Source organism: Moschus berezovskii, chromosome 10, assembly GCF_049115385.1.
Source record: "Moschus berezovskii isolate FMDL1 chromosome 10, NW_MosBer_1.0, whole genome shotgun sequence".
Classification (NCBI taxonomy): domain Eukaryota; kingdom Metazoa; phylum Chordata; class Mammalia; order Artiodactyla; family Moschidae; genus Moschus; species Moschus berezovskii.
In genome coordinates, this window is record NC_142469.1 from 101,476,265 (window position 1) to 101,601,310 (window position 125,046).

General features: G+C 43.9%; 1 protein-coding gene and 1 pseudogene across 2 annotated transcripts; one reads left to right on the forward strand and one right to left on the reverse strand.

The window, feature by feature from the left end:
• The first annotated feature begins 24,284 nt into the window (after positions 1-24,284).
• SNX9 (sorting nexin 9) lies at positions 24,285-111,560 on the forward strand. 2 transcript variants are annotated; one of them, XM_055432785.2, is made up of 19 exons: positions 24,285-24,443; positions 61,657-61,743; positions 63,426-63,500; positions 64,854-64,979; positions 75,025-75,114; positions 80,503-80,668; positions 82,550-82,697; positions 83,944-84,028; positions 86,319-86,444; positions 86,560-86,677; positions 92,362-92,492; positions 96,792-96,895; positions 98,150-98,253; positions 100,544-100,621; positions 103,233-103,309; positions 104,406-104,495; positions 105,996-106,110; positions 107,898-107,989; positions 109,886-111,560. In XM_055432785.2, exons 1-19 carry the CDS (start codon positions 24,432-24,434, stop codon positions 109,931-109,933), a joined length of 1,872 nt encoding a protein of 623 aa, XP_055288760.2. In that variant the 5' UTR covers positions 24,285-24,431; the 3' UTR covers positions 109,934-111,560. The 2 variants fall into 2 exon arrangements, with proteins under 2 accessions (XP_055288760.2, XP_055288761.2); XM_055432786.2 differs by lacking the exon at positions 75,025-75,114 and having other exon boundaries at positions 24,286-24,443; positions 109,886-111,559.
• Positions 90,766-91,206, reverse strand: LOC148776369 (stathmin pseudogene; annotated as a pseudogene).
• Positions 111,561-125,046: the final 13,486 nt, after the last annotated feature.

Genomic DNA, 125,046 nt, shown 5'->3' on the forward strand with positions numbered 1-125,046 from the left:
AAGGCTCATTATTGCAAGCAACAGAAACTGACTTTTGCTTTCTTCAATTTGGAGAGCAGGTAGGCAGGCTGGAAATCCAGGGACAACTTGACATTGCAGCCAACAGAATTCTCTCTGCTTCAGAGGGACATCGGTATTTTTTTTTTCCTCTTAAGGCTTTCAACTGATGCCCATCAACATTATGGAGAGTAATCTGCTGTACACCAAGTCTGCTGATTTAAATGTTAATATACTCTACTCCAGTGTTCTTGCCTGGAGAATCCCAGGGACGGGGGAGCCTGGTGGGCTTCCGTCTATGGGGTCACACAGAGTCGGACACGACTGAAGTGACTTAGCAGCAGCAGCAGCATACTCTAAAAATACCTTCACAGCAATATCTAGACCAGTGTTTAACCAAATATCTGGGTACTGTGGCCTAGCCAAGCTGTTGTGGTTTAATTGCTAAGTCTTCTCCAACTCTTGGCAACCCCATGAACTATAGCCCACCCAGCTCCTCTACCCATGGAATTCCCCAGACAAGAATATTAGAGTGGGTTGCCATGTCCTTCTCCAGGGGATCTTCCTGACCCAGGGATCAAACTCATGTCTCCTGCTTTGGCAAGTGGATTCTATACTGCTGAGCCACCAGGAAGGCCCCTAGCCAAGTTGACATGTGCAATTAACCATCATGGCATCCAATTGGTTGAACCCAGGCTGTGTACCAGAGTCCTGGCAGCCAGAGTATGGGAAACAGGGAAATCAGGTTCACTCCTACAGTGAGCTGCAGTGCTCTGTGCCCCACCAAAACAATCCATGGTGGGGGTATCCCAGAAGCAGGACAGGGAGCTAGGTGTTGCACAGCACTTTTTTTAAAAAAGACAAACATTTGACGCAGTTATATTTATAAAACAACAAATATTTTTTCCCTTATGAACAAATTGCAAGTTCATCAGCAAATCCTTGGTGATATTTAGAGACCATGAGTCATAGTAATAGGGTTCTGTGACTTCATTCAGTTGCCTGCGAGCTTGGCACCAATTTCCCCACCCACCTCCGTCATGCTTTTCACTGCCTGCCTCTTCTATGTCTGGGAGCCCACCTAATCACCTACACCAGGAAACGGGGTTTCATCCTTGACCCTCCCTCCATCTCATTCCGTAGAACCAATCAGTCACCAACTTCTGTCGTCTCAAATGTCCCTCCCCTCTGTCCTACTGGCTCCCATCCTGATGCAGGTGTTTATTATCTCTCACCGGGACTGTTTCCTGATTCTCCCAGGTGATCTGAATATTCCCTGGAAGGACTGATGCTGAAGCTGAAGCTCCAATACTTCGGCCACCTGACGTGAAGAACCAACTCATTGGAAAAGACCCTGATGCTGGGAAAGATTGAAGGCAGGAGGAGAAGGGGGCGACAGAGGAGGAGATGGTTGGATAGCATCACTGAGTCAATGGACATGGAGCAAACTCCGGGAGATGATGAAGGACAGGGAAGTGCGGTCCATAAGGTCGCAGAGTCAGACACGACTTAGCTACTGAACAACAACAGCCAGCTGGTTTTGTCTCTCTTATTTTCTCTTCTACCCTCTCTAACCATGTTCACTGTGCCTGTTGAGTTGAGTTTCTAAAAACCAATATACACTTGCTGTTCTGAGCCTTGCCCCTCTTCCTGCCTTCATGCGGGTTCCCAGAGTGTGGAGACAGGCACCATCTACTTCAACTCGGGAGACTATATTTTTGTAATAATATTTATTTATTTGTCTGCATTGGGTCCCAGTTGCAGCACATGGGATCTTTATTTGCAGAATGTAGGAGCTTTATTTGCAGCATGTGGGATCTAGTTCCCTGACCAGAGATTGAACTCAGGCCCTCTGCACTGGGAGCATGGAGTCTTAGCCACTGGACCACCAGGGAAGTCCTAGATGTGGGGGACCCTTGTTACAATTTTTCTCATGGTTTATAAGAGACAGAGGTGCTAGAATGCATTGTCTCCGACTGCTCACAACAGAAGTCATGATACCAATTGAAAAATGGAAACTACAGAATTTTCAATAAATCTGGGTTTCCAACCTGATGAGGTAAGTGAAGCTTAGTTCACTCCACGTTACTCAAAGTGTTTTTCTGGATAAAATTTGTATTCAACTTACAGCCCCTGTAATAGACCTTATTATCGAAATATATGTTCATGGTATCCTAGTTCACCTTTTCACGCATTCACTTATATAGGCATTCGGTGGTTCAGCAAAGCCCCACTGAGTGTCTGCCCTCCACCGGGCGCCATGGCAGGCATGGAAGAAAAGTCCTGTTCGTCATAGTTTAGCGCCTACATCCGTTCTTCCTGGCTGTGGGCCTGGTATTGGGGTAATACTATCAAGTGACTGCAGTGAGAGGCACTCATCTCACTGGCCGCCTGTGAGTTGAAATTTGTGATTTGGACATTTTGTTGGAACTCTACACACACAAAATTAATAAAGGCATGTTTATGTCTTTCATCAGATTATGAAGACAGATAAGCAGCCAAAACAGTATTGGCCTAAAATTGAGCTACTCTGTAACTATTCATCATTTTCAAAAGAAAAAAAAAACAACAAATGTCCTCTCTTTCTCTTGGCTTCCTTTTCTGCTCAGTGTGGTAAATCCATCATCTAGAGATTTTTCTGTCTCTTTATTTTCATTTCTCCATTTCTCCATATGCCCTAGGTTACTGAGTCACTTATCTTCAACAGATGTAGCAGTTACTCAAATTCTCCAAAATATTTGATGATTGTGGAGTGAACTGCAGTTGTGAAACATTATTCCACGGGTATAATCTTGGCTATGTGACTTTTAGTAGGAGAAATAAAGAAAAACATCCTAAAGTTTCTGTCTAAACACCCACCAATCTCCCTTTTTGAGTTATAAAGCAAAAGAAACCACCAATCCTACGAAATAATCTTAAAATCAAGTGAAAAATGGTAGCTGGCAGCAACACGTTGTTTTGATGTAGTCGGAAGTGGATGACTTGAATTATTACCAAACATTTATTTTCTTTCTGAAATTTTAACTCAGAATTGTCATGGAAACAGAACATTTGGATGATCTGAATACTGGGACAGCTACATTTTTGGACCCAATTGTCTTCATATGTTGATCTAAACAAAACATCCTCTTTGGCTTCTGCACTGGCGAAGACCAGTACAGTGTCTGCAAAAATGCTGTTAATAATCACCCACACGTGAGAATATCTTTAGGGATTAAACAGCCTTTTCAATCGGGTTCCTTTACAGTTTTTACAACTGTGTCCCACTGTCTCCCACTTACCTCCTTGTATGGTCAAGCCACTAAGGAGAGCTGTTTTCTTGTTTTCTGCTCATCCCCCTGCTCCACCGGTGCCTGCTTCACTTACACCCTACTCACATGACTAAACTTCTTACCAACTTGCTCCAGGCTCCAGCTGATGATTGTTCTAGATTTGGATCAGAATATCTCCACTATGATAGCTTATCGAAGGTGGGAGCAGGGATAAGGGACTGGTTTCCCTGGTAAATAATGAGCCAGTGTGTCAGACGCTCAGTTGTGTCCAACTCTTTGTGACTCCATGGACTGTAGCCGGCCAGGCTCCTCTGTCCATGGAATTCTCCAGGCAAGAAACACTAGAGTGGATTGCCATTTCCTTCTCCTGGGGATCTTCCCAACCCAAGGATCAAACCCGGGTCTCCTGATTATAGGCAGATTCTTTACCATCTGAGCCACCAGGGAAGCCACTAATGAGCCAGCTTGATGTCCATTTCCCCTGTAACTGGTAACTTCCCCTCCTCCCATTCCCACCCCCCTTCAAAGACTGCTTGCAGCCCTGTCCCGCCTGCGGTGAGCCGCACACACTGAGATGTCACTCCAGGACCTTACTTCAAACGCATAAGATCCCCCATCCATTAGATCACTGACGTCTCTGTTTCTGACTCTGTGCTCTTTCTTCGGTCTTGAAGCTGGGCAAACGCAGGTTTGGCAGGCCTGTGGGATCAGCCCAGCACCCCTCCGCCTTCTGATCATGCTGTCCTCCTCTCTCCTCCTTTCCTAGCCCATGCGTGTTCCTACATCTTCCCTTTCTTGGCCTCATCCTGTACCTGTTCACCCTAAAAGAAGGCTCTTTCCTCTTCTCGCCATCTAAATAACTCCTCTCCATGCTTCAAAGATGGGAGCAGTTGTCACCTCCTCCTTGAAGCCTCCCTTGACTATGCAAGTTAACAATGTCACTTGCATTTTCAACTAAGAAGATGGTTGAGTGTTTGGTGGGCATCCCTAATACTTTGTTCTCCCCATCGGTTAGATGGATGACACTCGAGGGAGCTCAAAATGACAAGAAGGCGTCAACTACAAATTGACATTTGCCAAGAGCATTGCCAGCGACCAAACAACACCAACAAGGGCATTTGCCACCTGCCTCTGTGGAGATAGAAACCCGTGCTGCTGTAGCTGTTGACGTTCGACACCCTCAAGGGGAATTTAGGGTGGGGAGTGAGGCATTCTGTGCTCCAGGGAATCTGGTGGAACAGGTCATTAGATCAGTTCAGTTCAGTCAGTTGCTTAGTCATGTCCAACTCTTTGCAACCCCATGAACTGCAACACGCCAGGCCTCCCCAGAGCTTGCTCAAACTCCTGTCCATCGAGTCAGTGATGCCATCCAACCATCTCATCCTGTCTTCCCCTTCTCCTCCTGCCTTCAATCTTTCCCAGCATCAGGGTCTTTTCAAATGAGTCAGTTCTTCACATCAGGTGGCCAAAGTGTTGGAGTTTCAGCTTCAGCATCAGTCCTTCCAATGAACACCCAGGACTGATCTTCTTTAGGATGAACTGGTTGGATCTCCTTGCAGTCCAAAGGACTCTCAAGAGTCTTCTCCAACACCACAGTTCAAAAGCATCAATTCTTCGGCGCTCAGCTTTCTTTACAGTCCAATTCTCACATCCATACGTGACTACTGGAAAAACCATAGCTTTGACTAGATGGACCTTTGTTGGCAAAGTAATGTCTCTGCTTTTTAATATGCTGTCTATGTTGGCCATAGCTTTTCTTTAAAGGAGCAAGTGTCTTTTGATTTCATGGTCGCAGTCACCATCTGCAGTGATTTTGGAGCCCCCCAAAATAAAGTCTCTCACTGTTTCCATTGTTTCCCCATCTATTTCCCATAAAATGATGGGACTGGATGCCATGATCTTCATTTTTTGAATGTTGACTTTTAAGCCAACTTTTTCACTCTCCTCTTTCACTTTCATCAAGAGGCTCTTTAGTTCTTTGCTTTCTGCCATAAAGGTTGTATCACCTGTGTATCTGAAGTTCTTGATATCTCCTGGCAATCTTGATTCCAGCTTGTGCTTCATCCAGTCTGGCATTTTGCATGATGTATTCTGCATATAAGTTAAATAAGCAGGGTGACAATATGCAGCCTTGACGTACTCCTTTCCCAATTTGGAACCAGTCTGTTGTTCCATATACAGTTCTTACTGTTGCTTCTTGACCTGCCTATAGATTTCTCTGGAGACAGGTAAGGTGTTCTGGTATTCCCATCTCTTTAAGAATTTTCCACAAATTTTTGTGATCCACACAATCAAAGGCTTTAGCATAGTCAATAAGCAGAAGTAGACATTTTTCTGGAACTCTCTTGCTTTTTCTATGATTCAGCAGATGTTTCAGTTTGATCTCTGGTTCCTCTGCCTTTTCTAAATCCAGCTTGAACATCTGGAAGTTCACAGTTCATGTACTGTTGAAGCCTGACTTGGAGAATTTTGAGCATTACTTTGCTGGCGTGTGAGATGAGTGCAATTGTGTGGTAGTTTGAACATTCTTGGCATTGCCTTTCTTTGGGACTGGAATGAAGATTGACCTTTTCCAGTCCTGTGGCCTCCGTTGAGTTTTCCAGATTTGCTGGCTATTGAGTGCAGCACTTTAACAGCATCATCTTTTAATATTTGAAATAAGTCAACTGGAATTCCATCACCTCCACTGGCTTTGTTCATAGTGATGCTTCCTAAGGCCCACTTGACTTCGTGTTCCAGGACGTCTGGCTCCAGGTGGGTCTTTAGATAGTTAGATATTTTCAGGAACTGACTTCATGATCCCAATCCTTGCATCTCTTCATACCTAGAAAGACCCTAAATCCCTTCATGGTGACATCAGCTCCTCATGACTAGCAGAAAACCTTTTGTAAAGTCCGTGCTTGATTGCACTGAACTCCTTTTTCACCAAAATCTTATATATTGACCTTCTCCCACTGCCTCTTTGGAGTGGTCTCTCAGAGCTCTCTGAGGTGCTGACTCCTTGGCTGCAGCCTCATTTTACCCCAAATAAAACTCAACTCACGACTCTCATGTTGCGCATCTTTTTAGCTGACAATGTAAAAGCAATCTGGGTCCCTGAGTCACACTTTGAGCAGAAAAGCTTTAAAGAGCTGCTCAATCCGTAGCTTCACACTGGGTTTTATGCGAGCAATATATAAACTTTTATTGTGGTAAATGCCTAAAATATTGGTGTTTATTTGTTATTAGAGCAGACCATAGGGCTACCCTGGCAGATATAAATGTGAGAGGCAAAACTTTAAAACTGAAGTCATACAAATTATGACCTCAGAATAAGAAAGAATCCCTCCAACAAGACACAAAAACCACAAACTGAAAATCAATAAAACAGTAATTGAAACACATCAAAATTAAGAAATTTTATTCATTCATAGGTATGATAGAGAGAGACAAGCCCACCTTGGGAAGATATCTATAACATGTGTGGTTGACAAAGAGATGATTCCCAGAATAAAAAAGATCTCCTTTGAGTCAGTCAGAAAAAAGCAAATATCCGAGCAGAAAAATGGGCAAAAGATATAAACAAGAATTTCACAGAAAAGAAAATATGAATGGCCCCAAAACAAGCAAAAAACATGTTTATCCTGATTGGAACTAGGGAAAAATTAAAAGTACAGCGATATACTGTGTTATATCCTAAAGGAAGTCAGTCCTGAGTATTCACTGGACTCAGGTCTGAAGCTGAGTCTGATGCTGAAGGACTGATGCTGAAGCTGAAACTCCAACACTCTGGCCAACTGATGTGAAGAGCTGACTCACAGGAAAAGACCCTGATGCTGGGGAAGATTGAGGGCAGGAAGAGAAGGGGACAACAGAGGATGAGATGGTTGGATGGCATCACTGACTCAATGGACATGAGTTTGAATAAACTCTGGGAGTCGGTGATGGACAGGGAGGCCTGGTGTGCTGCAGTCCATGGGGTCACAAAGAGTCAGACCTGACTGAGTGACTGAACTGATACTGCATTATATCTATCAGATTGACAAAAATCAAATAACTGGACAATACTAAGTGTCAGAAACAATAAGAACTCTTAAACAATTCTTTTGGGGAAAAAATTGATAGTTTCTGATAAAATTGAAAATATGAATATTCTGTGACCCAATAGTACCAGGCCTAAGCCTATACATATACAAGTTCAAAACAGTACTGCTTATTATCACAAACACTAGAGTCAAACCTCATCCATTCACAGTAAAGTTAACAAATACATTGTGATGTATATTCAATGGAATACCATATAGTAGTGAAAATGAATAAGATATAGCTGTGAACGAATCTCAAAAACATGTTAAAAAAACAGTCACATTAGAAAACATATTTCACTCATTTAAAATATAAAAATCAGGCTAAACTAAACAATATGTTGCTTAGAGATATCTACATAGGGTAAGACAGAAAATGTACACATGTGTTTACAAAATTGAGGAGAGTGATCCCCCAGAAATGGAAAGCAGAGGCTGTACTTGGGATGAAGCATGAAACTTCAGAGGAGCTGTAAACCCTCTGTTCTTAAGCTGCATGGTGCTAGCTTTTAAACATTTTTTTAATTGTGGTAAAATACACAAAACATAGGATTAGCTCTCTTAACCATTTTTAAATATTTATTTATTTGGCTGCACCAGGCCTTAGTTGCAGCACTGGGGATCTGTGTTGTTAAATGTGGGATTTTCATTGCTACATGCGGGATCTTAGTTCCCTGACCAGGGACCTAACCCGGGACCCCTGAATTGGGAGCGTAGAGTTTTAACCACTGAACCACCAGGGAAGTCTCTGTCTTAACCATTTTTAATTGTACAGTTCAGTGCTATTAAATGCATTTACATTGTTGTATAACCACCACCATCATCCTCCATTTCCATAACTCTTAAAGTTTTTAAAATATTTTAATTTAAAATGTGCATACATATTATATGCACTCTTTTGCATGTTGCAACAGTTTATGTTTTTAAAAGCAAAAAAAAAAAAAACCAATCCTTGTAGAACTATATTGTTCTGCAACTGCATCCATTGTGTATGCTAAATATAAAGTGGAATGAGACGGTGGTATATACATACAATAAAATGTTATCCAACCATACAAAAGAATGAAATTCTGATACATACTATAACCTGGGAAGACCTTTAAAATATGCTGAGTGAAATAAGCCAGTCACAAAAGGACGAATATTGTATAATTGCACTTATATGCAGAGAAGGCAATGGCACCCCACTCCAGTACTCTTGCCTGGAAAATCCCACGGAGGGAGGAGCCTGGTAGGCTGCAGTCCATGGGGTCACTAAGAGTCGGACACGACTGAGTGACTTCACTTTCACTTTCATGCATTGGAGAAGGAAATGGCAACCCACTCCAGTGCTCTTGCCTTGAGAATCCCAGGGACCGGGGAGCCTGGTGGGCTGCTGTCTATGGGGTCGCACAGAGTCGGACACGACTGAAGTGACCTAGCAGCAGCAGCAGCAGCGCTTATATGAAATATCTGGAATAGCCAAATTTCTAGAGACAGAAAGTAGATAAGCATTTACAAGGGACTGAGCGGGGAGAGGAAAATGTGGAGAAATTGCTTAATGGGTACAGAATTTCTATTTGGGGTTATGAAAGAGTTTTGTAAACAGAGGTGATTGCGATACAGCATTGTGAATGTAATTGATGACACTGAATCGTACAAGTCAAAATAGTTAAAATGGAAATATTGTAAGTATTGCTGCTGGGTACTGAATTCTGTGTAAACAGGAGCTTTCTTTACCACTTTAAAAATGGCACTCCACTGATACCTGTCTTGTTTATATTGAGAGCTTAGCTATCAGCCATTTTCTTGCTTACTTGCCCTCTGTAGTCTCTAGTCTTTGTTATTTCTGGGTTTTAGACCATAATGTAGCTCATTACTGTTTCCAGTGTATTACTTTGCTTAGGGGATGCTGAATTACTTGAATCTGTGGAGTGGCGTCTTTATCAGTTCGGACCACGCTTGTGATTTTCACTTCTTATATCAATTGCTCTCCACGTTCTATACTCTCTTTTTGATCACATCCCATTTATCTTTTAAATCTGTCCTGAATTTTCTGATATTATTCACCCTGTGCTTTTTTGAGATATCTACTGTTTTTTCAGCTTTATTTTTAAATTAAAAATATTATCCAGCTTTATTGAGGCGTAATTGACAAATAGAAATTATTTACATTTAGGATGTACAACACAATGATTTAATATATGTACACATTGTGTATTAACACTATAAGTTAATTAACACATCACCCCACATAGTTGCCATTTTGTGCGTGTAATCAGAATATTTATGATCTACTCTATTAGCAAATTTCAAGTATACAAAACAGTATCATTAACTATAGTCACCATGCTGTACATTAGATCACCAGAACATATTCATCTTATAACTAAAACATTTCCCAATTCTTCACCCTACTGTCTCCTCAGCCCCTTGCAGCCACCATTCCACTCTATCGTTCTATGAGCTCAACTTTGTTAGATCCCACATATAAGTGAGATCATACAATATTTGTCTTTCTGTATCTGACATGTTTTACATAGCATTGGTTTGGCCAAACAGTTCACTCAGGTTTTTCTGTAACATCTTACAGTATCTTCCAAGTTCCATCTGCATTGTTGCAAATGTTGGGGTTTCCTTCTTTTTACGGTTGAATCATACACTCTCTGGAGAAGGCAATGGCAACCCACTCCAGTATTCTTGCCTGGAGAATCCTGTAGACAGAGGAGCCTGGCGGGCTACAGTCCATGGGGTTGCAAAAGTCAGACATGACTTAGCGACTAAACCACCACCACCAATATGCCATCACATGACATTTCACCTGTCAAAGAACTTTTAGCTTGTTTTCATATCTTGGCTATTTCAAAATGCCACAGTGAACATGGAAGTGCAGGTATCTCTTTGAGGTCATTATTTCATTTTCTTTGACTCTATATTCAGAAGTGGGGCTGAGATCATGGCAGTTCTAATTTTAATTTTTTGAAGAGCTTCCATATTCAAAGAGTTCCATAATGAACTAATTTGTTCTCATCAACAGTGTACAAGAGTTCCCTTTTCTTCACACCTTCACCAAGGATTGTTATCTTTTTTATAATAGCTGCCCTGAACAGTGTGTGGTGACATCTCATTGTGGTTTTGATTTGAATTTCCCTGATGATGAGCAATGTTGAACATCTTTTCACATACCTGTTGACCATTTGAATGTGTTCTTTGGAAAAATGTCTATTTACATCCCCATCCATTTTAAAATCTGGTTATTTGGGGGGTTTTTGCGATTGCGTTATATGAGCTCCTTTATTCTGGGTATTACTCTTTATCAGATATATATAGCTTGCAGATATCCTCTCCCATTCCATAAGCTTCCTTTTTATTTTGTCATTTTGTTGATCATTTCCTTTGCTGTACAGAGCTTTTCAGTTTGATATAATCCCTGTTCTTTATGCTGCTTATGCTTTTGATGTCATATCAAAAAAAAAAATCACTGCTAAGACAAATGTCGAGGAGTTTTTTCCCCTCTGTTTTCTTCTAGAAGATTTATGGTTTCTGGTCTTACATTTAAGTCTTTATACTCCATTTTGAGTTAATTTTTGTGTATGATATAAAATAAAGGTCTAATTTCATTCTTTTGTAAATCTTAATCAGTTTTTTAAAAGATCGATTTATTTTATTCTATTTTTGCCTGCGTAGGGTCTTTGTTGCTGCACGAGGGCTTTCTCTAGTTGCAAAAAGTGGGAGCTAGTTTCTCTTCATCGCAGTGCACAGGCTTCTCATTGCTGTGGCTTCTTTTTCCCAGAGCATACGGTCTAGGCACACAAGCTTAGTAGTTGCAGCGCGTGGCCTCAATAGTTGTGACTCTCAGGCTCTGGAGTGCTGGCTCAGTAGTTGTGGTGCACGGGGCTATGCAGCATGTGGGATCTTCCTGGACCAGGGAAGAGCCTACCCACTCCAGTATTCTTGCCTGGGAATTCCATGGACAGAGGAGCCTAGTGGGCTACAGTCCATGGGATTGCAGAGTCGGACATGACTGATGGACTATCACCTCTACATTGCAAGGCAGATTGTCAACCATTGGACCACCAGAGAAGCCCCTTAATCATTTTTGAACATTTTCCTTTAGATCTTGGGCCTGTAAATTATGTAGCCAAGCCTGATAACAATGACCACTGAGAAAGATCTTGGATCCCTGTTTTAGGGGATGTAGTCCTGCTCAGAGTGCGGGTATCTGATTTCTAATACAGTTAGTATCTGCGTTACAAAATTATTCACTTCCCCTTCATTTAAATGAATTCTATCTACTGAATATGTGTCAGGTTGGTTTTACACAAGTTACCAATAATTCCTTAATTCCCTCTCCTGCTGCTGCTAAGTCGCTTCAGTCGTGTCCAACTCTGTGTGACCCCATAGATGGCAGCCCACCAGGCTCCTCCATCCATGGGATCCTCCAGGCAAGAGTACTGGAGTGGGTTGCCATTGCCTTCCCCAAATCCCCTCTCCAAAAAATTACATTTTCAAAAAATATGCTGAGTTAGTCTCATTGTCCCAGAGGGAGACAACTAAGGCAGGAGGCAATTGCAAAGCACACCAGCCCTGGCGTGAGTGTGTTGGGGTTTGAGGTCGGAGCAGTATGTTTTTGACTGACTCCCCTAAATTGTTCTGCTTTTCACAACTTTTCCCCTCTTTCTATTTCTGAAACCACAGGTTCTGTAAAACACAAGCACTTCTCCCAGCAGTTCTCATGGCAATCGCATGAGAGTTTTCTTTCTAGGAAGGAGTAAAGGACTTTTGTTGAGTAAGACCGAATAGACAGTCGGGACTGTGTTAGGGCCCTAGAGTACGGTAGCATTTTTCTTGTGATGAATCCTTGTGCTATTTCAAATTCTAGGGGAGCACAGAATGCCTTTTTTCATGACTTTGAGCTTATCTACCACAGCTCTTTGGACATAGCTGTCAATGAATGTTTTGTGAATGAAATAAAAAGCAGCTAACAGACCAAACTAGCTCTAAAAAGAGCCACTGCTTCGTGAACACCTACTGTGTGCCACACACTGGGTCAGGTCTCTTATGGGCATTACTCTAGTCAATGACCTGACAATTGTCCCCTGAAAACCACATCGTTACTTTATAGATGTTGACAAGGTCGGGTAACTGGCAGATAGCGAGTTTATGAGAACTACATGTGTTTCTCAACAGTTCTTTATTTAATATTTAAAAAGAATTAAGTTTGGAACACCTCCATTTCTACTAAGTATAACATTAAACTGGTTGTTTATTTTGAAATTAATGCAGAGCTTATGTTTATAAGAATTGTGAGTTTCTGTGCATTTATTTACTTATAGAATATTTTGCACTTTGACATTTTCTGACTTCATCAATGCTTTAATGATCTGAATAAGCAGAAAAATTGCTGAGGCGCCTGTAAAATTTTTGCGAAACTAGGGTAAAGATGCTTGACACGTTAGGGAAGAGACTCACTGTATCACGTGAGTAAGTGAAACACAGTGAGGATGAAGAAAGAGGATGTTGAAGAAAGAGATGAATGACTAGGAAGGGAAAGGAGACAGAAATCACAGAGGATTAAAACAAAGGTGCTGGGTGTGGACTATAAAATAGCCGTAGTCATCGTGGGCCAGCATTTTAGGAAATCTGTCGTAGATCTGAGAACTGCAATAAGAAACTTATACCTAGGAATGAAACTCACCAAATGCATAGTTATTTATAACCATTTCACAGAATCTTCTAAGTAAGTCTCAGGGCAGTATCAGTATAAATGAGACAATTCAGAATCAAGGTTATATAATCTGCTCAAATTCACACATCTAGTGAGCAGCAGAAATAAATTTCAACCCAAGGACTGTCCAAGTCCAGGGTCATCTGCTTACCATTCAGCCCTCAGCAGCAGGCAGTCTTCCTGATCAAAATGTGGGAGAGGACAGAACTCTAAGGGACAGAGACTGTAGTTCACAGTACCCAACTCCACATCAGGGCAGCAGTGGCAAAGGTCTTGCACTCGGATCTCACAACCACTGTCACTAGACTTGCCTTTCACAAAGAAGGAATATAGACGTGTGTGTGCGCTAGCATGTTACGCGGGACTCAGTCTTTAAAAGTGACTGCATAGTCTTTGACTTGAGCAATGACACATGAACCAGCAAAATGTCCTTTGTCACCCAACTCTTTCTTTCTTTAAAAAAAAATTATTTATTTGCTTGACCTCGCCAGGTCTCAGTTGTAGATCTTCAAATCTTCATCGCAGCATGCAGGATCTTCAGTTATGGCATGTGAACTCTCAGTTGTGGCATTTATGGGATCTAGTTCCCTGACCGGGGAACGCCCCCCTGCGTTGGGAGCCTGGAGTCTTAGCCACTGGACCACAAAGTAAGTCCCACCACCCAGCTATTCTTACTCCCACTGCTGTCAACTTTGTGCCCAGTTACTGAGTCTATATACATGTCTGAGCATTCACACCCGAGTCTGTCCATAACAGGTCAGAAAATCAAGTGACATCCTAGGGTAAAGATTTAGGGGACACTGGTGATCCTGGAGGCTGGGAACTCATTTGGGAAGCCAACTGGTTGGCCAGTCTTACCATCACTACCCTGACTTCAATCTCCTGTCCAAACCATCCTTCTGGGAGTCAGTTCAGTTCAGTCGCTCAGTCATGTCCGACTCTTTGCAACCCCATGGTCTGCAGCACTCCAGGCTTCCCTGTCCATCACCAACTCCCAGAGCTTACTCAAACTCATGTCCATTGAGACAGTGATACCATTCAACCATCTCATTCTCTGCCGTCCCCTTCTCCTCCTGCCTTCAATCTTTCCCAGCATCAGGGTCTTTTCCAATCAGTCAGTTCTTCACATTGGGTAGCCGAAGTATTGGAGTTTCAGCTTCAGCATCAGTCCTTCCAAAGAATATTCAGGACTGATTTCCTTTAAGATGAACTTGTTGGATCTCCTTGCAGTCCAAGGGACTCTCAAGAGTCTTCTCCAACACCACAGTTCAAAAGCATCAGTTCTTTGGTGCTCAGCTTTCTTTTTAATCCAACTTTCACATCCATATGTGACTACTGGAAAAACCATAGCTTTGACTGGATGGACCTTTGTTGACAAAGAAATGTCTCTGCTTTTTAATATGCTGTCTAGGTTGGTCATGACTTTTCTTCCAAGGAGCAAGTGTCTTTTAATTTCATGGCTGCAGTCAGCATCCGCAGTGATTTTGGGAATCAGGGCTACCTAAACTGAGCCAACAGTCTTCTACAGGATCCAGAGCAAACAGTCTCTGCTGTGACCCAACCCTGGCTCCCAGTGCCTCCCTTCTATCTGTGTAACTTCACCAACATCCAGTATCTTCCCACTGTTACTTCCCACTCCTTCCTGCCTGCTCAGAGCCTAGGAATCAGATTCCTGTTAAATCTTCAATTCTGGACACTATTCCTTTTATTATACATGGATTGTGTCTTCCAAACAGTGTCAAGAGAGAAATGACATAGTCAAAATGGAGCAAAATTAAAACCAACCAATTAGCCTACCAGCCAAAACAAATAAAAAACCCAAACATTTATATGTATATTGTCAGCTATCCTAACACCAAAGGAAAGCCTTTTTCTATAAAATAACCTCTCCCTCCTCTCCGTATACCCTTGTCTGGCTTGATTTTCCTTGGAGGACTTGCTAAAGCACCTGACTTGCATCCTTATTTGTAGCTTGTCATTTCTTTCCACCCTCTGCAGGTTGTCAGTTCTAAGGGAGCAGGGACTTGTATCCTCAGTGCCTGTAACAGTGCCAGTGCTGGGCACAAGATAAAGGCTTAATACATTTATTGTGACTAGAAAAGCACCTGTTGCACCCCTTTTTGCTGTTTATTTTCAAGGCCACCTTTGAGGTTCACTTTAACCTCATTTAACTCATACAGTGGGAAAAGGTATACCTGTGTGCCAGACCCAGGCTGACTCTGGGATCCATACTGTTCTCCAGTCTTTCCATCCTCCAACATGTATGGTAGGTGACCATCATGTGTTTTCATCTTGTTCACGTTACTTTTGAGAGTTTCATATTCCCACATTAGCTTCACATTAGTTGCCTGCCAACTGAAGAAAAATGCATAACCGAAAAGTTGTGAGTTAAGTTTTACTGGGAGACCTTGCTGAGGACTATAGCCTGGGAGACAGCCCAGATAGATAGATCCACAGAATGGCTCCAAAGAGGTAAGGGAGGGGCCAGTATGGAACCAAACAAACCCCTGTGCTCCTCCTCTACCAAAGTACAAAAGCCCTCCATGTCCCCTACCTCTTATTTATAGAAAACCTGAAGACTCCCATGCTTCCGTGACTCACAAAAACACAGGTTCAAGCAGTTAATGATTAGGATGATAGAGTCACAGACTCCGTGTCTGACACACATTCCTGAGTTGTTTTACAGATCCTATAACTGCCACCATAGAGAAAAAACCAACTGCATGATAACCAGACTGCATCCATGACATAAATTGCTCCCTATTAAGCAGAACTGAGTCTATGGCTAGCACAATTCCAAGAACTGGCCTTAAGAGAATGAGATTGAGATTAACATTGTTGCTCATAATAATCTATATCTTTGTGAGCATCAGAATAACTATAGCTTGTTCTCCCCATATATGTAAGCAAGCAGGCAACTAAAACTGTCAGCAAAGAGATGCTTCAAGTCCATGTCTGTATCATTCACTCTAAGATCTCAATGTCCTTTCTCAGCATGAAGAAATTACAGAAGACTGACCTTCCTCCCTAATCCCATAGAAACAGAATGATATCTGACAGGGGGGATTTGCAAGCAGCTTTTTGCAGGAAACTGCCCTCAACAGGAAGCCCTTTTCTTGTCACTTCAGCAATGCTATAAGAAATGGAATATTTCCTGCCATATCCGTAAACAAAGATGTCACAGTCATTAGCAATTGCAAAATCACTGCAGATGGTGACTTCAGCCAAGAAATTAAAAGGCACTTGCTCCTTGAAAGAAAAGCTATGACCAACCTAGACAGCATATTAAAAAGCAGAGACATTACTTTGCCAACAAAGGTCCAGCTAGTCAAAGCTATGGTTTCTCCAGTAGTCATGTATGGATGTGAGAATTGGACTATAAAGAAAGCTGAGCGCCGTAGAATTGATGCTTTTGAACTGTGGTGTTGGAGAAGACTCTTGAGAGTCTCTTGGACTACAAAGAGATCCAGCCAGTCCAACCTAAAGGAAATTAGTCCTGAAAATTCATTGAAAGGACTGATGCTGAAGCTGAAATTCCAATACTTTGGCCACTTCATGTGAAGAACTGACTGATTGGAAAAGACCCTGATGCTGGGAAAGATTGAAGGCAGGAGGAGAAGGGGACCACAGAGGATGAGATGGTTTGATGGTATCACCGACTCGATGGACATGAGTTTGAGTAAGCTCCGTGAGTTGATGATGGACGGGGAAGCCTGGCGTACTGTAGTACATGGGGTCACAAAGAGTTGGACACAACTGAGCAAATGAACTGAACTGAACTGAATGTGAGCTGGTGAGCCCTCAGTTGTAGCCACTCCCTACAGTGAGCCTCAAGGGAGCTCAGAATGTATAAAACACAGGATACTGGCCCCAATACCTGAGATGTATATGAAATTTCAGTGAGCCCAGACTCTTCCATCTCCCCATACATAGGAAAGAGTTAAATTCCTTTACTTGGGATATCTGATATTTTTAATTAACAATAATCTTTTGATGTTCAGACTACCGGCCTTTGTTGCAAAACTTCTGTATAACTCCCCTCACCTCCTCAGAGCAGTTCTCTCAAAGTCACTTTAGATGCTATCACCAGGGCTTGATGTCCTAAAACTTCCCACTGAATAAAACATAGCTCTCAATGTTTAAGTTTTGAGTATTTTTTAAGTTATACTGTAACTAACCTTAAGCCGGGCACCCCTGGGCTCTGCTCATCTCTAGCCTAAACACATTATTCAAATCTTTTGATCATACAATACTTGCCTTACCTGTTGGTTCCTTCCATAGATCAAAGAAATAGAAATAAAGAATAAGTAACTAACAGATGAGCAGTTCTCTCCCCTAGCTTCCCCTTCAGTAATCTCTCAGAAAGATTGTGCGAACAAGATAGCATCTGAAGATCATAAGTCCACAAGCCTGCATGCAGTGAGAGATGACTAAAATCATTTCACTTGATCCCCTACCTTGGTGATCAAGAAAACTTCCCCTTTAAAAGGGCTTAATTACAGGATGCTTGGGGCTGGTGTGCGGGGATGACCCAGAGGGAGGATAAAGGGAGGAGGGAGGTGGGAGGGGGGTTCAGGAGGGGGAACTCATGTACACCCAGGGCGGATTCATGTCAATGTATGGCAAAACCAACCAATATAATATTGTAAAATAATTAGCCTCCAATTAAAAAAAATAAATCAATTAAAATAATAAAAATAAATAAATAAAAGGGCTTAAAAGGGTTTCTCTGGTGACTCACGCAATTCAGGAGACCCAGGTTCAATCCCTGAGTTGGGAAGATTCCCTGGAGAAGGAAATGGCAAGAGCCACTTGAGTATTCTTGCCTGGAGAATTTCATGGACAGAGGAACCTGGCAGGCTATAGTTCACTGGGTCGTATAGTCTGATATGGCTGAGCGACTCACACCTTCACTTTCACTTCACTTTCCCCTTTAAAAACTTACATGGCTCAGCAGAATCTTCAGAGGTGGTTTTTGGGGGATATGAGTCCACCTTCTCCCCAGGTTGCCGGCTTTCTGATTAAAAACAACTTTCCTTTCTCCCAACATTTGCCCCTCAAGTATTGATTTTCGAGTGGCAAACAAGTGGGCTTGAGTTTGGTAACAAGGATATATATGAGTTTTTACTGGAAAAAAAAGTGTAGTTAAACATCAAAAGATTACTGGGGAGTGGGCGGGGGGTAATCACAAATACCAGACATGTTTAGTTAATTATTTTAGCACGTGTCTATAGATGGGAAAATGCATGAATCTGGTCTTGGACTTCCCTGGTGGTTCAGTGATTGAGAATCTGCCTGCCAACACAGGGTTCACGGTTCGACCCCTGGCCTGGGAAGATTTCAAGTGGCACAGAGCAACTAAGCCTATGCACCACAACTACTGGAGTCCGAGCATCTAGAGCCCACGCTCTGCAAGAAGAGGAGCAACCGCAGTGAGAAGCCTGTACACCACAGCTAGAAAGGAGCCCGCACAGCAGTGAAGACCCAGCCTGGCCATAAGTAAATCAATGATTTTTTAAAAAACAGTCTGGGCTCATTGAAATTGTTCCTTAGCTATGTGTCTTAACTATCTCGGTCAGTGTCCAGAGCACAGAGTGCTTCCTATTGTCCCCTGTCCTGAATTCCCCTCAGGTTACACCACTGAGGGTTAGGGAGCAGCAGCTGCTGGCTTGATGGTGGCAACATTCCTTGTTCAGTAGAAGGGCAGGCAACATTCTCTTGCCACGTGACCTATCTCTGAGCTGTGCTCTGAGCTACTGCAACACGAAAGGAAGTCGCTTCTGTAGTGTCCAACTCTTTACGATCCCACGGACTGTGTAGCCTGCCAGGCTCCTCTGTCCTTGGGATTGTGCAGGCAAGAATACCAGAGTGGGTTGCCATGCCCTTCTCCAAGGAATCTTCCTGACCCAGGGATCAAACCCAGGTCTCCTGCATTGCAGACAGATTCTTTACCAACTGAGCCACCAGGGGAGCCTATTGGAACATAAGGACAACCTCATTTTGACTAAAGAACGAAACAAGAAGAATTAAACTATTATTTCCTGAGTGCTTATTCTGCTAAGTCCTACAAGCTCACTAACCAGTTTAGCCCACAAAACAAACCCATGCAGAGGGTACTATTATTATCCCCATTTTGCAGTTTAGGAAACTGGGGATGAGAGAAGTAAGGTACTTAAAAGTCACACAGTATGTAAGCAACAGAATCCAGATCTGTTGACAGCAAAGTCTGGGCTCATTAGGAAGAAAGAAGGAAAAAAGAGAACAGGGAAGTAGGGTGGGTCTGTGTGTTTTGCTGAATCATTATAGTTCTATCTAAGAAACTTCCAAGTTTTGGAAAGACAAATTTTAAAAACAATCATTTTACTGTGAGAAAATGAGTTTGAGAGTTTCTGAACTGCAACAAGGAAGTTAATATTAATTTCTGCAGTTAAAACAAAAGTGGTTTAATATCCTAAGAGTACAATCAATGTATGACCGTTACTAACCAAACCCAGGGCAAGCATTAATGGCCATTCTTTTCCCATCGCCACCAGCTGTGTCAGGAACACAGACTTCCCAGGACTCCTTATCGCTGCCTCTCCCTGGGTGTGAAAAAGAGAGCGCAGAGCCCAAAGGGAGCAGCTCTGCTGCTCTGGCTACAGCTCTTTTTTCCTTTTGAAAGTGGAAGCTAGTTATAACCAAAAGTATCTGCAGATGCAAATCAAATTTAACTAATCAATTGTGTTCTCATCAATGGGAATAAAGGAAAGAACTGAATTTGGTATGTGTTGGGCTCAATGCCTGGAGAAGGCAATGGCAAGCCACTCCAGTGCTCTATACTAGAAAATCCCATGGATGGAGGAGCCTGGTAGGCTGCAGTCCGTGGGGTCGATAAGGGTCAGACACGACTGAGCGACTTCACTTTCACACGTTGGAGAAGGAAATGGCAACCCACTCCAGTGTTCTTGCCTGGAGAATCCCAGGGACGGGGGAGCCTGGTGGGCTGCCGTCCATGGGGTCACACAGAGTCGGACATGGCTGAAGTGACTTAGCAGCAGCAGCAGGCTCAATGCCAGCGCTCTGGCATCTGAGGGCCAGGATGGGAGGAACCACCTCTAAGGAATCTTGTCTAGGAAGGAGGGGGAAGGAAGGGAGGAAAGCGGGATGAATGGGTGATCAAGGGAAGCAGAAGAGGAAACCAGCTACTTCCCAACTCTGCCCAGAGCTCTTTAGAGTGAAGTCAACTTTCTAGTTTCTAGTCCACTGGGCAGCTGGACTCCATGAGACGAGAGGAAAGGATGCCATGCTTCCTCTGTCCTTCTTGTGTGGGTGGGTGGCTCCTAGCACAGTTCAGCACAGAAGCCCTTGTTCTGTTTTTAGTGGTAACTGTCTTTTTCTTCGGCGGGGGCTGGGAGGTGGGGTTGGGAAGTGAACATCAGGGATCCAACCCGGTGCTCCCTGCCCTGGAAGCATGAAGTCCTAACCACTGGACCACCAGGGAATTTCCATAGCTGTGATTGTCTTGACCATCACCAAATGCCCTCGAAACCTCTTACCTAAAATATTTTTAATCTGAAAATGACACATTTTGGAGACTGTTATAAGAGAATTAGGCTCTAGCTTCTGCTCTGGCTTAATTCATGGCCATGGATAAGTCATTTAACTATGCTGGTCTCAGTTTTAAACCCATAAATGAGAGGATTACCATTTTATCATTTCATGTATGTGGTAATTACATCCAAGACAAATAAAAGCCAACCAATAACTAGAAAGTACATAGGAGATTTGCACTTCAATTTTAGGTCCACTAGGGACTTCCCTGGAGGTCCAGAGGTTAAGACTTCCACTGCAGGGGGTGCAAGGTCCAACCCCGGGCGGAAACTAAGATCCTGCATGCCTCTAGTCATGGCTAACAAAAAAAGATGTCACACTAAAGACCATCTAAAGCATATTATCGTAAACATAATTATTTATTTATTGCATTTTTATTAATAAACTGGGTACTGCATCTCCAATAAATACTGCCAAGTTGAGCATTTTCAATTATACCAGTCAAAATCAACATTACCTCATAAGACAGTCATAGAGGAATAACAGTTCTGAAGGGTATTTTTGCAAAAACTAAGATATTATTGATTAATAAAACATTCAAAAATTTGTATTGTGCAATATGTCACATTAACTTAGATGATGACAGAGATGGTAGTTTTCAAACATAGTCCACAGAATTCTTTCAAGCAAGCAAACTCAGGCAAATGCCATTGAATATTTTGCTTAATTTGTATTTCCAAAACCTCTCATCCATTCATTTATTCATCATTTCACAAAATATTAGCAGGGACTTATTCTGAGCTTGGCGTGATGCTAGAGGCAGGTGCAAGACAGGGGCACGGGGCTTCCTCTCCTGAACTAACAATCTGATGGGAAAGGCAAGCAAACGAATGACAAGCTGTTGTTTCCAAAGGCAAGAAAACCAGTACGTGAAATTTTGTATCAACAGAACTTGACTTAAACTGGGAACAGGGAAGATATCCCCGATAAACTCTGTCTGTTGCAAGGGTTCTGGGCAGCTCTGAAGGATGAGTGTGAGGTTAGCGGGTGTGGGTGTGGAGGAGGAGGGTGGGGTGGGGGGGTGGTTGGTGGGTATTTCAAAGAAACAAAATCAACAATGTAACTTGAGAATCCCAGTGAGAAATGAAAATGTGAAGCCCCTTGTTCAAAACTATTAAGAATTTAAAGATGGTGAGAACAGAACATTAAAGCAAGGATGAGGCCCTGTGAGATGACAGAGGTCACATGCCCCATAGCCAGTCCTGGCCCTCTCCATGGAACAGAATGTAAAGATCAGGATTCAGGAGGATGTGGGAGGCCAGTGTGGTTGAAGCAGAGCCTGGGGAGGGCAGTGTGAGATGGAGCTGGACATCAGGTTCGCGAGAGGATTATGTCAATGACTACTCTTCCACGCTCTATAAATTAATGCCCACCTCAAAAACATAGGTAGTGACTTCACCTTTATTTAAACATTTATACTAATTTGCATTGGTCATTCTGAGTTTGGGGTCAACTGGTTTTTTTCTAAAAATGAAGCCAGACTTACAGAACTTGTCCAAGGAGGGAAAGCTTGGACTCTGATCTGCTTGCTTTCTTGGTGCCAGGTGCCCAGGATGACTGGGTATCCAGAACTTGCCAAATAAGCATACAGAAAGGCACAGTCACAGGAGGGACCCTCACTTTGCACCTTCTTATCAAAATATGCATTGCTGAACTGCTATAGGGTGCTGTAGCCAGTTTTCAAATTGAAAAGAACAAGGAAAATTCAGTACTTAACAGTATTATCAAAGTTCAAATCCTGACTGCTCTACATATTACTGTGTGCTTAGCCAATGGATTTATTTAGTTGTTTGTTAAAATGTAAACTTGCTTTGGGACTTCCCTGGTTGGCTAAGTGGTTAAGACTCCGCGCTCCCAATGCAGGGCACTCAGGTTCAATCCCTGGTCAGGGAACTAGATTCCAAATGCTGCAACTAAGAGTTTGTACGTTGCAACTAAAGATCCCCCATCTCACAATACAAGTAGCCCCGGCACAGACAAATAAATAAAAATAAATATTTTAAATGTAAATTTTTTTTAAGATAAAGCAACACACACACATATTCAAAAATTCTGACAGTAGCCTCTAGTGAATCTTCTCAGCAATTTCCTAGGTATATACAACCTATTTTCATTGTTTTCTTTTACACAAATGGATTGTACTATACATAATGTCCTTTTTACTTTTATCATTACCTCTTTTTTTTTTTTGGCCAAGCTGTGCATGGCATGTGGGATCTTAGTTGTTTGTGTTGGTCTCTCAGCCGTGTCTGACTCTTTGAGACCCCGTGGACTGTGGCCCGCCAGGCTCCTCTGTCCATGAAATTCTCCAGGCAAGAATACTGGAGTGGGTTGTCATTCCCTCCCTCATGGGATCTTCCCACCCAGGGATGGAACCCACCTCTCTTACCTCTCCTGCACTGGTAGGCAGGTTCTTTCTCACTTGGGCCACCTGGGCTTCCCTGGTGGTTCAGTTGGTAAAGAATCTGCCAGCAACGCAGGAGATGTGGGTTCGATCCCTGGGTTGGGACGATCCTGCTGGAGGAGGAAATGCCACCCTGCTCCAGTATGGACAGAGGAGCCTACAGTGGGCTACAGTCCATGGAGTCCCAAAGAGTTGGACATGACTGAGCGACTAACAAACAACATGATTGGTAATAGCTAGCTGTAGTCCCCGAACTCAACAAACACAAAAACTCACAGAAAACGCTTTAGTACCATATCCATTTAAAACCTCTTTTAGAAGGTAATCAGTTAAATTTCTGGAGATCAAATAGAATATTTTCGAGAGGACAAAATTTGACATTAACAGTACCGCTTTCCTCGCTTAAAGATGATTTCTGATAGTTGCCTCTTTTACGAGGTATATATCCCCGTGATAAAATAAAATGTACTGTAATACTATTTCCATAAAGAGATGTCTTTCAGTCACATCTTTTGTACTTGAGCGAAAATCTTGCTATTTCAACTCATTCATTTATTATTGATAACAAAGGCCACACATCCAACTCTGAAGAAAAATCTTTTGACAAGAAAAATGGAAATTTTTAAGACTTCTAAAATTTCCATTTCGGCAAACCTGTTGGGTCTCCCCCAAACCTCCGGGGCCCGGAGGCGTTTTTTAATGTATCGGGAATCCAGAAGGAGGTTAACGGGCCGGGACCACCCCGGCAACCCCAGGCGGGCGGCGGGTCTTCCGTGGAGGCCAGCGGACCTGGGAGCCATTGCTCCGCTCCGTGCCGGCTGCCTTCTCCACACTCGCTTCACTCAGCCCCGAGCACGACCGGCCCCACGGGCCCGTCGGGGGGCCGCGCCCCGGCCTATCTCCACAGCGAAACGCTTCAGTCGCGGTGGCCGGCTGAAGGGCCGCTCGGCACCGGGCCCCGCGGCAGGCGCCCCTCATGAGCGCGTCCCTCACTCCCGTCCACCGGCCCCGCGGCGGGCGGCCAGGCGGGACCGTGGTCCGGCCCGACCGCGGCCGCCGCTCCGGGGACGCGGCCCCGCGCCCCGCGACAAAGGGCGCCGGCGGCGCGGCCCGAGGCGGGGGCGGAGGCCGGGCCGGCCGCGGGCCCCGGGCGCGCTTCCGCCGCGCACGCCGCGGGCGACGGGCGGCTCGGCCGGCGGGGGCGGGGGCCGCGCAGCCGGGGAGTTCCAGGAACTGGAGCAGCGGGGCGGCGGCTGGAGGCGCCCAGAGCCGAGACTCGCGGCCGGGGCGGAGCCGCCGCCGCCCTCGCTTTCGTCCGGCCGCCTGGGGCCGAGAGCCGCGGCGCGGGAGAGGAGCCGAGCGTCCCGGGCTGAGGGCGGGGGGCAGAGCCGCCCGCCATGGCCACCAAGGTGAGGGGAGCGCGGCGCAGGCCCTGCGGCGGCGCGGGGGAGGGTCGCGGGCGGCGGCGCCGCCGGGGAGGCCGAGGGGTCGCGCCGGGGCCCGCCCGGCCCGCACCGGGCTCGGGGCACGCAGGGCGGACGAGGGGCCGGGGCCGGGGCCGGGGCGCGCGGGGCGGGACCCCGGCCGCTCGCGGCGCCGTCTGCAAAGTTTGCGCCTGAGCTTGCGGGCCCGGCCGGGCGGGCGGAGGGAAAGTTCCCGCAGCTCCCCGGCGCCCGCCCGAGGAGCCCCCGACTCGGTCCCGAGTGGAGTCCGCGCCGCCGCTCCGCGCGTCCTGCCGCCGCCCCCGCCGCGGTAGCCGCGTTCTCTCTTCCCTCCGCAGAGGGTGGGACCCCCCGGCGCCGCGGGCCGCTCTCGGGGGTCCGACCCGCGCCCGGCTGGACTGGGAATTGAAAATGCAGGCCGGAGAGGCAAGGCTCCCGAGGACGGAAAAATACGCCAGTGAAACGTCCCGCGCGCTCCCACTTCCCTCAGTTTCCTTGTGTGTGTGTTTTCCCTCTTTTGTTTTGCTACCTTTTCGATTTGAATGTTATTTCCAGCATGAATAAAATACCAAGAGGGAAATGACTGCTTTCAATTACGTTGTTTGCTTAAAAAAAAAAAAAAAGGTCCAGGCCCGCATTACGTTGTGGAACTTTGACTCGCGCTTAGTTAATTGGCCAGGAGCGGAGGTTTGCTTGTTTTACAGTATTGTCGGCGAAATTAGCGCTCACCCTTCGCTACCTGAGTCTGCAGGCGCCACCTTCCTCCCCCAGCTCCCTGGGGCTAAGGCGTTTAGTTCTCGACGGCCACCGACACGGGAAAGCCACGCTCCCCTCCAGGAGCCAGGGGTGGGGCTTGAGTTCACTATTTGTTTGATTTTGGAAATAGTTTTAGTAATGTCCCTTAAAGCATCAAAACCCTCTACCGTGTTTATTTTTGAAACCTCACTTCTCAGGTTGGTGAAAGCCTTAGATTTGTTGCTGTTGGGTTTTTGGTTTTGGTAGAGAGAGAAAACTTAGAAAACGGATAAATTTAAAACCCCTTTCGAAGATCATATTGATATTTCAGTCTGAAATTTTGTGTTCTGTTTCTGTCTAGGTGCAGTGTTTTTTGTTTGTTTTTTTTTTTGATGGACATTCTTCTCCAGGGAACCTGTTGCCTGCTGTTACTGAAATAATTACTTTCTTGTTATTATTGGCTAAACTCTATCTTCCCTAGTGGCTTAGCTGGTAAAGAATCCGCCTGCAATGCGGAAGAACTGGGTTCGATCTCTGGGTTGGGAAGATCCTTGGAGAAGGGAAAGGTTACCCACTCCAGTATTCTGGCCTGGAGAATTCCATGGACTGTATAGTCCATGGAGTTTCAGAGTCGGACATGACTGAGCGACTTTAAATTCACTTGAGACTCCTTGGTTTTCTTAGATGTGATAGAACTTTGCTACCTTTTAAACATATATCATTTCGTGTTGATCTTTTTAGAAAACAAAACTTTAGATCAGATATTTCTAAGGAAATTTGATTTTGAGGTTTGTTGCCAAACATTTAAATTACCAATTACACGTTTTATTTTGCGCTCATCTTACAACCTTAAAAGCCGTCTCTGGTAGATATCTATTCCTTTTATGGTCAGTGTTTCGATATTTTGCACCCTGCTCTACTGGCCCATGTTAGACTGTCCATTCAGTGGGATTCAGCTTATCAACTAGTGCTGGTATATATAATGAAAATTTTATTTGATACTTAAACCCAACTTGCATGCTCCTGTATGCTCAGTTGTGTCCTACTCTTTGCAATCCCAGGACTGTAGTCCATCAGGCTCCTCTGTCCATGGAATTTTCCAGGCAAGAATACTGGAGTGGGTGTTTTTCCATAAAATTAGAAAGAATAGTTTTTGTACTAAACTTGAATCGTGTATGTTCTCACTAAGCCCAAGCCTTAAAGCATGGATAAACACTTCCTACTTTATTGTCTTCTCCACTGAAGGCAGATAATAGTCATTCTGAGTCAGTTTCTTTCACCTTTCTAATCACTATTCCATATGGTACTCCTTTCCATGTTTACATTGTGACAGACCACTTCTGGTTTCAAAAAAAAAAGAAGCACTTAATAGGAGTCTTCCTCGGTTTTCCTACTTGCTGGTGATTCTTCAGTTCAGTTCAGTCACTCATTCGTGTCCGACTCTTTGCGACCCCATGAATCACAGCACACCAGGCCTCTGTCTCTATCACCAACCCCCGGAGTTCACTCAAACTCATGTCCATTGAGTCGGTGATGCCATCCAGCCATCTCATCCTCTGTCGTCCCCGTCTCCTCCCACCCCCAATCCTTACATCAAACCAAAGTTTCATTTTTTTAATTGTTCCCAGAGAGTAAATTTGTCCTTGTTTTGTTTCCTACTCCCTTCCATCCGTATCATTACCAGCATCTGAGTAGTTTGATGGTTTTCCTTTCCTTTCTTTAATTTTAATTGATTAGGTTAACTTTTTAGTAAAAGTGAATAAGAATATACTTTTTAGTAAGTAATACTGTCTGACTTTTAAAAAATTGTATCAAATGGTCCTGCCACGAGCATTAAGTGATGAGAAATAAACACAATATGTGGATATTTTAGGTAGTGTCAGAAAATGCCTTCAGTTGTCTTCAGATATAATTTTCTGATGTAATGCTCTTACATGTTTTCGTGAAGATAACAGTTATCTCTGAACTATCATGCTTTTTAGAAAACTACACTGGTATATTCACAATAGAAAGAAATTATCTTTTAGAAGAAAAACTTGAATTGGCTAGTTCTTCACTGCCAAAGAAAATTAATCAGTAACTGCACACTTGAAAGAAATGATCTGTTCTTGTTTCTAATCATTACTCAGAATGCTGAATTCACTTTGAGTCCCCATCTTGTTGCATTTAATAAATACAACAAAAGGCTAATATGAGTGTGTAGCCTGGACTTCTAGGAACTCCAGGTTATATTTTTACATAGTCATATGGTGGACTTGGGAATAAATTATTTAAGGGAAGGACATTCTTTTTCTCTCTTTTTTCTTCTGCCGGGATATAACAAAAGAGACATGAAATAGTTAATGGAAGTTAGTCCATAGCTGTGTAATTTAGCTGTAATTTCCATGTCACAGTTAACCTTTGGAACTAATCTGAATCCTTTTGTGCTTATGTAGACACCTTTTATGTTGTTACATGTTTAGTCGCTAAGTTGTGTCCGACTCTTTGCGACCCGTAGACTGTAGCCTGCCAGACTCCTCTCTGTCCATGGACTTCTCCAGGCAAGAATACTGGAGTGAGTTGCCATTTCCTTCTCCAGGGGACCTTCCAGACCTAGGGATCAAACTTGCCTCTCCTGCATTGGCAGGTGGATTCTTTACTTTTGAGCTACACTTTTAGGAGTAATCATTAGAACCAAATTTTAAGGATCCCTGTTTTTGGTTTTGTTTTTTTAATTTTTCTTTCCATCTCCAGTATCTGAAATTGTATATTTGTTACAGTGCTTGTTTGGTTGAATGGAGTGAAGGTGTAATATTGAAATTACTGGTATTGCTCAAGACTGTTACATGATATATATTAGTCAGAAGAGTTTAGAAAGCATACTTTGTAGTCTCTCCTGAGCAAAAACCTGTTTACTGTAGAAGTTTATTGAAGAAGAGAGTAGAAATAGCTTTCTAAAGGGTCTTAAAGATATAGTTATTTTTGATAGTTTTTTTTAACAGTATGGAAAATGGTAACCGTTCAGTTTTGCATGACAATACTATATTTTAAAGTGTCTTCATAAATAGAGTATCTAGATAGTATTTGTATAGTCACAGAAAAATTCTATGACAGTAGGAACATCAACCAATTTCTTATTAAAGAAGAAACAGATGAGAAAGCATAAAAATTTTGCAGAATTTCTGCTGTACCCTGCTTTTATATTGACCATCCATCTGAAATTTTAATTACAGTTTTAGTTTGATTGCCCACTGAAACTTTGTACCTTTGCACACGCTGTTCCTCTTTTCTGGAATGCTGTTCTCTGGCCTTTTAACTTATGTGCCTTCTTTTCCACATTATATCTCAGCTCACGGCATTACTACAGGAAGCTTTCTGATCTCCCCGACCCTTTACTGGGGTCACCTCATTTGTCCAGACAGGCATTTTACTTCCGTGTGTTTCTCTGCCCACTGCTCCTTTAGGTTGCTGTCAGCCCCTGGAGGCTGGACTGTGTGTTTGCTCATCTGTGTATCTTCTGTATCAGGCACAGACCAGGTTCTTAGTAAACTGTTATTCCACAAATGAATGTTGAATTTTATTGTCTCCATTCCTCCCTCTCCAATTTGAAAGAGCGAAAAGATTTTCCAGTGAGTTAAGTGGCTATTTAAATGATTTATCTTCACCTGTAAGCTTTTTTCCTTTTAATTGTGCATTTTAGTAAAAAAATTTTAGAAGTATGCATGCACAATGGAAAATACTTATCTCCAGCTTAGGTATTGGCCATGTCTCTTAAATAAATCAGTTTTTACTAATTATTACATGAGAAACTTATTCCTATATTTTAAGGTAATTGAAGCAAACTTCACAACTTTTGAGATTTTAAAAAGAGATATCTTTAACCTGTGAATTGTTAGAAATGTCTAGTTTCCAAAGTATAAGGTTTTTCTACTTATCATTTTGTTAATGATTTCAAACTTAATTTCATCATGATCAGGGAATCTGATTGATACTAATAACCACATCTGAAAATTTGCTAATGCTACCTTTATACCTACGGTATAATCGGGTTTTGTAAATGTTATACCTGTGCATAAAAAGAATATATATATATTCCCTAATCAATGTATATAAATGTATTTTCTATATATGTCCATACAAACTTATTAACTTTGCTGTTCCCATCTGTATCCTCACTAATTCTACTTACTCTGTTGTATCTAATGTCTTTTGTCTACTTGACAGAGATGTTAAAATGGTGGATTTAAAATTTTTCTAAGGTTAGGATTAATATTATCTTCCAGATGAGTTGAACCTTTTATTATTATGAAGTGACCCTTTTTATAATGCATTTTTTCTTAGGGTAATTTTGTCTGAAGTTAATGATTTCACTGGTTTTCTTTTGATAAATATTTTCCTGATATATAAAAGCTCACAGCTGAATCTTACCTTTTCATCTCATTTGGCAATATTTGTGGCTAGAGGGTTTTGTTTGCCTTATTTGTGTTTATTCTGTGTTTGGATTTCTGGCTACCATATACAGATTGACTGAGGACTCCCCGCAGCCCCTCAACTTTTTGGAATGTTTGTTCCTTATGTTCAGAAAGTTTGTTCCCATACCTCGGAGATGTTGTGGGTTCAGTTCAGTTCAGCCCCTCAGTCATGTCCGACTCTTTGCGACCCCATGGACTGCAGCACACCAGGCTTCCTTGTCCATCACCAATTCCCGGAGTTTACTCAAACTCGGTGATGCCATCCAACCATCTCATCCTCTGTCATCCCCTTCTCCTGCTGCCTTCAATCTTTCCCAGCATCAGGGTCTTTTCAAATGAGTCAGCTCTTCGCATCAGGTGGCCAAAATATTGGAGTTTCAGCTTCAACATCAGTCCTTCCAATGAACACCCAGGACTGATCTCCTTTAGGATGAACTTTAGGTTGGATCTCCTTGCAGTCCAAGGGACTCTCTAGAATCTTCTCCAACACCACAGTTCAAAAGCATCAATTCTTCAGTGCTCAGCTTTCTGTATAGTCCAACTCTCACATCCGTACATGACTACTGGAAAAACCATAGCCTTGACTAGATGGATCTTTGTTGGCAAAGTATTATCTCTGTTTTTTAATATACTGTCTAGGTTGGTCATAACTTTCTTCCAAGGAGCAAGCGTGTTTCAATTTCATGGCTGCAGTCACCATCCGCAGTGACTTTGGAGCCCCCAAAAATAAAGTCTGCTACTGTTTCCACTGTTTCTCCATCTATTTGCCATGAAGTGATGGGACCGGATGCCGTGATCTTTGTTTTCTGAATGTTGAGCTTTAAGCCAGCTTTTTCACTCTCCTCTTTCACTTTCATCAAGAGGCTTTTTAGTTCTTTACTTTCTGCCATAAGGGTGGTGTCATCTGCATTTCTGAGGCTATTGATATTTCTCCTGGCAATCTTGATTCCAGCTTGTGCTTTCTCCAGCCCAGCGTTTCTCATGATGAATTCTGCATGTAAGTTAAATAAGTAGGGTGACAATATACAGCCTTGACGTACTCCTTTCCCAATTTGGAACCAGTCTGTTGTTCCATGTACAGTTCTAACTGCTGCTTCTTGACCTCCCTACAGACTTCTCAGAAGGCAGGTCAGGTGGTCTGGTTTTCCCATCTCTTGAAGAATTTTCCACAGTTTGTTGTGATCCACACAGTCAAAGGCTTTGGCATAGTCAATAAAGCAGAAGTAGATGTTTTTCTGGAACTCTCTTGCTTTTTTGATGATCCAACAGATGTTGGCAATTTGATCTCTGGTTCCTCTGCCTTTTCTAAATCCAGCTTGAACATCTAAAAGTTCACATTTCACGTACTGTTGAAGCCTGGCTTGGAGAATTTTGAGCATTACTGTGCTAGCATGCTGCTACTGCTGCTAAGTCACTTCAGTCGTGTCCGACTCTGTGTGACCCCATAGACGGAAGCCCACCAGGCTCCCCCGTCCCTCGGATTCTCCAGGCAAGAACACTGGAGTGGGTTGCCATTTCCTTCTCCAATGTGTGAAAGTGAAAAGTGAAAGTGAAGTCGCTCAGTCGTGTCTGACCCTTAGCGACCCCACGGACTGCAGCCTACCAGGCTCCTCCATCCATGGGATTTTCTAGGCAGTAGTATTGGAGTGGCTTGCCGTTGCCTTCTCCGGTGCTAGCATGCTAGATGAGTGCAATTGTGCGGTAGTCTGAGCATTCTTTACTATTGCTTTTCTTTGGGATTGGAATGAAAACTGACCTTTTCCAGTCCCATGGCCACTGCTAAGTTTTCCCAATTTCCTGGCATATTGAGTGTAGCTTTTCACAGCATCATCTTTTAGGATTTGAAATTGCTCAACTGGAATTCTGTCACTTCCACTAGCTTTGTTCGTAGTGATGCTTCCTAAGGCCCACTTGACTTCACATTCCAGAATGTCTGGCTCTAGGTTGGTGATCACACCATCGTGATTATCTGGGTCATGAAGATATTTTTTGTACAGTTCTTCTTGTGTATTCTTGCCCCCTCTTCTTAATATCTTCTGCTTCTGTTAGGTCCATACCATTTCTGTCCTTTATTGAGCCCATCTTTGCATGAAGTGTTCCCTTGGTATCTCTAGTTTTCTTGAAAAGATCTCTAGTCTTTCCCATTCTATTATTTTCCTCTATTTCTTTGCACTGATCACTGAGGAAAGCTTTCTCATCTCTCCTTGCTATTCTTTGGAACTCTGCCTTCAGATGGGTGTATCTTTCCTTTTCTCCTTTTCCTTTTGCTTGTCTTCTTTTCACAGATATATGTAAGGCCTCCTCAGACAACCATTTTGCCTTTTTGCATTTCTTTTTCTTGGTGATAGTCTTGATCCCTGCCTCCTGTACAATGTCACGAACCTCCATCCATAGTTCTTTAGGCACTCTGTCTATCAGAACTAATCCCTTGAATCTGTTTCTCAGTTCCACTGTATAATCTTGAGGGATTTGATTTAGGTCATACCTATTGTGGGTTGGTTCCAGACTAATGCCACAGACCTTCAATTGATAAAAAACAAAATATCCGAAAAGTGCAATAATGCAAAGCAAATAAAAGGAGGTATATCACTTTTTTCATATGTGTGTGTCATAAACATTTATGTTACTATTTCTGCCTTAAAATAGTACTCCGTTTCATTACCCTCCTCCAGAATTGCAGAGACCTTAAGATTCCTGGCTGCAGTCATCTCTCCCAGAACACTTTGTTGCTGCCTAGTGTTTTAGTTGTCTTTTGTACCACAAATGAGACGTTATTTTTGTTTTTTTAAAATACAGTTAATGTTTACTTAGATTTAATCAACTTTTACCATATCTTTGCTTACTATTCCTTTTTACATTTCAGTTATTTCTGGAATAATTTTCCTTTTTCCTAAAGTGAATTCTTTGCAGTTTGCATTAGGGAGAGTTTGTTGTCGGTAAAACCTCTTATGTGTGAAAATGTGTTTTGCCTTGTGCTTGAAAAATAGTTTTCTAGGTACAGAGTTCTGTTATTTCCAGTTTCTTACTGGATTTCAAAGATACTGCTCAGCAGTCAGCATTTAATATTGCTCCTGAATAGATGGTCTGACTCTTCCCTCTGCCCGTTTTTAAGACCTTCTCTGTATCATCAGTATTTTGTGGTACCACCTTAGTGGGCTCACGTGTGGATTTTATTTCTGTAGCTTGGGATTTATTGGGTAGCTTGAATCTAAGGATGTGTGTTTCGGTGGTTCTGCAACAGTGCAGCTCCATAGAACTTTCTGTGATGATGGAAATGTTCTACATTGGTGCAGTCCCGTGTGGCAGCCTCCTACCACGCAAAGCTAAGGAGAACTTGAAGTGTGGTTAGTGTGACCGAGGAACTGTATTTTAAGTTTTCATTTAAACAGTCACACATGGCTGCTGGCTAGCACTGTGGGGAGTGCAGCTGTGGAAAATGCACAGTGACTATATTTCAGGAATACTGCCTCTTTCTGTTCTCTCTTTCTGGAACCCTCATTAGCATGACAAGGTCCAGAAGGTGTCTGACTTCCTAACTGTCAACCTGTCGAGTTTTCTTAGTGCCTCATAATTTCTTTGACTCCCGCCTGCAGTTTACTATCGTTTCTTTGTTGTTGTTCAGTGCTAACTTGTGTCCGATTCTCTGAGACCCCATGGACTGCAGCCCACCAGGCTCCTCTGTCTGTGGGATTCTCCAGGCAAGAGTCCTGGAGGGGGTTGCCGTGCCCTCCTCCACAGGATCTTCCCAACCCAGGAATTGAACCCTTGTCTCTTTATGTCTCCTGCACTAGCAGGCATTCTTTACCACTAGTGCCAGACCCAAACTCTGGCTCCCCAGGGCTTGGAGGAGCCTTCTGGGGCGGAAACCTGTCTCAACAAGTTTTCCTCCCAGGGTTTCTGCTCTCATTTCCTCTGACCTCTCTAGAGCCTTTACTTTTGTGCTGACTCAGCATTGTATTTTAAAAGGTATTTATTGTGTGTGTGTGTCTTTTGCTTTTAATATTTTATTCAGCACTTCAGCGCTTCACTCTGGTGGCAGTTCAGGGAATCAGCCTGCCCTGTGTGCCAGAACAAAATCCAAGTCAGAACATCTTTCTAACAGGCCGTAAAGTGAAGGAATGGATTATCTGCACACAAATTGTTAATCTGTTCTTTGGAGGGAGAATGGTGGAAAAGCAGAGTTGTTAAGCATTTTACTTGAAACCAAACCTTAAACCATCAAAATAACAGACTGGACATTTCACTTCCCAATTGGTATTTTCTTTTTTTTTTTTCTCCCCTTCTGATTATCAAAAACACATGATAGATTTAGCCCATCTTGTTCATTTCTAGGTGTTGTAAATACAGTGCTTGAGGATGTTATTCAGTATGACTCAGTTTTTCTAAGCTATTTTTAGTATCTGAAAACAGAGTCATATAGTAAGTAGTGTTACCTGCAGAGGCAGGATTCAAAAGTCACCTGTTTGTGTCAGGTGGGACATTTAAATCAAGGGGACGCAGAACTTTAGACATTAGTTAATGAAGCAAAAAATGCACTTTGTTCTGGCAACAGTCGTCATTCACTGACTGCTTCCTCTGAGCGTAGAGTGAGCTCCATGCCGAATCCTTTGCTCCACCTAGGGCGTCAGTCTAGAAGGCTTGGCCTCGCCTGGAAGCGATATTGTCTGCACATGGGGCTCCTACTGCAGCTTCTCAAGCCAGCAAGGCTTGCTTCCCAGGTGGTGCTAATGGTGAAGAACCCACCTGTCAATGCAGGAGACATAAGAGACACGAATTCAATCCTTGGGAAGATCCCCTGGAGTCGGAAATGGCAACCCGCCCCAGTATTGTGGCCTGGAAAATTCCATGGACAGAGGAACCTGGCATGGGATTGCCAAGAGTCCACCACAACTGAGCACACATAAACGCAACTCACCCTTAAGAACTTGTTTTTCATCTTGTTTGTATTCTCACGATTTTGAGTAATGGATGTTTATCACGTTTGTAATAAGGAAGAAAACAAGTTAATTTTTTTACACTTAAGAACTTACTGTCACTAACCAGTACCTCTGAAGCTGACTCCCAAATTTATCCACCTTCTGTTAATTTGTTTTCAATTATGCTAAGTTAAAAAAAAAGTTTTTCAGTTAATGCTTATACATAGTAAGTGGCACTTCAGTAGGAAAATGTTAATACATTCAGTATTACAAATAGAAACTTAAAAGTTATTTTTCTTCCTTAAGCACCATATTTTCTTCTTCCAAAGGAGAAAAAGTATGTTTCTTAGGCTTTTAAAAATGGCGAAAAACTTACTGACTAACCAGCATTGAACCTGAAGTTCCTGGAAAATTGCTCTTCTTGTTTTACCTGCCTCTCTGAACTCTTTCCCTCAGGAGCTCAAAGGACTCCTTTGTGAGTCAGCAGCAGTTTCTTCACTCCCCACCTTCGTGAGATTTGAGAGTGCAGAGTTGAATTTAAAATTTTGGTCTTTTTGTTGATATGTCGTGCATCCTTTGTCTCACGATTGCCATTTGTGCTCAGTCACTTCAGTCGTGTCTGATTCTTTGCAACCCCATGGACTGTAGCCCGCCAGGCTCCTCTGTCCATGGGATTTTCCAGGCAAGAGTACTGGAGTGGGTTGCCATTTCCTCCTCCAACTATTAAGGAAAGTATATGCAGTTTCCTGAAACCAGAAAACCTAAGAAACCAAGAGACTTTAGACTATGAAATCTGTAGTTACATAAGATTGATCCATCTTAATCATATAAAGCCATGATGATAGCAGTAAATTATGGGATTGTTTTTGAAAATTCTGATATTAAAGATGTTTCTAATCTTTACTACAGTATCTATAGTATTTAAAAACCCATTCCACTTTTTGATAAGTAAAAACATCCCATACTCTTCTTATAGTTTATATTACAAAAGTGATAGATGATTGTTCTCTAAAATGTGAGTATTATTTTCCCCAAAACTCCCTTCTTCTCTGACTCAGTAGGAGTCTCTCCTGTAAAGAAGATGATGGCCATGGTAATAAACTGCCATTTAAGAAAGAAACTGGACTCTCACTAAAGTGCATACATATTTTATGAGTGGTGATCACGTGTAGGCATTCATGGCAGAGCTGTGGTACCTGAACTGCATCACAGCCCCCCACCTGTAATGTGAAAGTGAAAGTATTAGTCAGTCGTGTCTGACTCTTTGTGACCCCATAGACTGTAGCCCGCCAGGCTCCTCTGTCCGTGGGATTTCCCAGGCCAGAATACTGGAGTGGGTTGTCCTTTCCTTCTCCAGGGGATCTTCCCGCCCCAGGGATTGAACCTGGGTCTCCTTCATCACAGGTAGCTTCTTTACCATCTGAGCCACATGGTTCAACAAATGTCCCCCACCTGGAGAGCTCCTTAAATCGCAAATTGCTGTTTGATTTCTGAGTTCCTGATTCAGGAGGTGGGACCAGAACATGCATTGCCACCAGTTCCAAGGTGATGCTGCTGGTCTGGGGATCACACTTAGAGAAGCAGTGTTGCAGAAGATGGAAAAAGCAAGTACGAATCGGGGTCTGTCCTGGGTTCATCCCTAGCACCATGGACTGTAAAGTAGGTGGGCTCTAGTGTGCTGTGTGCAGTAAGTATTTGTTTCTTGCTTAAAGTGTTCTAATCTGATGAGTTCAAGCGAGGCTGAAAATTTTTAAATTGGTATTCTCAAAAACTTATGCTTCTTATCAATTTGTGGTTTTCAGTAACTTTTTTCAGCATTGTACTGACTGGTTATTTGTGTTATGTGCAAAATGGCTTCATCTATTAGAGTCTCAGATTATTATGGTGGTGAAGTGACTCTGACTGGTTGTTACTTTTCTTGTTGCTTTTTGGTTAGCCAGAAAACATACCATACAGTTCTGAATATCATTATAGTTTACAGAAATCAGTCCAGATTATTTACTTTGTATCATATGTTCCCAAAGTGGTTGCATAGTGATAATAAGTTTTAATTCACTAGGGGAGATTACTATGTAAAAGCATCCTGTTTTTTAATTATTTTGTAATTGAGATTATATTTGTGTAAATCCAGTATTTTTAATCTTGTGTCTTGTGCACCTATACTTAATTTTGATGAATTTAAATTTCACCACATTAAACTTTCCTGTTTGCCCATGTCAATGCCTCAAAGAAGTAAAATGACAGATGTTTTTAAAGTCAGAGAAAACAAAGAATATCGTCCCTAACTAGAAGAACCTACGTTTGACAGTTAAGTTGCTCTAGGACTCATAAGCATGAACGCAAGAGCCTGCTTCAGAAAGCAGCCTGCATTCATGCAATTTGCCTATGCACTATCAACAGGAATTTGTGTATGTATATGAACAGTGTAGAAAAATGCTGTGAAATCCTTGTATTTCCGGATAATGTGAAATGGCATTTATACCATTCAGTCTTCTTGCTGGTCCATAAACAGCATACACTATTAGTTATGGAAGGAATACATTTGATTTTCATGTTCTGTGGTTAACATTAGAATATTATTGTACATAAATATCAAGGGGTATCTCTGGGATATATTAAGTATGCTACCAGACGTCAAAAGCATGTTATTTCATTCAACGGTCTTTCTCCAGAACTTACAAATTCTGTAAGTGAGCAGTGCATCCATTTTTCTCCTCTCAGAGAGTTTATAATCTAGCGGGGAACGCAGACACCGGAATCTCTTCAGTTCAGGGTTCTCGTTGTTGTGGTCGAAATGCATGCAGTGCCCAGTAATGGTATAAGGATCTAGGGTTAGAAGTGAGACCTTCCCTCTGTTTTGCTGCATTTACTGTCATTGGAAATGTAAAACTTGAGTTTATATCAGTAAAGAAACTACAGTTTGAAAAAGTTTATGAGAAAATAAAAACTAGTGGATTACTCCGATATACGTCAGTCGTAATACAGATCATTTCTCTGCTTGAGATGAGGGCTTAATGTTAAATAAATGAGGACACATTTAGTTTGAGGTCCTGTTCAGTTCAGTTCAGTACAGTCGCTCAGTCGTGTCCGACTCTTTGCGACCCCATGAATCACAGCATGCCAGGCCTCCCTGTCCATCACCAACTCCTGGAGTTCACTCAAACTCATGTCCATCAAGTCGGTGATGCCATCCAGCCATCTCATTCTCCTGTAAACAGTTCCTTATTAGAGTGACTGCTTTTGGAGGACAGAGTACTTGTCAAAGAAGGCCTGCATTTCCAACAGGCCTAGTTGTGACCTCAGTTTTTATCTGGGACTAGACAATAAGCCACTTTTGCGGTCCAGTGAACAACATGTGCCCTGCAGATAATCTGTTTCTGTGACTCGACCCCTTCTAAATCCCTAATGGCCTTGGACACAGCATCTCCCAATGGTTAAAAGGATCTGCTCCTTTTGATTTCCATGCTAGCAGATCAGTTAAAATACTTGGAGTGTTCATGTGCCTGCTTTGCAGCATCTAGAGTTTATTCTAGATTAGAGATTCCCAGCTGGTGAGTTTTCAGGAAAGTGAAGAAGGTGTTAGTCACTCAGACATGTCCGACTCTTTGCGACCCCATGAACTGTAGCCCTCCAGGCTCATCTGTCCATAGGATCCTTCAGGCAGGAATACTGGAGTGGGTTGCCATTCCCTTCTGCCGTTCCCAGCCCAGGGATTGAACCTAGATCTCCTGCATTGCAGGCTGATTCTTTACCATCTCAGCCATCAGGGAAGCCCATATGTATGTATGTATGTATGTATGTATGTATATATGTAATGAATTGATCTTGAGGTTTTTGGCATTTCTCTATGATTGAAGTTAGCTATTACATAAAAAGGTAGTTGCTAACAGCTTATTGCCGTTTGAGTTCCCTTGAATCTTTAGAAGAGACATTGTGTCACGTCTCCTATTAGAAATGCAGTGAATGAAAAATGAGTTCTATGTGATCATGAAATATATGTATTTCACTGTAGTATTGGTGGAACAGCAGAGAGGTTGGGAGGCCGGGTTCAAATCTCAGTCAAATCCTCCTGTATTAATTTGGAAAGTTCCTTAATGTTTCATTTTCCTCATCTGTAACGTACAAGTAATAATAGGAACTCAGGTGTGAGTTCCATTGCACAATCCAGGTAGGGGGAAAAAGCAAAACTTCATTTCTCTGTAATAATTTACAACCATTTATGTCCTCATCCTACTGGGAGATTCAGCTATGTAATCTGTAGCTCACATTCTTCTGCCCAGGGTTAGGTGTAATTTGAAGGCAGAGATCTTCCAGTATTCTTGGGCTTCCCTGGTGGCAGAGTCAGTGAAGAGTCTGCCTGCCAGACAGGAGACCTCTGTTTAATCCCTGGGTTGGGAAGATTGCCTGGAGACTTCCGTGGACAGAGAGGCTGGTGATTCTTTTTGCCTTTGCCTTGGTGTGCCTTGTTATTTCTAGTCAGTTACCTTGCATGCGTGAAAATAAGATAAAAACAAGGCAGAATGTTAGAGGTTTAGAGAACAAGTGTGAATGAGATTATAAAGCACATTGGCCTTGCTGGGAAGTCTGTTATAAAACCACTGCATGTGTTTAGCAGATCCGTTTACTAAGTTCACAGATAGTACATCTCATTGGATCCTCATGTGGTAGATCATTGGGTTATTTTATTACCTTCAGTAAATCGTTGAGCACCAGCCATGGGCCAGAAACAGTTGGAGCATTAGGAATACAACATTAGAATCATTTTAAGCGTCTGCACTCAGACAAAAAAACCCCGCTCTCCTGGGCCTTGCATGCTAATGGAGGAGATGGCAGTAAAAAAAAAAAAAAAAATCAGAAAAATTCAACTAGGAGAAGAGAACTTGCTGAGAGGTGAGAACATGTGCGTGTATATGCACACAGTGTCGGGTGGGGTGGCCAAGGAGGCCTCTGGGAAGGTGACCCTCAAGTCCAGATCCCAGGGAAGGCTTGAAATTTCCATCTCTAAAGGAAAAGGCCTTACCTTTGAGGAGAGTGTACCGGGAGGTCGGAGGGGGTGGGGGGAGGAGTCACGTGGCCAGCTGAGCCGCGGGCGTGGCCGGGACCCTTGGGTCGCCAAGTGAGTGTGAGTGATGAGGAGGGCTTTGGCATTCATTCTGAGAGGTGAAACCACAGGAGGATTTTTGGCATCCCAGGAACAGCTAGCTGACTTTTCTCGTTTCCGCTCTCTCCCTCCTTCCCTCTATTTCTCTCTCTTTTCTTTCCTTATCTCTCTCTGTTGAGCTTGCCTTTGTTAGGGCTTCCCATGCGGCTCAGTGGTAAAGAGCCTGCCTGCCAATGCAGGAGACGCAGGTTTGATCCCTGAGTCGGGAAGATCCCCTGGAGGAGGAGATGGCAGCCCACTCTGTATTCTTGCCTGAGAAGTCCCATGGACAGAGGAGCCTGGTGGGCTGCAGTCCATGGGGTCACTAAGAGTCAGACATGACTGAGCGAGCATGCCACATGCCTTTATTAAGCCCAGAGCACACTGCAGGGAGTTAATGCCTTGTTCACTTTCATATTGGACTTAGGTCTTAACTTGATCCTCTCTCTAAACTGTATAGATTTTATCTAATTAAAAATCCTGTCCTCCACTTAAGCCAATCAGTGCACAGGAGGATCCATGGATTATCCTTTTATATATGTATGTGGACTATCCCAATCCAGTCGCTTGAAAATAATTTTAAAATAAAATTTAAAGCATCTCTAACATACTGAATTTTCTATTCTGTCTTTTCTTCTGGATATGCTGAAAGTAAATGCATACCCTTCTCAGACCATTTGCCCCTTTGGGCTTTAAAACAGTGGGTTTGGCTGTCACCATCCTGTTAACTTGACCGGTGTTCACCCAAAGAGTAAGTAAAATAGCTCCAGACTGGCAGATTATAAGCAGATGTAGAAATATTTATAACCAATTACAGCCAACTTCATTCCTTTTCTAATTGGAATCACTGCTCGCTAAAGCAGTTTCTTATGTAAACTTCCTGAAGCCTCAGCAGTTTTGAGAACAGCCGTGTAAGAAAGCCACTGGTACAGTGAGAATTGGGTCAGAATGTTCTCATGGGCTTGGACGAAGCAGCATCAGCCCGGTGTAGGAGTCTGAGATTCAGTAAATCTTTATTCTTTTTCTGGTTCCATTATGTGGTTTTGTTTTTTGTGATTTTTTTTTTTCTTTCTGATGTGCAATATATTAATGAAATTTCATAGTATTTGGGCTTAAAAACTCCACATCTGGCTGATTCATGTCAATGTATGGCAATAAAATTTGTTAAAAAAAATACTCCACACTTGAGAGTTTTTAAGATATTATCTAAATAGTTTGGTATAATTCTTTATTTTTAAATTTTTATTTATGAAAATTCCAAACAGGCAAAAGAAGAATAGTACAGTAAACCCCCTATGTATGCATTGGCAGACGCAGCAATTACCAGCTCCTGGCCAATTTTGTTTCCTTTAACCTTCCTCTCCTGTTTTCCCTTTCCTTGATTATTTATTTTTTTAATTGGAGAATAATTGCCTCCCTGATTATTTTGAAGCAAATTCCAGACATATTGTCTCATGATAAATATTTCAGTGTATACCTCTAAAATAAGATTTTAAAAACATATAACAATTCCTAGTTTCCTATTTAAAAATTCAGAATAAATCTTTAACATTTGAAATATCCAGTCTGATGGCGTGTGGTGTAAACACGTTCATAAATTGTCTGCTGGTAAGCATTAAGGTGAGGACAGTGCCATCTAGTTTAGCTAGATACTTAGGTGATGATATTTAAAGCTATTACGGATTGGCATTTATGTGAATCTGACAGTGTTAATTTAAAATGGATTTTGCCATAGGTAGTGTGACTACCCCTAACTCAAAGGTTTTAGAATAGGTATGTTGCTTTCCTCTTGTCAGCTCCACACGTCACAAAATCCTCAGCAGACAGGCCCTCAGCAGACAGACACACACACAGGCCTGTGTGTCCAGTGTGGGTGGTGCAGGCTCCAGGAGGCTGCCCGGGACCAGAGCTGAGAACAGCGGGGTTACACATGCATTTTTCAGGGCTGAGAAAGACAGGTCTGGCCTTCAGCCTTCAGATGGTACCTGTAGTTGATTGAAAAGTGGATGAAAATGAAGATTGAAAAGGAAATACTAGCCATCTTTAATTATCCATTTGTTTACCAGTCCTTTGATAGAAAGCCAGAGTCTTGTCTTGGGAGTATGTGCCTCTGATTATAGTTCCAAGTGATCCATCTTGTATAAGTGGTCCATCTTCTTTTAAAGAACTTAAAGAGTTACAAAGCAATTTCATGTATTGTGAATTCAAAAATTTTAGATTTTTTAAAATTGTTACTTCCCATTTAACTGTTGTTTCTGCTGTGCTTGCTTTGACAGAAACCTTTCTAACAACGTTTTTTTTTTTAATCAAGGCTCCTCCTTCAGCTTCATTTTCTTAGGAATACTCTTTTTTTCTTGTTTCACTAGCTTATGTAATAATTCAGTTGCTTATCTACAAGTACAGCTTCAGCTGGCGGGGTCAGAACGGCCCCTGTATATTAGGGAGTAGCCTCTCAGGGCAGGAGTTCATTCAGCATGCCCTGTGTTTTGGGCTTCCCACGTGGCGTTAGTGGTAAAGAACCCACCTATCAATGCAGGGGACGTGAGAGACGTGGGTTTGATCCCTGGGTCAGGAAGATCCCCTGGAGGAGGGCATGACAGCCCACTCCAGTATTCTTGCTTGGAGAATCCCATGGACAGAGGAAGCTGGTGGGGTCTCCATGGGGGTCACAGAGTCAGACACGACTGAAGAGACTTAGCATGCATGTATGTCCTGTGTTTTATACAGAGCACAGAGCACATCAGTAATGGCAGATTGGTCCTGTGAAACACAGGCTGCATGGTACTCTTACTAATGTCAGATTGTTAAGATTTGTGGCTGGTTACCTGGGATTGCTTAGGTTAGACTGTGGATCTCATGGACCCATCAGACTTTGAGGAGAATTGATGGTGGGTGAGGAGAATTGATGGTAGTAATAAGTTCAGTATATTTTAATATTGTTTTAACTTGATCAGCTGCCTTTAGTAAATCAGTATCCTAGTGCCATATCAGGATTTAAACAATTATCAGAAGTGCTTTTCAGTATCGTTCTCCAAGAAAATGGATTTTAGACAATTATCTAATGAATAACAAAAATGTAGTTTACTTAAGTAAATGTACTATTTTCTGTTTTACTAAGAAAATGGTATCGTAACTCTTTAAATTTAGAGGATCTTACAAGTATGGGGAACTCATTAATTACAGTTTGTGTGTTAGTCTTTCCTTTTCTAGAAGTAGGGAAGACTTAATCCTTTGGAAAAAAATATTCTGCTGCTGCTGATGGGACAGGATCTTTCTTGCCATTTCAGTTTAGCCAGTGTTCAGTGCTTATAATGATTTGCAATTGAAGTAATTAGGTTTACCACAGAGGATATAAAAGAAGTAAAGACATACAGCTTCTGTTCTTGAGGCTCTCGTGCCTTCATGGATCACAGCCTCGTCGAGGTGAAGGGGCTTGCGTAACTCAGTGAGGCTATGAGCCATGCCACGCAGGGCCACCCAAGATGGACGGGTCATAGCAAAGAGTTCGAACAAAATGTCCATTGGAGAGGGAAATGGCAAACCACTCCAGTACTCTTGCCGTGAGAACCTCATAAACAGGATACAAGACCATACTCAATGGGGAAATGAAAGATACTGGTCAAATTACCAAGGCTCAGCATCCTCTCTGATTCTGCTGTAACCTTTGGTCTTTCCCACTAGCCTTTGAGGGTGGCGGCTTATTTTCATAGCCTCTCGGAATGATCTGTTGTGGATATTCAGTGGATGACTTCCGTAGAGAGAGCTGGGAGCCTGCTGGGTGTCCTGGAGAGGACCGTCCTGGGTTGCACTTCCAGCTTTGCTACTTTCTAGCTCACTAACCGTAAGCAAATTAATCACTCTGGGCTGTTGGTTCCCCGTCTGTAATTATGCCTTCTTATCCTTTACAGGGACATTAAGCTTTTTATGACTTCCAAGATCATCACAGTGTAAAGAATTGTCCTCCCCTTGCCCAGCGTTAACTGCACCACTATTGAGAAATCCTGGGGCCTTGGCTCATCAGGCCTAGATCAGTGCCTGGAACCAGACATGGGGTTACCTTACCTGACTCACAAGAGGGAGGGGTGAAAACTTGAACAAAATGGGGGCAGATTTTAACCCCCCAGTGAAGAGGGGAGAGGAGGGCGTGAATTTGTGAGCACTCCACAGTGCTGATTTCCAGCGACGTCTTCTGCGTGAGAGAAGAAAGGTGATTGGAGAGGGCTTGGTGTTGTGGAGTGGGGGACAGGGCTAGATTTTGAGGGTGGTGTTAGATGTTGGAGGATGGTAAACACCAGGGAAATGGATCTGAGCTGGATCGCAGGGAACAGGGTGTTGTTAGGACTTTTTGATATGTGACGCCATTCTGGTTTTACCTAGAGGGCCTCTGGCAGCAGTGAGCTGGGTTGACTGGCTGAGAGGGAAGATAGGGGTAGGAAGAGCCCGCCTGCTCCAGGGTAACTGACATCATGGAAGGCGCAGGGCAAAGAGCTGGTCAAAACTCCAGTTCATGGGTCAGGTATTCTACCTCAAAACAGGTTACTTGATGTATGTAATTGACATGAGCTGCTGTTTCTCTTGCAGAACTGAGCAATCCCACCATTGGGGATTATTTTGAAAATTGAGGAAGGACACATGTGAAGTGCGTCCCACCTAGAAGCACTTAGTCCCACTTCACCTTTCCTCATCTGCTTGGTTTCCTCTTTTTGTCGGGCTTTTTAGTTGCAGGAAGGACCAGCTAGAAAGAGAAAAGGATGCTGGCGCAAGCGTGGTTGGAGGTCCGTTTCCTGTGTCGTAGGAGGCATCTGGTTAGGACCCGCCAGGGAGTTCTTCTAGCTTCTCCGTCTTTGCATGTGAGGACTCCCTCATTCTGAATTTTTCCGTCTCTTGGTCCCTGTTTAGTCTAAATCTCTTCATTTGACTAAGTGTGATTCATCCTTCCGTTTTGGGGGGGTTTTTTTTGGTGTAATAAACATTGTCAGCTCTTCAAGTTATATTGTATTTCCCTAACTTAATTCTCTTTGCTAATCTTACTTTACGGTATCTTTAACTTTATACTTCTGATACGATAAACAGCAGCTGTATTTCTGTGATGAGTTATAGTAGCTATATGAATTTAGAAGGGAAAGTGCCCTAAAGAGGAACCACTGATAAAAATAAATCGTAGTTAATAGTACTGGCCTTCATCCAAGTGTCGGTTTAAAACAGCCATCCCTGCTCCTCCTGTAACCCTGTTGTGTGTGTTTTTATGTAGATGGCTTTAAGGAGAAACATCATTTTGAGTAAAGATCTATACATTTCACTTAAGTATAGTGCTTGCGTGCGTGCTCAGTCACTCAGTTGTGTCCGACTCTTTGCGACCCCATGGACTGTAGCCCACTAGGTTCCTCTCTCCATGAGATCTCCCAGGCAAGAATACTGGAATGGGTAGACATTCCCTTCTCCAGGGGATCTTCCTGACCCAGAGATCAAACCCACCTCTCCTATGGATTCTTTACCACCGAGTCACCTTAAGGAAAGTCCATCCTTAAGTATAGTAGTCTCTATTAGCATCATTAATAGATTAATGTAAGATATGACAAACTTGGACAGTGTATTAAAAAGCCGAGATATCACTTTGCTGACAAATCTCCATATAGTCAAAGCTCTGGTTTTTCCAGAAATCACATACCAGTGTGAGAGTTGGACCATAAAGAAGGCTGAGTGCCAAAGAACTGATGCTTTCAAATTGGAGAAGACTGTTGAGTCCCTTAGATAACAAGGAAATCAAACCAGTCAGTCCTAAAGGAAATCAGCCCCGAATACTCATTGGAAGGACTGATGCTGAAGCTCCAATACTTTGGTCACTTGATGCGAAGAACCGACTCATTGGAAAAGACCCTGTTGCTGGGAAAATCTGGGCGCAGGAGAAGGAGACAGCAGAGGATGAGATGGTTGGATGGCATCATCAACTTAACGGACATGAGTTTGAGCAAACTCCAGGGATAGTGAAGGACAGGAAAGCCTAGCATGCTGCAGTCCGTGGGGTCGCAAAGAGTTGGACACGACTGAGTGACTGAACAACAACAGTGTAAGATAGTTGATTTAAATTCTTTAACTAGGTCCAAAGGGACATGCAGGTCATCCTATCATTTTTTCATGTGTGACTGGTGTGGTCTAGAAATCAAGTATCCGATGTCTTTTATCTTATCCAGTAATACATGGTTATGATGGAATTATACTTTTAGGGCAGTCTTTTTGAAACCAGGAAAATGTTTCATACTTATTAAAGCAGGACCATGAGGCATATATTCTTTAGGAGTTTTCTAACAAAAATTTTAAAAAAATTTTTGTCCGTTTTGGGACTTCCCTGGTGGTCCAGTGGTTTTGCATGCCGCCACTATAGGAGACATGGGTTCAATACCTGGTCAGGGAACTAAGATCCTGCAAGTGTAGCCCCCCCCAAAAAAATTTTATCCATTTTGATTATTGCACTTTTAGGACAGAGTTGATAAGCAGAGGCTACTAGGAGGGCACTGCTGAGAGGGACTGCGGCTGTGTACAGACGGTGCTGGTCGATTAGTCATTTCTACCACGGGCCCAGGAAGGAGGCGGGAGGCCTGCATAGTACACTACACAGCTTCTGCTCTGGTTTTAGTAGTGCTTAATTCCTGTGGCTCATTTTCAGTGTGTTTATTCATAGGTTATATAAGTAATACACTCTTTTTTTTTTCTCCTGAATGCTAGTTTATAGACACAGTGGAGAAGCCCTGCTAAAAAGAAGGGTTGATTTTTTAAAAACTGTTTTCGTAGATGTACCTTTGTATTAGTTGACCTCCAGTTTGTACTTTTACACTTAGCTTTGCACAGCGCCTGCTCTGGGCCTTTGCACTTGCTCCTTCTGCCATAGCTGGCCTTGCGTCCTCCCCCAGTCCCTGCTTGTCACACGCTGGCCCCCTCAGTCATAGGTGCCAGCTCAGAGGTGGTTGTTCAGTTGCTCAGTCATGTCCGACTCTTTGCAACCCCATGGATTGCAGCACGCCAGGCCTCCTTGGCCTTTCCTGTCTCCCATGATGCCTCCTCAAAGTGATCTTCCCCAACAACCCCTTTCAAAGTAGCCCCCACCAGTCTGTTACTCTGTCATCTCGACTGACTGAGCTCTTTACCAGCGCCTCCACCACCTGCTTCCCAGGTGGCTCAGTGGTAAAGAACCTTCTGCCTGCCATGCAGGAGAAAAGGGTTCGATCCCTGGTTTGGAAAGATGCCCTGGAGAAGGAAATGGCAACCCACTCCAGTATTGTTGGCTGGAGAATTCCATGGGCAGAGGAGTCTGGCAGGCTACAGTCCACGGGGTCACAAAAGAGTTGGACATGGATTAGTGACTAAACAGCCACAACCACCACCTGCAATTACCTTGTACACCTCCTAAAACAAACACTTCTGAGGGAAGGTAGCCACCTTTCTGCTTTTCACCACTGTGTCCCCCTAGGACGGAGCCCTGCAGTAGTAACTGCCTGCTACATATTTTGTTGACAAATGTGTGCCTGCCCCCTAGCTTTGGTCTAGAATCTGGTCATCCGCTCTCGTAACCACAGAGGATCCCAGGGGAGTGCAAACTTTAAATATGGTCTCTGATGGCTTTAAGCAGAAAAGCCTAGAATGCTGTGGGGAAATTCTCACCCCACAGTCACAGTATAGATTTAGGAAAAGTATAATTAAGAAATGTTTGGGATAAGCATTGGCACTTTGCGAAACAGAGTTTAGTTTATAAACTTAAGAGATGTATGATTGCCTGTTAAATGGGTTTTGATTCTTTAGCTGGAGCAGTAAACCTAGACTAAATGAAGTTTTTCATCTCAAGAAAACTACTTTCTATAACTTCAAAACTGAAATAGGTGAAAGTTACTTGGAAATGGCAATGAATTCATTAACTTGAGCATCAAACACCTGTTATGTCATAGATACCAAACTGTGCAGTACATTGATTAATCATTCATTCCTTTAATAAATATGTATTTGAGTGCTTGCTGTGTCAGGCACTGTGCTGAACATGATAGAGAAGGAAATTACAGTTCAGTAGAAGATACACCACAGGTCAGCAAGCAGGAATAATACCGTATAAGTACAGCGATGGGGAAGTACAGTGCAGGCCCAGAGGCAGCCTGGAGGCGACACCCAGCAGGTTTCGGAGGTCACAGGATGTTTCCCACAAGTGAAATCTCAGTGAATAAGGGGCCCGAAAGACAAGCAGGATTTGATCAAGTCAAGGAAAAGGGGAGGTGTGTTCAGATATGGGATTCATCAATATAAAGATGGCAGGCGGAAGTTGTCAGGGTGACTGTCACCCAGGGAGAGTGTGTCCAGTGTGAAGAGCACTGGATCCCAGGAACATGAACTTTTTACAGCATGGCCTGCCTCCAAAAAGAAGCCTGAGAAAGGAGAGAAGACAGTCAGAAGAGGTCCTACATGGTGAAGCAAAGGGAGGAGTGTTTCAGGAAGGAGGAAGCGGACGGCGGTGTCCCATGCAGCCAGGAGGTGGAGTGAGCTGAGGGCCCCGCAGGTCCACTAGTTTTCCTCCAGGAGGGTTGCTCGTGGCCTTGACGGAGCCATTCCAGTGTCGTTACGTGGGCAAAGCTCGGCTACTGTGGGGTGAAGAGTGAGTAGCAATTGAGGTCGACACAGTAAACATGGACTGCTTGTCTTAAAATTTAAATTTCTTTTGAACGGATAAAGAAGATGTGATACATGCATACAGTGGAATACAACTCAGCCATGAAAAATAATGAAATAATGCCATTTACAGCAACTTAAATGGACATAGAGATTATCGCTCTAAGTGAAGTCCGGAAGAGACCAATACTATACACTAACACTTACATGTGGAGTGTAAAGGAAGGCATGAATGAACTGACCTGCGAAACAAAACCCGACCCACAGACCTAGAGAGCAGACTTGGGGTTGCCAGGGTTGGGGGAGATGGATCGGGAGTTTGGGGTTAGCAGCTGCCAGCTGTTGCGTATAGGATGGATAAACAGCAAGGTCCTACTGTGTAGCATGGGGAACTGTGCCCAGCATCGTGTGATAAATCACACGGAAAGAGCATGGAGGAGATTGTATGTACAACTGGATCACTTTTCCACGCAGCAGACATTAACACTGTAAACCCAGCTATACTCCAGGAAGAAAGTAAATCGATTAAAGTAATAAATTCATATTTCTCAGAGACGTTAAGAGAAGGCATTGGTCAGAGGGTCAGAGGAGTATTTGGGGTTGAGGCTTCCCAGGTGGCACAGTGGTAAAGAATCTGCCTGCCAGTGCAGGAGACCTGGGTTCAGTCCCCGGGTTGGGAAGATCCCCTGGAGGAGGACATGGCAACCCTCTCCTGTATTCTTGCCTAGAGAATTCCACGGACAGAGGAGCCTGATGGAATACAGTCCATGGGGGTCACAAAGAGTCAGACACGACTGAGCGTGCGTGAACAGTAAATTCAAATCTCTTTGAGATGTTAAGAGAAGACGTTGGTCCAAGGAGTATTTGGGGTTGAAGTAGGAATTCTTTAGAGGGTGGTTTAAATGCTAAGGAGGAGAGAGCAGAGAAGTTTAATAAAATCATGGAGTAGTTAGGAAGCGTGACTGGCTGACAGCCTCTGAGCGTATAGTGGAGGGGGCGGCTATCTTTGTAGTCTGTGAGCATTTTCTCCTGGCCTCTCCTCTCCCTTCCCTCCTTCCTTTCATTTTGGTTTTTTCCCCCCACACTGCAGCTTGTAGGATCTCAGTTCTCACAGGGACTGAACTTGCCCCCTCAGCAGTGAGAGAATCCAAACCACTGCATCTCCAGGGAAGTCCCTGTTTTTTGAAATTACAGCTGAGGTCATGTGCTTACATGTAACCCCCCAAAAGTGCCCTAAAGCAAAAAAAAGTTAACCTGGTTTTACAGTGTGAAGCTCATCACACCGGCCTTGTGTGCTTGGCGTCTACACTGAAAGTATTTCGCTGTGTTTAACGCTTCTGGCAGGCCACTTTTGAGATCGCATCTTTGTTTCTTTGACTTTTAAACCCATATTACTGCTAGCTGCTGGTGGCTGTCCATGTGTTAGGGGGTGTACCGTCAGCCACAGAAAGGTAATTCCATAGAAGGAACACAGTGCAATTAGGGTAACATCAGTTGCGTTCCCCTCCCCCCGCAATTGTACTGTTTATTTGCATGGACTTTTAAAAATCGTGGTAAAATACATGTAACATAAATTTACCATTTTCCAGGCAAGCATAAATGTATTGATGTTATAAACCAAAATCGATTTTACAAAATGCTACCGCGTATCCTACATATCTCTTAATTACACCCTTGGAGGTTGTCCTGCGTGCTCCTTGGGTGGTTCTTCCTTGGGTGGTTTTCTTGCTGCGCGCGCTGATCAGTTCTCAGCCGGGGACTCCAAGAAATGGTCCCTCCACAGGTCTCCAGGGCGGCCTGTGTGCAGCCTTTCCTCCCCCACACCCTCCCCTGTGAACCCTTGCCTCCAGCGCCTCCCCACTCTCGCATCTTGACATGAGGTCAACAGCCTCTGCCTGGTTTCCCGTCCCCAGTTCCTGGGCTCGTCCCCACTCCCTCCAGGATCACTCTCCGGAGCTGCCACTGCTGATTCTTAGATTTTGGTCAGCGTTTGACTTGTTTGAAGTTGGAGAGTAAATCCAGTATCTGGTGCACCACTTTTTTTTCTGACGTTGAAGTTTGCCTACTATGTTTTGTGAAATTCTTGTCTACTTTATGAAATACATCTATTCTGTTAAACCGGCCTTTTCCCAGGACCAGTTGTCTTCAGAACAAAAGGGCCCCGGGATCTTCCTTCGCTATCTCTTGTGGCAGGAGGAGTTTTGCAGTGATGTCTGCCTGCCTGCTTCTTGCACACACGTCCAGAGTTGGGTCGCACAGGCGCTCAGGAATCCTGACTCTTGGTCCTCTTCCACCTGGAGACGCAGTCCTGGTGGGAAGTCTGTGCACTTCCTTCTGCACCCTGTCCTGTGTCTCTCTGTGAGCCAGAGCCCCTGCAGTAGCCATCTCTTCTTACAGTTCATACCTTTACTTCCAAGTTTTCTGTCTCTTAAAGCTCATTTCTCATAAATAGCGTGTCCACAGATCTTTTTCTATGTATTTGTCTCATTGCAGTGGCATCTCCTGTTGCAGAACATGGCCTCTTGAGCCACGGGCTCACTAGTTGTGGTGCATGGCCTTCGTTGTCCCACAGCGTGTGTGATCTTCGCGGACCAGGGATTGAGCCCGTTGTCCCCTGCATCAGCAGACGATTCTTATCCATTGTGTGACCAGGGAAGCCCAGGGTCTTACTTTTTATCAAGTTGACAATCTTTTAATTGGAGTATTTTATTTCCTTCTGGCAACCCACTCCAGTACTCTTGCCTGGAAAAATCCCATGGACTGAGGAGCCTGGTAGGCTACAGACCATGGGGTCGCAAAGAGTCGGACGCGACTGAGCGGCTTCACTTTCACTTTCCATCCATCCACCCGTGATTGCCCTCAGGTTCACAGAATGCACTGGTATCTTAACATTTCTAACTTCAAATACAGTGCAGCACTTCGCATGCATGAGGACCTGGTACGTTTCTGCGTCTCCTTCCTGTCCCTTGTGCTGGTTTCTGCTGTACATTTTATTTCTGTTTTATAAACCCCACAATACATGTGGTTATTCTTGTTTCAAAAGTCAGTTATCTGACTTTTAAAGTCAGCTATCTGACTTTTAAAGTCAGCTATCTTTTAGGGAAATTAAACGATGAGAATTTTTTCTTTTTTTGGCCTACATGTCATTTCTGACACTCTTCTTTCTTTGGTGTAAATTCAGGTGTTTGGTATCATTTTCCTTCTGGTTAAACAGCTGCCTTTAATATCTCTGGTAGTGTTGGTTTGCTGGTGACGAGTTTAGCTTTTGGCTGGAATTGTCTTTATGTCATCTTTAGTTTTAAAGGATGTTTTTGATGGGCACAGAATTCTGTTGATAGTTTTTGTTATTTTTCACTGCTTTATGGGTGGATTTTGATTGTATTGTTTCTGATAAGAAACCTGCAGTCATTCTTTGTTTCTTTGTGTGTCATGTGTCTAGCTCCTGCCCCCATCTTTGGCTGCTTTTAAGATGTTTCTCTTTACGGGTGATGATGCATCAGTTCCTTTCTTTCAAGGGTAACTTCTGAGTGTGTTGGGTCCAGGGTAGCCTTTAGCCCTAGCCCAGCCTGCATGGGGTCGCTACCTTGAATGATTTTGGGTGTATTCAGTGGAATTTCGCGCTCTGGCTAGTCAGAGCTCTAGTATCTTCCGGTTCTGCCTGACCTCTGATCTGATAGTTTTTTGACCCTGCAGCTCCCAAGAGTTGACCTTTGCCGGGCCTTAAAACTGTTTGCTCAGTTGTGTGCAGTTCAATTCAGTTCAGTCGCTCAGTCGTGTCCGACTCTTTGTGACCCCATGAATCACAGCACGCCAGGCCTCCCTGTCCATCACCAACTCCCAGAGTTCACTCAGACTCATGTCCATCGAGTCGGTGATGCCATCCAGCCATCTCATCCTCTGTCGTCCTCTTCTCCTCCAGCCCCCAATCCCTCCCAGCATCAGAGTCTTTTCCAGTGAGTCAACTCGTCACATGAGGTGGCCAAAGTACTGGAGTTTCAGCTTTAGCATCAGTCCTTCCAATGAATACCCAGGATTGATCTCCTTTAGAATGGACTGGTTGGATCTCCTTGCAGTCCAAGGGACTCTCAAGTGTCTTCTCTAGCACCACAGTTCAAAAGCATCAATTCTTCAGCGACCAGCTTTCTTCACAGTCCAGCTCTCACATCCATACATGACCACTGGAAAAACCATAGCCTTGACTAGACGGACCTTTGTTGGCAAAGTAATGTCTCTGCTCTTTAATGTGCTATCTAGGTTGGTCATAAGTTTCCTTCCAAGGAGTAAGCGTCTTTTAATTTCATGGCTACAGTCAGCATCCGCAGTGGTTTTGGAGCCCAAAATTAAAGCCTGACACTGTTAACCAGCTCAAGGAGACCTTTGCGCAGGTTTCTGGAGCTTTTTCCCTGAGTAACTCCTTTCTGGTAGTTTGTCCTCAGATTTCAGCCGCCTTAGCCTCCTGGAATTTTGGTCTGGTCTCTTCAACTTTGCAGGACCTGTGCTTCCTGCCTGGGGCTCTCGGCTTCTCCCAGAACTTGGTCAGAAAGTGCCGCTTGGTCAGAAAGCCAGAGCCTTCACAGGGCTCATCTCCCCTTTCCCTTCTCTGAGAGTTCCCTCTCCTGTGTTGTCCTTTTGCTTAGTCTCTGTAAACTGTTACTTTGTATGTTTTGTCCAGTTTTCTAGCTGTTTTTGTCTGTGTGTGGTAATAGAGCAACTCTAATACCAGTTACTGCTTTGTGGCTTTTTGCTATTTGATTGGTTGATTTTCTTTTTTTCTTGGCCCTGCTGTGAGTCTTATGGGATCTTAGTTCCCCTCCCAGGGATCGAACCCCAGGCCATTGGCAGTGAAAGAGCAGCGTCCTAGCCACTGGGCCTCTAGGGAGTTTCCTTGAGTTGTTTTCACTGCTAGATTTGGATGTAGCGATTATTCACTTTATGTTCTAGTTTTTCTCTCTTTTTTAAATTTTACTTGGTCTATACTGTAGTTTTTTTAGTCTCTCCTTTTAGTAGCTTTATCCTAAAAGGCCTTGGGTTGATTCAGGTTCTGCCAGAAAAATGATGACATTCTAGGGGACAAGTTTATTCTTTTGCGATTTCGCGTATGGTCAGTGTTTCACAGTTGATCCACGTGGTCTCCAAACAGCAGAGAAGACTGCACCACAGCTTGGGTCCCCTTTCCTATGCTTTCCCCAGCAGTCAAGTGAGTGCGCTGAAACTCTCTGTATTTGAAAAACGTATGGATTTAGGGGAAATTTCAGGCCCTGTAAGGAATTTGAAGCACTGAGTATAATAGAATATTTTGATAGATTCCTTTGTGAGGACTTATTTCCCTTAACTTTTAAGAGAGAATTTTTTTTTTTTCTAAATGGGATTGTTGGGTATTCAGTACAGAATAATCAGTGTAGTAAAGGGCTTGGTGGTCCTTGCTGGTGATCACTAGCATTAAGACAAAAGAGACTAACAGCTGAAGTTTTAAGGGACAGTCTTTCATTCTAATGAGGAAAATAAATATTTTAAGGTACTTTGTGCCGTTTTGGAAACTAGACGGAGTTTATATTAGAGCTGGATGAAAATGTTAAAAGTCTTGAGCATATGGTCTCTGGCTGTTGATTTTTGTTCGTGGCCTTAAAGTGCTAAAGGTGAAGTTTGGTCATTTTTGGTTTTTCAAGTCATGGTATGTTTCAGGTGCCCTTTTTAAAGTGAGCAGAGTACTTTGGGACAAGTTCATTCACAGTTTCTCAAAAAGAAATATTCTTGGAATTTTAGATGAAACGTTGTTATATTTATAGGTAGGCATCTCTATGGTGTTTTACCTTTGTTCTCAGGAACACGGTGTGCTTTATTGAAAAGGCTTTCTTTACTAAAGTTTTCATGCTTATCGCTTCTACTTGGTATTTTGTTTTTTTTTGTTGTTGCACTTGAGAATAACCCCCAATTATCTTTGTATACCTACATTTTAAAAAATCAAGTGATTGTTTACAGAGAAACTTGATTTCTTTTTATTTTAGAATTGGTCTCCTGATTAATTTTCATTACTCTAATACTGTTTCAGATGATCAGGGTTGAGGAGTTCCCTGTCGACCACCATCAGCCTTGCTGGGTTACGCCTCCACTTCGTACACAAACTGCACGAGGTGGGGGTGGGGGCTTTTTCTGGCTGAGCTCTCAGGTGGTCTGGTTCTCCTTCAATCTGGTGAAGTAACAGACTCTCGAACTACTTTTTGTGTGAATCAGTAACCTGGCACTGGCTGTTTCCCTTGTGTGGCAGCAAGGTTTTTTAGCACACGCAGAATGATGTATAATACTCAGGAAAAATGCCGGAGGTCATGATAGCTGACATTAATTGAGCCCTTCGTGCCAGTCACTGTTCCGAGCACCTTACATCCATTACCTCACTGATCACTTGTGTCACGAGGCACATTCTGTTGGCTTTATCACATTCTTGAGGAATTTGAGCCGGACACTTTGAGGAATTCTGTCAAGTTTACAAGGCTGGGGAAACAGTAGCATGGGGAGTTGGACTCGTGGTCTGGCTCTGAAGCCAGCTCGTAATCACTATGTTGCCAGTAATTACAGTTCATCCCCCTTTTGGGGGAAGAAATGAAAAACATTGTCAAGACATGCTGGGGTGCAGGGGTGGCGTGGACAGACTGCTGTTACTGGGAACATATATGTTTTCTACTTACTGTCTCTGAAGTTTGAGACTTGAGGTACTGTTTGCTGGTAATTTTTTTCTGTAATGCACATGTCATTTTATAATCGGGAAACACAGTAAAGCTATTTGAATTTGGAGAGGGGTGCAGTTTTTTTCTTAACCACAGGTAAGTAGGTTTTCCTGTGCTTTGCCCTGGAGGTTGAGTGGTGGATTAGTAGCCCTGCAACTCAGATAAAGAGCAGGGTAGATGTGCTGATACGAGGAGTCCGGAGACTAGATAAAACATGAAATGCAGAGGCGTACAGGTACGGTGGTTCTGTGTGTGTGTGTGTGTGCGCGCGGGTGCACACGCACACACGCTTCTCAAATGCAGAACATTCTGAAGGGTACTTTCAAATCTATTAGCGCTTGTGCCCTTTGGGGCAAAGAGGAACATTTTCTAACTTTTCCTTTTTTAGCTTCATTATATTGCTTTTGTTGTTGTAAAAGAGCCTTTACACACACACACACACACACACACACACATAGAAATAGCACACAGAATGAGAACTCCAGGAATGTGTAGAATTTAATACAGATTCTGATTGTCTTCCAGTCATTTTTTGAGTTAAACTTTGGAGCATTTTGTGTTTTATCATACCTGGGGAAACATTCTTAAATAGTTTCAGCAAGATTCTGAGCTTCCTGGGTTAGTGGCATAAGACAGTGCTTCTGATTTATAATTTTTTTGACTGAACAGTAAGTTCATATTAAAAACAACAACAACAACACTTAAAATAGTACATAAAAATAACACTGAAAATTACTCTCCTGTCCCTCCTTCAGCCAGCTGTCTTCTCTTAGAGGCAATGTGACTTCTATATATCTTTACAGAGATAAGCAGATGCATTTTCTTTCTTTTTTTTTTTTGACATAATGGTGTACTTTGCTTTGTTTTCTCGTTTAATATGTACACTTTAGAGATGATTCCACATGTGAAAAATAAGCCCTTCTTTTTTTTCCCTTCCATGGCAGGGCCCTACTTGACTAACCAATCCCTACTTTCAGGCTGGCCTGATCCTTTGCTCTTGTAAAGAGAGCTGCAGTGAATAACCTTTTGCAAATGTGTGAATATTTCTGGAGGAAGAATTCCTGGAGGTTGAGTTGGATTTTGATGGGCACTACCAGGCATGGACAGGGAGGCCTGGCGTGCTGTGATTCATGGGGTCGCAAAGAGTCAGACACGACTGAGCGACTCAACTGAACTGAACCAGGCTGCCTCTCACTGACAGCGCGCTGTGTAATTCCTCTTTCTCTGCCCCTACACCCTCACCCACACGATGTTGTGATCAAAAGTTTTTGTTTTGTTTTGCCAGTTGATAGTGAAAAAATAATATTTGTTTAGTTTTATAACTGAGGTTTTATGTTTTTGAGAGCCTTTTATTTCTTACTGATTCGTAGTTACCCTTCATAGAGTAAGAGAGACAACCTTTAGTCTGTGATAAAAGTCACAAATATTTTTCCTGTCTTGTCATTTGTTTTTTTTTTTTATCTTGTTGATAATGGCTTTTGCCAGGCTAGTAGGTATGTGTTATTTTGGAAGAAGAGAAATTTCTCTCTTTTCAGGATTTCTGTTCCATACTTGAAGTCCTCCTCCACTGCAAGATTATTTTAAAAATTCACCTAAGATGTCCTTTGGTGTTTTTCATGGTTTTCTGTAAACTGAATGACTTAAGACAGCATGTTATTCCCTGTACCTCTTCAGGTTGGCTGTGAGTGGTTCTTGTGGTCTGAAAAGCCTTCCCAGGCCTCGATGGCCGTGGGTGGCCTCGCCCATGTGCCGGGGTCTCACCTTGTGCAGCTGGGATGGCTGGGGTGGGACGGTGGTCTCTCTTCTGCAGAGACTTACGTGGTCGGGGAGGTGATCCTGGCAACAGGGAGGGCGGGCCCCACCTGGCAGGTGCTTCATGCCCTTTGCTTGTATCACAGTTGCTGTTACGCTGTCGGCCAAAGCAAGTGCGTGAACGAGTCCAGAGTCAAGAGGTGGAGAAACAGCCTTCACTTCATACTGGGAGGAGTGGCAAAGTCACCTTGCAGAGGGTATTCAGATAGGGATGGGAAGATTTATTGTGGCCATTTTTGCAAACAGTGTGCCACACTCCTCAGTTTTTCCCATTTTCTGTGTCTTTGAGGAATATTGTAAAGTTTTTCCTTACTTACCTCCTTACTTTATTCCTAACTAGTTTATCTTTTGCTGATTCTATAAATGACGCCGCCCCCCCCCCCGTCTTCATTTTGAATTCTTGGCAGGTGATACATGTACACAATTTAAATGATAAGAAATAAACTGAGAAATCACACTATTCTTATCCACTCATTTTCCTCTCCCATCTCTATAGGCAACCAATTTTGAAAGACTTTCTTTTAGTTATCTAGTGCTTCTTTATGGAAGTACTGGCAAACATAAGTACTCTTCTGCCTGTGAAAAAAGTAACATGCTACACGCCCTGTTGTGCAGCTAGCTAGCTCTCCTCAGTTAATGATACAGTACATAGAGGCTGTTCCAGGTCTTTTATCGCTGCATGTCTTCTTGTGATGATATACCATGGTTTATGTAACTAATTCCCTTTCAGTACCTACAGGGGTGTTCTGCGGTCTTTTCATATTGCAAACAGTGCTGCACTGAATGACTTGGTACACACATGCATGTAGAGAATGGATTCTCAAAATGAGACTTCTGGATCTAAGGGTAAATGGATCTTGAAAACTGTATTGAAACAAAATTTCTCACTTCTCAGATGAGCGGAAATACAAAGGTTGGGTGATTGATTCTGTTTGTGAAGCTGGGGAGAACCATTTCTTTCATATTGCTGGCAGAGGTTTAAATAGTACAGTCCCCAACGAAGGGAAATTTGGCTACATCTGCCGGATTAACTTGACTTCCTTTATGTGTGGAATTGAGCATTTTTTCCCCACACATAAATGGTATAAGGACCATTTATTTTTTTCTGTGAACCGTATGTTTCTCTGCCCATTTTTCTGGTGGGTTGCTGGTCTTTTTCTTGAGTTCTAGATTCTCTTTAAACCTTTTGATGTGAATTGCAAAGTTCTTTCCCTAGTAGCTCGTTTTATATATTAGTGACTGGGGTAATAGTGATGCTATGTGTGATATGCCCAGTTTGATGCCACCACATCCAAGAACTGTTCAGACGCTTTCATCTGATTGTTCTATACACCACATAAAGAAGCTTTGATCTGGGTGAGTCTGGGTGGAAAGTCTCTTAGAGTCATCCCAGCCTCCAGCAGTTTGGTCACAACATGGCCTTAGGATTCCCTTGGTCCAAGCATTTCTAGAATCGTTGTGCATGAGTGGAGTGGAGGCTGGGCGGAGTGACACGGAAGTGGATGGTCCAGTTTGATTGGTTTAATGTAAGTATTCCGAAGGATTTCTTCCCCCTTGTGATTGCGTAATTGCCTTTTGTTACACAGAGACTTAAGATCACTCTGTTCGCGTCTTGGAAACACATTCCTACACAGTGAGTTTATGTTTACACTTCTCCTTGTCTTGGAAGTCTCTCAAGCCGCCGTGCTCGTCCAGTTGGCCGGTTAGAAATCTTCGCTTGCATTATGTTCAGAACACACCTCAACCCATTTCATTTTTAAGAGCATGTATCAATTTTATTGATAGTCTATTCTTAAAAAAAAATTTACAGAAGAAAATTAATTTTGGAGCCATTCTCAATGGTTGCCACCAATTCTGACTGACCAGGAACTGTGGAAATTTAGCCCTTGAAATGCTTGGAGTTGTTTCTTAAAGTACAGCTACTACTGGAAAGGGGAGTGAGAAAAACAACCTATTCTTTTAACCACCACATCAGAAACAGTCGGCGGATTGGCAGTTGAGGTCGGCGTCTTTGCTTGCGTGGATCCTGTAGTGGCGGCAAAGGCGGGAAGGCGAGGAGACCGGCGGTGGAGAGAAGGCGGGAGAGGAGTGGTGTTGGCGGGCTTCCAGCCTGCGCTAAACCTGCTCACCAGAGCAGCCGAGTTGCTCTTCTCAGCTCAGTGGCATTTTTTTTTTCCTGTTGACATTTATGCTCATTTGGGGATGTGCTTTTTAAATCGTCCCCAAAGTTAGTCACAGTTATAATTCTTAAGCATCTCTAGGTTTTAAAAAAAAAGCCCTAAGTCAGTTTAAAATAAACCTACAGTGTTTATAGACATTTTCCGTGGGTAGATGTTCAGTAATATTTAAATGTGTAGGGGAGTTTCCATTTTTTAATTTTTGACTTGTTTCACATTCTGTTTCACCATGTTGTTAAGTTTAGTAATTGAGAGGCTTTTGCTTTTCTGTATCTGAGGGTTGGTTGGATTTAATTGGATCAAAAAATCGTTAACAAATCCTCAAGGAGCAGGATCAAAACAGTGGGTTCCTCGTCTGGCTCTTGTCCTGGGGGTGTGCCCTGGCCTGGGGAGCCCCCCTCTCCCTCCTCAGACCTTTATCTCCTATCTGCCCTCATTGCGTGAGGGATTGAGGTTGGTTTGACATGTTTTTAAAAGCATGTTTTAGTCCCCAACAGGACAAATCAATTTCCGTCTCCTTTTGCAGCTGCACGAGGAGCATACCTCAGCCCAGGGCCACTGTCCTGTAGTGACCTCAGGAAAGCGGTGACACTTGGAGAATTCTCTCTCTGCCTGAGCCTGGCTCTCAGTCCCCCCTGCCAGTGTATAAAAGTAAAGGATCTGATGCTGTGCATCACTGTTTGTTTCTTTCCAACATTTTATTATGAGAAATTTCCAGCATGTAGAACAGTAGAACTCATTTTCCACTGGACACCATAAGCCCACTATCAAGACTCCATAAGTATTACTATACCTGCTTCATCGCATTCATCCACCGATTCATCTTATTTTTTTTGATGTATTTCAAAGTAAATTAGAATTTGGGGTATTTTCCCCTAATCTCTTGCCACTGGATGTGAATGCTTGGTCCCTGATAGCAGCGTTTCAGGCCTCCTTAGGCGGGTGTGGAGGATCAGTGGCCAGCACAGCTCTTGCCGTGTGGTCAGTGTGCAGCAAGTACGTGTTAAAGGGATGCGGTCCCACTCGTGCTGGCTGGTGAACCCCGTAGGCAGACTTTGCCCCTTAGGACAGTTACTGTTTTTATAGATAATTCTGTTTGTGTATTTATATTCATTATTTGGACTTCGTTGACGCCTGGGCTTTCTCTTTTTGCGGAAAGCGAGGGCCACTCTTTGCTGCGGTGCACGGGCTTCTTGTGGCGGCTTCTCTTGTTGTGGAGCTTGGGCTGCAGGCGCCGGGGCTCTCGTAGCCGCTGCTCACGGCTGTAGAGCACAGGCTCGGCAGTTGTGCACACGGGCTTGGTTGTTCTGCGGCGCTAGGATCCTCCCTGACCAGGGATCGAACCCACGGCTCCTATTGTGGCAGGTGGATTCTTTACCACTGAGCCACCGGGGAGCACCAGGATAAGGTTAAAACAAACCATGTTTCCTTGGTCCATGTGGTCTCAACTTGTAAGACAGACTTCCTTCTATAAGACAGTCCATGAAAAGACAATTCTTTAGAATTTGAGATGGATTAAATGCACATATTATAAAAGTATATGTATAAAGCATGTGTATTTTTTACAACAGTGGTTGTTGTCTCTCTTGGAATATGTGCAGTTATTCCAAGGAACCCACATCCCAGGGTTGGTGCCTCAAGCATCCGCTTGAAGAAGGGCCTGAGAGCAGCCCCACCTCACATCAACCAGAGCAGCTTCCTGTCAGTCTATTTTCTATGAGATTCAGATTCCATGGCAAGAAAAAATTTGAAAATCACATCTGCTCATGTTACCTGACCCAAGTATACCAGAGCCCTAGATAAGTCTTCATATGGCTCAGATGGTAAAGCATCCGCCTGCAATGCAGGAGACCTGGGTTCGATCCCTGGGTCGGGAAGATCCCCTGGAGAAGAAAAGGACTACCCACTCCAGTATTCTTGCCTGGGGAATCCCATGAAGAGAAAAGCCCAGTGGGCTAGAGTCCAGGGGGTCGCAGAGAGTCGGACACGACCGAGCAACCAACACTTTCTTCTTCTTAGTAGAAAGTATTCTAGTAGAAGAGTATGAATATATCTTGCACACAGCTCAGATTTCTGTGTTTTTAGTTGGCTAGGATTGCTGCACCATCAAAGTTACCCTAAGTAAAGAACAGTGAGAGTTTTAATAGCAGGAGGTTCATCTAAAGACTGTGCATCTCATGTGTGTACATACTCACATGGAGATGCCACAGTCCCTGAGAGTCTGGGTGCCCACCGTGAGCAGTGTCTGCAAGGAAGGCCACGTGTGCTCTTTTCCCCTTGCTGAAATGGGCTTATTCTGAGTTCTTCAGGGGCGGATCTCTAAGTGCAGTGTGGGCAGCAACCAGAAACCTCCCCCTCCCAGAGCAGGGCAGGGCTCTGACTCTTGCTGTCGCCCTCCCTCACTAACAGGGCTGATGAATCATTTTGGTCCAATGTCTTCCTTTGTTCCAAAACAACCGCGACCACGGTCATGACATGCTGCTCACAAAGTGAGCAGTATAGATGGTTCTTTTCTTCTTTTTTTTTTTTTACTGTTACGTTTACATTTGTAACTTCCTCTTTTTCTCTTTACTTCCAATAGGCTCGGGTTATGTATGATTTTTCTGCTGAACCTGGAAATAATGAACTGACGGTTACTGAAGGTGAAATCATCACAATTACAAATCCAGTAAGAGAACGGTTACGTTTAAATTGGTCCCTTAAGGATTTATGTTTAAGATTTTATTTAACAGACTGATTTTTAAAACCCACATGAATTCCTTTCCTGTTGCTTGTGCAGTACTGATGGTTAAAAAAAGAATTGCTGGTTAGAAAAAAATATATATAGTTTTATATAGTATGCCAGGTGTGTATAAGTAAATAGGCTCTATTTTTAATCATAGAAGACACGAAAGCTCTATATTTACTGTTGATTTTTTTTTTTTTTTTAATGAAGAAGCACTCTGAATTTCTTGGTAAAATAGTATTCAAGTTGCTGTTGTGGTCAGGAAATGGACAAAGTCGTTTAAAATGACTTTAAAAGAATGTGTTGTCTAGATTCAGGTAGATGTTAACTAATTAGGATATGGTTTATGAATTTAAGATAGCCCTTATTATTTTAAAGGGAAGCAGTAGGACTTTTCAAAGGTAACGTTGAAAATTGGGAATCCTGGTATAGAGTACGTTACTGTTTAGTTTATCAACATTATTTATCTAGGAGCGCTCAGGAAGGTTGGGCCAGTTAGTTTTCCAGATAACAGGCAATCCCAAAGCTTCAGTTCAGTTCAGTCGCTCAGTCGTGTCCGACTCTTTGCAACCCCATGAATCACAGCACTCCAGGCCTCCCTGTCCATCACCAACTCCCGGAGTTCACTCAAACTCATGTCCATCGAGTCGGTGATGCCATCCAGCCAGCTCATTCTCTATCGTCCCCTTCTCCTCCTACCCCCAACCCTTCCCAGCATCAGAGTCTTTTCCAGTGAGTCAACTCGTCGCATGAGGTGGCCAAAGTATTGGAGTTTCAGCTTTAGCATCAGTCCTTCCAATGAACACCCAGGATTGATCTCCTCCAGAATGAACTGGTTGGATCTCCTTGCAGTCCAAGGGACTCTCAAGAGTCTTCTCCAACACCACAGTTCAAAAGCATCAATTCTTCGGCGATCAGCTTAGTGGCTTAAACAGTTGATTGTGTTGCTTGGGAATCCACAAGCCAGCTGGGTGGTTCTCCTGACCTGGGCTCACCCATGGGTGTGCATTGCCCAGCACGGGACTAGGGCAGAGCAGGCCACCACGACCTCGTCTGTCGGTATTTCTCCTGCTGAGGGTCGGCTGGCTTTGGGTGGGCCACCAGGGAGACGGAGCCTTGTCTCTGTCATCATCTGACGACCCAAATACCAGCTCTTTTGGAAAAAATAAAGAGTGAGCTGAAGTGTGCAGAGCCTCTCGAGGCCGGCTCTGCATTCACCCCGTGTTGTCTGCACCTCAGTCTGTTGGCCGAAGAGGTCGTGAAGGACAGTGCAGGTTTTGGAAGTGGGGGTGCATCCTGCCCCTTGACAGTCAGAGTTGCAAACCATTTTTGTAGTCTACCACAGACCAGTCAACAGAAAGAAATTACGAAATCTTGGCATTCTGTTTCTCTCTCTCTGGTCAATTATTGTTGAAGTTTGATTTTTCTCATTTTTAAATTATATCCTTTTCTGGCATAAAGAGAAAGCTTAAGAATTTGAAATTTTTAACAGTGTTAGCCCCATAGGAATGAAAAGGTTAATGGGTTAATGTTAATTACTTTTTTTATGGATAACAATTCCCAGAGCCAAATTTCTGCAGGAAATTCCAACTCTAATCATTTTTTTTCTTTTTAACCTTTTCGAGGATGTTGGTGGAGGATGGCTGGAAGGAAGAAACAGCAAAGGAGACCGAGGGCTTGTTCCAACAGACTACGTTGAGGTGAGAATTGACTCTCCTTTATTAATTAAACCTGCTCTTTGTCATATGTGTTTTTACGAATTATCAACTTAAAGGACAAGAATGAAAGATAACTTTATTTTTAATGAAAAAAATTCCATTGTAAAAATAATACATGCTGATTATATAAAATGTAGAAAATTCATTGAAGAAGAACCAAGAAAAAATATTACCTACAGACTTGTACGCCAGAGAGTGACTCCAAATACTTAGCTGAAGTTCCTTCCAAGGATAGCAACTTTTAGTTGCTCTGAATAAAAGTCTCTGTTTTTCCTTTTCTGATCCTGTGTAGTAGCTTGCTGCCTACCAGACTGTTTACTGTAGAGTGGATTCAGAGTGCAGGTAGCAGACTGTCTGAGGTCACTGTCTTTTCCCTGTGCTAATCTGGGACCTCTCTGTTAGTTCCTTCTCCCATTCTCAAAGACCCAGGATCTTGAGTGAGCTGTTGCCTGGTGTAAACTCTGTAGTGATAAATACCAAGGATGGTATGGGGACACACCCCACCCAGCTGACCAACGCTCTCTGAGTCAGCCTCCTGGCGCCCCCTGCTGGCTGTCCATAGGTCATGCAGAACGGAGCCCTCGGTCTGTGGTGAACTTGCCTCTCATCCCGGGTGATAGCAAGAAACTGAGGCTGCCTGGTAGCCTGTGAGTAAAACTGGAGTGTAGCTCAGGGACAGTTGCCTTGGGTTTCCCTCCAGTAGAGAGATCATGTGCCCTGGGAGGGTGTGTGCTGGGCGCTGCTTGCAAAACGGGAAGGCTGGCTGTTGTCCCTGACTGAGAGTTCAGTGGGGAATTTTGAGCGCTCCAGACAATACTGATGACATTGCTGCAATGTTGGGTTGGCCAGAAAGTTTGTTTGGGTTTTTCTAGAACATCTTTTCTATAAAAACCCGAATGAACTCTTTGGCCAGCCCGACATGTGCACAGGCAGGCACCCCACCGTTCCAGACACTATCAGAGGATTCACCGGTCCCTGAACCCAGCCCACGCGTCTCATGTCATGTCGTGTGTGACCTCTGTACACCGTGTGTTCAGGATCCTAAAAACTGAACAAGAAAAATGTGATAAGCTGATCCTGGTATTAGTTGCATTTTCCTAAAGAATTCTGCGCACTTGCAGAAAGGAATCGTTAGGGCAGATGTTCTTGAGCTCATAGGTAATTTGCCTCCAATAAAATAAATTAAAAATAAATAAATAAAATAAAATGCTACTGATTTCCCAAAAAAAAAGAATAGAAACCTTTTGATAGTTCTTACTTGCCATCAGGGATTCTACCTCTGAAATAACTCTATAGTTTATGAAAGTAAGTAACTGTGTCCTTCCTAATGTTCAGATTTTGCCCAGTGATGGAAAAGATCAGTTTGCTTGTGGAAATTCAGTGGCCGACCAAGCCTTCCTCGACTCCCTGTCAGCAAGTACAGCCCAAGCCAACGCATCAGCTGGCAACAGCAACAACCAGGTAAATCATACTCTGGCTTGACAGAACAGAGCACCTGTGTGAAGCTCGTGATGCGTCAAGCTCTTGCTATTCCCTGAAAGCACGAACAAAATAGCTGTTAGGTATGTGTGTGGCATTCTTTTGCTGGGTTCTAACAAAGACCTTGCCTCTTAAACCTGCTGCAGACTATTTTTATAGCGTTGATTATTAGTGAGAAGGCAGGGTGTTCATTGAGAGTTGCTTGTCAAAGCCTGGCATGTTGAACACAGACCCCATAAACGGAATATCCTTGCAAGTGAGGGCGAGGAAGGAAAAGGGTCCTCTGTGAGGCGAGGCGGTCAGTGTCAAAGCTCTGGCTGGAGCAGGACATGACTTCTGTGACGTTGGCTCACGACTTGCACTTCCAGCGTGAGCCTCCCCCTCTTGCAGGTGCAGCACGTGAAGGGAGCCGCAGACCCAGTAGCCGGTACTGTTATTGTACTGTTTCTAGAAAACTTGGAAAAGCGGGATAACTTGAGAAAAATGTACTGAAATTTTAATATTAATTTTAATGAATTTGACCAACTTAGGTGACTACCTGATTCAGTTCAGTTCAGTCACTCAGTCGTGTCTGACTCTTTGCGACCCCATGGACTGCAGCACGCCGTTCTTGCCTGTCCATCACCAACTCCCGGAGCTTACTCAAACTCGTGTCCATCGAGTTGGTACTGCCATCCAACCATCTCATCCTCTGTCATCCCTTCTCCAGGAGCCTTCAGTCTTTCCCAGCATCAGAGCCTTTTCTAATGAATCAGTTCTTCACATCAAGTGGCCAAAGTACTGGAGCTTGGACGGCAAGGAAATCAAACCAGTCAATCCTAAAGGAAATCAACCCTGATTATTTTTTTGAAGGGCTTATGCTGAAGCCGAAGCTCCAATACTTTGGCCTGGTTCAGTTATTGCTAAATGATTATCCAGAGCCAGCGTCAACAAGAAAATTAAGAAGATGGATCTGAAAATGTTACTGCTTCCTACCTCTTTAAAAGGGGTGCTTCCCTGGTGGCTCAGACAGTAAAGCATCTGCCTGCAATGCAGGAGACCTGGGTTCGATTCCTAAGTCAGGAAGATGCCCTGGAGAAGGAAATGGCAATCCATTCCAGTACTCTTGCCTGGAAAATTCCATGGATGGAGGAGCTTGGTGGGCTACAGTCCATGGGGTTGCAGAGAGTTGGACATGACTGAGCGACTTCACTTCACCTCTTTAGAAATGAATGGGCTTTAGGAGATACCTCTTGATATTTTTAACTACATAAAAGGCTTTAAATAGTGTAAAGCCTAATAATCATCTCACAGTTATCTGCTTATAGGATATTTATATCTTAACCTTTTAAGGGAGTTTTTCAAAGTACTGTTACTAAATGTTAATTGCAGATTTTATACATTTTAAAATAGCTTTTGTGGACATCCCTAATTACAAATTAGTCTGTCTCAGATATTTAAAATTTGGAGGTGAAGTTATCACCATAGTTGAGCATTCTCTTATATTTTGTTAATCTATAATACCTGAGAATGTTGGCCAGTTAAAGTTTACTCAAGATAAAATGTGAAGAAATAGTAGTTAAATCTTGTTGATGTTTAGTCGCTAAATTGTATCCGACTCTTTTGTGACCCCATAGACTGCAGCCTCCTCTGTCCATGAAATTCTCCAGGCAAGAATACTGGAGTGGGTTGCCATTTCCTTCTCCGGGGGATCGTCCCAACCCAGGGATCGAATTCACATGTCCTGCGTCTCCTACACTAGCAGGCGGGTTCTTTACCACTGAGACACCAGGGAAGCCCAGTTAAACGTTACTTGACATTTTACCAGGGATTTTTAACCTGGGTACCGTTATCATCTGGGGCCCAACACTTCCTCATTGTGATAACCAGCAGCGTCTCTGGCCTGTAGCACCACCCTCACCACACGCTGATGCCAAAACTGTCTCCAAATGTTGTCAGATGGGCAGAGTCAACCCAGCTGAGCGTCACTGAATTATACTGAATTATACAAAAACACCAGTGAAACCACATTAATAAGTAAAGGATAGCATTTCAATAAAGGGGAATTATATTGAGATGATCATAAAATAAGTGAAGGAAACAAAACAGAGCTATTTATTATATTTTAATTCAGGGACCTGTTTCAACCATTAGCTCAGGATCGGCTGAAGCAGTTTAACTCATAAACACAAATTTAAAATCAATCTCAAATTTTGTTATATTATGAAGCCAATTTCTCACTACTTAAATGTAATATAAACTGGTCAACATAAGTCTAATTTTTCTTCTAGGTTGGTTAAAAGAAAATACAATCAACTTATAAAGGTTGGATTTTACTAGTCCAATCTGACATTAAATCTAATAAGATCCTTTGAAAGCAAAGAAAAAATAAACTGAAACCAGGAGTAACAAAAGACAGACTTCATGACCGTAATTAATTAATTTGAGCTTTTGAATTTACTTAAATAGGGTAAAAGTGTTTTTAACAGCCATCTGTGGTCTCAGTTCGGAGAAGGCAATGGCAAGCCACTCTAGTACTCTTGCCTAGAAAATCGCATGGACAGAGGAGCCTGGTGGGCTGCAGTCCATGGGGTCGCTACTAGTCGGACACGACTGAGTGACTTCACTTTCACTTTTCACTTTCACACATTGGAGAAGGAAATGGCAACCCACTCCAGTGTTCTTGCCTGGAGAATCCCAAGGATGGTGGAGCCTGGTGGGCTGCTGTCTGTGGGGTTGCAGAGTCGGACACGACTGAAGCGACTTAGCAGCAGCAGCATGGTCTCAGTTATCTGGGGCGTAAAAACAATTTAAGTGGACCAAGATTGTGGTATGTTTTATAAATACTGTTGTTAATTGGTAGCTTTGGAATATGTTGCTGTCAGGTTTTTCCATTATTTCATTCTCTGAACATTGGTTAGAAAATACTATTTTTGTTCCAGGGATATGCCTCTTGGGCTTTTCTAGTGATTCTGGCGTTGCCTTCTCCCCCGGAGGACAGTTTGTTTGGAGGCAAGTGTGTCAGAGGAGGGCGTCCCTTGTGGCGCAGCTGGTAAAGAATCTGCCTGCTATGCATCAGAGGAAGGAGCCAGCCCTCACCTCTGCCCGTGGGTCAGGCAGGCACCCCCACCCCTGCCCTCAGCTCAGTACACCACACTCTTCCTAATCAGTATCCTTTTAGTCTTCTCAGCACCCGCTTGTTTTGAATTTGGCTTTCTTCCCACACAGGCAGGTTAAAGCCACACATTCAGCTGCTGCTTATCCATCTTTCTGACTGTCGTGTCTTTCTTTTAAATCATATTTTTAGAAAGATCTCTCTAAAAGGTTACATTCCACCTGCAGATGTTCATAAATAACTTACTTTGAGCCTGCTATTTTTTAACTTATCTGAACCCTCCTTGACTTTTGAAGCTATACTGCATTTCAGGGTAGTTAGTTCACACGTTTTTAACTTAATATGTAAAATAGCACTTCCTTTTGTTATTCTTAAAACTCCTAAGGTTTCAGGTTGTTGGGGCCCCGTCTGGTTCTAGCTTCTTACTGAGCAAGCAGAGGCAAGTGCAGTGGCTAGCGTAGTGGTAGATGATGGTGCAGCAGCCCCACGACCCACCGTGACCTTTTTCTTTCTTGCCTAGAACGTGAGGGACTGCTTACCTGTAAAACACACACTCGCCGCTTGACTGTGGCATAGACTAGACTGTAAATGTCAAAGGAATACAGTGCATTATTCTTTAAATGTGTTGGAACAATTTAATTTGGACAATGATAAAGCTGTTTATTTTTTTAAATACTTGGAAAAAATATAGGCAACATTTTTTTTTATAACCTTGGAATATAGAAGGTGTTTCTAAACACAACACAATTTATAGCAACCATCCAGCTGGTACATTTAAATCAAAAAGTAATATTCACCTAGGAAAAGAATTTCTAACGTGCCAGAGGTACCAGGTAATTCTGTTAATAGAGAACTCTCATAAATCTATAGGGAAAAGATGAACAGCTCAGAAAAAGAAACGGGCGAAGGGGGTGAACAGATTTTTTCAAAGCCAATACATATAGCAAAATGCTCATTTTGAAATTCTTTTTATCAAATTAGCAGAGAATTAAAGTGTTTTAACACCTAATGTGAGGAAAGGATGTTCAGTAGGCAGTTCCAATGTGGAGCTGATAAAGATAAAGTGACGAAGCTTTCTGGAGGACGGTGTGACAGTCTGTGTTCGTGCATGAAGGGCCTCTGCTCTCTGACCCAGCACCTGTGAGCGGGCCCCCGGCTCTAGTGTCGGACAGGCGCCTGGGCAGGAGAGGGGGTCCCCTGAAGTGCTGTTGTCCAGCAGAGCCCGGAATCCGTGTTGTCATTAGGGGCTGGCCAGGGAGAGTGCCCGACAGCTGCCCCGCAGGAAGCCGGGGCTGCTGGTAGAAGGAAGAGGGTAGCTTCAGATGTGCAGACATGGATGATCAGGCCTTTACAAAGGCATATCCCTACGGGTAGTGTTACCTTTCTTGTGTTTAAATGTATACACAGGACGGGGGAGTTTGATGAAAATGGTAATGATGACTGCACAACATCGACAATGTAATTAAATGCCATGAAACGGTGCGCTTAAAAATGGTTACAGTGGGAACTTTTACATTACATTTCAGCACAATAAAAATTTTAAAAATAAAATAAATATACTGCTACTGCTAAGTCACTTCAGTCGTGTCCGACTCTGTGCGACCCCATAGATAGCAGCCCACCATACATACCACAAAATACAAGCATATATATACACACACACACACACCACAGTTGCAAACTGTGTAGAACACTTACTGAAGGATATTTAAGAAATGAATTAGATTCTTGTTGTTTTCTTTTTCTACTTCAGATTTTAAGGTGGATGAGGACAGCTATTGCAATACCTTTAAAAAAGAATAGCTTTTAGTGGTTATTGGTGGTTTCATTATTAGTTATTTATGTGGTATTTGACAGATTCAGGAGCACTTCCTATTAGTAGCCGTGCCTCCAGAATGTATTATTCTGCTGGTGAAAATAAATTTCAGATATTGCAAGACATGTGTTAACAGTTGTCCTCATGTTGGTTTTCGCCCAGTTGTTAGTGTTTAAATTATATAATTATAAAAAGGTTCTCAGTATAGATCTTTTGAAAAACTTTCAGTCACTGCCTCTTTACAGAACTTACTTTTTAGAAATTAATGAGACGTTTTTGTTTGCTTACTCCTTGGAAGGAAAATTATGATCAACCTAGACAGCATATTAAAAAGCAGAGACATTACTTTGCCAACAAAGGTCTGTCTAGTCAAGGCTATGGTTTTTCCAGTGGTCATGTATGGATGTGAGAGTTGGACTATAAAGAAAGCTGAGCACCGAAGAATTGATGCTTTTGAACTGTGGTGTTGGAAAAGACTCTTGAGAGTCCCTTGGACTGCAGGGAGATCCAGCCAGTCTGTTCTAAAGGAGATCAGTTCTGGGTGTTCATTGGAAGGACTGATATTGAAGCTGAAAGTCCAATACTTTGGCCACCTGATGGGAAGAGCTGACTCATTTGAAAAGACTCTGATGCTGGGAAAGATTGACAGCAGGAGGAGAAGGGGACGACAGAGAATGAGATGGTTGGATGGCATCACCGACTCAATGGACATGAGTTTGGGTAAACTCCGGGGGTTGGTGATGGACAGGGAGGCCTGGCGTGCTGCGGTTCATGGGGTCGCAAAGAGTCGGACACAACTGAGCGGACTGAACTGAACTGAAAGAACAGTGGTGCTTAAACACTAATTGAAAGGTGTATAAAGCTAGATGTTTTATCTGAAAGCTTTTGACTTGAGGGGTTTTATTTTTCTAAACCCCTTATTTTAATAAACCCCTTTTGAGGGGTTTATTTTTCTATCCTTTTGAAATACTAGAAAGATATACGTACTTGGAATAAACTGCTTCTCCTTTTGCTAAAATTCTTGCTTTTTATCACACTGAATCCCAGTTCCCCATGGATGTCTGTTCTTCTGTTCCCTGGTTTCCCATCCCATCCTTCCTCTGCTCCACGCAGGTTGGTGTGGTGGGAAAATCGGTGTAAGGTTTGGCCTTAGAGCTGGGTTGACAGTCTGGCTTTACTTGGCAAAAGTCGAGGCTGCCTCCTGAGCTGTCTGAGGACAGGCCGCTGGTGTAAGTGGCGTCGGACTCACGGGAGACGTTTAAGAAATACTCTCCTTTTCTCATCTCTACCCTCTCCAGGGGACAGCCTCTGCTGCTTGTCCTTTTTGTTCTAGCCGTCTCCTGCTACCCTCTCGAGCTGGGCAGAGGGTTCCCTTATAAACATCCCTCAATCCTGAACTTTCTCTGTAGTTTGCTCAATGTCCAGCTTCTTGTTCAGCATTTCTATCTGCCTGTCCCTCTGTATCTCAAACTCTGCTTGAACAGAATCACTCGTTATTTCCCCACAAATCTAGTTTCTCCTTCTGACTTTCCCATTTCTGTTTCTCTGAAATGTTGTTTATTTCTATACTCTTTTTCTTTAATTTTTAATTTATTTATTTTAATTGGAGGCTAATTACTTTACATTATTGTATTGGTTTTGCCATACATTGACATGAATCTGCCCCAGGTGTACATGTTCCCCATCTGGAACCCCCCTCCCAACTCCCTCCCATCTCTTTTTCATTCTGCTTTTAAAACGCTGAGTGCCTTTGCGAGCTATAGTTATGACAGGAGTGTCCTGCATCCTTCAGATGTGTAAGGGCAGGAACACATTCGGCTTTGATCCCAGACCTTGCCTGGATTTTATTCCCAGATCGCATCCTTACTGTGTGACTCCGGGTGAGTGTCTTAGCTTCCGTGTGTCTCAATTTCCTTCTGTGTAAAGACCTCACAGAATTGTTAGAAAGAGTAAATGGAAAAAAAGTTCTAGAGTGTTTAGAACTATATGTGGTACTTAGTAGGGGTTCACTTATTTTAATCAGTTTGGATATTAAACAAGTCAAACCAGTCAGTCCTAAAGGAAACACCCCTGAATATTCATTGGAGGGACTGATGCTGAAGCTCCAATACTTTGGCCACCTGATGCGAAGAGCCAGCTCATTGGAAAAGACCCTGCTGTTGGGAAAGATTGAGGGCAGGAGGAGAAGGGGACGACAGAGGATGAGATGTTTGGATGGCATCACCAACTTAATGGACATGAGTTTGAGCGAGCTCCGGGAGGTGGTGAAGGACAGGGAAGCTTGGTGTGCTGCAGTCCATGGGATCATAAAGAACCAGACACGACTTAATGACTGAACAGTAAGCTATTGAAGCTTTGAGGGGGTAATTTCCAGTCAGTACTACTAATGTGACTGGCTGCAAATGGATTAAGAATGTTGTTGTGATCTAGTCTTATTTTTAGAAGAATGTGTAAGTTTTTATATTTCTGTAGATGGCTTTTTTAAATCAGTAGAGGTTCATCTGTAGAATTCAATGATGTCCTTTTAGCAAAAGATCTATAAAGAACAAAATGGGAAATTTTACAAGTTCTGTCTGTCTTTTGAGCTGAAATGATGAGGCTTTTTATATAAGACAATTTTAGACTTTTTGTGGGCCTTTTTGAGAAAGAGAATTAAACCTTTATCAGAAACTGAAATATCCTTGGCTTATAAAGGAATCACATTATTTGTTTACTATCCCCATTTCCTGACACAGTTGGCACATGGTTATTGAACGTGATGAATGAGAAATCTCAGATAAAGACGTTATGCCTCAATCAGGCAGATGAGTTACAAAAAGCAAACCAAAACACCATAACCTTGGCTTTCACAAACCCAGTTAATTTCTGTTCATTTTTGTTGTATGCCCCTGGACAAAGTCTTCCCCTGGGAGTTCCTTCCTTCCTTCTTCCCCTTCAAGCAGGAGACCGTATATTAGGGTGTAGCAGTGTGAACGGCCGTGACAGTGTAACCAGTAAGGTGCAGACGTGTGTGACCGAGGCGCACACGAGGATTTCCTTGCGTGGTAATAAGGTGGACCTGCGAATGCTACCCAGACCTTTCCCCAGGGTGATAATACACACGGTTGTGAGCCCCCGATTCCTGACCCTTCTTACCTGGTAGACTTGTCAAACTGAATGACCCGTGTTGACCTGTACTGACCTTTGAGCATCCTCTGTAAGGAGCCAGGTGGGCAGTGGGAGCTCTGCTTACTCGTCAGCATCTGTTGAACCTTTCTATATATTCTTTGTACTCTTGTTCGCTAGTTTGGTAGGAAGCCAGGCAGAAAGCAGCCATAATGAAATATAAGTTACCTTTTCCATTAATTCTCAGACCTCGGTTATGAGGTCTGACCTAGTTCAGGTGGACACAGAGAAGGATGGGCATCTGTCACCTGTCTCTCCATCTTCTCTCGCAGCACTGTCAGTCTCTTGATCTGGGCAGTGGAGAGTGTTCTTCCTAGACCGTGTCTTGAAGAACAGGAAAACCAGTTGAACCAAAAGACCTGCTTGCCTCTGAATCCAGAGAATGTACTGGGGAACCAGAGTTAAGTCAGTCTTGCTGTGGTTTTCTAAAGAGGCCCTTGCCCACGTTCACTGACGCCTGTTGTCAGAAGTAAGAGTTTGATTCTTATTCGTCCTGGTGGCCCAAGGATGTCTTCTAAGAAGCAAAGTACAGCTAAGTAGCAAAATATAACAAAACCAGAACCTATTATTTTTGTGGCCAGCAGCTGCAGACTAGTGGGTTTTTTTTTTTTTTTTTTCTTTAAAAAGAACGTTACTTAGGAAACAGTTTAATTCTTCCAGTGTAAGCTTCTTAGGGTGGGGCCAGAGCAACGTTCAGCCTAGGGATATTTTTGCCTCTCTCTCCAAGGCAAAAGCCTTTGCAGTTCTGTACCTGATATCACACCTGAATCCTGAATCCTGAGGTGAGATGCCTGGTGAGATCCGCCCTGCTGAGAGGTTGATACTTAACCCTTCATGTGGCTGCTTCCTCAGGTGTGTGTGCTCATCAGTACTCGGTCTAAGGCCTGGATCCTGTCCCACCCCTTCACCCAGTCTCTGGGGCCCCTGTGCTCTCTCCTCCTCCCTGCTCTGCCCAGACGCCCAGCTCTGTCTCCTCAATTCAGAGACCAGTGGTCTTTGTGTGGATTCCCCGTCCCTAACCTGAGGCCTGGAAAGTCTCTCTCGGTAGGTGTCAGGTCCCCTATTGCCTGTTGGCCAGTGATTTGAAGACAGTTTCTTATATAACGTCTCTTTTAGTTTTAAGTGGAAGCATAAACTGGATCCCAGTTACTCCATCGTGATTGTCTTCTTTGTGTATTATTAGTTGATTTCCAAAACTGAATTTATTTACATTTACAAAATGGAAATCATACCACCACTTTGTTCAGAAGGAAGTTATACCTGGAAAGTGCATTCTCAAACACTGTATAAATGTTAATAGTCATGACTCCCTACTAGATAGTTGTGGAGCTGGGGTTCGAAGCCTGGAAGTTGGGCTCCAAGGTTGTCCTCCTCATAGCGATGCTGACTTGGCCACTGCCTGGCTCCTGGGAGCATGTTGGTTATCTCTTCTCAAGTCAACTCTGCACGCCAAGGTGGTCAGCGGCGCAGGAGGGCACAGAGTTCACGGCCTCGCGGACTGTTCTGTGCTCTTAGCCTGTTCTGGGTAGGTTCTTTGTGGCTGTCGGGTTCCAGGAAGCTTTGCTTATCTCACATCTGGTGGCTTTGAAAGCACTAGTTCAACATCCTGACATTTTTTAAAGATTGGCGTTGTTTTTCCTCTGGAGTTCTTTTTCTGTGACTGTATGACTTGCGTCATATTTGTTCCATTCCTTCTGTTCTGCGTATAATTACTTTAATACTTCAGTGATACTGTGTGTTGTGACAACAGTCTTTAGAATATATATTAATGCACGGAGGATAATTCACTACTATACAGTAGGGGCTTTGGTTTCTGCATGTAATGTTTGTGCATGAGTGGCATGCTGGAATTTTCTGCTGCACTTAGCCCTGCTGTGCATTTGCTGTTTTTAGCTTCGGCATACTTCCCCCCCCCCACCCTTCATTTACTGAGCACCTTTTTTTATTTTAAGGTGGATATTTTGGCTCAGATTGCTTGTCTTGAAAGTCTCAGCCAATCACCACCTTCTTCATCTTCTCCTCCTCCTTCTTCCATAAATAAGGTAAAATTCAATTTGAAACCCTTAGAACTAATCCTTTTTCCTCAAGCAAGGTGTCGTTTCCAGTCAAGTATCTAAAAATAAAGGTCCTCTTGGGAACATGGTAACATAGAAAGTGCAACCTATAGGAACTGAAAGGGTGATTGGGATTTATACCTTGGAGACCTTTCAGCTAAGACTTTCAACGAGACTTGATTGATGAATTTATTCCATGGACAGTGAGGTCTAATGAAGGATTTTTAACCATGGAGTTGACAGTCTAAATGGCTTTGATGCTGTAAGGGGGGCCAGCCCTGAAGAGAATGATGACTCAGTAGAAAGGAGAGAGAAGGAAGGGCTGGGAGCAAAGGAAAGGAGAGGCCCCTTGAGACCTTAGCGGAGGAGCAGAATGCATCATTGTGCCGCCAGACGTCTGCAGGTGAGGGACGGAAGGGGTTCTTGGAATTGAGAGCAAAGAAGTCAAGAGGCCAAAGGATCATTAAATCGCTTGTTCTATAGCTCAGTGGCAGCTGGGGTAAGGCTTTGAAGAAAAGCAAGATCTCAGCCTTCAGCGCACAGAAAATGTGCCAAGACCCCCAAGAATCAAGAGTTGCTTTTGAACTTTATGGCAAAACATTTCTGTCTTCTTTCTCTTTCTTATATGTATCTGAAGGAAACAAATCTTTGGCTAGACTAGAAAGTATTTTAAGTGCCTATAATCACCTATTTGAATAAAAGTTTCTCTATTAATGTGATCTGGCATTGATTTGAAAATATAATTGATGGTCTTTTCCTCTAAAGTGTAAACTAATGGGGATCTACTCAAAGATTACCAAGTCATCAGGCTTTTCTCTATGTTCTGAATGAGCCCCATGTGGTAAGATGACCTCTGCTGAATTTGTGCTATGTGCTAGATACTCTGTGAGATGTTTTATATGCATTATGTCGTTTAATCCTTACAAAAGTCCTGTGAGGAAGTTAATGCTGTTATACCCATTCAGTAAGTATGGAAACTAAGAGAGATGGAGTAAATGGCCAAGTTCATACAGCTAGTAAGCAGTAAAGCTGGGATTCAAACCCAGATAGACAGCTCTAGAGCTTGAATTCTTAACCACTGCACCCAGGAGAAGTTTACTTGAGTCAAATCGCTTACAGTTTCATAAAGGGATTTAACATTCAACCTGTGGTCTGTTTACTTGAGTCAAATTGCTATAGTTTCATAAAGTAAAGTGAAAGTGGCTCAGTCTTGTCCGACTCTTTGTGACCCCATGGACTGTACCATCCATGGAATTCTCCAGGCCAGAATACTAGAGTGGGTAGCCTTTCCCTTCTCCAGGGATCTTTCCAACCCAGGGATCGAAGCCGGGTCTCCTGCACAGTTTCATAAGGGGATTTAAAATTCAACCAGTGGGCCGGTGTTCTCATCCTTGCCCCCCTTTCCATGTATTTGTGAGATGCACAGCTTTCTTGCAGGCTTGGCGCACAGATGAGGGTGGAGCGTGAGCAAAGGGAGGGATGTGGGAAAGTCTGGGAGACTGCAGCTTGACGCATAGAGTGAGGATCAGTGGCGACTAGTGAGGGTGGGGAAGTCATGGAAGGAAAAGGTAGGATTCTGATCAATGGACTGATGAGCTTAGAATCCATCCTGTGGTCAGTGAGGTCTAGTGAAAGGTTTTGAAATAATGCAGTTGAGTTGGTGGGGCGGGTGTCACCAAGAAGGGAGGGAAAAGAAGAGGATGAAGACCTGGCTGGGTAACAAGAGGAAGGAGAGCTGGCAGAAAGCAGAGGAGAGGCTTGGATGACCGTGTGACCAGATGCCTGCAGTCAAGGGACGCAAGGGTGATTGGGGTGGAGAGCAGAGGAGCCAGAGGCCAGAGTACAGGAGTGGCGGGTTCAGGGGGAGGCAGACCCTGGCAGGCTTCCTGAGCTGGTTGTTCGGTACTGCTATTAGAGGAGGGACCCTGAGGGCAGTGAAGGTCACCGAGAGAGTGATGAGTCAGTAATAGAACCTGGGGAGATTTCTAGCTGGTCGGGTTTGAAAGATTTATCAGCAGAAGTCAAGTTGAAACAAGATAGAAGGAATATTCCTGCAGGTAAGGGGGGATTGGGACAAAAGCAAAGAGTGATTTGCCAACAAGGATTTCATCACCTAGGTAGAGGGCTAAGATCCTGCACATGATCCATCATAATGCACTAATTATAAACAGTTCATTAATGAAATAGTTTTTCAAAGAGTGCCATGTTATGTGTTTCAGTTTCTTTAGGACACTTGCTATGAATTTCGTCACCTTTGGTCCTCCGTGTTGATGGAACGCCTTTCTCTGATGGTTACTCCCCAGCAGGGCTGGGCTTTCACTCTTCTGTTGTTCTAGATTCAACTCTTCTCTTCCTTTTCCTCAGTAGTTGATAGAAATACCAGACGAATATATGTACTTACTGTCATGTTACCATCCAGAATTTGCATACCTTTGCAAATACCATCCAGAATTTGCATACCTTTTGAAGTTTTTATTGTAAAAACAAAACCACCTGGTTTAGAGTCTGGAGAGCACAGAGTATCTGTTCGCCACCCCCACCCCCCCGAAGAAAGCTGCGGAGGAAGGGATTCTCTTAACTGCGGTGTGACTGGCCAGCTCTCAGCACGACAGCGTTCTTTTCCAGAATCCACTAGAGTGGCTTGAGAGGAGCTCCTTGTCAGCCATGTATTTGAAAAACTGACAGTCATATGGATGAAATGTCCTTCTGACGTTGAACAAAATCATTAGTAACGTCATCTTTTTTTCTTGAAGGTACAGGAGATGTTAGAGTGTGATCACATTTCCTCTGTAAAACGTGTGCTCTGTTGACGCCTCTGGGAGGTGGCTGGCAGTTACCCCCCATATGTCAGCTGGTGAAGAGTGAGAAAAAACCCAACCACGGTGGCATTCTAAAACATTAGAGAGGCGTAGGAGGCCGTTTGGGTAATTTTCTTGCAAACCTTTCTCTTTCTCTAATATCAGTTTTTTTTCATTTTGTTTATGTGAGAAGGATGACTTCGATATTCCATGTCCTTGAATTAATAGATTTCAGCATTGAAAAAAAAATTTTAAGGCACTATTTGTTTTCCCTAAATTTATCTACAAATTTAAGGTTCAAATGAAATCGCATTTTTTAAACTTGACATATTGTTGTTGTTTAGTCACTAAGTCATGTCTGACTTTTTTGCGACCCCACAGACTGTAGCCCACCAGGCTCCTCTGTCCATGGCATTTCCCAGACAAGAATACTGGAGTGGGTTGCCATTTCCTTCTCCAGGGGATCTTCCTGACCCAGGGATCAAACCTGCATCTCCTGTATTGACGGGTGGATTCTTTACCACTGACATACTAATCCTAAAACTGAAGGTTGTTTTAGTTTTAAAAACAGAAAACTGATGCTGAAGTTCACTGTAAAAAAAAGATGTTATGGTAAAGTACAAACTTTACCGTATGATATTCTGTCTAGTGGGCTCCAAAGTAGTTTTGGTATTAGAGGAATAGATTATAGGAAAGAGTCCCAGAAATAGTAGTCCAGGGTATGGTAAAGGTGAATTTCAAATCAGTGGGGAGAGAATGAATTATTCAGTAAATGATGTTAGGGCAACAGATGACTACAGGAAAAAATTAATGGATTCCTATATTGTTTCTTATACTGAAGTCAATTCTATGCAGGTTGCAGATTTAAAATTTAAAAATCTAGGACGAACCTAGAGCCCATTTTACAGAGTGAAATAAGTCAGAGAAAAACAAATGTCGTATGCTAGTGCATATGTGTGGGCTCTAGAAAATTGGTGATACAGCTTGCAGGGCGCCAGTGGGGACACAGCCATAAAGAACTGGTCTGAGGGCTCAGTGGGGGGGAGGGGCTGGGGAAGAAGCAGAGGGGAGCGCGGGGGCTGCCATATGTGAGCTGGGTTGCCAGTGGGAGTTGCTGAATGACTCAGCTCAGACTGGGGCTCTGGGACAACCTCGAGAGGCGGGGAAGGAGGTTCAGGAGGGAGGCGACATGGTATACCTATGGCTGATTCATGCTGACGTATGGCAGAAGCCAACACGACGTTGTAAAGCAACTATCCTTCAATTAAAAGTAAATTATTTTAAAAATCAAGGAAACAAAAAAACTGTGGTTGCCTCTGGCTCCTCTTACTGCAGTATTCCTTGAAGTAGGGTGCCATGTATTGCCGTTCAAAAATTTTATTTATAACATTAATAAACTATAAAATTATGCAAAAGAATAATGAGAAAATATTTTAAAAATAACTTGGCGTGATAGCCCCATTTTATGCGAGACGCCACCCCTTGGCACGTAGTAGGCGTGCAGGAAGGTGACTATATGATCTCTTTCTAAAGCAGTTTGACAAAATCTTATCAATTTTATTAATAAATGCACACTTTGATTAGCCCAGTAATTTTCTTCCGGGAATTTCACATAGATGTATTGGACATGTGAGGAAAGATGTATAAGGATGTACACTGCAGCATTACTAACAGTAGCAAAACGCTGCAAACAAGTGAGCATCAGCATGCGCTGTTCAGATGATGGGAAACAAGTACAAGGGAATTCTGTGGAGTCGCGTAAAAGAATGTCATCGTCCACGTGCTGATGTATGAATACCTAGGAGAGTGTTGCAGGCTGTGGAAAAACAAAAGAGAAGTGCAGAGCAGAAAGTGTAATTGGGGCTCACTTAGAACATGTTTAAAGCAAAAAGAATCTCCCTGCGAGGCATGTGTGAGTATGTACGTACAAAGGACTTTGTTAGGAGTCGTCATCTCTGAGAGAAGATTGACATCTTAAGGTGGTGGGAATGCTTTTATATTTCATATCCTTTTATTCTTTTGATTTTTTTTTTACTTGGAACATAATACCTTTTGAAATAAAAATTAAAACAGTTAAAAATACAGCTGTTTACTATCAAGCAGTTAAGGTCAATAAAGCATATTATTAGCATATATAATCTCCGAAACATTAAGTGGGGGAAAAAAAGCTGGCAAAGAGATACAGACAGCACAGTGTTGTTCAGGTCAGCTTTGAAAACAGAAAATAGTTTTTATTTATGAATATGTCACATACTCTGTTACACAGTGAGAGTGTCAGAACACGCGTGAGAACAAGAGCAGGTTCAGAAAAGCAGTTACTTGGGGGAAGGGGGAAAAAGAGAGTTTCTCTGTTAACAGTTGTAAAGTTCCTGAGCAAACACGGCAAATTGCTAGCAGTAAAATTTGATTGATGCTGCTTTTTGTGCTTGCCTACATGTTTCTAAAATTTTATTTTTTAATTATTTTACATTTCTATCAGTTTTTTTTCAGCTCCCCTATTCAGTTGCTTCCTACTGAATTGAGTAGTGCTTTCTAGAAGTCACAAATACCCTCTCCTTTTTTTTACCCCTAACAACAGGTCAGCAGTGGCAGTGACCCCTGGTCAGCCTGGAATGCTTCCAAACCTGCAAACTGGGAAAGCTCGGACGGCTGGGGAGCCAAGCCGGAGGGGGCCGCAGCCCAGAGAAGCGCTGCCAATAACTGGGACTCGGCCTTTGGTCATCCCCAGGCCTACCAAGGACCAGGTGAGGGAGGGGCCACCCTTAGAGAGCATCCGAGTCGAAGCGGGTTTAATCGCAGGAACTGTGGTCTTACTCACTAATGGCAAACTTACTCTTCTGAATCTGAATGAGGTAATTATTCTCTTCAGTCCACTCTCGGCTCCCTGTCACGAGAACCTTGTCACACGTGCAAACGCTTGCATGGACCAGGTTCATAAAGTGAAACAACAGAGCAACCCCGTGGGGCTGCGGAGGACGGAGGTGGGTCGGGTTGATGCTGCTGCAGGAGGGCTGGGCTGGTGTTCCTCCAGAGAGGCTGGAAACCTCGATTTTTTGTCGTCGTCCACTTTAAAATCCTCACTACTAACACATTTGTTTTAAATCCTGGGCCAAAAAAGTGTGCAAATGGATTGACTGGTTTATCACCTGCCGGTTTGTGACCTCTGACCTCGCTGTTCTACCATTGCCTGAACTACCTGTTTGACTCCCCGGTGCTTAATGGACACTGAGGCAAAGGAAGACTTTCTAAAAGGAGAAACAGTTCAGGAATTAAGAAAGGTTATTTGTGTCTGTTCTGAAATTAAGAGACCCGCCCATTATTTTGTAATGACCCCTGTCTGAGCACCTTGTGCCCAGAACTGAGTGTGCTGGATGGCAGGAGACTTGGGGCGGGACCCTTGAAGGGCGCAGGGGCTGCTTTCCGGCTCCCACCAGTGGGGCCAGCGCTGAGCTGCCGGCTGGCCCGGGAGGTGGGGGCTGGGTCCAGACCAGACTGCGGACATCGCTTCTGCAGTGACGTGGCGTCGCTGGAATCCTGGCCCAGATCCTTCTGGTGCCTTCTAGTGTTTTCTTTTTCCTTTTGACATTAGTCTCTGGGCTTCTCGTGGTGGCCCTCTCAGGGCGGAGATCCCAGGGCACTTTCCTGCCTAATGCTGAAGGGACACCTCAGGCCTTCAGAGGTGGGAGACAGAGGCACAGAACAGTGGCGGAGGGCGGGAGTTCAACCACACCTGACACGGAGCGGATCATTAGAATGCTAGGCTCCCAACGCTGGTTAGTCACTGCCTGTCCCTGTTTCTTTCTTCCTCCTCCACCCCCTTGTCCTTCTCTGGCCTGCGTTATTAGTGTTAAGTCCTTTTCAAAGATCTGTCACCCTTTGTCCTCCCCAGTCTCTTGGCTTAAAGGGTATTTGACCTGTTTATTTGCAAGTTTATAAAGCTAGGTTTATCAATGTGTAGGTGGCCCAGGGGTAAAGAATCCATCTGCCAGTGCAGGAAACACAGGAAACATGGATTCGATCCCTGGGTTGGGAAGATCCCCTGGAGAAGGGAAGGGCTACCCACTCCAGTATTCTTGCCTGGAGAATTCCATGGACAGAGGAGCCTGGCGGGCTACAGTCCATGGGGTTGCAGAGAGCCAGACCTGACTAAGAGCAGGACAGCACAGCCAGGCCTCTAGCAGACCTTCCCTGCGCTCCACCAAGTATTTGCTTGGCATCTTTTGGCCGCACTGCATGGCATGTGGGATCTTCGCTCCCTGACCAGGGATTGAACCTGAGCCCCCTGCGTTGGAATCACGGAGTCTTAACCACTGGACCGCCAGGGAACACCCTCCAGAGTGTTTTTATCATTGACATTTATCTGAAGTTACGTGGCCCAGCAGCCCTCTCTAAGTTGTTTCTGACTTTCTTTCGTGCTGAAAGGCAGAATCCTCAAGACTCACAACTGTAACTCACAAGCGTAACAACAGAGCCTGTACTCTTCGCATCTTTGTTGTCATCCTGACCGTGTACCCTTTTCTTCTTTAAAAAGTTGGCTAACCCAGTTGTAGCTGTTACCAGAAGATTAAGTCATCCCGTCTTCATCTGGTCTCTCTTTACTGACAGTCTTCTGCTCTCGCCTCCAGCAACTGGTGATGATGATGACTGGGATGAAGACTGGGACGAGCCCAAGTCGTCTCCTTACTTCAAGGACTCAGAGTCGGCGGAAGCAGGCGGTGCTCAGCGAGGAAACAGCCGGGCCAGCAGCTCTTCCATGAAGCTGCCACTTAACAAGTAGGTGTAAGAGCTGGGGGAACAGGGCTCTCGTGTGAGGGGCTGTGATGAGACAGGGGCTGTTTCTCTTTCCAGTGATCACAAAGTTTGGGGCGTGATGTGATCGTGTCTGTTTTTTTATTTGGCTCTTAGCTTGGAAGCTTTTTTTTTTTAAGTGAAAAATATGTTCCGTTTAATGATCTTCCAAATACTCTTTTTTACCTTTATCAACTCATGGCATATTGTTTCATTGCTGATGTCACAGGAAAGCTAAAAATAACAACGATAACTTTTTTAACTGTTGACCGTGTACTGATCTGATACCACGACCAGGCTTTGTGCAGAGCAGTTTGTGTGTGTTCCCTCACGGTGCTCTCACCCTCTTTGTGGCGCATATGACCTCCTTTACTCTCGGAGAAACTGAAGCCCAGGGAGGTGAAGGGAACGATACGGGCCCCTGGAGCATCACATTGGCCTTTAGCTTGGTTTAGGAATGAAATCAGATGTAATACAGCTGGTTTTTGTAGAAATAAAATTTCTTTTCCTATTTTAGGTGTTTTGCTTTCTGAGCATTTTTACACCCTGTTTATTAAAAAAAAAAAAATTCTAAAACTCAATCTTGTCTTCTTTAGAAGTTGCACTTTGGGTGGGTATACACTGATTCCACCTTTTCTTCCATTTTAGAACTTTGCCTTGGGTGTAGATTTGATTTCTGGAAATAGCCAAGTTTATTATGTTTGAGGTCTCTAAGAAGACAGGTTCCAAAGACAGTTTCCAAAGAAAATGGCACAAGTACTATGAACAGTGGCAGTTGCTTTGGGGTGATTGGGCCTCCTGAGGGAGAATGTGGGAAAGCAGCTTTAAGTTGGATGTAAGATTCTAGCATGTGGCCTTCGCCCCATGGAGTCATCTCAAATTGATATGCTCAGTACTTTCTTTCTACCTCTGTACCTGGGGGACATTTTCTAGTCTGCCCTTTGGTCTTCGTGTGGTGATAGAGTGTCTCAGATCAAGCAAACCGAGTACCCATAAATATCACACCTTCTGGAGTCAAACTGTCCTCTTACCAGATAAAGCTTAATTAAATGACTAATTGGCTTTTGAACAATCTGATTACGTCAGGTTTCATTTACCTTAGTTTCCTGGTTCCAGTACATCTGAAAGACAGAACAAGTTCAAACTGTTGTATTAAGTAAATGTGGACGAGAGCTATAGAATTCTTACAAGGAAAAGGATAAGACTCACGAGCGTTTGTCCTCATGATCAGATTTCCTGGATTTGCAAAACCTGGGATGGAACAGTATTTGTTGGCCAAGCAACTGGCAAAACCCAAAGAGAAAATTCCTATCATTGTAAGTTTGGTTTTATTTAATTTTTTGCTTTATTTCTAATTAGGCTCTTGTATAGTATCTTAAAGAAGGTTATTAGTCATTTAGAAAGTATTCTTAAACATATTTAATGCTCCAAGTAGGTAATTGACAATATACTAAAAGTATAAAAAATAGCTTAATGCCCATTATTGTCTAGGCATTCTTTATTTTTCCCTTTTCAGACTACTAGTAATTGAACAAATACCCATAGTATATATGTGTTTTTTATAATATTTCTTTTTCTGAAATGTCTTGAAGTTGCCTTTTACATGCTGTTTTTCTACTAGCCAAACATATTTAGCTTATGAACGCAATTCAAATATTTAGGTTTCTACCTCAGCAGAGTACATGCATGTTATCAGAATAAGTTCCCTTTTCCTCTGTGTTGGTAATAGTTTTCTTTCATTAAATCAGTTGTCCAGTTCATGATCAGGAGCTAGCAAATGAAAGCTGGCAGTTAGTGACACCGTTCAGAATATCCATCCTTGAACGACTTGCTCATAAGATGATACAGGCTCCGTGGTTTCACCCCCATGTTGACTGTGGATAGATTTTCTAAGTGTTACCTAGCTGTACATTTCCAGATAAAATTTTAGAAAAGAACTGTAGCTATCTTCTTCTGACCCTGATGAGTTAGTCATGTAACTGTAAGTTGCGAGTAGGGCAACTTATACTCAAGGGGCCTTGAGTGTAATTACCATGGACTCAAATAAGGAGGAAATAATCTAGTCTTATTCTATAATCTTTGGGTCCTAGCAGGCTCAATAATATTGCAAGAATGACACAGTATTTTTTATATTACTTGTTCCTACTTCTTTGGAATGCTTGAAATCCTGGAAAACTCCAGAGAGAAGGGCTGTGACAAAAGCCCTTTAATCCTTCTTCCCTGAAAGCAAACTTGGGGTGATTATCTTCTGAATGGTTAGGTTAAAGATTTTTTTTTTTCTTCAGATGTTTTTGAAGATACTAAACATGTATCCTGTTCTTTTCATTAAATTTTAAAACTCCACAGAATCAAGAGCCTATGGCCCCCCTGCCCCTCAGATTCTCATAAGCATAAGACTTTGTCATAAGTGTGAGAGTGCTGGAACAGAGCCAAAGGACCCCGGCATTTGAGTTGTCCCACATATTTTAGGCAGGCCTGCCTGTGTGGGCTTCTTGTGTGGAAAAGGAAGTGAGGAAAGCCATAGAGGCTTCAGAAAAACAAGAAAAAGCAGAGACCTGGTCCTTTGGTTTTAAGGTGTAGCATCCCAACCCACTAGTAAAGTAATGACCTCATGGATGTTGAGCCCTGGTTGGTCAGAGTCTCCTCTCTTGGGCCCCGTCACTGAGGGAAGTTCCCCAAGGCCCCTCTCAAAGGTTCCTGCCCTGCAGCTTCAAGAGAGTTTTCTGGATCTGGGTCCCTCTTGGAGAATCATAATATTAATCACTTGTCAGAGACCTTTAGTCCCTTATTAAAGCTCGGAGAAGGCAATGGCACCCCACTCCAGTACTCTTGCCTGGAAAATCCCATGGATGGAGGAGCTTGGTGGGCTGCAGTCCATGGGGTCGCTAAGAGTCGGACACGACTGAGCGACTTCACTTTCACTTCACTTTCATGCATTGGAGAAGGAAATGGCAACCCACTCCAGTGTTCTTGCCTGGAGAATCCCAGGGACGGCGGAGCCTGGTTGACTGCCGTCTGTGGGGTCGCACAGAGTCTGACACGACTGAAGTGACGCAGCAGCAGGCCCCAGTCACCGTCCTCACCTAGTAGCCTCTGAACTTTCATACCTTACCTCGCTTTTTCCTCCTTTCACCTTGAAAAAGAATTAGGGCATACAGAAGATGAGAGTAAGTGTTGAGGAAGTTTGATGGCAGTTAGGCATTGCTGAGACAGCCAAGTGTGTCGTTTTATATTTCACAGAACTATTAATCTGCTGTAGATTTGAAATGTTTAAAAGCTAGCCCTTCATTACACATAACTGGGACAGCTGGACTGGAGAGAGATTGTGTCCTGCCCAGCATCCTCTTGAGGAAAGGCAGCTCGGCCCCTCTCTGGCCTGAGTTGCCCACACGGGAGCAGAAGGGTCTCTCAATTAAATGCGTTCTTCAAATAGAACCTTAGTAAGAACAGAGAACATTTATGTAGATAACTTCTCAAAGAAGAGCAAGAATGACTCTCCTACTCTCCTAAGGACTTCCAGCCCTAAAAAGAATCATTTGATGATTTATATAAATTGTGTTAACTAATCTTCCATGTAACAAAATTGCCTCTCCCTGCAATGTGTAGGTTGGAGATTATGGCCCGATGTGGGTTTACCCTACCTCTACGTTTGACTGTGTGGTAGCAGATCCCAGGAAAGGCTCCAAAATGTACGGTCTGAAGAGCTACATTGAGTATCAGTTAACCCCCACCGTAAGTATCCAAGTTATCAAAACAGAACCGTGCTTACCTCACTAGGAATGGCTTGCTTTTTTCTATTTTCTGTAGTTGATGTTGGTAACTTTTTTCCTCTTCCCTTCTCTTGTAGAACACTAATCGATCGGTAAACCACAGGTATAAACACTTTGACTGGTTATATGAGCGTCTGCTGGTTAAGTTTGGGTCAGCCATTCCAATCCCTTCTCTTCCAGACAAGCAGGTCACAGGTGAGTGTGTGTGTGTGTGACAGAACTTAAGACAAGTGAAAAGACTCCAGTTAGAGTATTCTGATGCAGATCAGAAATGGCGCTTTCCATCCTCTAGTGGAGCAAGATGTGGGAGTCTGGAAACAGCAGCTAACTGCAGCCATAAATACATACAGATACAAACACACACAGAGCAGCTGACTGCAGCCATAAATACATATGTAGATACACATACACACACACATATATAGTTCACACATTTGGGAGTTGCCTAAGGAAATGGTAACCCACTCCAGTATTCTTGCCTGGAGAATCCCATGGATGGAGAAGCCTGGTAGGCTACAGTCCACGGGGTCGCAAAGAGTTGGACACGATTGAGCGACTGAACAGAACAGAACAGAAACACCTAACAAAAAGGTTTCATAAAATTTTCTGTCAAGAGTTCCTGTGTACGTAAGTATCTTGAATTCTGACGAAGTCACTGTGTCTTTACTGCTACACCTTTTCCCATCTTTGTGTCTTTATTGCTAACCCTTTCCTATAAAAGAAATATATGCCTTTTTTATATGTGAAAAATGACACCTGGGAAAAACAGGGATAATCCTAATAGTCTAAGGTAGAAATTAAAATGTATGACCCAAATAATGTAAATGCTTTACATAGTCCAGCTGTGTCATTTTCATTGGTGGTGCTGTGCTCAGTCCTGTCAGACTCTTTGCAGCCCTGTGGACTGTAGCCCGCCAGGCTCCTCTGTCCATGGGATTTCCCAGGCAAGAACACTGGAGCAGATTACCACTTTCTCCTCCGGGGGTCTTCCCAACCCAGGGATCAAACCCATGTCTCTTGCATCACCTGCATTGGCGGACGGGTTCTTTTAACACCGCACTACCTGGGAAGCCCCTGTCATTTTTATTACAAGTCTGTAAATACCAGATGTATACCCACAGAGCTTCTAAGTGTTAATATAGGAAGTTACCAAGTTTTCTATGCAGTTATTTTGGTGACTACTGATATTTAAATATTTGTATTTATCATTGATAATCACCCTCTCCCTTTTCTTATTTATTTAAATGTCATTTACCCCCCACCCTCACCCCCAAGTAATCTTCTAGTAAATAATCCACAGTGCTACCAGAGCCCCTTTTAAATGTGCAGTCAGAGAGTATTTTTCCTATGTCTGTTTTGAGAACAATCAGTGATTTTTTTTTTTAACCCTTTAGCCTAATTTAGAAATCGGAATGTTAGTACTCAGGAGTCAGTGTGTTTGTCTTGGAATAAAAGTTTGTAAAGAAGCTGAACTTCACGTAGAGATTAGAGTCTCCGTGTCTAGCTAGAAAATACATGACACTCTTAAGTAGAGAGGAAGACTTGAAAGCTGGGGCTGGGACGGTGCAGGAGGGGTGGAGGCTCACCTGGACGGGGGAGCGGGGCCCAGAGAGGACTCGGTCCTCACTCAGCAGGACTGAGGTAGAGACGAGAGGGGGCTGGGGGCTGCACCCGCCCAGGGCAGAGCCCGCCCAGGTGGCCCGGCCTGCAGGGAGGTTGGTCCCGACGTGCCAGGCGTCACGTGTGCCCTGCCCCTCACGCACGGGTGCTTTCAGCTCAGACACACGCAGGTGCCACTCAGAAGTGCTGGAGAAGGGATGTGATGTGATTCCAGAGCTCACGCCGCGAGATGTGGACTAACTAATCCTCAGCTAGAACCAGTGACCATAGGATAAGGAAGTTATTCTCCTTAAAGTATGGCTTTGTGCTTTGCTTTGTTCAATGTGTATGCTTCTCTGAAATTTTTTGAAGAGATGGAAACTGTTTTCAAAGAAAATTTTTTTATTTTGTGGCAAAAGTTTTCAAAAATTTCACATTGTCCTAGCAGAACGGAGGAATGGGCCTGGATTGCCCTCCCGGGGGGGGTGACACCCAGGCAGCCCCTCGAGGCGCCGGGGTGGCAGGTTGGGTGCGTGGCTGCTTCCTCCTGCTCAGACTGCTTCCTCCCGCTTGGGTTGTCACCCACCCCAGTCCTGCGCCCACTGCGTGTCCTTACTGTCCCTCCTTTCTGTCGTCTGTATTGTTTTAATCACAGCTTTCTTTCTAAAAATTTAGATTTCTTTCCATGAAAACTTGAATTCTGCCTTTCTCCACATTTTCAACTTTGAATTTTAAACTCTCCTTTATCAACTTGGTTAGCATAATATGTTCTCCATGGTGTTGAAATAAATGGATCAATGAGCTATCTTAGAGTTGTGGGGAAGAGTTGTGGGGATTTCTCTTATTTTTTTTCAGTTTTAATACACTGTTTATTCGGAATCAGATAACCCATGGCCTATCCTAAAGCATTATGGAGTTACGGTTCTCCCATAGTAAGGGTTTTTTTTTTTTTAAAAAAAAAGGGCCGGCCTGAAGCCAGGGGATGTCAGAGAAAAGCACAGAAGCAACAGCCCCTCAGTCTGAAGAAAGTTGGGCTTTGATTCCCTGACTGGGCCTTGTGCCGAGGAAACCGGAAGGCACAGAAGCCACTCTATTTCCCCCTTCTCTTGTCTGCGTCCTGCCTGAGATGCCCACAGCATCATTATTGTATAAACTCCCTTCCCTTAAATCCTGGAGGAAAGAAAACGGAATACCAAGTAGATGATGTCATGCCGCTTCTGTGGACTCGATAATCCGTCCATGAAAAGCTTAGAGCTGAGATTTTTCTAATTTGTTTATGGATTTTATTCTTTACAGAATAACATTGAATGAATCTGGTTTTATTTCCAGGGGCCAAACTGGTATATTAACATACTTGGTGGAAACCTAGGTCAGGGTCATAGGTGGAAATCCCTCCTCTCCTTTTTCTTAATTCTCTGGAGCCTGATAAGAATATCCTCACAAGACCAAGATAATAGCTGAAGTCACAGTTTATAAATAGACCTGCTGTGTCAGAAAGAAATTTTAGGAGAAATAAGAATGACAAATTAGCTCCAACCAATGAGTAGGTTATAAACTCTTGTATAGTTGACTTGCTCATAACGCGGAATTCAGTATAGCCCTTACGTCTGTGCTGACTTCCAGGGTCTCTTCTGTCCGTGAGGTGGGTCATCGTCTGCACAGTGTACAAGTTTCTACAGTACTTACTAGGCTCTGCTCCTAGTACGTGTGCAGAGTTTGAAGTGTTTTAATATACAGGAGGGGGGTCTAGCTTTGTAGTCTTCAGTTTAACATCATCTAGGGTTTATTTTGAGTTAGGGTTTGTATAAAGTGTGAGGTGGTGGAGGTTTATGTTATAAATCTGGTCATCTAGTGGTTCTTAGACTCTCTATTGAAGAGAGTATGCTTTCTCTGTTGAGTTTCCTTTGCATTTTTGTCAAAAAATCAATTGAGCATATTTGCGCAGGTTTATTTCTGGACTCTATTCAGTTCCATTGATTTATGTGTCCATCCTTTTGCCAATACCACACCATCTTGGTTATTGTAGCCTTATAGAAAGTCTGGAAGTCAGGTATATAAATCCTCCAGCTTGGTTCTGTTTCAAAATTGTTTTTAGCTATTCTTTTTCTTTTGCCTTTCCATATAAATTTAAGAGTCAGCATGATTCTTCTGTGGTCAGATACCTATAAACAGTCATGTTAGGGTTTTTATCAGAATTGCATTAATTCTGTAGACCAATTTTGGGAGAATTGAAATTTGTTTTTTTCACTGCCACCAACAGCACTGTGCAGTTTTATGAACCGTTCAAGTACACCAGTATCTGTAAGATCGGGACAGAATTGGGATTTAAAAGTGAGCAGGTATTCAGCATCTAACAATTTGAAAGAAGCCACTACATACTCTTTCGCAGACACGTTTTCACGGAGCCAGTACAGTACTAGCCATTGACCCAGCACACCAGGTGTACTGAAGTAGAAAAGATGCAACAAGAAACATGGCTGCGTTAGACTTCAGCACTTTAGCAAAAGAGTAAAACCCGTTTCGTTTCTCACCCCTTTAGCCCCTAAAACAACGTCATACCATCTGGATCTGCCTATACAGCTTGTAGAATATTTGTCAGGAGGGCAAAAGGAAAATGACACTGGCCAGTGCAGCCTTTGGATGTTCAGGAAGGGGACGGGGAGGACGTCCGTTCTCAGAACAGATCAGTCGGCCTCAGTCTCATCAGCAGGGTCTTTGGACCCTTTGTTCTTCCGTGCTTCCTTAGTGTGCCTGTCCTCTCGCAAGTGCTCCGGTTTGGCAGCCACTTGGGCCTCTCGGTTCTCTCCGCTGGCTTCCGCCTCTCGGGTCAGCTTCTCTTCCGCCAGTTTCCTGACGTCGTTCTCCTCTGTCGCTTTCTGAAGCACTTCCTTTTCGTGCTCTCGTTTCTCAGTGAGCTGCTGCAAGACCTCAGCTTCATGGGACTTGCATCTTTCTTCTGCAGCTTCTCATTTCTTCTGAATTTCCTCCAGGGAAAGCTCCTTCTTAGGAGGGGAAAGGGGACATCCTGGGACAGATTCTTTTGGTCAAAGGCTGAGAATCAGCGCAAAAGCCTGGCCTGAGGCACGCTTCTCCAGTTACTGCATCTCAATATCAGGAGCAGCCATGGTGAAGAGATGACGGGAGACCGGCAGCAACTCCACACGGTTCACTGGCGATGAAAACCCTGCTCAGTCAGTCCCAGCCACCTGGCCACCCTCTGAGAACTGAGATCTTAATATGTAGTGTTCCAGTGCAAGAACTTACATATGTCATACTTGATTTTCATGTAGGGTTTTATGTTTCAGCATACAGATTCTGCACATATTTTCATAGATTAACATGTAAGACTTTCATGGGGTGGATTCTATCATAAAGGAAATAGAATTAGGTACAGAGATGGGGTGCAGTCCCAGGCCAGAGCACCCCAGAATCCCCTCTTCTGGCCTAAAGGTCAGCAGTTTGGGAGCATAAACACTTCTCACAGGCTGTGCGCCTCTGGTTGATTTCCACAGGACTTAGTTTTTGTGACTTTTGTTTGGCTTTCTAGTTGCTTTTTAGGACTAGGATTCGCTATTGTCAAACTCACCTATAGCCAGAATTTCCATCTCCAGAAACCTTTTAACGGATAGTGATTTTATTAGGCTTATAAAAATTCTGTGTTCACTTGATGTTTGGTATGTAAGGTTTGTTAAACTGATTTTCTACTTTTAAAACAGAAATATCACCCATTAAGCTCTTGTTTTATGATGGCCTTAAGTTATGTGATAGCAACTTTCATTTTTGCATTCATGGAAAAATTGCTTTTTCTATTTTTCATTTAAGTAGTTGAAAAAGCAAAACAGGAAAAAAAAACTAGTTTGAGTTACTTTTCATAATACTTAATTTAATTCTGTATATCTGAGATTATATTGTATTTAGACACATTTTTATAAATATAGAAATTTCACCTTCTTGATAAGAATTGCTTATTAATTTCCATATTATCATCCCTTTCTTACCTGTAAGGCTTCATATGATCATACAGGCACTGGCGTGTTAGTTTATAAGAAAGAGAAAGTTTTTCATATTGAGATAAAATTTGCTTTCGGATTTGTGGAGTACCTTTCCTCTGGGCCTTTGAATATCCACTGTGTTGCTTGTTTTTAGGTTGTTGAAAAATTGCCATGGTTTACCTGTTACTGAGTAACTCTGCCAGTAGCCATGTGAACAGCCTTCCCGCCCGGGTGACACTGATTCCTCTTAGGCAGAGTCACACATCACTCTTGGCATGTCTCTTGCAGGTCGCTTTGAAGAAGAGTTTATCAAAATGCGCATGGAGCGGCTTCAGGCCTGGATGACCAGAATGTGTCGTCACCCAGTAATCTCAGAGAGTGAGGTCTTCCAGCAGTTTCTAAATTTCCGAGATGAGAAGGTAAGACATTTTATTATAATCTTAGAGGATATTGAGAATTGTCACATTCACACCACGGAAGTTAAATCATGTTGATTAGTTGGCTATTTCTAAGTAATAGTAAAGTAGTCGCAGCATGTGAGCAAGGAGTTTGCCAGAATGGTTTTCTGCAAACCGGGAACCAGTGACCCAGTGAGGACAGGGGTGAGGGCTGTGATAGGAAGAGGGGCTGTTTCCTCAATGCTGTTGAATATAGGGTAGACGCCGAGCTTTGTAGGAAATTTTCAGCGTGAAGTTAGGGGAATAGTGTGAACAATTTCTTAGGATCATATCTTGACCTTACAGTGTCAATAGTGTAATGAAAAGTAGATTCAGAAGTGAACCTGCTTTCTCAGAGCCACCTTGTTTTTCCAGAACTGTTGTCTGTCCAGGTCTGCCTCTGCCCCGTGGGCAGGCATTCTGCCTGCAGTCACTGTTCTTTTTTGAAAATCAAGAAGACATTGGCTGCTGTCGTCTCACTATTGTTATCGCTTTGGAAGTAGCTGTGTGTCACCTTAGTTTCCCATTGTATGCAATCATTTGTTTGGTCATGCTCAGTGTACTTTATAGGTTAGAGATCATTCCATTTAAATATTTGTAGTCTTTTTGCATTTCAGAGTGAATGCTTACATGTCAAAATGTAATATATAGCAGTTACAAAAACTGTGTGGAACCCCCTCCAAGTTGGTGCCTTACTGCTTACCACAGGACTTTAACAAAGGCTTGTTTGATCTGTCTAGGATTCTGTTGAGGCAGCATTTCTAGAGAATTTCCTGGCAGTTCAGTGGTTAGACTCCACGCTCTTACTGCCGAGGACCTCGGTTCAGTTCCTGGTTGGGGAACTGAACTGCTGCGTGGCATGGCCCAAAAACCCCAAAACAAACAAGAAAACAGGAAGCATTTATAAAGGTTGTGCTTTATGCAAATTATAGGCTCTTTTTTTGTTTTTTTTTTTTAATGTTTTTGATACAAGAGAAGCAAGAAAGAACTTAGGGCCAGGGCACTTGGTTCTAGTCTGGTCTCTGCTTCTGACTGCCTCTATGACCTTGACCGAAACATTAATTTCTTTGAGCCACAATTTCCTCACCTGCTAAATGACAGTATAAAACTAGAAAATTATTGAAAATTGTGATTCTTTGGGCAACAGTACCTCATATAGATGGTTGGACATAGAAAACCCAAAAGAACCTACAGAAAAATGTAAATCCACATTAAAATCCATGAAACACTGCTGAGAGAAATAAAAAGAAGACCTCAATAAGTGCTCCAGCACTATGTTTTATGAATTGAAGATCTGAAAAGATGTCCTCCATAGAAAATTTAAGCTCCAAGAATAGCCAAGATACTCATTAAAATGAAGATGAAATGGGAGAAAGACTTTTCTGGATGTTGAGACTCATTATAAAGCTAAAATATTTTAAAAGCAGATCAGTAGACTAGAGTGGGCCCTTCATTTATGACAAGAATGGGTCTGAGGACAGGGGGGATGGGCAGTCTTTTCTATCAGTGGTGCTCCGTTGGATGGCATCTCTGGGAAAAATAAATGTGATCACTGCCTCACAACCAGCTGTTGGTTTTGTTAGGTTTGACGTTGGTATTTTGGTAATGTTTTCAAGACATGGCCCTTATCTGTTAAATATACATTGTGCAGTATTTATAGGTGAAGTGATACTATGTCTGAGATTTCCATTAAAATAAACAAGAAATAAAAGGAAGATGGAGGAGACCAGATAAAACAAGTTTGGTTAAAAGTTGATAATTTTTGAAGCTGGATCTATAGGGATTTATTAAAATATTTTTCTTTCTACTTTTATCCAGTTGAAAGTTTCCACTGTATTGAGTCTAAAAAAAATTAATTTCTGATGGTTTACTAGTTTAAATGTGAAAGACAACACAATAAAACTTCTAAAAGGTAACACAGGAGAAAATCTTCATACCCCTAGGGTAGGGAAGGATTTCTGAAATAAGACACATACAGGAAGAGACTGACAAATTGGACTACCCTAAGAAAAAGAACTTTGGTTTATCGGAAGTCATTAAAAAGGAAAAACAAGTCAAAGATATGAACGTTTATAGCCAACAAAGGGCTGGATTTTAGAATATGGGGAAACCCATACAAATTGATAAGAAAGATAAACCAGTAGACAAATGGGAGATTTGCTAATGTCCCTCACAAAACTGGCTTAAAGCTCAACATTCAGCAAACTAAGATCACGGCATCTGGTCCCATCACTTCATGGCAAATAGAGGGGGAAACAGTAGAAACAATGACAGACTTTATTTTCTTGGGCTCCAAAATCACTGCAGATGGTGACTGCAGCCATGAAATTAAAAGACGCTTACTCCTTGGAAGGAAAGTTATGACCAACCTAGACAGCATATTAAAAAGCAGAGACATTACTTTGCCAACAAATGTTCATATAGTCAAAGCTATGGTTTTTCCAGTGGTCATGAACAGATGAGAGAGCTGGACAATAAAAAAGGCTGAGCACCGAAGAACGAATGCTTTCAAACTGTGGAGAAGACTCTTGAGAGTCCCTTGGACAGCAAGGAGATCAAACCAGTCAGTCCTAAAGAAAATCAACCCTGAATATTCATTGGAAGGACTGATGCTGAAGCTGAAGCTCCAATACTTTGGCCACCTGGGTGAAGAGCCAGCTCATTGGAAAAGACCCTGATGCTGGGAAGGATTGAGGACAAGAGGAAAAGGAGGGATGGGATGAGATGGTTGGATGGCATCACCAACTCGATGGACATGAATTTGAGCAAGTTCTGGGAGATGGTGATGGACAGGGAAGCCTGGTGTGCTGCAGCCCATGGGGTCGCAAAGAGTTAGACCCAACTGAGTGCCTGAACAACAATAATAACTCACAGAAGAAAGTATCTGAGTCATCCGGAAGTGTATAGAAAAGCACTTAATCTCTGAGTAATAAGAAATGCAAGTTAAAGCCACAGTGAATAAACTTACCAGAAGGTAAAAACTAGAAAGACCAAGGGTACCAAGTGTCTTCTTGGTGAGATAAGGAGCTTCTGAAACTCACACACCACTGGTGGGTGTGAAGCTGGTGAGACCAGTTTGGAAACCAGTTTGGCATTATCTGCTTGAATAACTTTCCATGCCTGGCTGTATCCCTGCAGAAGCGCATGCACACATGGACCAGCAGATGTGTACACGGCAGCTTTATCCATAACTCCCCAGGGCCACTGATGGCTGCCCGTAGTAGAGTGGGGTGAATAAACTGGGCCGCAGTCACTCGCGGGGATATTACACAGCCGTGAAATGCGTGAACTTCAGCTGTAACAACAGTGTGCGTGTAACTTCTCAGCATAGGTTGAGCGACTAAGGCCAGACACAGAAGAATGCCAAGTGTTGGGTTCTTAGCTAGTTCACAGACGTAGCAAAACCACGGTGTAGGGACTTCGGTGGTGAAACTGTATGGCATGAGGAACTGAAAGCCATTAAAGAGTGGGTGGGCCATGGTCACCCCTGGAGGGAGGGGAGGGGTAGTGACAGGGAAGGGACGAGAGGGGACTTCAGGAAGTCCAGCTCTCTCCGCTCTCTTGGCCTTGGAAGTAGTTACACAGGAACTCACTGTATGAGAATTTGTTGTACTGTGTATTTTTGCTTTGGGCACTTTTCTGTGAGTGTGTGTATATACATGTGGTGGTGGTGGTGGTTTGGTCGCTAAGTTGTGTCTGACTCTCGAGACCCTTCCAGGCTCCTCTGTCCGTGGGATTCTCCAGGCAAGAATTCTGCAGTGGGCTGCCATTTCCTGCTCCAAGGGATCTTCCCGACCCGGGAATCAAACCCAGGTCTCCTGCGTTGTAGGCAGATTTTTTACCTACTGACCTACAAGGGAAGCCCATATATATATATATGACTTGTAATATTTTTTTAATAGTTTATAATATTGGTTCCTATATTATATTTAGAAAAGCTTTAATCTTTTCAAGAAAACAACCTAAAATTTTTAGGCACTTTGTCAGATTCCCAGGGTGTGTTTGTACGGGTGGGTGGGCCTTGGGAAAGGAGAAGTCCTGGGTCACCTCACTCTGAAAGGATCTGAGCTCTTAAGGACCATTTGGCACAGCGGCACCATTCACACCGTTCACGTGCGGGATGGAGTTGGAGGTACATGGGTGCAGAGGGAGACAGCATGGGCACTGCCTCCCGAAAGTTAGAAGGGTAAAGATGGTCAGTGAGCCGACGCTAGAATGGGATTTTGAAAGAGCTGTTTGGCTCCGCTCTCCACGTTAACATCATAGTGTTCCTCTTTGCAGGAATGGAAAACTGGGAAGAGGAAGGCTGAGAAAGATGAGCTGGTGGGAGTTATGATATTCTCCACCATGGAGCCAGAGGCACCTGACCTGGACTTAGTAGAAATGTAAGAGATCCTGCCAGCCTCCCCTGCTTCCTCAACCAAGCCTGCCTCCTCTGCTTGCAGGCCTTGGCCCGTCTGACCCCACCTGGAATTCACATCATCAGACGAGAGGGTGTGAAATGAGTGGGGTTTGTAGTCAGAAGTCAAGGCGAGCCGCTTGTACTTGAAACACTGTCTTTCTAACCATAACATCAGTTAAAGTCCGCTTCCTTTTTACCTTGAAGTCAGTGATTTCATAGTTGACACAGTGGTTAGTAGTTATTAACAATAAAGTGTGATGACATGGCGTGGCACCGAGCCAGCTGACACCCACAGATCAGTCCACGGGCCAGAAATCTCTTTGAACATAGCCTTGAAGAGAGCAATCTCAGGCCTGTTTGTCCAGTGTTTTTTTAATCTCTTGTTTTTAATCTTGTCATCTTTTTAATGTGGGCTTGGTTGAAAGTCTGGAGTAGTTCCTTTTCTGTATAAAGACTCATAAGAAATCTTGTGTATGTTCACAGTAATAACTTCAGGCAGCCTTTTTTCTTAATGTATAACCATTGCTTATGTTTTACCCAGCATACAGACAGTCTTCTAACTATGCAGAGAGAAAATCAGTGTTAAATGTTGACTTAGGTCTGTGTTCTTCCAAACCCTGCTCTGTACACATGTATCTGAAGGGAAAACGGTTGTGTAAACAAAAGTGGCCTCATGTTATACAGTCTCTATTATAACCTCCTCTTTCAGTTCAGAGTATATTGTGATCATATTTTTCAAGTCAGGAAAAGCTTTTTAATCCTGAAGGAACTGGTATCTTCTGTATCACTTAGCTGCTGTGTGCGTAGGTTTATTTGCTCTGATTCATTAAAGTATTTGTTGGAATGAGTGAACAGCTGCCATTAGCAACCCATACTATAGAGCCACCAGTACTTGCAGCGATTGAACTTCATCAAGTAAGATATTCAAGAAACGAAGATTTTATTTACTTTAAAACAATTTTAGTTAGAATTCACAAGGAGTTGGAGGGCAAAAGGAAGCAGAGTTAAAATATAAGTGGCAGATGTTGAAGCAGTTCTTTCAAAACCTGAACCCAGCCGGTGTTTAAGACTAATTTAGTTACAGCGCAGCTGCTAGAACGCATGACACAAATACCTGTGGTCAGGCTTGCTGTGAGCTCCCCTGACCATGGTGGACTTATACCTCTTACACCTCACACTGTCTGGACGTTGGGTAGTGAAGTCACGGAGACAGCCTCCTTGTGTTTTTGCCCCACAGAGAACAGAAGTGTGATGCTGTCGGCAAGTTCACCAAAGCCATGGACGATGGTGTGAAGGAGCTGCTGAACGTGGGGCAGGAGCACTGGAAGCGGTGCACAGGACGTAAGTGCCGTCCCCGGCGTCGCCAGGCCACCGCAGGCAGAGCCGCGCTCAGTGAGCCAGAGCAACATCACACCTGCGGTGCTCTGAGGAACCTCACTGCTCAACCCTTGTTACAGCACAGAAAACTGGCTTGACCAGAGCCAGTTCAGCAACCCCTGTAATAAAGCATCATGTCCACTTAAATATTTCCAGTTATGTGGGGTTTGTAATCTATGGAAGAGTCATCCTTTCTGCCTGCAGAGAAAGTGCCCGTGGTTATTTTTAATCTCAGGATCTTGTTTTTTAGTAGTCATCCCTCTAGTGAGTTGTGTGTTTGACTAAAGCTCTAATTTTGGGAAAGCCCGGTGGCGGGTGGTAGCAGAAAGCCTGGGGCCTGGGTCAGACCCGAGGAGACGTGCCGCTGTCCGCTCCGCTGTCTGCCTGCTGTGCTGCACCCTCCCTTCCCTTTGCCTGCTGAACTGTTTTCCCGTATCCCCCAGACCCAGGCCGCTCTGCCGTCCAATAGCCAAGGAGAGAAACACAGTCCGGTGTCAGCTGTGAGGGTCATGCCTTGGCTGCTGTGGTGTGAAGTGTGGCCGAGTGGAGTACTTTCAGCAGAAACCTGCAGTCCAACAAAGCCTAAAATGTTTCCTGTCTGACCCTGTGCAGGAAAAACCAGGCCTTACACCGAATGGTCCTCCACCATTCACATGATATTTTATATCAACAGAACCGTTGTCATGTACCAGCTGTTCATGCTCGAGGGGCAGTCACCAGGAGCAATAACACTGGCTCCTTTTCCCATGGCAGAGAAATACTGAAAATAGTACTAAGCCTGAAAACGTGACCTATACAAATGCAGCTTCAGAAAACCAAATCTGTGTCAGGCCTTTGGTAACGGGATAACTCATGAGCCAAAAGGGGAGTGATACTTCTCTAAAATGTAAATGAAATCATTTAATTTTTAAAATAATTAGCTGTAAATTCAGCTGTTGCCCCTTTTTAAACAAAAATTTATAGGCGTGCAAATCTTAAAATTTTTAAGGATATCACAAAAATGTGGGATTATGGCTTCTATTAAAGAATCAAATCCCTTATGTCTAACGTCTGATTGACTCCATGTCCTGTAAGATCCACAGACCAAAATTAGGAAATAGTAATAGCATTAGGCTGCTCTCTTTGGGGGAACAGGAGGTTGAAGTGTTTTGTTTAGAATCTGATTCAGCCATAGTTTCTTTCCTCTCACAAAAGAGTTTTTAATCCCTGGTGCAAAGGCAAAAACTGAGTTACAAAAGGGTGAACAATTTATTAAAATTAACCAAGCTAATGTAATTTGAATTCGTGTTTCCTGTTTCTTACAGCTTGTAAACTGTTTGTCAGCTTTCTCTGTTCTGGAATTTTTTTTAAAGAAACATTTGAATCATTTTTCTTTAATTCGTGCTTCCTGTTTCTTACAGCTTGTAAACCGTTTGTCAGATTTCTCTGTCCTGGAATTTTTTTTAAAGAAACATTTGAATCATTTTTCTTTATTAATAGTATAGTCTCTGCAAATGCAAGTAATGGTGTCTTCTGAAGACAGCAGATGTGTTTCAGGAAACTGTGTACAGATTGCAAATAAAAGTAGCCTAAGATACAAAGACTCTTTTCTGGAGAGTTCTCTAGAGTGATCCTAGAAGCCTAGGATTTAGCACTAGAGGAGCATTGGAGATGGTTTAATTAATCTTATTATACAGAAGAGAAAGCTAAAATCCCTCCTCCCTGGTCTTGTGAGGTTCCACTGCTGTTTTTCTCCACGCCCTATTGCTTTTGGTCATGTTTTGTTTTGTAAATAATCACTCACAGGTACATGGCAGAGTGGGAAAAGCCACGGATCAGGAGTAACAGGCCCCAGACCCACCACTTACTAGCCTCGTGACCCCAGCTTTCCTAGCCCAGGAAGGGGAGATGGTGCATCTGCATTGGCAGAGGGGGTGTTTGTGATGATCAAGTTGGTGTATGCACGAAGGGACTCAAAGCTGGGAATCATCGTCTAAATGAGCTTCCGGCTCGCTTTGATTTTATTCAGTAATGAGAGTGTGGGCACTGGTGTTGGTGTTCATAATAATAGTGTCCACTATTTATTGAACAATTGATTAATTAAAATTGATGAAAAAGTAATTTCTAAAAACAGGTTGTCTGTATTGATATTCTGTTAAAGAATATAGACTATTTTGAATCATTTCAGATTTATTATAAAAATACTTTGAGAAAATAGTTGGATCATTTAATTTTGCTTCATTTCGTGAATGACTTATTCCTTTTTCTCTTTCAGCATTACCCAAGGAATATCAGAAGATAGGGAAAGCCTTGCAGAGCTTAGCCACAGTCTTCAGCTCTAGTGGTTATCAAGGTACATCTTTCTTCATTTGTTCTTTGGGCCCTGGGTGTCTTATCCACACAGACCAGCCTCCTCGGGCTCTTGCAGACAAGCGATAACTGCAGTGGAGCACCACCATCAGTGACGTCTAAACTGGCTGCGCCGCTCCACTGAGGACTTTTGCCACCTCACCTGATTAGTTTCGAGAAAGGTGGTGGGTGGTAATAGTTTGGATCTCCTGGCTAGCGTCGTTGCCCTTGCTGTGTTCTGATACAGCTCTTGTGTTTTAGTGAAGCAGGCGGGTATGGTATGTGACACCCTGCCCTGCTTTCATTTCTCTGCCAAACTCTGAAGCCGAGTCTGACTGTCAAGAGCCAGATCTTATCAGGGACATTTGGAGGGAAAACTCTTGACTGAGGAACAAGTTCATACTGCCTTATGTCTCTCTCTGACTCATTGTTGTTAGCTTATCCCATGTTGTATATCTCACTTGTGGTATTTTCAGTTTGTTGTGCATTTCCATGGAAAACACTTGGAAGTTAGCAGTTTTCTTTTATATCTTGGTTTGTTTTCTTAATTTGGCATAAGGAGCTGGTAAGAAGTTAAAGTGTTTGCCAGGTGAGTAGCACCTATTCAATTTGAGGACGTCCTATCGCTTACAGAAATGATCGGCTTGGTACTGTCACCATGGCATTATTCTGATACCCAGGGAGGGTAGGTCTTTGGAGGTCAATATCTGAGTATTTCCAGGTATAAGAAATTAGTCTTTTACCAGAATGTAAGACCTGTGACTCCCGTATTTGAATATTTCTTGTTGGCCTGGCTGAATTGTCTTTTAGTTAAAACTTTTAGCTTGGGCAGGAGTTTTGAGGATTCGTTGGTCTGGCCCCCATTTTTTTAGATGAGGAACCCAAGGTCTGGGAAGATAAGCATCTTGTGGCCAAGAGACCCTAAAAAGGTGCTCAACATCGCCAATTAGAGAAATGCAAATCAAAGCTGCAGTGAGGTATCACACCACTCAGAATGGCCATCATCAAAAGGTATACAAATAATGCTGGAGAAGGTGTGGAGAACAGGGAGCCCTCCTAAACTGCTGGTGGGTATTTAAATTGATGCATCTATTATGAAGAACAGTATGGATGTTCCTTAAAAAAAACTAAATATAGAGCTACCATATGATCCAGCAGTCCCATTCCTGGGCATATATCTAAAAATTATGAAAAGATGAAATTTCTAATTCAAAAAGGTACAGGCACCCCAGTATTCATGGCAGCCCTTTTTACAGTAGCCAAGACATGGAAGCAACTAAATGTCCATCAGCAGATGAATGGATAAAGAGGATGTGGTATTTGTATCAGTGGAATATTACTCAGCCATAAAAAAGAATGAAATGGTGCCATTTTCTGCAACATGGATGGGCCTAGAGATTATCATACTAAGTGAAGTCAGAGAACGACAAATATCATATGATCCCACTTACACGTGAAATCTAAAAACATGATAAAAATGAACTTATTTACAAAACAGAAATAGACTCACACACATAGGGGAAAAAAGTTACCAAAGGGGGAAGGTGGGGAGATAGGTTAGGAATCCACACTTGGCTCCATTCACGGAGAAAGCCTGGAAATAGTTATCACGTCCAGAAACAGGAAGCACTCCCAGCATCACCCACATGGAATTTCAAAACACTGTTTCCCTGAAATAGTCCAGAACTCGGAGGGAAAGAACTCCGATGCCAGTCTGAAGAACCTTCCACTGTCCTATGGAGCAAAAATTTGAGCTTAGTGAAGATAATGATTGCTGTGAAACAAAGCATATCAACTTTAATCCAGACTTGCAATGATATTCTTAAAAAGTTAATCTCAGTCACCTTTGGAGGATGGAATAGAATCAACTTATAATTATGAAAACTGTAAAAAGAAGGAAGCATTTAACCTGTTCTTCCTGTCCCTATACCTCAAGGTAACCAAAAAGCCGATAAAGTTTGTCTTTATAAATGTATTTCAGCTAATAAAGAAGCAGTGATAGAAGTAGCATAGCACCAATTTGCAAACCTAAAATACTAAATAAATACGAAAATGAAAGCTCTAGACAATACAGGAAACAGAGGACTGTGTTGTCACTGCCGAGACTCACTCAACAGAACCAGACTGTGGGACCAAGGCACACAGCCTGGTTTATTCAACACTTCCCCAAAGGAAATTTGCAAGAAAAACACACAGAGGAGCAAAAACCTCTGTAGGAAACGTGTCAGCTCTATGCCACGGGGACCGTCTTTGCATCCTGACTCAAGCCACCAACTTGATTGGAGACACCGGGCAGCTGCACACTGGCTGGACAGTTTATATCAGGACCAATGGTCGTTTCTTAGGTGTCAAATTGGGGTTGTCTTTATTTCTTAAAGAGCCCTTGTCTTTTAGGTAAAATGTATGGATGAAGTGAAAAGTGTCCAGTAAAAGGGAGAGGAAGAGGGGACTGAAAGATGGGACATAGGCTGTTTTTGGGAAGTCAGCTGATGGGTAGATGAGGATTCATTCTACTATTGTATAGTTTGCAAAGTTTGAAGTTTGCTATAATGAAATTTTAGAAGTAATGAAAAGGAAATGCAAGTTGTAGCACTCATAACTGTCTTGATTCTCAGGTGAAACAGATCTCAATGACGCGATAACTGAAGCAGGGAAGACTTACGAAGAAATTGCCAGCCTTGTGGCAGAACAGGTATATTAACATAGCCACATAGTGCCCGTTAAGATTTTATGCGACCTAATCCACGTTTTATTGAAAACCTGTTTTAAGACAAGCGTTCCAAATGGCTGTTCTCTTCTGTCCCTGTGTATCTTTATTAATTACACCGAGTAGTAGGCCAAGCTAACTAAAGTAGTGGATAATTCATCATCAGGAAGCCTCAGCGCCGATGGTCTGGATCCGTCTCAGCCACCAGGGGATTAGAACGTTACAGGGAAGAGCTTCACTCTGGTTCCTCTTTGGAGTCTTGCCCAGCCTCTCGGAGCAGGGGTTTCCTGGTCTGTAAACAGCGATGGAAGCACCTGCCTGGGAGTGGTCTGAGGATCAACAGCTAATAAAGAGAAAGCCCTGGTCAGGTTCCTGGAAGGCAGCAGATTTCGTTGTAGCTACCTGGCTTTTATTGGAGTCTTTAGTAGCCTGATTTCAGTTATGTTCATAGATAACAGATAATGTCCCCTTAAGGGGACTAACCATCGAGATTGTTTCAAACCCTTAAATTAAAAAAAAAAAATTTTTTTGCAGGTGACATCTTGAAATATATATTTGTATACTCACACATTTATGTGGTCATTAACTATTCTCCTGATACTTGTAAAAAAAAAGATTAATTTTTAGAATCGTGTACACCAAAACTTTAAATATTATCACAGAAAAAATGGAATAATTTATAGTTGCCACTTTGAATGATTACCAGATTTTTAGCAATTTTTTATTTTCTGCTAAAATTTATACATTAAGCTGTAACATCTTATTTGCCTCTGTGTAAACATACGGTGTTTTTTTTTTTTTTTTTAATTTTGTTCACAGTGTTGTCTTTTGGGCCACTTCAAAATAGCTAATTTTACCAACTAACCTAAAAATCCAGTTTCATCATTTTTTCACAGCCTACAATGACAGTGTAGAGTTCTCGGGGATTATTTTCTTATCGGAGAACTAGACTGACTGCTTCACACTCAGTAACTTCATGTCATGCCTGGCAGATTCAGCTGATACAGCCCTTAAATGTAACCGTTTTCTCTTCGGTTGTCTGAATTCCTCCACCAATAATAGCCAATCTTTCATGTTACAGCCAAAGAAAGATCTCCATTTCCTGATGGAATGTAATCATGAATATAAAGGTTTCCTTGGCTGCTTCCCTGACATTCTTGGCGCTCACAAGGTAATCTGATCCCAGGCGTTCACAGATGGGGTCCCGGCCGAGTCAGGACCCAGGTGCAGGGCCACCTGCGGGAGCTTTGCCCTTCAGCTGAGTGGTTGTTCAGTTTCTTTTATTCTGTAAAAAGATTACTTGGAGGGGACTAAAAGGATGATAGATATTCCTTTATGGATATACTTAGGTCACAGACATAGTAATCGGGGTGTCTGGTGTTGAAGTCAATGTCAGGAATGGTTCTTACCCTCATCAGCGAGACCCTCCCTGCACACTGCATGGGCAAGTCCTCCCAGGGCCTTTCCTGTCCAGGTGAAATCAGATGTCCTGTCCCCGAGCCTGACAAAGTCTCTCCTAATTAAGATCAGAATGGTCAATGTCGATTTTATTTGTTTACATTAACAGAAAGGAAACTATATAGGTCCCATCATAAAGGTTCTTTTTAAAAACTAAATATTGGAGTGTCCTCAGATTTTGATTCTGGTTAATTTTTCTCTCTTTCAAAACCTGTGTATTCCCTCATTACTGTGGGTGTTTGATCAGCCGTCATACTCCAGGGTATTGTGTTGTGCTTGGGTTTATTTTGAGACAGTGGTTTTGTTTTCTTTGGGTATATACCCACGGGTGGAACTGCTGGGAGAGTAGATCTTAAAAATTCTCATCACAGGGAAAAAATAGTTTATAACTCACTGAGGTGATGGCTCTTAACCTACTTATGGTAGTAATCTGTTTGCATTATACACGTCTCACATTCATTAGGTTGTACACCTTAAACTAATACAATGTTATCTGTCAGTTACCTTGCTGTAAATGGGGGTGGGTGGGAATAAAAAAATAAAGATCTCAAAAAAGAAAAAGAAACCTCAGAACAGTTAGCTTGTTGTAGGAGTTTGTGCCTGCCTTGAGAGTTCTAGGTGGGGAACCTGATTTATACCCAGGCATAGAGTTCTTCCCAGACAGCGCCCGTGAGCCGTGTGATGACACGAGTGTGGGAAATGTTTGGCAACTTTTACAGCTGTTTCCACCTCAGTATTAATTTGAAGTTAGTCCAGAGCTTCTTATAGAAATCGCAGTAAAGCTTATGATCAGCACAGCGAGGCACCAGCTTATGAAGTGCTCTGCAAGAGTGCCCAGGCACATACGCTGGACCGCCCCAGATCAAATGACTTCCTAAAGCTCGTGCCTATTTTCCAGTCATGTACCGCTCTCACCTGACAGTGACTTGCTCATATTACAGAAGAAGAGTGCTGTTTAGTTTTCAGCCTTGATGCAGCATAAAAATGTGGGCTTCGGCTCAGCTATATTTTACAAGAATAGCAGCATTTTTGCTTCCAAGCGACTTACAGGAAGTTACAGTGAGATGCGTTCCTCGTGTTCTTATTTTGTGGGGACATTTTCCTGTTCAGTAGCACGACAATTATAGAATATGTTGGCTTTGTTACATTTTAAACTAATGACTAATCCTTTTGGATTTGTTTTATTGATACCACCGCATTTTGTATTTCACAGGGAGCAATAGAAAAAGTGAAAGAAAGTGATAAACTGGTTGCAACTAGTAAGATCACCCCGCAAGACAAACAGAACATGGTGAAGCGTGTTGGGACAATGTCTTACGCTTTGCAAGGTAAGAATGATAAGGTCTATGTGTAGCTAGTGGAGATTTTTTTCCAAGAAAATTTTCTATTTTCCTTGCTGGAGAGAAATTCCAGTATGAACGAACAGCAGTTAAGTTAATAAGAACTGATTCAAAGTATCTTCATAAGCCTGTTGTTTATGGGATCCAGTGTTAAAAGCTGTAATATTTACATTTAGTTTTTCATGCTTTTACCTAACGTAACTACAAATGACAGCGTGATTAAACCTGTGCGTTTTTATTTCTTCTTGGAGACCCTGAAGATTCCTTTCATAACCTTTAATAGCAGGCCCTATCCAGACTAGATTCCCGAATCCAGCTCTTAGCAGCATGTAACCTGCAGGCCCCAAGACCATACAATGCGAAGGGAGTTTGGACATAGCATTTTGGGCATGGTTTGACTGTTACTTAAAAGAAAATGTTAAATTTTGTGAGTGTTTTCCAGCAGATAGGGAGCAGTGGATGGTTTTTCGTGTTTTGGCGGATGGATGGACTACACGGGTCACGGAGGGAGCGGAAGGGTGTTCTAGCAGGAACACAGCACACAGAACAAAATGGGACCAGATCATGTCATTGGCCTTCGGGAATAAAACACATTTGCAGGTTATGGGGGGAGACTTTGGAGATTCTGGAGGGCCTCAAAAGCCAGGCAGAAGAGTCTAGACTTGCCGTGGGCGTTAGGAAGCCATGAAAAGGTTTTGATGGAAAAACAAACAGAAAAAACACTGCTCAAGGAAGAGGATTTGCCTAGTGACGGAAGTTGGGGGTGCAAATTGGAGGCTGATGTTAGACAACCCAGCTGGAGAGCTGGCCCCGACTGTCTGAGATTTTTGAGGACCCAAAGAAGATGAGGTGCTGGGGGAGAGAGTGAAGGGTGCTTACGGGGCTTTTCCAAAGGACCCTCAGGACTAGGGAGGAGGCAGGAGAAGAGAAGAATGTGTGAAAGGCTTCCAGGACGAGCGCAATTCGGGGCAGAAGCAGGGAGGCCTGAGTGAAGCTTGGGGCTTGACAGGGTTTTGAATGGGAAATTTGGTCTTGACCTTGTGTTTGGAGTTAACCCAAACAGACGAATGAAAGTGTTGTACAGCCTAAACAACCTAAAACTCGGAACAGTGAGCTGTTTACAGGAACTTCTGCCAGCGGCCGTTGGCTTTGTAGGTGTGGCGTGTAGGGAAAAGGCAGAGGTGATATGGGCCTGATGAGGAAGGCCTCTCCGATATGGTGATGGGACGGGGTGGCACTGAGAGGCAGAGTTGGGGAAGGGGTTCATTTGCTGAGTTGAGACATTCAGCAAACACAAAGGATGGGCGTCCAACCCTCTGCCTGGGAGGAGGCCGAGTCCTGGCAGTCCTGGAGCTCAGCGGCATCAGGCATCAGCTCCCCTGAAGAGGGCCGCCTTTCAGAGGCGCCTGGGCAGCAGAGGACTTGGCGCCCAGTGGGCACCTCGTGAGGGCCCCATGAACAGACTCAACATTCTGGACTGAGGTCATTGGTAGCCAGTGGGCCCAAGTCAGTTTCCTGCTCAAACGGGCCGTCTTTTGGGTGATCTTGCTGGGCTTTAGAAGGTTTAACATGCAAATCGACAGTAATCGTCTGTTTATGGAAAAGTGTTTTTGCCATTATCTGTTCAAACTGTTTTTCTAGCCTCTTTGTAGCATTTTTGTCAGGACCTGGCACAGGCCAGCCTGGCTGATGATGAATCATAACTGGGCCAGAGACACAGCTGTGCCCGTCTGCAGTCCAGGGGGCACTGACCGATGTCTTGGTCTTGGTTGCAGCCGAGATGAATCACTTCCACAGTAACCGGATCTACGACTACAACAGCGTCATCCGCCTGTACCTGGAGCAGCAGGTGCAGTTCTATGAGACGGTGAGTTGGCCTGTTCCCGGGGCTCCCTGTGAAGCTGGCGCACCTGTGGTTTTTAACCCTAACTGGGGCCTGGCGTGCTGTGATTCATGGGGTCGCAAAGAGTCGGACACGACTGAGCGACTGAACTGAACTGAGGGTAAAGCATCTGCCTGCAATTTGGGAGACCCCGGTTTGATCCCCAGGTCCAGAAGATCCCCTGGAGAAGGAAATGGCAACCCACTCCAGTACTTTTGCCTGGAAAATCCCATGGATAGAGGAGCCTGGTAAGCTACAGTCCATGGAATCGCAGAGAGTTGCACACGACTGAGCAACTTCACTTCTCAGTAAGCCAAAGGAGGCTGAATACTGAGCAGGGATTTTTTTTCCAATCTCTTTTAACCGTATCTGCGTTTTCCTTTTGAAGAACACTGGGCCAAAGAGGGGTTGTTGTTTTCAAGAAGGAAGGGTGCGGGATGCTGGTGGTGAGCCCCCAAGAAGCCCCTGTTGTCCGGTCCCCACCGCTCCATGCACAGGGGACACTGTGAGATGAGGTCACCCTGCCGGCTACGCTGGGGAAGGCGCCTGGCACCGCGCGGGACTGCACAGGCCGCCTTTGTGTGTGGACGAGGGTTTCCCTTGTGTGCCAGAGGCATTTCAGAAGGAAAACAAAAGCAAGAAGGGGAGTGAAGCCTTAGATGGTCCCATTCAGGAACTGGTGATGAAAATGCAGGCGTTCACACCTCTGCGGAACAGTTTTGTTATTTACCAGGGTGTACAGAAAACAAAGATCTAGCCCATAAGTGGAAACCCAGACCTCAAAGGCAAGTTCTGTAACTTGTTATTATTGACCGCATGTTGGCTGCCATATTTCTTACTAAGTTTTCCACTGTTTCCGTGGTGTCATCCCCTGTGCGTTCAGGGATCAGCAGGCTCCAGACTCACATCCACACACGTGTCCTCTTGTCTGCGGGCGGGCACTGCCACTCGCGTGCCTGCCACTTGGGTTCCTGGAAGGGAGCCGTGGCTCATGTGCTCCGTGCACACTGTCCATGTGTGGTGCACACAGGTGGTTTCAGAGACGAGCTGAAGGTGCAGCCTGTCTCCACACTGTGTGGCGGCAGCAGGGCCTGTCTCGGGAGGTCACAGGTGTCAGGGAAAGCAGGGGAGTCTGGGCCCAGCACGGAGCCTGGATCCTGGGAGGACAGGCTGATGGTCTAGAAATGACGCCACGTGGTTGGAAGGAGCTGGGCTTCCTTTGAGCCACGCACCACCGCCAGCAGTCCCATCTGGGAATTTAGGAAGGTCTCCCCACTGCCAGGTGGCGCTGGTGGTAAAGAACCCGCCTGCCAATGCAAGAGACGTAAGAGACATGAGTTTGACCCCTGTGTCAAGAAGATCCCCTGGAGAAGGAAATGGCAACCCAGTCCAGTATTCTTCCCTAGAGAAGCTCATGGACAGAGGAGCCTGGGAGGTTACGGTCCATGAGGTTGCGAAGAGTTGGACACGACTGAAGCGACTTAGTGCGCGCTCCACTGTCTGGACACGCTCACTTTTATGGGGCTTCCCTGGGGGCCCAGACGGTAAAGGATCTGCCTGCAATGCAGGAGACCCGGGTTTGATCCCTGGGTGGGGAAGATCCCCTGGAGAAGGGCATGGCAACCCACTCGAGTATTCTTGCCTGGAGAATCCTGTGGACAGAGGAGCCTGGCGGGCTCCAGTCCATGGGGGTCACAGAGAGTCGAACATGACTGAGCGACTGACTTTCCACTGCTCAGAGGCTGGGTTGGGGCTGGGAGAGACTAGGAGCATCTGCCAGGGACAGGATTTGATGTCTGGAATGTTTGAGAAGAGATGGGAATAAGAGAGAACCACAGGGTCGCGATGGGAGACATCTCACACTGCTCTGTTTCCCACCAGATTGCGGAAAAGCTGAGGCAGGCCCTCGGCCGCTTCCCAGTGATGTAGGACAGATGGGACGAACGTGGAGAAACGCCGAAGTGCTTCCTTCTGACTTGGGACGACACAATTTGATTTTTGTTTTTCCCCATCTTCCAAAAAGAAGCAAAAAGAAAACCGAAAAAAAGAGAGAGTTGGAAAAAAAACTTGATTTCCTTTATTAAGCACCTAAATGCATCAGTTTTTTAGGAAGAGTCTTTTGTTCCTCTCCACATCCATTATTTAAACCAATGGAAATTGTCTATTTTTGGAAAGTACTTAAAGTTATCAGAATTTTAATGGAAAATTAGGGATTTGGACCCCCGATATTTTACATAAAATTGTAATTTATTAGTCAACCACAGTTCTCCTGTTGCCGCCCAATGTCAGATAATTACTAATTGCTTTCTTAAAAAATGCAAAATATGCCAGAGTAAAAAACATAATATGTTTGTATATTTTTATAACTCCTTTCTACCCTTTGAGAGTCCTATATATTTAGGAAACTCTGCAGGCCTTCCACTGAGATGTTTATAACTCAGACACTCAGTTTTCTCGACAAGAGGAAGCAGGCAGGGGCTCCCGTGGCTCCTGCCCCTCACGTGCCCTGCTGCACGCGTCCCTCCAGAGGACCAGCTCGGCGGAACCCCGGGATCAGAGCCCCCGCGCCCACTGCCCTAAAGTGCCGTCTGCCTCGCATTCCCTCCTGAGCCCGGGTGAGGCTGGAAGGATTCACCCAGAAAGCCCGGGGTCTGGGGGGAGGCGCTCTGGCTCGGCTCCTGGGGAAGGAGCAGCCACGTCTCTGGGGGCAAGCACTCCTCCCAGGCTCTCTGCTGGCCTCGCAGTCTCAAACTGCTCAAGGAGGCATCGTGAGAAGGGCTGGGGAAAGCGTGATTTTGCTACTTGATTTGGATTTTAGACTAGCGGGCCAGTGGGGGTTATTATCTGAAACGAAGAAGCACAGCTGAGCAAGCCTCTCCCGGCTCCACCAGATGGGAAGGTTTTAAGGGGCTGACGAGGGTGCTAAGTCGCGTAGCAGGTGGCCCTCCCCAAGCTTTTACGTGCGAGAAGACAAAGTTCAGGGCGATGCTTTTCCTGACTGTGTCCCAAACTCCAGACAGGATTTTGTCATCACTAGTACTTTACTTAATGGCATAAAGCAAAACAGGGTATTGGCGAACCATCAGCTTTAACCTGGGACGCTCGCAGACACGGTCTCAGCCCCGCAGACCTCACTGCCCTCCACGGCTGCCTGACCGCGCCCTCTCACACCACTGTCCCTCTTCTGACCTGACAGTCACATGATAGGAAATGAAGGTTTTGGGCCAGCACAAACAAAGTGAAACCAAAAAATAAATAGAAGAGGAAATCAAATGAACATGAATATGAGAACTTCTTGTTCTTCACTATCACGGGTTTTTTTTTTTTTTGTTAATGTTTCATAAGTAATTTTCCCTACTTGATTTTTCTTTTATAAAATCTCATAGAACAGTGTTTATGATACAGCCATTTAATATATGTACAAATTGTAAAGAATATGTATAAATGTTTTACACAAATACAAGAGCATGTAGAAGCCAACATATAAATAAATTGTTTAAAAAAAACTGTACAGTAAATTCTCAAGCACTTTTTCAAAATACTTTTTGGTGTTTTTGTGTGATTTTTTTTTTTTGGATCATTGTTTCAGGTTGCCAGCTGTTGAAGAGCATCCAGGTAATGAGTTTTGCCCCAGAGCTTATTTCTCCTAACACGAATTGATAATGCTAATTCCTTAAATGAGGAAGCATGTCAGAGTCACTTGGAGCGGCAGTAAGAACAGATACCGATGCCCAATGTGTTAGGGTTCCCCAGGGAAGCAGAACCTACAGGGAGTGTGTGTGTTCATCCCTTAAGAGAGGTTTCCTCCTCTCGATACCCCATGTCTTACTTCTCTGGTATACATCCCGGCACCTTGTCCTTCCGGCCTGTCCAGGGAGAGGCTGTGGTGCTGCAGCTGTCCACTGGGGGGCGGTATCTGCACGTCGGGCAGGACCCTGGGTAAACCCCGCACAGACTTCTCTTCCTCTGTGGCTCCTGGTGGAGAGCTCCCCGTGGGCCATAGCTGCAGGCAGGAGGAGAAGGCGGTGTCGCGGGAGTGGGGGCCTTGGTGTTTGGGCCACGTCCTCGTGTAATGTGAGCCTTCAATGCTGTTTCCATTCAGTGAGGGAGCACCGCTGTGCACACTCGGCCTTACGGCTGGTGGCCAGGTAACACCGTGTCTTGATGGGCAGCTCAGGTCTCGTGTTGACTTGCTGGCCTGTGCTTAAGCGTTCCGTCTGTTTCAGGCAAGAGCTGTTTCTCAGAAGGAAAGTCATCGTCTATGGAGGACGGCAGGGCTGTGCTCCAAACCCCGAGGCCTACACCGAGATGCTTCCACCAAAGGCTCCAGACAGCATCCCTTTCTGACACTGATGTTTTGGGTACCACTGGATCAGCTGGATCACGTGACCCAAGCCGCAGAGTAGGTCACACAGTGGCCTGATCCGTGGGAGCCTTCTCTTGTTCTAGGGCCCAAATGGCCTAGTCAGTATTAACATACATATATTGATTGTCTGAGGAAGGGACCAGGAAAATAAAAAAGGATTCTAAGAAAGAGAGATGACATAGGACACTTGAAATAATGTTAGCTGACTGTGACCCAGGAAAGCTAACTTGAAAGGCAGTGAAAAATGTGTCCATTGGATGTTTGTATTTGGAAGATTCTCCTGGAAGTTGCAAAATTTTAAAAAACTAATGAAACTCCAATACTTCAGCCACCTGATTGAAGAACTGACTCATCGAAAAAGACCCTGATGCTGGGAAAGATTGAAGGTGGGAGGAGAAGGGGACAACAGAATGAGATGGTTGGATGGCATCACCGACCCAATGGACATAAGTTTGAGTAAACTCCAAGAGTTGGTGATACAGTCCATGGGGTCGCCAAGAGTCAGACACGACTGAGCAACTGAACTGACTGACTGAATGTATATTTCATCCTCTATGGGTTCAGACACACTGTGTGCGTCATATAGGATATATTGATGTTCTGATTTTTAATTATGTGTATCAACCTTTAGCTATCGCAAAAGATAGAAAATTTATGAGTTTTATAAATCTTGACAATGTAAACAGTGTAGCTAAGTATCTGGAGAGGAGAGGTAAAGGCATGGTGGAGAAGGTCTGTCTATCTGTCAAGCATATGAATCCGGTTGCCTGTCTCCAGTAGCAGCACGTTGAGGAAGTTGGCCTCCTGTGAGGTTGGCAGGTGTTGGAGTCCATAAAAGACACAACTCACAAGGCTCTGGATGGAATGAACGTAAAGATGGGAGATCAAAAATGAGTGTCGTTCCCGACAACCTGTGAGAGGTGGTCTGCACCCACCCGTATTGTGCAGCAGGGAACAGACCCTGAACCTTCTTGCCTGGGAACAGAGGTTGCAGTGGGATTGACCAGGCACTTAAGCAGAACAAAGAAATACATGTCAAACCCAGAACAGGGTGAGATAGTCCTGAATAAACAGATAGGCCCACACAGGCCATGAGAGGAACTCCATGTAAAGAGATGTCCCAGGCTTGAGACCCCTCTTTCGTGGCTATGCAGGGGTAGAAAAACTGAGCCCCTGAGACTGCCTTTCCCAGCACTCCTGGTCTACGGCCTCTGTGGAGGGATTCAAGTGATCCCGTCTAAAGGCTGGGAATCCAAGCTATTAATGTCCTTTATTTAAAGTAGTAAAAGTACGCAAGTAACTAGTTTTGTGGTTGAACAACTGCCAAGTGGTACTGATGTTAATAATGTGGGAGGAAAGTATTTTTTTCCGGTGCGTGTTTCTTTTTCAACCTGTTTGATTTTAAAATCCTCTTCTCCAAAGTAAGGAGAGTTTGAACTCTTTTCCCAAGGGTCTCTAGCTGGCCTTGTCAGCTGTGCCAAGAATACAGTCCTTTCGCTTTTACCCAGGCTGATTCTCAGCCTGTTTGCAAATGTCCTTGATGAGGTAAGGTCTTCTGATAAGAATAGCAGGTGTGTTTACTGCTTGCTATAAAATGCAGGTTTCCCAAGCTCCAGTTTCCTTGCTTGTCACACAACCCACTGCAGGAGCGGGCGTCCCTTTGGCGCCCCCTAGTCGCCACCGATGGACTTGCAAGATAGTGGGTGAAGCGACCTGCTGCCTGTACCATTAAGTTACCCCACTTGCTTCTGACTCAGGAGGCCCTTTCTCCTGCCAGCATCCATGAAACAGCAACAAACTAACCTGCTTGTAAATAGAGCAAAATCAAATCCTATACCCAGCAGTTAACTTCTGTAAGGAAACATTTTTTAAAAACTAAGAATAAAAGGGAAAAAAAAGCCACCAAAAAATATACACACTAGCAGAGACCGTTAAAGGATGAGCTGTAATCTTTCACACTCCACCGGCAAACAGTATAAAAGAGCCAGGGGAGGAATTCCCTGGCGGTCCAGTGGTTAGGACTCAGTGCTTTCACTGCTGTGAGCCCAGGTTCAGTCCTTGTTTGGGGAACTAAGATCCTACAGGGCTCAAAGCGTGGCAAAAAAAAAAAAAACGGGAACAAATTGAAGTTTTAGCAAAGCAGAAAGAATATTTTTTCTCAGCCTTACTGAGCTATAATTGCTGTGCAACCTTGTGTGAATAGAAGACACACCCCATAATGATTTGTGTGTATATATTTGCAAGAGATAACCAAGGTTAGTGAACACTCCCATCACCGCACATGTTTATAGTTTTGTGTGGATGAGAGAAGTTTGAAGATCTGCTCTCATACAGCTTTCGTGTGTATCTAGCACAGTATTTTTAGCTGAAGTCTCCGTGCTGTCTAAATGCTGTTGACAGTTCAAAGACCAGCACCAGGCCAGATTGTCCGAAGGCCATTAAACCTCTGTGGAGAAGATTGTTTAGCTTCTGAGTCAAGACTAAGTTCAAAGGTCTTTAGTAATACACATCCATATCTTAAGTCAAAGAAAGTTGTAAAGTTCAATTAAGCGATCCATTCATAGCATTCAGAGAACTCTGGGGGGGAGAGAAAGAGAAAAATGTGTGTACCAGGAACCTGGGCCAGACATAAGTTTGAAGCACTTTTCTTTCCTTAATGGTGAGGGCCTCTCACCTGGCTCATCCCCAGGAGCTGCCCTGATGAATCGGGAAGGCCCAGCAGGTGAATGAATCATCAGTTCCAGAGAAAAGCCACCGACATCACCAAAAATGATGTTGTTTCACCAGGAAGCCAGAGTCACGCACTTCTCCAGGTATAAGACGGTGTCAGGGCATGTGGTGGTAAGTGAGGGCACGACGGCCATCCACCGTCAGATGCCTGGGGTCATAGGCCACACACAGCCCCGTCACTTGCCCTGAGAGCATCGGCTCAGCCAGAGGTAACCTTGTCCTCGGGAGACACAGTAGGGACGTTTACTGAGGACGAACTGGTGGGTAGGAGCCGAGAGGTTGCTCTGCACCCTCCAATGCACAGAACAGCCCCCACGGAAAATTACCCACCCGAAGTGTCTCTCTCTCTTTAGTCACTAAGTCATGTCCAACTCTGGCAACCCCGTGGACTGTAGCCCGCCAGGCTCCTCTGTCCATGGGATTCTCCAGGCAAGAATTCCGGAGTGGGGTGCCATTTCCTTCTCCAGGGGATCTTCCCGAACCCGGGTCTCCCGCACTGCAGGCAGATTCTTTACCAACTGAGCTCTGGGTGAAGTGTCAATAGCACCCAAACTGAGAAACCGTTTGGGACTTCACCGGTGGTCAGTGGCTGAGACTCCATGCTACCAGTGCAGGGGGCCTAGGTTCGATCCCCGGTCAAGGAAGTAGATCCACATGCCCCAACTAAAAGATGCCTTGTTCCGCAACTAAGACCTGGACAGCCAAATAAAAACAAATACTAAACTAATAATTTGAAACAAAAAGGCAAGCAGACAATTGCAATCTGCCTGGAGATCGGTAGATGTTTTCAGGGACGTTCAAAAGGCATTCAACAAATGCCTGTGGATGAGGATAAAAAGCTGTCATCAGTGAAATCTAGACATGCGCAGGGCAGGGCAGGGCAGGAACCGTGGGCAGCCGGAGGCTCTGAGGCTGACAAAGCAGCACTTGGACCAGGAAACAGGACACGAGCTGAGACTGAGCTCCAGAGGCTCCTTGGGGGGAAGATGCTGAGTGATCTTTATATAAAATTACATTTTTCTGAATTGTTTTAACAATGAGCTTGTTCATAATTCAAAAAAATCTAATGTATAACATGGTGACTCTAGCGAATGTTGCTGGACGATGTGTAGGAAAGGTTTTAAGAGTGAATCCAGAGGATTTTCATCACAAGGAGAACATTTTTTCCCCTCTTTTCTCCTTTTTATTGTATCCATATGAGATGATGGATGTTAATTGAACCCATTATAATCATTTCTTAATATGTGTAAATCATGCTGTACACTTTGAACTTACACAGTGATGTATATCAACTGTTTTTCTATAAAAATGGGAAAATGTATAAAAATACATTTGACATCACTAAAAAATGTTTTTCAAAGCTATTGGAATGATCTAGTTTCACAAACCATCTGTTTCCTGGTATTATTAATACCGACCATGAACTAGGCTCGGTTCATCTGCTGGTTCAACCCCGTGAAATGGGAATCGTCAAAATTTGAAGACCTTCCCTCCGGTGAATGTAGAGAGGTCTGAATTGTAAGTGGGAGCCCTGGTCTTCTGGTCCCAAGTCTGGTACCAACAGTCTGCCACCTTCAACAAGTCATGTGAGCTCTCTGGATCTCAGTCCCCTCAGCCCCGGGGTGGCCCAGCAGAACGCAGGGGTGTCCAGAGCCCTGACCAGCCCTGGGGCCTCCCTGAGGCACTCACACGAGAGCAGGGAGCTGGGTGCAAGCCCACCGCCCATGGCTTCAGTGCGGGTAGCGCTGCCTCCCGAGGGACCCCTTAGGGGACCCAGCCCCAGTGCGTTTAAGGGCAGGGCAGACTGCCTGCGTTCCTCACTCCTCAACCCTGCCGATGCTAAAGCTGGACCGGCTTTTCGGCATATCCCAGCCGACAGGAGACAAAGGCGAGCTCACCAGGAGATGCTATCCAAGCTGAGTGTCCAGAGACCCTCTTTTTCCTACAAACCTCCTTGATCTCAGAGTGGTCAGCGGGTGCCAGTCGAGCCCACAGCAGTTAGTGAGGGGCAGTGCAGATACCAGTTCTCTCTTCCTTAATGATCACTGCTGTCCCTGCTGTTACAGTGGGGAAACCAGGGCAGGAGGAACACCCCCACTCCCACTCCACACCTACCAGGCACCAAGTTCGGAGCCTCAGTCAGCACGCACTCGTGCCCTTCAGCTTGACAAGCGCTGATCCTTCACAAAATGATATGCCTCTAAAGTAACAAGGGAAGGACCTCCCTGGTGGCCCAGTGGTTAAGACTGCAGGCTTCCAATGCAGGGGGCGTAGGTTCAATCTCAGTTCGGGGAACTAAGATCCCATGTGCCTCGGGGCCAAAAAACCAAGACATAAGATAGAAGCAATATTGTAATAAATTCAATAAAGACTTTTTAAAAAACGAGTCTACATTAAAAAACAACTTTAAAAACAGAATTTAAAAATACAATGTTAAAACCCAGCAAGTTCTGTGATCTCTCTGCTAACCAGGGTGAACATTAGGAGAAGACAGTCATCGTTTCCAAAGCTTTTGAAGTTACTGCTGGCGCTTTGGCAAGCACCTTCCTTTGGCACGGCTTGCAGCAAAGTCCGAAATGGCTGAGACTCTGTGAGCTTATTATTTGAACATTAAATCCAATATCACGTGATGCACCGTGTCTGGAATGTGAAGCACGTGGCAGGCCGAGAGTGAGGCCCGGAGCCTTGTTGAAACTGAGCCCGGGCTGGGGGCAGGGCCGCCGCGTCCTCCAGGCTGAGGGGACAGCTCCCCCACTTCCCACCCCCGCTGCCCAAGGAAGATTATTCTCCAAGTCCCTTCTGTTGTCTGGGTGTGCATGCATGGTCAGTGGTGAAGTCCTGTCCGACTCTTTGCAACCCGATGGACTGCAGCCCACCAGGCTCCTCTGTCCCTGGACTCTCCCAGGCAAGAATAGGGGAGTGGGTTGTCATTTCCTGTTCCAGGGGATCTTCCCGACCCAGGGACCCAACTCGCATCTTCCTGCATCTCCTGCATTGGCAGGTGGGTTTCTTTCCCACTGGTGCCCCCTGGGAAGCCTTCTCCGAGTGGCACCCAGGTAATTTTGGCTGTCAGATACTATTAGTGGATTTGCCATCAGATGTAACTGATGAACTGGTGAAGAGGGAAAGGGAGGGCTAATAAAGGAAGTGGTGAGCTCAGGGCCGCACCTAGAGTGGCACGTTGGGTGATCCTCCATCCAGGTTTCCCTGCTCCCCGGGTCCTTCCCAGCCGGGTACGGAAACCTCAGGCTGCGTTCAGTTCACTCCTTCATTTAATAACATTGGCTGTGATGATTACTGCTTCACCTGGATTCCCGAGGAGACGCCGTGACTTAGCTACCGAGGACCTTGCTCAGCCCAGGGCACAGCAGGCAGAAAGGCCAGGGGTGGGGAGAGGGGGCTGGACGCATAGAATGGAAAGGCGGTGAGCAGGAGAGACGGTTCCCTCCAGTCCAGGCAGGAGACTGGACTTGTGGGGGGACACACATGAGCCCCATCTGCAGGGACGCCTTTCTGAGATCCCCAGTAGCCTGCAGCAGGGGGTCTTCCCACTCTGGCTGGCGGCTCTGTGACGTATTCCCAGCCCTCTGTGAGTCCTGGGAGTTGATTTCTGCTGGTTCTATCACTGTCCTCCCGCAGTGACCTCACAGGGACGCATGGGACGATTTTCAGCCAAGGCCTTGTCTCTAGGGGACGCAGGTGCCGCTCTCTAGAAGACGACCCCCCTCTCTCTTTAGCTTCCCTCTCTCCTGAGCTCTGCCCATCTCATCCTAGCTGCCTTCATCTCCCCAAACTCTGATCTGCCTCTTCAACTCAGTGAGACCACGAAACTCTATGTGGCTCCCCCTTCCCGCTTCTGGGCCTGGAATCAGCATTCAGGTAGCATCTGGGGACACCATAAGGCTCACCTGTTCCTCTTCTCGTGATGATCAAGGTCCTGTCGAAAGTCTGAACTCATTTCTCCTATATTCTCTTTTTCTCTTTATGGAAGAAGAGGTAACGTACCCTCTGTTACCCCATCAAGGAGAGCAGAGGAAGTGGAAAGCCTGTCATTTATGTTTAAAGTCTGAAGGGAGTGGTGGTTCCCTGTCCACAGAGAACATCCCGGCACAGCTTTCTCAACATGTACTTTCCAGCCATATTCTCGCGGTCCCTGTGGCAGACTTTCTAACTTTATCATCGTTTGGCTCAACTTCCCTTGTGGCTCAGCTGGTAAAGAATCTGCTGCAATACGGGAGCCCTGGGTTTGATCCCTGGGTTGGGAAGATCCCCTGGAGAAGGGAAAGGCTCCCCAGTCCAGTATTCTGGCCTGGAGAATTCCATGGACTGTATTAGTCCATGGGGTTGCAAAGAGTCGGACACGACTGAGCGACTTTCGCTTTCATTTCAGCATCATTTGGTTCTCGACCGCCCCTGTGCCCACCGAAGGACCATGCTTCCTCATCTCCCTAGAATTAGGCGTCATGGTGTGACTTGCTTTAACCAAAGAAACGTCGCTGGGAGCATCCTGTGTGCTTCCTACTGCTCCTCTCAGCCCGTCTTTTCTATCATGCAGTGAGAGTGTGGATGTAAGGGGACTGGAGAGCTGAAGCACATGGAGGAGAGAGGGGCTGGGGGGCACTGGGGACCTTCAGCGGGATTTGCAAGTGCAAGGCAGAGGCTCCTGCCATGCTGACCTACTGAGGCCTGGAGTTGTTTCTTATGCAGCGTGAACTACACCAGCCTGAGTCTGAATGTTCCCCTAACCCTAGACACCCGTCTACAAACAGGTTGGTCTAATGAAGCAGGAGTTTTTAAAAATATACCATAAGAAAAGTTATCAATCCACCAGGAAAAATGAGCAGGAAGAAGCAACACTTTACAGAAGTAAACAAACCATTTTTTTTTTTTTTTGAGATAGAATTCTTTTGTTGATGTATTTGAATCGCTTCCAGAAGGCTCAGTCCATTGTCATTCAGAAGGGTTTATACTTGCCTTGTCTCGAACCTAAACAGAATGGAAAACACTTAGCATCAACGGTAGATATTTGTCTACAGCAGGAGACTTGACTCTCATAAACTGAAATTTTTCTGTGAGGAGCCATCCTTCCTTGGTCCTCTTCTATTACATGAGGTCAGCTTTGCTTTTTTCAGCGCCAAAAAGGAAATGTTTTTGTGGTTACGGTTTCCTTCCCAGCCACCTGCAGAGGTAACTTTCCTCCCAGTTTTATTGAGATGTAATTGGCATATGATACTGTATGAGTTTAAGGTGTGTAGCAGAATGACTGACACATGTGTATATTGTGAAATGGTCACAATACATTAACATACATCACCTGACATAGTTACAAGTTTCTTTTTTCTTTTTCGTGTGATGATTCTTTTTCGTGTGATGAGACCTTTCAAGAGGTACTTTGGGGGCTTCCCTGGTAGCTCAGTGGTAAAGAATCCACCTGCCAATGCAGGGGACACAGGTTTGATCCCTGGTCCAGGAGAATCCCACAGGCCATGGGGCAATTAAACCCATGTACCACAACTACAAAGCTAGTGGAGGTGATGGAATTCCCATTGTTCAAATCCTAAAAGATGATGCTGTTAAAGTGCTGCATCAATATGCCAGCAAAACTGGAAAACTCAGCAGTGACCACAGTACTGGAAAAGGTCAGTTTTCTTTCCAGTCCCAGAGAACGGCAATGCCAAAGAATGCTCAAACTGCACAGTTGCACTCATCTCACACGCTAGCAAAGTAATGCTCAAAATCCTCCAAGCCAGTCTTCAACAGTATGTGAACCATGAACTTCCAACTTGCAGATGGAAGTTCCAGATAGAACTCCTAGAACTTCAAGTTGGATTTAGAAAAGGCAGAGGAACCAGAGATCAAATTGCCAACATCTGTTGGATTATTGAAAAAATAAGACAGTTCCAGAAAAACATCTAATTCTGATTTATTGACTGCCAAAGCCTTTGACTGTGTGGATCACAACTAACTGTAGAAAATTCTTCAAGAGATGGGGTTACCATACCACCTGACCTGCCTCCTGAGAAATCTGTATGCAGGTCAAGAAGCAGCAGTTAGAACTGTACATGGAACAACAGACTAGTTCCAAATCAGGAAAGGAGTACGTAAAGGATGTATCTTGTCACCCTGCTTATTTAACTTATATGCAGAATGCATCATGCAGAATGCATTATGCAAAATGCCAGGCTGAATGAAGCACAAGCTGAAATCAAGATTGCATATCAATAACCTCAGATATGCAGATGACACCACCCTTACAGCAGAAAACTAAGAAAAACTAAAGAGCCTCTTGATGAAAGTGAAAGAAGGGAGTGAAAAACCTGGCTTAAAACTCAACGTTCAAAAAATGAAGATCATGGCATCTGGTCCCATCACTTCATGGCAAATAGATGGGAAAATAATGGAAACAGTGAGAGACTATTTTTTGGGCTCCAAAATCACTGCAGATGGTGATTGCAGCCATGAAATTAAAAGATGCTTGCTCCTTGGAAGAAAAGCTATGACCAACCTAGACAGCATATTGAAAAGCAGAAACATCACTTTTCCAACAAAGGTCCGTCTAGTCAAAGCTATGGTTTTTCCAGTGGTCATGTACGGATGTGAGAGCTGGACTATAAAGAAATCTGAGCACCAAAGAATTGATGCTTTTGAACTGTGGTGTTGGAGAAGACTCTTGAGACTCCCTTGGACTGCAAGGAGATCCAACCAGTCCATCCTAAAGGAAATCAGTCCTGAATATTCATTGGAAGGACTGATGCTGAAGCTGAAACTCCAGTACTTTGGTCACCTGATGTGAAGAACCGACTCATTGGAAAAGACCCTGATGCTGGGAAAGATTGAAGGCGGGAGGAGAAGGGGACAACAGAGGATGAGATGGTTGGATGGCATCACTGACCTGAGTTTGAGTACGCTCCGGGAGTTGGTGATGTACAGGGAAGCCTGGCGTGCTGCATGCAGTCCATGGGGTTGCAGAGTCAGACACGACTGAGCTACTGAACCACTGAACTGAACCACAGCTATCAAGCCTGTGCTCTAGAGCCTGAGAGCCACGGCTACTGAGCCCGCACGCTTGGAACCCGCGCTCTGCAACATGAGAAGCCACCACAATGAGAAGTTCATGCACTGCAATTAGAGAGTAGCCCCCACTCACCACAAGGTAACAGGAGAAAGCCCATGAAGCGACAAAGACCCAGCACAGCAATAAACAAATAAATAAAAATAAAACAGCAATGTAAAAAAGAGGTACTTTTGATAGCAACTTCTTCTAACTTGCTTCCAAAAGAGGAGTTCTTAACCTGTGGTCCATATATCACTAGGGGATGTGTAACAATGAATCACGTGGAATTGTAAACAAATTATATGCGTATTTTACGTTTTTTTCTGGGAAAAGGGATTTGCACCTTTCATCAGATTCTTAGACGTCTGGGTGACTCACTTTAAAGACAAAGTCAGTTTCCTCACTGTTAGAGTCCGGAGTCGCCCTTCCCTCAAAGGAACAGAGGACACTCACGATAATGCAAGACACACAGCGAGGTTTATTTCCGGCTAGCTGGGGTCCAAGTGTCCGCCCGACGCAGCGGGTTTCAACAAGGACCCCGAGCACTCAGAGCCAAGGGGTTATATAGCATTTTCAAATCATGATATTTCTAAATTACCTAACTCACAGGAATTTTCTTTACACACACACACAGCGGTGCATATCTCTCTCCTGGGGTCTTAAGGAGATAAGTTTATCAGACCTGTTTACCTAATTTTCAGTGTCGAAGCCGCCCACATTCTTGGTATTTAAGATTAACTTGTCTCCCAGGTTTTATCTAGTTCTTCTTCCCTCAAGTCACATACTCAGTAAAAATGGTTTTTCCGGCCTCTAAGATGGCCGTTCTTATGCTAACCCGTTCTTACACTCATCTAACAAGACTCTCATCTCACGTTTTGTCAGCGGAGTCCTGTTCTTTTTCTCGTAATTGCTTCTCCTTCTTTTTCCTTTTCCTCATAATGTGGACACTGAAGGGATGTCCTGAGAGGGAGGACTGAGCAATGTCACAAGTGGATGGGCGGTGGTTTCCACTGAGCCCTGGAGCTTCTGGGTGATCACCCAGGTCGGCTGTCTGAGCCGGGTACCGGATTTTGATTCAGCAGTCTTTAAGCAAAATCCCCAGGGGCCCTTCCCGCTCAGCACCAGCTTGTTAAGTGAGGGCAGAGCAAAGACCTACTGCCATCCTTGGCCAAAGGAGGGAGAAATGGAAAGTCATCCAGCCTTCAGGAGAAAGGAAAGTCCTTCCTTTCACAGCTGTTTGACTCAGGGTGGGGTTTTGGATTTTTGTATAAAGGGTGTTGGGATGGGCAGGACACGCTGTGGCAGAGGGAATGAAACTCGAGGGGAGGGCAAGCTCTGAGTATATCCTCACTACCTCCTGGGGAGGCCTGGCCCCGAGAGGCAGAGAAAGCTAATTTAACTCACTGTGAGCAAACTTCCGGATACAGAAAGACAAACAAACCTGGCTGTCGAGTCAACACTACTGTCTAAATAAACGCATGTGCCCCTGGGGTCACCTGGGCACTGAGAAGCAAGTCAAGCTGAAAACAGCCACCGGGACTGGAGACCCTCTGCTCCCTAGAGGCCACTTAGGAGCTGATGTGGAGTCTCAGTTCACGTATCACAAATATGCCTAAAAACCACAAACTGTGGGACAGTTTTGTAGCACAAAAGCCATGTCCTCATGGAGAATCAAGCAGACTACCTCTTCCAACTTTAAACTCATATAATGTCATATGTCAGTTACATCTCAGTAAAATTGGAGGGGAAAAGGCGACTGGGAAGCTTAACTGCTAAGACATTTCCATGGGCACTAAAAAAAGATGCAAAGCTAACCTTTTGTAAAAGAAGAGAATCAAAGACAGACGGTGCCTCACAGAAAAATTTCAGTTCACCAGGGAGCCACAGAAGTTAGGACTCGAGAGACGATGAGAGCTGGTGACCTGAGGTAACAGCTCCGTTACTCCTTTCATCGTGCTCACTAAACGGTGGCAGATCCTTTTTTTTGGCTGTGCCACTGGACATGCAGGATCTTCCCTAACTAGGGATTGAACCTGCACCCCTGCAGTGGAAGTGCAGTGTCTTAAGCACTGGACCACCAGGGGAGTCCCAGACCCTCCTTTGTCAGAAAAGTTATTTTATGTTCACTTTTGTGGTTGAAATAGTCACATAGCTTGATCTGCAAAAAATGCTGTGATATTGTTTTGGTGACTGTCAGCTCTTTATCTGATGATGTTTCTCCCACACTCCCTGTGGAAACATGTCCACTGGGACAGCGACATGTTGGCCTCCTAATTCCAGAGCTAAGTCGAGCATACCAGTGATCTGTGCATTTGTTAGCAGAGGAGGAAAACCATGTGAGCCTGCTGAGTTTGTTAGCACCCCAGTGAAAAGACAAATTCTGTCAAATAGATAAAATACCAAATTAGAGGGTCAGAAGGCAGTGTCGCCAACAGAAAAAAACGGCAGATGAAACAGTTGGAGAACCTGCTATTTAATGAGTCCTATCAGGGCTTTAGCAGTCAGTGAGCAAGTCAGAAATCCCGCTGTCCTATTACACCCTGATTGCTTTGGGAGGAGATACATGACATCAGGAACAGTTAAAATAATTTATAACTATAGGCAGCATTAAGCCTTATGCTAAAATAACCAGATGATCAGATGCTGGCTGTGTTAGACACAAGCCCATTCATTCCCAACCCCTTTCTCTCTTATCCATTTCAACTGAAGAGACCCCTCTCTAATGGGGGTCATGTGACACAATTTGTTAGGGGCTTCTGGGGAAGCTTTTTAGATACCACTGACCTAGATGCCTCTGTTCTTTCTACCTTGGATATTAGTGTGATGCCTGGAGCTGAAGCAGCCATTTTGTGGTCATGAGTCAACAGGCCACTGTGTTAAGAATAAAGGAGA

Bases quoted from the DNA above. Each gene is read 5' to 3' on its own strand.
- SNX9 (XM_055432785.2), top strand. The intron at 92,493-96,791 runs GTAAGACATTTT...TCCTCTTTGCAG, and splicing joins TAAATTTCCGAGATGAGAAG to GAATGGAAAACTGGGAAGAG. The intron at 107,990-109,885 runs GTGAGTTGGCCT...GTTTCCCACCAG, and splicing joins AGGTGCAGTTCTATGAGACG to ATTGCGGAAAAGCTGAGGCA.